At 61.6% G+C, this 135170-nt stretch overlaps 3 protein-coding genes and 2 long non-coding RNA genes across 17 annotated transcripts in view; 3 read left to right on the forward strand and 2 right to left on the reverse strand.

Moving 5' to 3' along the window:
* Window positions 1-12445: 12445 nt before the first annotated feature.
* Window positions 12446-21174, reverse strand: LOC147362321 (uncharacterized). The gene is made up of 2 exons (XR_015135704.1): window positions 19020-21174; window positions 12446-13481 (listed from the first exon to the last, which is right to left on the reverse strand). It is a non-coding gene; the product is annotated as an uncharacterized LOC147362321 (long non-coding RNA).
* A 9712-nt stretch (window positions 21175-30886) lies between these two features.
* LOC147362322 (uncharacterized) lies at window positions 30887-35041 on the reverse strand. Its single transcript, XR_015135706.1, has 2 exons — window positions 34694-35041; window positions 30887-31125 (listed from the first exon to the last, which is right to left on the reverse strand). It is a non-coding gene; the product is annotated as an uncharacterized LOC147362322 (long non-coding RNA).
* A 74-nt stretch (window positions 35042-35115) lies between these two features.
* Window positions 35116-80768, forward strand: NOTCH1 (notch receptor 1). Its single transcript, XM_086323402.1, has 34 exons — window positions 35116-35436; window positions 37225-37306; window positions 54085-54347; window positions 54859-55197; window positions 57264-57386; window positions 57870-58103; window positions 58432-58587; window positions 58750-58935; window positions 59162-59275; window positions 59974-60087; window positions 60354-60587; window positions 60680-60790; window positions 61253-61445; window positions 62895-63040; window positions 63241-63354; window positions 65111-65230; window positions 65715-65867; window positions 66536-66764; window positions 67384-67585; window positions 68271-68424; window positions 68559-68743; window positions 69160-69292; window positions 69439-69696; window positions 69775-69887; window positions 70809-71380; window positions 71619-72014; window positions 72560-72708; window positions 73450-73666; window positions 73849-73936; window positions 74020-74185; window positions 74738-75033; window positions 76069-76216; window positions 76338-76435; window positions 77669-80768. The coding sequence occupies exons 1-34, from the start codon at window positions 35376-35378 to the stop codon at window positions 79121-79123; spliced, it is 7602 nt and encodes a 2533-aa protein (XP_086179528.1). The 5' UTR covers window positions 35116-35375; the 3' UTR covers window positions 79124-80768.
* Window positions 80769-96644: 15876 nt separating this feature from the next.
* On the forward strand, window positions 96645-127654 carry SEC16A (SEC16 homolog A, endoplasmic reticulum export factor). Of its 13 annotated transcripts, none has more exons than XM_086323409.1 (31): window positions 97884-98104; window positions 101574-105155; window positions 106746-106876; window positions 109021-109118; window positions 110261-110387; window positions 110802-111000; window positions 111084-111258; window positions 112106-112248; window positions 113073-113134; window positions 113241-113379; window positions 113730-113969; window positions 114851-114948; window positions 115337-115418; window positions 115558-115675; window positions 115818-115929; window positions 116072-116177; window positions 116808-116948; window positions 117749-117862; window positions 118110-118302; window positions 118619-118849; window positions 119241-119323; window positions 119994-120125; window positions 121958-122038; window positions 122218-122274; window positions 122360-122471; window positions 122869-123006; window positions 123244-123320; window positions 123940-124017; window positions 124476-124535; window positions 125345-125422; window positions 125846-127654. In XM_086323409.1, exons 2-31 carry the CDS (start codon window positions 101643-101645, stop codon window positions 125873-125875), a joined length of 6948 nt encoding a protein of 2315 aa, XP_086179535.1. In that variant the 5' UTR covers window positions 97884-98104; window positions 101574-101642; the 3' UTR covers window positions 125876-127654. The 13 variants fall into 13 exon arrangements, 12 of the variants coding, with proteins under 12 accessions (XP_086179531.1, XP_086179530.1, XP_086179535.1 ...); XM_086323407.1 differs by having other exon boundaries at window positions 126208-127654; XM_086323408.1 differs by having other exon boundaries at window positions 122363-122471; window positions 126208-127654.
* Window positions 127655-128032: 378 nt separating this feature from the next.
* Window positions 128033-135170, forward strand: part of INPP5E (inositol polyphosphate-5-phosphatase E) — a 10574-nt gene continuing 3436 nt past the window's right edge. Inside the window, exons 1-5 of the mRNA XM_086324291.1 lie at window positions 128033-128166; window positions 129032-130112; window positions 133010-133133; window positions 134330-134427; window positions 134984-135108. Coding sequence (XP_086180417.1) covers window positions 129265-130112; window positions 133010-133133; window positions 134330-134427; window positions 134984-135108 — 1195 coding nt within the window. The 5' untranslated portion in view covers window positions 128033-128166; window positions 129032-129264. The remainder of the gene's footprint in view (window positions 128167-129031; window positions 130113-133009; window positions 133134-134329; window positions 134428-134983; window positions 135109-135170) is intronic.

Genomic DNA, 135170 nt, shown 5'->3' on the forward strand with positions numbered 1-135170 from the left:
TACCTGGTTCATTTGTCCATGATGACTCTGGCTTCCTGGGGTCTCCTGGTCCTGGACAAATGGAGTGGGGCAGCTTTACAGCCCGAACTCACTACGGACGCTCTCTTGCTCCGGGTTCCACTCAAAACTGACTGCGTTCTGAGCTACCCAACAAATGAGGTGGGGCAGTGCCCAGGGGGGTCTCTGGAGCTGCCTCTTGGACCACTGAGGCAGCTGGGGCAGGTGCAGAGGCCCCATCGGGCCACAACCGTCGGAGACCAGCGGCCCCTTGCAGTGTTGGAGGGCGGCGTTGGTCTCTGCCATCAGGTACCGCCCGCTGGTGGAGAAGCCCCTGAGTCTTTGCTGGGCTTGTCAACCACTTGGCACCTCTTGGGCCACCAGTCAGATTCCCTCAATATCATCAACACAGAGAGCTTGTAGGATGCTCTGCAGAGAGGCACCACTTCTGACCTCACCCCCACGCTCCGCTGGACGGTCAGGCCAGGTCCGTTTCTGACCTCACCCCCGTGCTCCGCTGGTCGGTCAGGTACAAGTCACAGTGGTCTCCCGGTGTGCTCCCTCGGGTACGCCGCTGCTCTGGGAAACATCCGGGCCCCTCCAGGAGGCTCCGGCAGAACTGCCTCTGCAAACCTTGCTTTGTCCTCACAGGGTTCTTCCTTAAGGGACCCGTCTCTGATTCAAGTGCTGGGCTCCGGGTCTGAAAGCCGGCCCAGGTGAAAATGCTTCTACCGCAGCAGCTGGTGCCATTCCAGCTCACTGTCCCCGCACTGCGGGACAGTCCCCCCAGCCAGCTCCCGCCCATGTTCCCATCGGCCTCGCCCCACGGCTGACAGAGACCAGCGCGCCCTGCCGCTGTTGCCGCGGGCCCCCGGGGCTGGCTGCTGTCCTGGCTCGGCTGCCCCGGGGCGATTCTGGCCTCCGCCCTCTGACATTCCCCATCACGGAGGCTTCGGGAGCTGGGAGGCGGCTCCTGGACGTACCCTCTCCCATCCAGCTGGCCTCCACGGCCCGGCCACCATGGAGCCTCCGCTGCAGCGTGCTTCCTGCCGCGTAGGCCGGGCTGTCCTCCTGGAAGGCAGAGGTGGGCAGAGGGTTCTCTGTGTCCTTCCAATGCTCACATGTGCTGCCCCCGCCCCTCAGCTAATGTGGGCTGAGCCCCAGAACCAGCTCCAGGGTCAAATCCTGACCCACGACCCAGAACCACCGTCAGAACTCTCCCCACGCAGCATGACCACGGCCCCGCCCTGGCCCCCCAGGGTCCTGTGGTCCCCTCCTCACTAGTTCCCCCCCCCGCCCCGATGGTCACAGCAGCCTGGCCTTGGGAGAGGCGCGGAAGGGAAGGGGAAGGCGGGGGTCCCATGGGGCATCTGCGAGGTGCCCAGAACAGAGGGCTGCAGACCCCTAGAAGAAGGAGTGGCCACTCCTGGGGGTGTCCTCTCCTTGGACTCCCTCACCCAGGGCCCAGAGTGCCCTCCTGCCACGTCAGAGCCCCGACCCATCCCGGGGGGCCGTGCCTGCCTCCCCTGCATTCCTTGTGTCCACTGAGGTCCTGGAGCCCCACATCGCCCACCTCAGCTCTGGCTGCAGGGTAAAGCCAGGGGTCTGGGTGAGTCTCCCCTCCTGTGGATGGAGGGGAGCTCGGCTGACAGCCGCCAGACCCAGCCGTAACGTGATCGTCCCCCAGCCCCTGGGTCTGGGGGGACCGCAGCCGGCCCCCCCTCCCAGATCGCCCTGGCAGGAGGGTACACACCTGTGGCTCTAGGCCGGGGCTGTTCCGCCACCTGACTGGACAGCACCTGGGTTCCAGAACCCCACCCTGAGCTTCCCCTCCCTGGAGCCACGCCAGGGCCAGCAGACCTGGTGTGGCTCTCTCAGGAGCAGACCCGAAGTCCAGGCCGGCTCAGTCCTTGGAGAAGCCGGGGAACCACACGAAACACACCCCAGGACTCCCTGGGAGCGGGGGTCATGTATTGACATTTCCGGCCCCCAAATGCTGTCACTCCTGGGCAAAGTGGATAATACAGGCGCCAGCTGCTGGAAGAGAGGCGACGCAGGCACAGCACCCACGGATTGGGGTGGGAGGAGGGAGCGTCAGGCGGAGCAAACAGTCAGCCTGGGGACTGGTGGGGATTCGGTGCGGTGAGGCAATCTAGGAAGACTTTCAGGCAGTGGTGTGGCCAACCCAAGCTTCACCCGGGAGGCTCCTGTATTAAGACAGCACAGGCCTTTGAGGCCCAGCTCCCACCAAATGAGCCTGTTCTTACCTCTTTCAAGGGCACAACCCCCTGGGGCCCTACTCTCTGGGTGAGGAAATCTAGCCCAGCATGGCAACGGGATGCCATAGGGGCCACCCACCGCCTCCTCCTTCCCCTCCTCCGGCTTCTTCGTGCCCTCAGGGGCCCTCCCCTGGAGGCCTGGCCGCAGGGCCCAGTGCTCAGACGGAAGCCTCCTTCAGCTCTGAGCTCCCAGGGAGGCCATGCCGGTCTCCAGGTTGGAAGGGCACCTGTATCTTGAATCCCAGAGCTACACTTCCACCTGCTCCGTCCCCACCTTCCTGCCGGGAGAAGGCAGGCCCCTCACCCTGGACCCCCACGTCTGCCGCTTCCCAGCAGTGGTGCCCCAGAATCTGCAGGCTCTGCCGGCCCCTCTTCTGCCCCAGGTCCCCCTCCACCGGTGTGAGCTTCTAAGGAGGGATCATGAAACAGTGTCTGAGGCTTAATACCTGCAGGACTCCCCACTGTGGCGAGATCAGAGCTCCCTGTGCCTGGGCGGTGGGCAGTGTGTGTGGGGGGCTGTCACTGCCCTGGTGCCTTCCTCTCTTGGCTCCCTGAGCCTCACGCCCTCCTCCCTGTTTCTTGGAGGCTCCAAGTACTCACCCACCACAGAGCCTTTGCACAAGCCGCTGCCTGGCCAGCCGCTCCGCCCACACTGACTGACTAGGCATCCGAGTGGATGCACGCAGCTGCTTTCCAGTCTGTGTGCTGAGCTCCTGGGAGCAGAGCTGTGTGGGCACAGCAGGTCCTCGAGGAGTGAGTGAGCGAGGCAGGGGAGAGGGGCACGACCCACCTTCCCCCACTCGGGGAGGCGCTGGCTCACCTGCCAAGACCCAGGGAGGGCCTTCCATCCAGCCAGGGGTCCCAGGACACCCCTGCCGGCTGCAGGGCTTGAGGATCATGGGGTGGCAGGGGCCCAATGAGGGGTTGCCCATCCCAGGATCCCCCTTCTTGCGCTGCCCCCTGGGGTTCAGAGGGGCCTTGGGGGCCAGGCCAGACCAGCCAGAGAGGAAATCCTTGTATTTTTGAGGACAAATGGAAACACCGCTTCTTGTTTATTTCCTGGTGAATTGTGCCCAGGCCAGTAGGCTGGAGGGAGCCGAGCTGGGGTTAACTCTTTCTTCTCTGGATTTAATTGTCCCTCCTTCCGGCTGGCGCTCCTCTGAGGCTCCCAGAGCCTGGGGAACTGCTTTCCTGTACTCCAAGGGGGAGGGGAAGGGCTGCAAACACACACACAAATCAAAGCCTCAGCAATAAATGAGCCCCCAGCCTGTGGAGTCTGAGAACCCGGAAACGCCCCCGCGTCGGCCCCAGAGCCGGGGATGCGGGGCCCGGGAACCTGGGGCTTCTGACCCAGAGGAGCCTCTCTAAGCCTGCGGGTGGCTTCGGGGATCCTGGGGTGGGGGGCTCGTCTGCGGCAACTTTTTCCCATTACCTCACCCGGAAGGGCTGAGCCAGAGTGGGGTGAGCCGCCCCCCTGGAGCCACTATCAGGCCGGCGCTCCGGACCGGTGTCCTTGTGTCCTCTGCAGCCAGGGCTGCGTTGAGCCCAAGGTAGATGCAGACCCAGTGTGCCGGGGGTCCCTGCCTCCACTGCCCTGGCACCCTCCTGCCAGGCAGCAGGCTGGCCTGGGGTGGGGGGCAGACTCTGCAGGGGCTCAGACCCACATCCTGGCTCAGCCCTTCACAGTGCACTCTGCAGGCTTGGATGCAGAAATTCATGAAGGCCGATGGGTAGACCCACAGCTGGGGGGCAGGGTTCACGCAACAGGAGGCAGGTGGCCCCACTGCGAGGAAGGTCACTCTGGGCCGGGCAGGGGCCGTTTGACCTCCCAGGCCTCCCTACAGCCTGGAGGCTGCACCCAACCAAAGAGGACACTGAGGCTGCTGGGGAAGACCCGGCGTGGGGGCAGCCTGCTGTGGGAAGACCCAGGGTGGGGGCAGCCTGCTGGGGAAGGCCTGCGGTGGGGGCAGCCTGCTGGGCAAGACCCAGGGTGGGGGCAGCCTGCGGGGAAGGCCTGGGCTGGATGCACCCCTTACTTCCCACGGTCTGGAGGCAGGGGCTTCTGCAGCCCAGGACCCCCTCCTTGGCAGAGCCTGGAGAGGTGGTCTCCTGCCCACCTGCCTCTGGCCCCTGCTAGGCTGGGGTCCAATGGCCCGCCTACTCCGGTCCCCTCCCCCCAACTAGCCAGGCTAGACACTGCCCCCAGCACGCTGGTTCTCACAGTCCCAAGGCCACTCCCACGCTGTTCCGCAGTCACCCCCCTGGCTCCCAGCCCCCGCCCTGCGGCTCGCTGGAAACACCGACCAGATGTTGGGACAGTGGCCCGTGGTGGCGGGGAGGAAGTGGCTGGGGGGTGTCCACCTGGAGAGTAAGCAGGGCCTGGTGGGGCTTGGGCACATCAGAGAGAAAGAGCCCATAACAGCCCCATTGATCAGACAGGGAGATGAGGACCCGGAGGCCCACAGCTGACCCGCCCAGGCCAGGGGACACAGGCCTCCTCTGGGGTCTCTGCCTCGCTGTGCCTCAGCAGCCCACACAGTGTGCATGTGTGCACACGCTCGTCCACACACGTGTGCACACACTCGACACACGTGTGTGCACACACTCGACACACACGTGTGTGCACACGTTCACACGCTGCAATGTGTGCACACGCTCAGCAATACACGTGTGTGCGTGCACGCTCGTCCTCACACGTGTGCACATGCTCATCCACACACATGTGCACACGCTTGTCCTCACATATGAATGCACATGTACACTCGCAGGCACCCACCCAGCACACACGCCTGAGGACAAGTACACGCACACAAACGTGCGCACACAGGAGCACCCACGCAGCATGTGGTAACACACTCACACACAGACGGAGCCCACCTGTGTGCACACTCATGCGTGCACTCAGGCATGGGGTACAGCCGGCTCCCCCTCTCAGCCACCAGGCCTCACCCAAACCTGAGTCTACAAGGCCCTAGGCCCTGGGCAAGGAGTGGGCAGGGTCGGGGCTAGGGGGAACCTGCAGCTGTGTGATGCCCGCAGGGAGGCAGGGAGACGCTGTCCAGGAGGACAGGGCACCTGCCCAGAGGGCCCCTGCGTGGGCAGAGCCAGGACAGCTCCCTGCACGGGGTGACCAGACCCCCTGTCCCGGGACCTCCCGCCGTCTGGAGTCCCGGCTCTTGGCCCACCCCGGGCTCTTGACTCAGCCCGTGTGTCACCGGATAAACATTTATTGGATATTTCCTGCCCGGCCCCAGTCCTGAGTGCCTGTCTCCACCATCAGCATGGGGGCCGAGGGAGGGGGTGAGTGTGCAGGCTGGGTGTGTGGGAAAGTGTGGCAATGCGAATGTGCACCTGTGCGGGGAGCCGGCCCCTCGGCCCTGGAGGGTGCGCTGCCCTGCGCTGGCCCCACTTCCCACCTGTAGGGTTGGGGGGCTGGGTTGGAGGCAGGCCCTGGCTGCCCCCTCAGCCTTGGGGTCTGGCCCTGTGGTCCTCCGGGCACCTGGCCGCACTGCTTTGGGGTCTGCGCCTTCCTGCAGTGCCCAGGCCTTCTTCTGGGTCTGTGCCTGAGTTGACCCCTGGAGTATCGCCTGCCCTCTCAGTTGGCTTATGTGATACCCCCACTCACCCTGCTGGCCTCAGTCCCCGCCTCAGGCGTCTCTGCGGACCCCTAGCAGGGCCACCCCTCCTGAGGGCGAGTTCCCAGGGGCCCATGGGCCCAACTCGCAGTGAGCGCTCTGCAGACGCGTGGAGGGTGAATATGGGAATGAACGCATGAACCTCTGCCTGGCTGGGAAGAGCGAGAGGAAGCATGGGAGCCGCTGGGGCCCAGGAGGAGCCCTGCCCAGCGTTTCTCCTGCCCCTCCCCCTCACCACCCTGTCCCGGGGTCCCATCCTGCAGGTGCCAAGACCAAGGCTCGGAGAACTGGAGGTATTTGCCCCTGGTCGCTCAGGTTCACACCTTCTACTCCGGGGGTGGGGTCAGCACCCCCATTGGCTGGTTCCAGCAGGGCCTGTGGGCAGAGGGGCAGGGTGGCAGGGCAGTGAGTCGGGCTCACGTTGCTGGGCCTTTGTGCCCCCCCTGTAGCCTTCTGAGGGGCAGCCCTTCGGTCTGGGAGCAGGGTGAGGGGGCCCTGGCTCCCCGGCTGCACTTGCTCGTGACCCCGTGACCCGAGGCTTGCAGGCTGGGCCCGGGTGAGCAGCTGGCCTGTCCTCCCGCCAGCCCGTGGGAAGCAGAGGTGAGGGGGAAGGAAGGCCGGCTCCAGCCAGCCTGGGGGAGGGCAACTGCAGGGACGCCCCGGGGCCGCTCATTGTGACCAGGGCTGCAGGGGAAGGAGGAGGAAGCTGGGGGGGCTGCAGACCCCAAGCAGGGAGGCAGAGGGGTGGGTGGGAACTGCCATGGCCCCAGGTCCGGCTCCCCGGCCACCCAGGCCGCCCCTGGAGACGAGAACTGCCGGGCTGCTTCCCTGGGGACGGGGCGGTCGCTGAGTGCTTGCTGTGTGCCTGAGGGGAGGCAGGCACCGCGGTCGGCTAGAACCCGCTGCGCTCCAGGAGACGCCCTGCTGGGAACCCTGCGAGCCTGGGAGGGGGGCGCCCTGGGCGGCGGGGGTCCAGAGGGCTCCAGGTGGCCCTGCCAAGGGGTAGGACAGCTGTCACAGAGGACCACAGGCTGGACGCTTAGAGCAACAGGAATTAACCGCTTCCTAGCTCTGGAGGCAAGTCTGCCTGCAGGCCGCTATCCCTCGGAGGCTCCAGGGGACAGTACGCTCCCTGCCCTTCCCAGCCCCTGGCGTCTGGCTGGCGACCCTCGCAGCTCCCGGGCTGGCAGCAGCATCGCTGCTATCCCAGCCTGCCGTCACACGGCCTTGCCCTCTTCATGTCCGTGGGGCCATGGACGCCTGTCATTGCATGTGGGGCCACCCTACCCTGGGAGGGTCTCATCTCCAGATCCTGACTGAATTACATCTGCACGGACCCCGAGTCCAGAGAAATTCTCCTTCAGAAGGTCCACGTGAACCTACCCTTGCGGGGGATGCAATCCGACTTGCCACAAACACCGTGAACCCTTGGCCCAGCTCCGGACATCCAAGGGGCCCCTACCCAGGTGCTATCTTCAGTCCCTGCGCCCTTGAGTCAGAGTTAGCTGGTGGGGGGCGGGAAGGACTCCTACAGAGGGAACAGCGTGGACAAAGGCCTGGAGGCTGGGCTGGGGCGCTGGGGCCCAGGCCCGGGCGGGCGCGCTCCCTGCTCTCTGCGGACGGCCAGCTGCCTCGGCTTCCTGGCAGTGTGCCCGGCACCCCCCTGCCCGCAGGTGGCTGCTCTCCTGGCCCTGGAGGTAGAGGCTGTGGGCCCCGTAGCTGGGAGCTGGGGGGGACGGCCTGGGCTGTGGGCAGGCCGGGCTGGGGAGCAGAAAGGAGACACCCGCTGTGAGCCCGAGGGCCTGGGAAGCCTGCGACAGGTACGTCCCCAGCTCCCGGGGCCCGGCCAGGGCCGGGCTAAGGTTTCCTGAGCTGGTGCCGAGGCTGGGCTGGGGTGTCCCCAGCCCGGGCCAGCCCAGGGCCCGGCTCCCAGGGCACCGCAGAAATGTCCCTTTGTTGGCCGAACAAAGCAGCTTTGAGCTGGGCCCTTATCTCAGGTGCAGTGAGATGGGGCTCCGTCGAGCCAGGCGGGAGCCAGCCGGCCAGCCTGGACGGGGCCCACCCCCCTGAAGGAGGGGCAGGGCAGGGCGGCCGGAAGGGGCTGAGGGGGTAGACGGTGGGCTGTCTCCTGCTCTTCAGGGCCCGTGTGGGCTCACAAGGGATGGAGCAGGCCCATCAGATAAGGCCCAAGTAGAGAGGCGGGCAGAGCAGGCAGACACACCCAGGTGTCACGGGCAGACACACCAGTGGACACGGGCTGGCCTGGATGACGGTGGGGTGCCCGCTCCGTGGCAGGGTCCCAGTGGTCAGGGGCTGCTCCCTGGCCCATGCCTGGGTCCCTCTGAAGACAAAGCCCCCAACTCTGGGTACCTCAAGGGCAGGGCCAGGAAGTGTGTCCTGCAGGGGTCCCTGCACCTGGCTGAACCGCCCCCCAGGGTCCCAGGGAGCTCAAAGGCCCACCCAGGCGGCGAGGGTGGGGCGGGACAGCAGCCAGAATGTGGCGGGGACGGGTTGGGTCAGGACAGCTTGGGGGGCCTCAGGCATGTGGTCAGCTGGCACCCTGCTGTTGCCCTGGCCTCCATTTCCCCATCTGTGCAAGGACCCCCAGGGCTCCAGGGAGACTCGGCCGCCCTGCCCTGCTGTCTGAGCACCCACATCGGGCCGCCTCGGTGGGTGGGGCCCCCAGGAGAGAGCGCAGTGGAGGACCAAGATGGGAAACGGGTGGGGTCAGTCGGCGGCACAGCTCGCTGCCCACCTGCCCCCCACACCCTCAACAGGCGGGCTATGTCTCGGCGGCCTGGCACCCACATGGCCTGCGAGGCGCTGGACGCAGACGTGGGCATTCGGTCCCCTCTCTTCTCGCCCCTGTGTGTATTGAACAGATGAATGTGTGAACGAGTGGATGAGAATAAGAAAACAAGAGGAAACGGGCAGGCCCACCAGCCCGGGAATGCAGGGTATCTCCGGCAGGAAGTTCTCTCATCAGGCCCAGAAGATGCAGGGCTTTTCCGGAAGACCGAGGGGTGAAGCTGCTCGGGCTGGGTGCCCACCCTCCCCTCCAAGGGCTGCAGGATGGCGGGGCTGGGGGGCAGGGCATCCCGGCAGGTTGGAGGTGGGAGTGGGGGTGAGTGGGGGGTAAGGGGGTAGGGGGTTGGTGGATTAGGGGGTAGTTTCCTGGCTCAGTGAATGCGGGCCTGAGCAGACACCCTGCCCACACCCTCCCTGACCCCTTGGGAGCTGCCTGGCCACCGAAAATTGTCCTAGCGGCTCAGAAGGACTGGGAACGGGCGAGACCAGCAGCAGGCCCTGTCTAAACAGGCTTATCTCAGCGTGCTCTGTGGGGTGCAGGGGCCGCCCCCTCCCAGCTATAATTAGGCCCTAGTTGGAGCTGGGCCCTGGGAGGACCAGGGCTTTGCTGCACAGAGGCCCCCTGCAGCCCCCAGCCTGAGCCCCTGGAGCTTGGCCAGGCCGAGCGAAGGGCAGCCACGTCCCCTCTTTCCCCGCTTCCCCCACCACCACCCTGGGCCCTCCCCCCACACACCCCGTCCCTCCCCAGCCCAGGGTCAGAAAGCAGCCACTGAAGAGACCGGTCCCCTTCCCGCCTGTGAGCGGGCCTCTCTATTTCCTCTCCTCCCACTCCCCTTGACTTTCCCACAAACATCTCTGCGCATAAAAATAACTTCTTTGGGAATGACAGTCCCTGGCCGCCTCCTTCTGAGCCCCCCTGCCTGAGGGGGTCTGGCAGACAAGCCCGGCCCAGGATGGGGTCCCTCTGAACACTGGGCTGTCCGCAGTTGTCTTTAGAGAATTTCACCGACAGAAACACCCAGGCTGGGTTTGTTTATAAGTACCCAGTGTTCGGGGCTATAAAGGTGGGGGTAATACCAGGAGTCTCTGGGTTGGGGTTGGGGGCAGCCTTATGATATTGTAGACTTTGATGCTGTCTGTTTTTTACCAAGGAAAATGACTTCTGTCGTTAAGACCATTTGCCAAGTCATTTAGAATCTTTATTTTATTGGTTGGGAAAACGGTCTTCATACAAAACCTAGCCACTGCCCCCACCCCTCACCCAGGGAAGTAATGGTTCCCACGGGGCGGGGCCTTGCAGCTGGGGGTGCTCCGTCTCAGCCCCCCGGGGGAGGTGGGCTCGGGGGTGCTTGTGGTTTTTCGGAGAACGTCCTCACCACATCACTAAGGACAGAGCCTGCCGGCCTGCGGGTGGGGCTGGCCAAGGCCCGGGAGCCTGACGCAGCGCCCTGTGGCCCCCCGGGCCGCCCCCTGAGGCTCAGTGTCCCCGGGTCAGCGGGGGTCCCAGTGGAAGGCTGGCGTCTGGGCTTGGCCCCGGGGTCCACGGTACTAACCACACACCTACACGGTCACACGGAGGGAAGAAGGACCCCCTTGCGGCCACCGCGTCCCCTCTGCCCGCTCCGCGTCACAACCTTTCGACCACCTCAGCCCCTCACGGAGGCCCTCTGTTCCCACGCGGGTTCCCCTCAGGGTCTGGGACCATTTCTCTAGGTGCGTGCTGATGGGGCCCAGCTGTCTCTGAAGCCCGGGGACAGTTTTATGGGTCTCGGAGCCTCACGGCCCCGTCGCCAGTGCCGCCAGAGTCCCCGGCTTCCCACAGCCTCACGGCCCGGGGTCAGCGGGCGTCCACTCGGGTGGGCTCACTCGGCTCCTCTGCTTTAGTCTCGCCCTGCCGCGTGTCCGTCGTCCAGCAAACACCCGTGAAGTGCCTTTGGGAGCAGGGGGTTGCTGCCCGGACTTTTCCCTAGTTGCGGTGGGCAGTGGCTACTCTTGCTGTGGTGAGGGGGCTTCTCACTATGGGGGCTTCTCTTGCTATAGAGCGTGGGCTCTAGGCACGTGGGCTCAGAAGTGGTGGCTCCCGGGCTCCGGAACACAGACTCAATAGCTGTAGCTCACAGGCTTGGCCGCTCTGGAGCCCGTGGGATCTTCTCAGATCAGGGACTGAACCCACATCTTCTGCATTGGCAGGCGGATTCTTTACCCCTGACCCACCAGGGAAACCTGAGGTGCGAGATTTTGTGCAAGACGCTGAGGCATAGCAGCCTAATCTTGACATCCTCCTGCAAAGCACGTTTGTTAACCAGGTTTTTCTGAAAGGGTGAAGGTGGAAACACCCTAACAGCGGGATGTGGGGGCCAATGCCGAGGGATCCTCCATGTCCACATTGCTCAACTATATGCAAATGGATTTTAAAATCTTGGATGAAATGGGCAATTTTTAACCAAAACTTGCACTAGAAAATATCGAAAATGTAAACATACCAGTGATCAGAGAAGAAAGCAATCGTATGACCCACCAAAGCACAGGTCGCCAGCAGGATTCTGCCAAAGTGTCAGGAAGGAGATTGCTCAAACGCGGTTTCAACTGCTTCAGCCCATAAAGGAAGGGGGGAAAAAAAGAAGGAAAAGAAAAGCTTCCAATTTTATTTTATGGAAACAGCATAATATGAATATCAAATGCAACTGTAAAATTGCACTAAAATATATTAAAACTGTAGACAAATTTCACTTTTGAAAATCAAGGCAGAACTCCTAGGCAGGCATCAGCTGGCAGAACCTAGCAGTCCTAAAAAGATGACGCCCCCCTTCTCCACCCCCACCTGGGCCCTAGGAGCCAGGATTCCGGCCCGCACCTCTGTACCCTCGTCTTCATCCTCCATGGACTTGCCCTCTGAGGCTGCAGGTGAGGCTGGGCAGGGATGGGGGTGGGAGGACTCTCCACCTCGTGGCCTCCCTTTTTGCCCAGCCTCATCCCTCACCTGAGCATCTCTCTCCACGTCCTGTGCTGACCTGTCCCAGCCCTAAAGACTGGAGCGCATATGGCCCTCAGGCTGTGGGATCGCTTGCTATTTCCCCAATCCCCGCCCCCACCTCTGTAAATAGTCCTTTACAAAGTCCTTCAAATTACCTCATCTGAGCACACCGTCTGTGGACTTTCTGCACTCTGAATTATATGATTGTACCTCACCGTTGAATAGCTTAAAAGAAAAGAGATATTTCCACTGAGATCCAAAAAGGCATTTGACAAAATGCATCAATATTCTGGATTTTAAAAAATCATAATAAAACAAGCTTCCCTCGTGGCTCAGATGGTAAAGAATCCACCTGCAATGCAGAAGACCCAGGTTTGATCCCTGGGTCGGGAAGATCCCCTGGAGAAGGGAATGGCAGCCCACTCCAATATTCTTGCCTGGAGTATTCCATGGACAGAGGAGCCTGGTGGGCTACAGTCCATGGGGTTGCAGAGAGTCGGACGCGACTGAGCAACTAACACTTTCAATAAAATAGGGCTGGGCAAATATTTTCTTAACTTGATAAAATATCTGTCTTCACCCCAAAGCAACACCTTGCTTAATGTGAAAACTTTAAAAACACATGTATAAAAGTCAGAATTGGACAATGGGATCCACCAATATCTAACATTGTTCTAGAGGTACTGGCTACTGAAATTAAAAAAGAGAAAGAAATAAAGTTATGACTATAGGAAAAAGAGGAGATAAATGTGTCACCATTTGCAGACAATTTTATTGAATATTTAAAAAACTGAACTCTTTCAAACAATTAAAGAATTCCTTATGGTGTCTGGGAGCAAAATAAATACAGGAATCTCAATATCCTTCATGTACAAATATTAACCCATTGGGCGATATATGAAAGACTCCCTATCAGTTCAGTTCAGTCACTCAGTCGTGTCCAACTCTTTGCGACCTCATGGACTGCAACACGCCAGGCCTCTCTGTCCATCACCGACTCCCAGAGTTTACCCAAACTCATGTCCATTGAGTTGGTGATGCCATCAACCATCTCATCCTCTGTCATCCCCTTCTCCTCCTGCCTTCAATCTTTCCCAGGATCAGGGTCTTTTCAAATGAGTCAGCTCTTCGCATCAGGTGGCCAAAGTACTGGAGTTTCAGCTTCAACATCAGTCCTTCCAATGAACACTCAGGACTGATCTCCTTTAGGACAGACTGGTTGGATCTCCTTGCAGTCCAAGGGACTCTCAAGAGTCTTCTCCAACACCACAGTTCAAAAGCATCAATTCCTCACCGTTCAGCTTTCTCTATAGTCCAACTGTCACATCCATACATGACTACTGGAAAAACCATAGCCTTGGTGAGATGGACCTTTGTTGGCAAAGTAATGTCTCTACTTTTTGATATGTTGTCTAGGTTGGTCATAACTTTCCTTCCAAGGAGTAAGCGTCTTTTAATTTCATGGCTGCAGTCACCATCTGCAGTGATTTTGGAGCCCAAAAAACTAAAGTCAGCCACTGTTTCCACTGTTCTCCCATCTATTTGGATGAAGTGATGGGACCAGATGCCACAATCTTAGATTTCTGAATGTTGAGCTTTAAGCCAACTTTTTCACTCTCCACTTTCACTTTCATCAAGAGGCTTTTGAGTTCCTCTTCACTTTCTGCCATAAGGGTGGTGTCATCTGCATATCTGAGGTTATTGATATTTCTCCCGGCAATCTTGATTCCAGCTTGTGCTTCATCCAGCCCAGCGTTTCTCATGATGTGCTCTGCATATATAGGATTGCTGTAAAATTATAAAATATTTGGAGATCAATATGATATTCCAAATTCACATTAAGAAATATTTAAAATGCTACTGAAGGACATAAAGCAATATTTAAACGTATGGAAAGACCTAACTTAAAATATAAAGACCATACCATAAAGAAATCAATTCTCCTTAACAAATCCATAAATATATTGATGGTTCACTTTCTGAAAAGCTAAATGAGATACATTTTTCAATTAAACAACCTAATTCTAAGTTTCATGTAGAAAACTAAACAAGCAAAAACAGCCAAGAAAATTCTGAAGAAGAAGTATATTTCAGTAAGAATTAGGTTGGTTGCTATAACAGAAACCCATACTCAGAGGCTTATTCTGATGAGTGTTTATTTCTCTCTACGATAAAAGGAGCCCCTAGTGAGGCAGGCAGCACAGGGCTGCCTGGCTGTGGCGGCGCCGTGGTATTCAAGACACAGGATCCTTCCATCTCTCTACCTTTTTGTGTGATTTCCTTTCCAAGTTTGTCTAGTGGTGCAAGATGGCTGCTGGATTCCAGCCATCACCTCAGATTCCAGGCAGCTGGGAGGAGAAAAGAAGGAGGAGCACTCCTTTACAGAGAAAGTCCTTGGAAGCACCAAACCGCACTTCTACTTTCCCCTCTAGAACCCCTGTCGTCCCCCGTCTGGAGCGGAACGCTGTAGCCACAGTCCTCTGCGTTGCTGCTGGGGCACGCATGTTCTCAGCGCTTTGCTCAGATAGAACCAGGTTACAAAGGAGGAAAGGCGAAGGCTATGGCTCCTGCATTCTCTGCCGGTGTAGGAAGAGGAAACTAGCCCCCACAAGCATCAAAACCATTACAACCTAGAATAGTTCAAACAGTGGGATGCTGGTGCAAGAATAAACAAGTAGATTAATGGGACACAACAGAACCTCAAACGGTTTCAAACACGTAAGAGAATTTCGCACATGGCAAACACAGAATTGCAAATCAGTGAGAAAAGATGGCTCATTCGAGACCCACCCATACCTGGGAAGCCATCTGGAAAGAATAAAGAGAGTAAGGTTGGAGCTATATCTCACATCTCGTACCAAAATAAATTCCAAATGGGTCAGAGATTTGAAAGGGGAAAACTGAAACCACAAAGTCTTAACAATAAATAGTAGAAATTTCTTTATAAACTTGAGATGAGAACTTCCTAAGCAGGATGTAAAATACAAAAACACCCAGAAACACACAAAGGAGTGTTTGGATCATTTCAAATACACAAAATAAAATTTCTGCATAGCAAAAGCCACACAAAGCAACTTGGGGAAAATATTTGCAAATTGTGTCAAACAAAGAGCTTGTCTCTATCATATGTAAAGAACTCCAACAAATCAACAACAGGGCCACAACGCAGCGGGGGATAAAATGAAAAAGCAAAGGGCGAGAACAGGAGTCTCAATACTCTTCCTTTTTCATGAAAGGAAAAAGCAAATGGCTCCTAAAGCGATGAAAGACACTCAGGCTCACTCTTGGTGAGAGAAACGCAAATGACGGCTGCGCTGAGGGCATGTGTGCCTCTCAGACCGGCAGAGACTCCGATCGCACACTCCTGGCATTGCCATGAGAATACAGGGACTCGCACATATTACTGTAGATTATTGGAAATGGTTACAGCCTCAGCAGGCAGGCGTTTGGCAAAATGCCTCAGAATTACAAACTCACATCCTGCGACCCAGTGGTCCCACCTCTAGGAGGGCATCCTGCCCACAGTCACCTTGGGTACCAGGTCATGGCAGCATGGTTCCTGAGCCAGCCAGAAGAAAACCTTAAATGCCCATTAGTGGAATGTACTAATATAAACCACATAGGAAGGCAGAGAGTAAGGAAGAAGGCCTTCCAGTTTTCATAAAAGGCCGTGTCTGCAGACTGTATGTGATAAAAAGGAGGCCCAGCGGTGTGTGGAATGGGCTTCCGATTGTGTCAGGGAACAGAGGGGGCTGGCAGAGACGTGTGCACTAGACATGCCAGCAGAACCTGGTCTGGGGAAGGCCCCACAGACAGGGCACCTGCCGGCCCTCAAGACTGGCTGCGTGAGAGCCAGGGCATGTGCAGAAGGCTTTCCTCAGCGCACTCTTTGGATCCCTGTTGGTTTCAGGACCAGGCGAATGCGAGTGAAGGAGGGGCTGGGGTGCTGGCAAAGCCTGGCCCCCTGTTCCAGATCTGGGTCGGGACTCTGGGGGTGTGGGACGAGCTGTGGAAGCCTGGAGAGGTCGCTTATTCATTCATTAAACAGGCTGCTGATTGCAGAACTCAGTCCTGACCAAGCAGGCTCTTCCCTCTGGACTCAGACCTCAACAGCAGTGACACAGCGCCATTGCAGCGGGGAGCGGAAGGGCACTGACAATCCCTGGGGCCCAGGGCCACGCTGTGGACAGTCAGACCCTGAGGAGGGGGGCCTACCAGGCTGGGATTCCAAACAGAGGAAAGAGAATGCCTAAGGCCCAGGCGGGAGGCCCAGTGAGCTGCCCTTTCCACCCAAGAAAGTCTCTGTGGAGGGGCTGGAGGGTCGGCCCACAGAAGGGGGAGGGCCGGGGTGGAGGACCCCTCCCTGCGGGCTGCTGAGGGGCAGCTTCCAAGACTGCTTTCTGGGGAGGCCTGGCCCGGGCTCATCAGCATCTCATTTGCATGGCCATTCATCCTCTGGGGCATTCCCAGCCACCCCAGAAGCCCCTTCCTGCCCTGGAGAAAGGGACCAGGCCTGGGTCCCCCTACCAGTGCCCCCCACACTGCCCCTCTCCAGAGGGAAGGACAATGGGGTGGGGAGGAGGCGGAGGCGAGGTCTGGCTGGGCAGCCAGGCTGGTGGGAACCATTGTGTGTGGGGCCCCCGAGTGTTTGCATAGCAAGTGCCTTGGCTGCTGAATGGGGCACAGGCATCCCAGGAATGTTGCCTGAGCTCCGAGGGCCTGCGGTCTCCAGCTCTTGGCCAGCCAGGCACATCCTCGCCCAGCTTCCGAGTTCTTCTGCCACTCACACCTGGCAGGCACAGGGCGGACAAGGATGAGAGGGGCCAGGTTTCGGCAGCGGGTGGGAGTGACCCGGGCCCACCAAGCACAGTGGCTCAGCTTGCGCGCTGCACCATGCCAGCGCACCCCATTCACCCGGGCGGCCACAGCTACCAGCAGCCCTGCAGTCTCCCTGTTGACCTCAGTGATCTCAGCAGTGAAAGGGGACAGGACATCCCTGCCCTGACAGGGCATCTGCTCTCAGCCCAAGGTGGGAAGGGGAGGTGTGGCAGAAGCGGGGGGGCAGAGGGAAGGAAATCTGCTAACTCTGTGGGATGGGAGAGGCCCCTGTCCCATAGGCTGTGGGCCACGCAGGAGCATGAGGGGCTGCTGTGGGTCGTGCGGGGTCATGGATGCCTTGGGGGTTCCCCTCTGCTGATCTGGAGTGACGGCCGGTAGTTCAGAAGCAGCCCCTGCCGCTGTCTGGGAAGTGGGGGAGGCGGTTAGGGATGGGGTCTGCCTCCCAAGGAGCAGGAGGTGAGTGGGTTGGTACCCATCAGAGAGGACACGAGAGTCAGCACCCAGAAAGCACGGCCAGTCTGATCGGCACTGTTCCCAGAGACAGGTCCAGGGGTGTGCTTTCTGGCGGGGGGCAATGTACCTCGGGGAGAGAGCAAGGGCAGAGGTTAAGAGGTGGGAACAGGCCTGGGGAGTGCCAGGCGCAGGGAGGAGGGCTGTCAGTGACGTTGGTAATCGGGGAGGTTGGCACGGAGCAGGTGGGTCACCGGGGATGGGGGAAAATGAGGCCAAGGGGCAGCCAGGAGGCCCCGGGCGTGGCGGCCTGTCCCCTGTCTACCCCAGCCCAGGGACGTGCCATCCTGGAAGCAGGGGGTTAGTGGAAGTCATGGGCAGCCTGGGGGTGGCAAGGCCCTGACCAGCCCTGAGCTGGCATCCACAGCCCGGCAAGGGGACACCGGCAGTCAGCAGGCCAGCTGGGGCCAGGCTCTCCGGGAGGCCCAGCCTTGCAGGAGGGTGGCCCCCTCTGTCCCCTGCCACCCCCTGGAGCCCCTGGGAACTAGACAGGGTGGGTCAGATGCTCTCACCTTCTCCGAGGGAACTCAGCCCCACTCTGCCCCACATCTGCTGTGCGGTTTACGGCCAGTGGCTCCCTTTTCCTAGCCTCGGCAGCCCATCCGTCAAATGGGGATGGCCGCTGACCTCACCAGCCAGGGCTGAGTGATAACTCCGACTGGCTCAATGGAGCTGGCTGAGGGGATTCCTGTCGGCATTTGAACAAGCCAGGAGAGCTCCGTGGTGGAGGCAGCACTGGGAGTGGGAACATGACCAGAGGCAGGTGGGCCGAGGTTCCCAGTGCTGGGAGGGCCACTGGTTCCCAAAGTGGGGATGAAGAACAGGCTCTGGGAGTGGCAGGGGCTTGCCAGGGACGCAGAGGGAGGGCTGGGCGGGGCGGGCTCAGGAGCCTCTAGGGGAGGACAGCGGACGAGGCACCTCGAGGCCAGGAATGGAGATGGGTGCCCTGACCGCCAGGCCTGTAGGTCTGGGCATTCTCAGGGCATCTCATGGTGTGGGCCAAACCTGGGGGTCGGGGCTGGAAGGCTGGGCCGACGGCTGGAAACAAGGATCTTGTCCACCTGCAAACCTGAGAAGCGGCATCAGAAGAGCCTCAAGGGGTTGCAAGGAACTGAGGTGGCTCCCAGCCTCGGGTCTTCCCGGGCCTCCAGTGAGGGGCCGGGGCGCATGGGTTCAGGGCAGAGAGAGGGCATCTCACCCTCCCATCCTTGGCAGCGGTGTTGGGGGCCTGTCCCCCCATCTCAGGGTCTGAGTGCCAGACGGGCCTGCCAGCCAGCAGGTCCAGCTCAGCTCTGGTCCCTGGCGCAGGGCCCTGGCTCTGGCTGAAGGGGAGGCCTGGCTTGGGGTGAGGGGGGGAAGGGCTGGGAAGGGCAGGGCCTTCCTCACCTGGGGGCACAGTGCCAGCCCTTGCCCCTGGGACTGGTGTCGTGCCAGTAGGGGTCAGCTACTTGGAGGGAGCACCCCGACCTGCCCACGCTTCAGGCTTCTGCAGTGGTGCTGAAACTCACATGACACAGAAGCGTGCGTCTTAGTCGCTCTGTCCTGTCCAACTCCTTGAGACCCCATAGACTATAGCCTGCCAGCTCTTCTGTCCATGGGATTCTCCAGGCAAGAATACTAGAGAGGGTAAGCATTCCCTTCTCCAGGGCATCTCCCTGACCCAAGGATCGAACCTGGGTCTTCCACATTGCAGTCAGATTCTTTACCATCTGAGCCACACAGGGGTTCCCGACACACACATAGTCACTTTAAACTGAACCATTCAGCGGCATTTCATGCATTCTCTGCAGTGAGCGAGCATCACCACGATTTAGTCCCAGAGCCTCCTTGTCGCCCCCGGAGGAGACCCCACCCCACGGGCATCACTCGTACCCCGCGCCCGCCCCGTCCTGGCGGGGTCACTGTACCTGCAAGCATTTACCGCCTGCAGGCTCTTCGCAGAAACGGGAGCCTGTGGCACCTGCCTTCCTGTCTCACCTTCTTCACTGAGCACATGGGCCTGAGGACGTGCCAGGACTCCAGCCCCTTCCTTCCTTCTTTCCTTCATTCATTCGTGCCAAGGGCAGCACTCAGCCTGTCCCCACGAGGTCCCCAGGAGGCCACGTGGCAGCCGCCCATGTCGCCTTGAAGTCCCTGAGGAAGGCAGCGCTGCCCTGATTTCCCGGTGAGACAATGAGGCTGGGGGAAGGTTAGGCGGGCTGGCATCCCTCCCAGAGACCAGGCCCCGGGCTGCGCTTTTAGGGAGGGGCACGAAGTGGGGGGTGCTTGGCATGAGGGCTGAGGGCAAAGGCCAGGAGGGGTTGGGTGGAAGGTCTGAAGTCAGACCGGGGCTTCCCCGCTTGGTCTTGGGCTGGCTCCCCATCTGGGGTGTGGAGGGGATGAAGGAGCAGCAGGCGCCCACAGGGAGCCAGCCTGGGCCCGTCCCGGTCCCGGCTCCTGGCAGAGAAGAGCAACGCCCCCACTCAGCCCGGAAGCGATCCGCATCTCTGTGAGCCTTGAGACGTTTGACGGTGAGAAGGTTGTCTTGTGGGCAGGGGGTGTGCCGCTCACCATCTGCGTGGCCTTCCCCAGCCTGTTCACATCCCTGTTAGGCTCCTGGGTCACTCTGAAATTAGGTCTTAAACAGAAAGAGTGGGGAGTGTGTGTGGCCAAGTGCCAGCCCGATGGTGGCAGACTGTGGGAGGCTCCCCCCCACCCCTCTGCGTGGCCCCAGGGGTCCTGGGGAGCCTGGTGAAGGCTCAGACCCTCTCCCCAGCAAAACTGGAAGCTCAAAGTCCTGCATCAGGCCCCAGGGTGCTCTGGGAACTGTGGAGAAGCGTTGCGGCCACTGCCGGGGTCATCAGATCCCATCCTACCTTGCCTCTCTCCCGCCACGTGACTCAAGCTCTCCACTTTTGCACGGCCTTCCTCACCATATGGTCAGATAACTCATTAGAGAAAGAAACAGTGCGGCCTGCTGGGATGAATGCGGGCCACTGCCGTTCCGGCCAGAGTCCCAGCCTAACCCTGGTTGCCCGAGGCCCTGCCGCTGAGGCTACTACGCCTGCTACCTGCAGGAGGAAGACCCAGCCGCAGAAACCTGGACACAAGAAGGTTAGGAGGAGAGTGGCCGCAGCTGGCTGCTCTCCCAGGCCTGCTGCCTGGCATATGGGCCGCGGGTTCCTCTGCTCCCTGGGACCCACTAGCCCTCAAGGGTCAGGTCCTTGTTGCCCCTGCCCTCCCATGAGGAGGCCTGCGTCTCACCCCAGGGTCAGCGTGTGGCTTGGGTGGGGTGGCACCATTCCCCGGTCGGACACCTGACCACTTACCCACCTCCTCCATTTGCGCACTCTTTGCCCTGTGCCTGGCTGGGCTCCCTGCCCGCCAGGCACTGCCAACACCCGGGCCTGGAGCTCACGCTCTCCCAGACGTCCGGGGGGCCCAGGCCCTTCCCCACGCCCCGAGCCCAGGCCCTTCATGGGGCAGGGACACTGACTGCTGTCCATGTTCTGTTTAAGACCCCAGCAGGCTTCAGGAGCGGGAGCAGAGGCGGCCGGTAGAGGGTTCAGGGTTCGATGGTGTCGGCCCCCAGCCAGTCTCCCTGGGAGAAGACCCCTCACTCCACGCATCCTAGTGGACTGGGTCTCAGAGACCACCCCCCCACACACACACCAAGTGCACAGGGCCAGGTCCCGGCTGTGAGAACAGGCTTCACCCTAGGCCACACCAGGGGCGCACACACTAGTCCCCAGAGAGCCTCCTGCCCTGCAGCTGCTGAGCTGGAGACAGAGCCTGCAGTCTCAGCCCCTGGGGGCCCCGGGGTAGGGGGTGGGTCTCCAAGTCCAGGGTTTTGTGAGAAGGTCCCCCCTGCCCCCTGCACGGGCCACAAAGCAGAGCAGAGCATGGCAAGAGCCCAAACCACGGTTTCCTACCACCTGGAACCAGGGCGGATGCCGGGGCCCCCGGAACGCTGGGTGCTCGAGGCTTCGTCCCCGTGGCCCGGAGAGTCTGCCGCCGCCGCCTCCTCCCATCGCGTAGGAACCGTTTCCCACGATGTTGGAACTTTCCACAGGCCTGACTTCTAACAACTGCACATCATTCAATTAGACAGACGCGGACGGTTTCTCAGCCGGCCTCTACGCACATCTGGGCCGCTTCCGGGTTCTATCGCTTATAAATAACACAGCCAGAGGAGTCTCCGGGCGGCTGGTTTTCTGGGTTTCGCATTATTTCTTCAGGTTAAATTCCCAGAAGCAGAATCACTGGGTCAAAAATATGAACACTTTATGCTTGTTGCTACACACAGAAGTCAGAATAAATCTGGGACCCTGTCTGGCACGGAGACGGGACTCCGTGCTGAGCCGCCCCCTGGGGCCAGGCTGCCCAGGAACCGGCAGCTCCCCGGCACATCCCCGGGGGCTGAGATGGGGGCCTGGACTTCATGTGGGGTGTCGGGCTGGCACCAACCTCGGCCCACGCTGTGGGCTCCCTGAAATTCCCACGAGGGCCCCTGGTGGACCTCCGAGCTGACTCGGCAGCTGGAGACGGGGATGGGGGTGTAGACGCCAAGAAGTCATCACTTCCTGCCTGTTTCAAACATTCTGTGAAGCCCTATGATCCAGCCCTTTCCCTTCCCGCTGGGCCTCCAGCCCCTGGATTTTCCTGTTTACTGCGCCCCAGAGGCTGGCCTTGACCTGGCTTCTCTCCTCTGGGGCTGCTTCCCGAAAGGACTGTCCGACTCCATTGTTGACCCAGGCCGGCAGGTCCAGGGCAGACGGGCTGGCCCGAGGGTTGACACCCCACAGCTGGGACTGACGCCAGGCCACGCTGTCCCCAACCCATGCAGCCAAGCAGGGCCCTGCTGTGGGCTTGGGGCCCCAGAGCTGTGGCGGGCTGTCTGGCTACCCATGGCCTCCGAGGCTGTGACCCTGGAAGGCCAAAACCCAGCTCTGGGGTCACGCAGCACTCAGCTCGGTGCATACAGGGAGGGTTAGGGTTAACCCCAACCCAGTGTGACTCCAGCCTAGGAGCTGAGCGCGCCTAGGAGCTGAGCGCGCCTAGGAGCTCAGCCTAGGAGCTCAGCCACTGAGCTCAGCGCTCAGTGCGTTGACCCCTCGTCTTTCTACTCCAGGAAGAACCACGCCTGAGGGACAGTGCTGGGGGCACTTGTGTCGCAGAGACCGCAGTGTCGTGGGGAAGCGTTCTGTGCAAGAGTGCAGACAAACCATGATGTGTCCGCCTTCCTTTGTGTGGGTCACATGTCCAGCAGACCTGTGGGCTGAGCATCCCAAGGCTCTCCCTGCAGCGCTGGGCAGGCAGGGGGCATTTTTCACCCTGTATTAGCTTTCTAATCCTTGGCCCATCCCACGGGGTGAATAGGGTAGGAAGAAATATTCCCATTTTCCAGAGGAGAGAGGTGAGGTGACTCATTGTGGTCACACAGCTGGTGACCAGAACAGTCAGGATGAAGCCTTGAAGCCAGGCCTTCTCCTCTCAGGTTGGGAAGGGGATGGGCCCTGGGGTGGGGCCAGGCCAGGGTGCAAAAGAGCCCCTGTGGACAGTAGGCTGAAGACCCCGGGGCCAGGCACCCTCCCTGTGGACAGGGGGCTGAAGACCCTGGGGCCAGGCACCCTCCCTGTGGACAACAAGCTGAAGACCCTGGTGCCAGGCGAGGCTTCTGCCCTGGAGCCGGGCACCCTCCCAGGTCAGGCCCAGAAGTGGCCCCACCTGCATGGTCTGGCATCAGCCATGTCACTTCCTACTGTGACCTGTGTCTGCTCCTCTTTAGCACCACATCTAACCTCTGGCCACCCCTCTGCCCCTGTCCCCCGCATGTCTCACTGTAGCTCTCTCTGGGGCAGGTTGTTGGCCCTGCTTTACAGATGGGAAGGTCGATGCGGGAGAGCTGGACCCGCCTGAGGAAGAGTGAGGACCCGCAGAGCCGGGGGCAGCCCAGCTCCAGGGCTCCCACCCGGACACCAGGCCCTCACGGTCTCAGGACAGCACAAGACTCGCCCAGTGAGGGCCGGGCCGGCCTGCCTGGTTCCTGGGGGGACACACCGAAGCCCAGCGCCTGCCGGGGTGATGGAAACGTCTCCCAAGAGTCAGCACAAACTGCGGCCTCGCTGTGGGGCCTCCGGGGGCCTCCGATTCCCGCTGGGAGGCTCCCCTGAGCGCCTAGGTGCGGAAACACCTGCTCGCCCTGGGATGGAGGCAGCCGGCACGGCTCCGCGTGCGGGAGAACGCAGGGCTCAGGCGCTTCCTGAGCGGAGCCAGCACCCCCGTCTCGCCCAGCCGTCCAGCCTGGGCAGAGGAAGGAAGTGGGCACGGGGCGGCTGGAGGGAGGGTGCCCACCCTGGGCCCGGGTGGGAAGGGGGCTCCAGCACCCGGTGGCCGTGGCGCAGCCCCAGCCGGGCCGGGCGACCTGGGAAGGAAGTGGGTGGATGCAGTGTCTGCTGTGGACAGGCATCGCGCCAGGAGGTCTGCTCCAAGCCCTGAGGTCACTGGCCACAGGGGCTTCTCAGGCTGGCTTGGCAAAGGCACGGAGACCGGGGGTTGGCGGGGGGGCAGGCCTTGGAGGGTTTCTGGCTGCTGTTTGGCAGCTAGGCCTCCCCGGCTTTGGCCGGGTACCAGGGCAGCTCAAGGAGCCCCGAGCGGCCATTCTCACAGGCAGGCAGAGCTTGCCCAGCCACCGGGCATCTCGGGGATACAGGCCTGGACTCTCATCTGGGCTCTGCTCCCAATGCCTTGTGCCCATCCTGAATGCTACCTTTGCCTCTGAGGCCTCAATGACCCAGTGGTCCTGCAGTCAGGACAGCCTGGCCCAGCCTTCAGCAGGGTTGCTATCAGTAAAAGGGAAAGATAAATATTTAGTTGCTTTGTAAGTAGTAAAGCCCTGGAAGGATGAATGGTTTTATTCAGAACAGCTCCAGGCGTGGCTGAATCCAGGGGCTCCAGCGATGCCATCTATTTAAGTTTTGTCTCTGTCCATTTCTGGGCTCCTTGGGCTCTGCTCCCCACCGTGCGGCAAAGATGGCTCATGTCCCCACCACTCAGCAACTCCTGTGGAAGATGGACTCTGCACAAAGCCTGGACCTCTGCCACGGGCAACTCGGGCCTCATGCCCATCAGTGGACACAGAAGTCCAGACACACGGGTGGATGATTAAGGGAGCAGCAGTAGATGTCCACCCAGAGGGCTGACTGCGAGCCAGACCCAGAAGCCCTGAGCGTCCACTTAGCCCATTCCATCCCCTCACAAGTCCCAGAAGTGAGTCCACTCTACAGATGAGGAGCCTGAGGCTCAGAGCAGGAAAGCCACCTGCTTAAGGCCACTCAGCTTGCTAGACTGTGGCCAAGAAATGTGGATCAGGGGGTCCTGACCCCAGAGTCTAAGATGCACCCCCCAAGCTCTCCCTCGGGCGTTAGGGACGACTCGGGAAGCCCTTGGCAGCACAGAAGTCAGTTATCCCTGTACCAGGGCCTGTCTTCTGGGGGCGCCTCTTATTTGGGGTTGACACTTGAGGTGAAGCCTCTCAAACTGGGTACCTGTGAGGCCCGAGAAGAGCAGAAACCCATGGGACAAAACACAGCCTGTTTATTCTGAGCTGGGTCTTACTCAGGGGCAGGTGGTAGATGTCAGGAATGGTGTGGATCCAGCTCCAGACCTTTCCATAAAGCAAGGAAGTCACAGCGAGAGAGTTGCACAGATGGGTTAGTCCCAGGGTCTCAAGAAGTCATGTTTACACAAGAATAGAGTCTGTTGCGTGTGCAATAGCTCTATACTACATTATCGGGTGTGTAAGAGTGTTATTGCCCCCAGGAGGTAACAGTGGTAAAGAATCTGCCTGTCAATCCAGGAGGTGCAGGAGACATGGGTTCAATCCCTGGGTCGGGAAGATTCCTCTGGAGCAGGAAATGGCAACCCACTACAGAATTCTTCCCTGGAGAATTCTGTGGACAGAGGAGCCTGGCAGGCCGTCCATGGGGTCACAAAGAGTTGGAAACAACTGAGCGTTTTAAGTTAACCAGTTAATAGTGTTATGCCTGAAAAATAAGTACAGAACTTAATTTTAAAATACTTCATTGCTAAAAAATGCAAGAGCTGTAGTAGTAACACGAAGATTCACTGACCACAGTCACCATAGCAAATGTAGTAACAATGAAAACGTTTGAAATATGGAAAGAATTACCAAAATGTGACACTCAGACAGGAAGTGAGCAAATGCTGCTGGAAAAATGGCTCCGACTGACCCGCTCAATGCAGGGTCACCGCAAACCTTCAATTTGTAAAGATCGCAGTGCTCAAGAAGTGCAATACAATGAGATGCACCTGAATTCTAAAACAAATGCAAACTCATTTTTAAATGTGAACATGTGCATTCGTGCAAGGGGACAGCCATAGTGGGCTCCTGGTCAGGACAGAACCTAGAGCTTTCCTGACCTTGAGATGCAGACCTGAGCTGCAGAGACCCTGGGCTGTGGGGTGACCCCAGGCGAGGTGCTGGAGAGCGGACACAGCGTGGGAGACAGGGGACGCCATGAGCCGGCTCAGAAAGTCCCTGGCTTGTACTTTTTCATTCATCCCCCGGGTTGAGTGTCTCTACTGCGAGCCTCAGGCTCTGCGGATCTCCGGCAAACTGTCCCACACAAGTCCTGTCCTCAACGGAACGAGTCCTGACCCGATGGGTGAAAACTCAAGAAAGTCACATGACATCTAACCATAAAGACGGCCCAGAGGTTGGGGTGCGGGCCTGGGGAGGCTCCTGGGAAGGGACCCTAAGAGAGGAGGAGCCTCCACCTCTGAGACAGTCCACCCTGCGGGCTCTAACAAAGGCGGGGAAAAGCGCCCAGATGTGTTTTAAACACGGCTTCTGACGCTGTAAGTCAACTCCACTCCCATAAAAGTTAAACAAGCAAAACCCTCGGCCTTGGCTGGGGTTGCCCACGGCATAACTCCCTTCTCTACGCTTCTTGGTTTTGTCTGAATTTTTATAATGGGGGTCGATGGGAGTGTTTTCATTCATGTGAAAAAAGTGGAACCGGTAAACACAAACATGTTTCTTTTTCCTCAATTGGCCTTGAAGTAAAAAAAAAAAAAATTGCTTCCCACGGAGGGAGAGAGGCCCAGGCCTCCCTGGCTCACCCGAAGTGTGGTGCCAGCCCGAGCCTCTCTGCCTTGGTCTCCCCGCTCGGGAAGCTCAGAGCCTGTAAGGTCGGCTGCGGTCAGGAAGCCGGGCCCTTCTGGGGATCCTCCCCACCTTCATGTCCCCTCTGGGTCCCTGGGTCCCTGGCCCCGGCCGCTGTGGGTCCCAGGGCCCAGCTTGGGAGTGAGCATCACGTGTGTGGTGGGGGGGGTATAAATGAGTGGTGTGGGGGCTGACAGGGCCTCTGGGAGATGGCGCTGGCCCCCCCACCTCCACACGCGGGACGTACCCGGGGGCGCAAACACAGCACGGCTTGCCAGCTGGAGTCTGTGTCTAGTGGGCAGGGCAAGGTCAAGTCTCAGCGTCGTCGTCGCATTTTGGCAGAGCGTCCTCGCCCCGTGGGGCGGCGGGTCGTCTCCTGGCCCAAGGAGGGAAGGGCCCAGCACTGGGGGCCGGCAGCCGCCAAGCACGGAAACCAGGACAGCTTTCTCCCCGCAGGCCGTGACGAGCCGAGTCCCACTTTACGAGTGGACCGACACCAGGGCATCTCGCGAGGTCGTCTCATCTAACGCAGGCCCTGCTGCTGCCGCGTGCCAGCCGGCGGGCACGGAGGCTGGTATAGGCAAACCCCGAGAGATCCCACCTACCCTCGACCCGCCCCCTTGCGAACACCCGCAGCCCCCTGGTGCAAAGCTTGTGAAACTCAAAAACCAGCCTTCTCTGCATTAAAACCCCTTGCATTGGTTTCCTGGCCAGAAGTCCGAGATCAAGGTGTCAGAGGCGCCGAAGACGGTCTCCTGGCTCCCCCAGCCTCTGCGGCTCCCGCCGGCGGTGGGCAGTTCTCAGTGGGTATTCCTGGCTTGTGGCCACATGCCCCTGATCTCTGGGTCCGTCGTCACGGAGCCTGCTCCCAGGTCCCAGATCCCTTCGTCTCGGGACACGGGTCACTGGATGGGAGACCACGTTCTCCAGCCTGGCCTCACTTCAGCTTGATCACATCTGCAAAAACCCTATTTCCAAAGAAGGCCACATTCACAGGTTCCCAGAGGAAACCATCCGCTGCATCTCTGGGGACACAGCTCAGCTCGTAACACCCAGGAGTGGTGGCAAGTGATAAACCAGGACCTGCTCTTGGCCAGCAGGGCCCGGCATGGTGAGGGACACGGGTCCCACGGATCCTGTTGAATGCACCCAATTTCATTCGACGCAGCCAGGCTAGAGGCTCAGGAGAGCCCCCTGGCACCCGTGGCTGGTTCCCCTGGGAGCAGAGTGGATGTGCCGGGGCCAGTCTGCCTGCACAACATCTCCCTTCACTTCCTGGGGTCTCTGCCCCCCGACGCCTCCCCAGAGAAGCCTCCCGAGCTGACCTCGCCCAACGGCCCTGCCTCCCGCCTGCCCCATCGTGCAGCACAGAAGGAGCGATGTCCCCTGAGTCCACAAAAGGCTCTCTCACCACCCAGCCAGGACCCTCGTCCTGCTCAAAGCAAAGCCGGAGGTCTCCAACCCCTACTCAACCCCCTGTTGCCTTGCCATCGCCTCCCTGCACTCTGGGCACCAGTCCATTTCTCAGCTGGGGGTCCAGTCGGTTCAGAGCAGACTCAGCTGATGGAAGAGGTCGGGGCTCAGGTGGCCTCCTAACACAGAGGCCGGGTAGGTCACTGCTGCCCGGGGGTTGCAGCCCCGGCCTGGCAAGATGTGCAGGCACATAGACAGACAGATGGATGGATGGATGGACGGCAGGCCGCTGCAGCTGGTTGCTGGGCATACCGCATCACGTTCTCTGGGACTAGCTGGGCCCCCTGCGGCAGCCGGGGTGGGGCGGTGCAGGGCTGTCCCCGCTCCCAGCTTTGCAGGGCCACGGTGGGCAGAGGTCTCCACGCAGAGATGGCATCTGCTTTGCTTCATGGCTCTTCCCGCATATTAACAGCCAAGCCCTGCTGTTCTAAGTGAGGAGCAGACGGTAGTACAAACACACTCAGGACCCCCAGCTTTGGGGAAGCGCGGGTGGATACCCACCCTCAGAAGCCAGGGCCCCCAGGAGGGATGAGGGGCCCCTGTCACGTTCACCACCACAGCCCACCTTCCCCAGCGCCCTGCACAGGGGCACTTGACCCTGGCGCCAGCAGAGCCCTGGGCTGGCGGCCCTTCCGGGTCCTGCCCGCAGGCGTGGGAACCAGCATTCCTTCTGTGAGATGAGAGGGAACGCGCGGCAGAAAACGCATGAGGCCCGTCCCCCCAGCCTCATGGGTGCCCAGGCGGGTTGCTCAAGGCTCAGTAGTCACCCTGGCCTTTCCTGCATGAGGCTAAGGCCAGGAGGGGTCACCATCAGGGTTCCCAGGTCCGCCGCCCCCCACACCGCCCCACGGCCGCGCCCCCGGGAACAGGCACCCTAATCCCATCACAGCCTGCTGGCTCCCACAGCGCTCAAGTATTTTTATCCTCCCTGTGCCCGGGCAATAGCTGGTCTGATTTATGTTGTGCTAAGACCCTTGGTGGCTGCAGGCCCCTCTGGCGGGCTGGACAGCGCTGAGCAGTCCTCTCTCCAGTGGGGACCACACAATTATCGCCACACGAAACACAGCTTTCCTTGCTGGTTTTTGAGAACTGTTGCACCAAATGTTTGCCTGAGAGATGCTGATTGTGATGAAAAGAAGAAGGTTGGAGAGGCCAAGAAAAAAGGGACAAGAGAGCGGGAGGTTGCAGAACCCCCTCCGGATCGCGGGAGCTCCCATCGCAGGCATGGACCACTGGCATTTGCCACCAAAGAGCCTGTTTTTATTTAAACGGCCCAGAGCAAGTCTCTGACTAAACTAACATTCCCACGCCAACACTCAGCAGCGCCTCTGGTTTTTGGCAAATTTTTTCCTTAGCTGTCAAGGCAGAAATATAGAGAATTCTGGTCTTACTTAAGGATTGTTGGGGTTTTTTTTTCCCTTGCCCCTGGAGACATGAAAATAACTCACAGATGTGCAGTACCTGCTAATGTCTGCGCTCCGTTTAGTCCGGGAAGAGAATTCCCTGGGCTCCGTGTAACCCAAACCCCGATGTCCAGGCCCATTTTCTTTTTAACAGGGGGCCGCGGCAGTGGTGGGGGGCGGGAGAGTGCAGGGGAGGGCGGACGTCCTAGACATGTTTAAATGTGTCTGGAGCAAATGGGAGGAAACCCAGGCAGCCCTGAGAAAGCAGCGGACGGACGGGCTGAGATTCCCCATGGGCCCACGGTGGGGTCGGGCAGCCGGAGGGGAGGGGGCGGTGGGCTTGGGGGGGTGGGTTCGCAGGGTGGGTGGGGGGCAAAATGTCTGCAGAGGCTCCTCTTCAGCAAATCCCTCTGGGGCAGAAAGATTTTGCTGTGGGAAGCCTGTGTCTTCCCTGTGAAAATAAAGATGGACTTTTTTAAGAAGGCAATTTCCAGCTATTTTTAACTTCAGAAAGGAAGAAAGGGAAGGAAGGCGGGACGGAGGGAGGAAGGAAGGGAAGAGAGAAGGAAGGGGAGAGGTTGGAGTTGGGGGAGGAGAAGCCCAGCCCGGTTGTTCCCGCGTGAGTGAGTGACTCAAGCCTGCCGAGGCTCCTACCAAAGCTGGGGGTGGGGCCAGGCAGTTTCATCCCCCGGGGCCCTTTTTTTTTCTTTTTTTTTTTTTTTGGAGAAAGTTCTGAGCTGCAGCCAGCAGGGCTGGGCTGGGTAGAAGCTCCCTAGAGCCAGCCTGCCCCCACCTCCCAGCAGGCTCTGCAGGGGTCCCAGGACCCACGGGTGGGGGCTGGGATGGGGACACCAGGCTGGGTTCCATGACTTCAGAGCCTCAGTGTCCTGTCCAAAAGGTGGGCAACCCCGCCCCTCAGCCAGCCCTGCAGGGGTGTCACCTCTGAGCTGGACAGCCTTCTCTGAACACCCCCACCTCCCGCCCCAACCTGCCCCCCACCGCCCCACGTTTTAGCCAGCCAACCCTGCTCCACACCATGCCCCCAGTACTAGGTGGGCCCTTCCTCCTCAGGCTGGCTGTCTCCAGGGATACCCAGAAATGGGCCACTGAGCCCTGAGTGACCCAACCCCGAGTCTAGCTCTGCCCTGGCCCTCTGGGCAGCTTAGGGGTCAGGGGTCTGGAGAGGTCCAGGCCGGGCCCGTCTTTTCAGAGCTTGGGAGACCAGGCCCAGAGTCCTTTCCTGCTGGGTCAAGCTCTGAGCATTTGGGGAGGGGGGTCCCTACGGAGAAGCAGGTGGTCTGTCAGGGCCTGGGCACGCCCCGTAGCCCATGCCTCCATGACAAGCGCCAGGGCCAATTATGCGGCTCTCGAAGCCCACACCAGCCAGGCCTCATCAGCTCACCTGCTCAGGGAGGCAGCTACCTGTCAGGGGATTTGCCTGGGCAACACTCCCTAGGCTCTGTGCCTCCCTCTGAGAGGCTGACCCTCCTTCCTGGGTTTCCTGGGCAGCAGGGGGCAGGCCGGGGGGCTCACAGTCAACCCCGTTCCCTGGCCCTGAGCTGTCTAGAGGCCTTGTGCCCTCAGGGAGTGACCGCTGTGCGTGACAGGTGGACAGGCCCCTCAGAAGGGCAGGGCCTGGTGCAGGGTCCTGCAGCATGGCACCGTTTGGAAGTCACAGAGTGTATGCATCTGTTGGGGGTGGCAGGACCCACAGTGACAGGTCCCTGCGTCCACCCCACCCCCTGAGGAACACCGCATGGAGGTGTGAGAGTTGGGAGGCCCAGGGGTTCTGGGACAGCTTCTTTTTTAAAATTATTTTATTTATTTATCTTTGGCCATGGTGGGTCTTTGTCGCTGCTCGGGCTTTTCTCCAGTTGCGACTGAGTGGGGGCTGCTTTCCAGCTCCGGGCTGCTCATCGTGGGGGCCTCTCTTGGGCACAAGGGCTTCAGTGGTTGCAGCACACGGGTCGATAGTTGCAGCTCATGGGCTCAGCAGTTGTGGCGCAGGGGCTTCCGGATGGCTCAGTGGTTCAGAATCCGCCTGCCAAAGCAGGAGATACAAGAAACACAGTTTCCACCCCTGGGTGGGGAAGATCCCCTGGAGAAGGACACGGCAACCCACTCCAGTACTCTCGCCTAGAGAATCCCATGGACAGAGGAGCCTGGCGGGCTACGGTCCAGAGGGTTGCAAAGAATCGGACACGACTGAAGTGATTCGGCGCACACCCGTGGACTTGGTTATCCCGCGGCATGTGGGGTCTTCCCAGACCAGGGATCAAACCCATGTCTCCTACAGGGGCAAGTGGGTTCTTTACCACTGAGCCACCAGGGAAGCCCTGGGACAGCATCTTGGAGCTGGTGAGGCCAGTGAGGGAGGCGTTATTTCAGCAGAGCAGGGACCGACCCACTGCAGACCGCCTGGGACTCAGGGCACGAGGGGCTGTCCCCAGGCCTGGCGGAGCTGGCCCAGGAGGTCTGCCAGCACCCGCAGGGGGGCCCCGGCCGGCCCACTCCCAGCACAGACAGATCCGGGTGACTGTGGATCCCTGCGTGGGGACCCAGCCTACCCCTTCCCTTCTGGGTGCTGGCAGGAGTCCAGCTTGGGGAAGAGGAGCGGGGAGCAGGCGGAGCCCCAGGCACACACGCACGGGGGTGCCCGGCCCGGGTGCAGCCCGTCGTGGTGGAGGCATGCTACGTCGCCACCAAAACCACCTCCAGAAAAACGCTCGAACCTCTGGAAATGTTCTGGGTTGCTTTCAAGACGAAAAGGGTGGACAGGACTCTAGGAATCTGTTGGTAGAGGAGGAGACCAAGCCCAGGGCGGCAAGCATGGGCCCTCAGTGAGCCTGCTGGTCAAGGCCTGGCTGTGGTGGGGCAGGAGGCTGGGCATGTCTCAGGCGCCCAGGCCCTCTCTTCCCAAGCGGGTCAGACACATTTTACAATTAAGCTCAAAAGGTGGACAAGCGCCACCCCTGGGGTTCTGGGCTCGACCCCCGGCTGCCCTGGCGGGCATGGCCCCCGCCCCCACCCTCACCTCTCCCCACGTTCTGTCCCCTCTGCCGCAGGGCCACCGTCACCTGCACCGAGCTGCCCAGCTGCCCCCACGCTATGAGCAGCCCACGAGGCCAGGGCGGGCAGCAGCCCTGTTGTGGTCCCAGACAGCTCACCCCAGGCTTCCGGAGCCTATCTGCCTGCTGAGGAGCAAGGCAGGGACCTGGCCAACCTAGAATCAGTCTTCTCAGGACAACCAGGAAAACCAGGAGCACCCCACGCCCTCCAGGTGCATCCGAAGCACCAAGACCAACCTCTGCAGGAGGGAGAGGGGCTGGGGCCCCAGGACCAGGAGTCTCTGTCTGGCTGCACCTTAGAATCAGGGCAGGGGAGCTTTAAACAGCACCCCCCCACCCAGCAAGCCAAATCATGCTGGACTCCCTGGAGGAGGGGGCTGGGGTGAGTTTCTTTGGGAGGCAGGAATGGACTCCCCAGCAGACCTCCCCTGCCCATCCTGGCGATGGTATCCCTGGGGGCAGAAGAGGGGAAACTGACCAGCTCAGCCTGGGATGCGGGGGCTGAGGGCCTTCTCCTCTTCGGGCCCAGCAAGCTGGACCCTGCAGAAGAGCGTGGCCACAAGACACTGACCCCTCTGCGAGCCGGGCCTGCAGCCTCACCCCCACCAGTCCCAGGTTCCCCAGGCGGCCTGGGGGCCTGTGCAGGGACCGCCCGGCAAACCTGGCCCCAGTGCCCACCACAAGGAGGCAGGAAGCCCCAAACCATGTTCCATTGCTGTGCCCCCCAGATTCAGTGCTGGCCACCCCAGGCCCCACTCTCCCACTGGGCTCTGGACAGGACCCGCACCCCAAATTCCCCTCCTCTCCCCAACACCCCCAACCAGGGCTGCCCCTAGGCTGCCCATCCTGTAAGAGGAGGTCTCCAGGGTCTGGGCCGTCAGGACCCCCAGTCCTCCCCGCCTCAAACCCCTTGGCCTGGGAAGGTTGTTAAAGAGAGATAAGAAGGGGCCTAATTTGTGATTGGAAAAGCTTGGTGCCCACTTGCCAGGGCTTGGCCCACCTCCTTCCCAGGCCTGGAGGGGAGGGAGGCCTGGCCCAGCCCCTGACCTTGGCCTCACACAAGCCCCTCCCCTGTCCCAGGCACTTCTGATTTTGCCAGGGTCTCCTGGGGGCCCCAGTCGCCCACGGGATACCCCAGGAAGCAGGTGGCTGGCATGGGGGTTAGAAGCTTGGGAGGCCCCCTTCTCTGTTATCACTGGCTAATGAGAGTATCCGGCCCCTGGGCAGAGGCCCAATGTAGGCCTGGCAGGGCTGGCAGAGTCAGGTGAGACTCCCCCAGTCCCAAGTCCCTCCTCCAAGACTGCTTCCTCGGTGGAAGGCTGAGGACTTGCTCCCAAGCCAGGGCTGGATGGGCCTTTGCTTTTGATCTGGGGCCTGTTGGCAGAGACGCTGGGCTCCAATGGAAGGGCACACGGGCAGTGGCCCCAGAGGAGTGCCGGCCCTGAAGCCCTCCTCTGTCCATCCCTGGGAGAGGAGAGGCTGTGGCGTGCAGAGCCCTGAGACTGTGAGCTGGTTGTTGTGGGTGGGCAGGGGAGGGACTTTGCAGCCGCACCCCCCACCCCCTTCCTGCTAAGGAAAATCTGCTCCTCCAGGCCGCCTGGCTGCTGTTATATAAACATCTCTGCTGCCTCCAGGCGCCTCCTCTCCCGGGCACTGACCCTGAGAGGAGTTACCCCAGGCTCTGAGAAGTGCCATGCCGCCAGCTTCCTGGAGGAGGCAGGCCAGGGAGTCTGAGCAGCAGCTGGACAAGCTGTCCCTCCTGGTGCTCACAAGTGCATCCTAGCTGTCCCCAGGTGCCCTGCAACAGGTGCACCAAGGAGGGGGGCTGGAGCGACCTGCCCACCAGCAGGCAAGCCCCACGCTGCCCACCTCTCTGGGCCTCCCTGGCAAGGGCGGCTTCTCAGTCAGCCTCTGGGATTTCTGCGGTCCTGAGGGTTCTCCTGCCAGGGAACCGCACGCCGGCTCACTACCCTGTGTTGAGAGGGGGTGCTGTTTTGTACCAGTGTGAGGCTGTAAACCGGCTTAGCAGGGACAATGGCAGGCATTTTGGACGCCCAGCACTTAACCCGGGCTGGCACAGGATGCCCAAATCTGGCGCTGTGGTGCAGAAATAAGTCACCCGGAAGGAGCACGGGGGAGGGTCCAGGGCTGCCTGACCCACAGCGTGCTTCGCGGGCCACCTTAGGCTGGAGGCGCGGGAGAAGGGGTAGGACGGTGACCAAGGAGCGTCCGGAGGGGGTCCCTCGTGGGGGAGCTGGTGCGCAATCTTTCTGGCCAGGAGCTGGCCCCAGGCTATTTCCTTAGGGGTACCCAGGGTCCCTTTGGCAGAGGCTGCAGCCGCGGCACCACCATCCTTCAGGGTCAAATGCCCCGATCTTCACAGCCGCGGAGGTGGGGGCGGGTCTGGGCTGGATCTTTCAGAGGTTTTAAGTTGCGACCAGCGGGGCTTCTAGGATTGGAGCCCCGGGCCAGGGGTACACTCAGGGCTGCCGATGGCGCGACTTCTCCCAGAGCCTCTGTCCCAGGGACCCCCACACTCGCCTGCCCGGCCCAGGTCCTCTCGGGGACAGGCCTGTCAAAGGCGCCCCTTTTCTCGCTCCGCCTGCGCCTCCTCCGCTATTGAGATGTAAATCGTTGCCAATTGTCGCAGAGCGCGGCGGAACCCACAGCCGGATCCTTCCGCAACCCCGGAGCAAACTTTGGGTCTCCGAAAACTTTCGAACGAGAAGTAGTCCCTTAGGGCATGGGCCCCGACCCCGCTCCGCACGGCCGCGGCCCCCATCCCCGGAGGACCCGGGCTTGGGACCCCGCGCCCCAGCCTGAGGAGGCGCGGGGCTGGTCGAGGAGAGTGGAGGGGCGCGGCCAGCGAGGGGGCGCGGGGTGCGGAGGGATCGGCGGGGGCGGGCCCCGGGGGCGGGGCCGACGGGGCGGGGGCGGAGCGCGCGGCGGCCGGGAGCCTCACTAGTGCCTCCGCCGCGGGAGGGAGCGCACGGGCGCCGGGATCGGGGCGCGGGCCGCGGGTGCAGCGTAGGAACGATCGTGGGCGCGGAACCGGGCCGGGGAGGCCGCGAGAGCCCAGGGACGCTCTCCACCCGGAAGGAGAGGGCAGTAGCGGGCCGTCACCGCCCGTGGGACAGTCCCTCTGCGCGCGGGTGTGCCCGAGCCCCCGCCGGCCGGGAGCAGGAGGCCGCCCCCGGGAGCAGCGGGCAGCCGGTGGGCAGGCATGCCGCCGCTCCTGGCGCCCCTGCTTTGCCTGGCGTTGCTGCCCGCGCTCGCCGCACGAGGTAGGCGACTGCCCGCCGCGAGCCCGCAACTTTCCGCGCCTTCGGAAACTTTTGGCGGCTCCCTAGGCGCGCGTCCTCGGGTGTCTGGGAGCGGGCGGCCAGGGTGGGGAGGGGGACCCGGCGACCCGGAGCGGGGTAGGAGCCAGAGTCCCGGGCTCGGGGAGAAGGACTGACCTTCCCCCGCGCCGCTTGCCCGATCGGGATGGACTTGGCGCCGCTCGCGCCTGGAACCGAGTTTGGCGCCGGGTTTGAAGTCGGCTTTGAAGCCGGGCGTGGGCATCTGGGGGCCTGGGAGACCTAGCTCTGGGCTCGCCCTTTACCAGCCGCGCGTGGGGCTCGCTCCCGGGGCGGGCGGACGAGCTGCCTACTACTTTTCGGTTTGAATCGAGTCGGTTTTGGTTTCCTGTTGCTTTGGGGCCATTTATCTTTTTTCTTCGCCTCTTGCCCGCGCCGGGGGCGGATGTTGGGGCGCGGAGCTTGGGGTCCAGGGCGCCGTGATCGTCTTTACAGAACCGCACTGCGGGACCTGGCTGCCCAGCGTGGTGGGCAGAGGGGAGCAGGGTGGACCAGGCGGCCCGGCCCGGCCTCCCTTCGGAGTAGGAGAGTTCGCGCAGGACCCGGGCGAGGGCCCCAGACCCAGGTGTCCCCCGGCTCCTGGCCGCCCCGCCCGCGGTGTCCCCTCCCCACACCCGGTCGCTACTCCTATCCTGGCTCACAATTTGGGGCGGGGTGGGGGTCGTGTGTGCGGAAGATTCAGCTGCTACGCATGGACTTTCACTTTGTGGAGTTCACATTTGGAAACCTTGCAGGGGTTGGCGGGGCAGGGGTGGGGGGGTTGGTCATTCCTCTCCATTTCCCGTGGAGAGGAGCTCCAAGGAATCGGATGGTGATTAATGCTTCTCTTCCCCTAAAAGTTGGAGGGAGAGCTAGCTCCCTACTTCCTGAAGATGGGGTTCCATGTCACACCCCCGTCCCCACCCCCAGAGGGGGCTTAATTTACACAGCCCTGGTAAGAAGGAGGCAGGGGGTGGGTGGCGTGGGGGGTAGTGAATTAATTGATCCCTTCCTGGGAATGAAGTCAAATTCCTTCCAAATGGAGCATCTTCACTGCCACCCCCAGCCCCTGGCTGTGGGGGGGAGGAGGCTGCCACTGAAGATGCCCACCCTGGGGAGCCGGTGTTGAGTCTCGGTGGAGGCGTGGCCAGGTCCCTGGGGTGCAGTCCTGGTGCCCCAGGAGGCGGCCCTGGCGCACAATGGGCTGCTCTGATTCCTCCGCCGGGCGCTTTGTTGGCGGGCGGGGCAGCGGCTCTTGCAGCTGTCGCATTTTCCCACGAGCTGGGGAGCTGAGTGTGGCCAGCACTGCCACCCCCCCAGCGCCACCCCCTGGAAGAACTTGTTTGAACAGCAAGACAATCCTGGTGGTTGGATAGGGGCCTCAGCCCAGCCAAGGTCCCCAGTGAAGCTGGGGTGAGGGGTGAGAAGTTTGGGAGACTGGCCCAGGGTCATCCCAGTGTTTCTTTCCTGCTGTCTACAATGCATTTCAGGCCACTCCTCCCCACCCCTCCACCCACTTTGAGCTTGACCTGTCCACCTGCCACCCAGCCAGTCTATTCCTCCCCGCCCCATCTCTGACCCCAGAACTCTGGGCAGAATGTTGAGTCCCCTTGGGGTTCATGCAGGGCTTCCTGGGGGCCCCCTGCACCCAGTAACCCCATGACAGGAGGTGAAGGGTGGACAGTGCCCCTGGGGGTGCTGGCCAAGCTGACCTCTCCTCTTGCCCCTCCCCAGGCCTGCGCTGCTCCCAGCCCGGTGAGACCTGCTTGAACGGTGGGAAGTGTGAAGTGTTCCCCAACGGCACCGAGGCCTGCATGTGAGTATGGGCCCCGCGCCCCTGCAGGGACCTGTTGCTTTGTCGGAGCGGAGCCCCTGCCTTCTGCAGCGGGCCAGCGGGGACAGAACACTGGGCCATTGTCTTCTGGAGATGGCCCAGAAGGCTGGGCGCGGTCACGTGCTAGTTTATTGGACAAAGTCTGGCAATTACTTAATCACCAGCAATTATGCTGCGTGTGGAGCCCAGCCTGGCCGCTGGGGGTTCGAGCGCTCCTTTGAGGACCACCTCGGGCTCCTGGGGTGCTGGGTGGGCATACCTGCTCCCCTATTTCTTCCCAAAGTCCCTGAGGCCTGCAGGGAGGCTCCAGAGCATCTGGACGGAGGCCAGGCCCTCCCCGCCCCGCCAGCCAGGGAGAGTGCCTCTGCTGGGGGCAGGTGAGGCTTGCTCCAGGCGGGTGAGCGCCTCCTGGACAGGAGGTGCCTCTGAGCGAGAAACTGACTAGTTCAAAGGCACACCCACCCTTTGCCGCCCTCTGCCTTCCCTGGCCTCTCCTCTCTGGCCTCAGGTGAAGTTGGGGAAAGGCGGTTGGAACTCATCGTGGTGGCTGTGCCCGTCTCCGCAGGGGTATGGGTGGGAGTTCCTGCCAGGAGCTCTGTCTCTGTCCCCAGCTCTGACCTCCTGACCTGGTGGCCCTTCGCCTTCCCAGCCCTGGGTCCTCAGCTGTGAACGGGGGTGGGGGGCGGGGGTGGCGGTGGTGTCCGGAGTCAGGGAACCTGGTTAGGATCTATCGCCTGCCTGCCTGCGAGTACCGGTCAGCCTCTCGGGAAGTTTTTCTCCTATGGCCGATGCCCTTCAACTTGAGTTCGTCCCTGATGGGAATACCGAGCAGGTTCCTGGCGGCTGGAGAAACGCCCCCTCCCCAGGCTGCAGAAGTGGGTCCCCAGCCGGGCTGGCGCGCCCTCATTCCAACTGCGGAGGGCCCATTCCCTTGACAACCCCCAGCCCGGGCTCACTGCCGGCCCAGCCAGTGGGCAAGCAGCCCCTCCTCCCCCCACCCCGGCCCCAGACTGAAGCCAATTAAGCAGGGCTGTGAGCAGTTTAATGGACAAAACGCATTGTGTCTTTGTCGGACACTAATGAATGCGCACTACTTTTTTTTTTCTTTGCTTTTTTTGGGGCCTTTTTCTCCTCCTGCAGAAGCCTCACCGACGCTTGATGCCCTAAATCTTGTTTCCTTTCATTGAGAGACCGACAGCTGGGATTCAGTGGAAGTGCAGGGGCTATTGTTGGGGAGGCGGATTAATGCTGGGTGATTAAGTATGCGTGGCTTCCCAGAATGCCCACTCCCTTCCCTGCCGCTCACTGGGATGTGTGTGTGTGTAGGGCTGGGGGCAGTCTCCGTATTTCTGCAGAGGGCTCTGGGGAGGGCAGGGGCAGTGCTGGGCTGGGGAAAGTAGGAGCCGTCTCTTCTTGCGCCATCGCTGGGGAATTGGGACGGGGCAGCCTGGGGCCCCCCACCCCGGGCCAGCGCTCCGGCCACACGCTGCCCTGGCTGCTGCAGCTGTCACCCACTGGCCTCCGGGTGAGGCGCTTCAAAGGGACGGGGTTGGGGGAGGCTCTCCCACCCCCAAACCTGGGCAAACCTGGGCAGGCAAGTTCCTGCCTCCCCAAGCCAGGCCCTGGATCAGGGCTAGGGTGCCGGCCTTTTTCCTCCTATTGGCCTGGTGCTACCCCCCACCGCCGCCTTGACGGGAAGCCTGCCTGTCTGGCCTGGCACCCCGCCTCACTCGGCCCACAGAGACCCCATTGTGTGCATCCTGCAGACCCACTGGGAAGTTGAACGGAAGTGCCGTCCTTGCAGGCCCCAGCTCTGGGCGCCTCGGGCCGGAGGCAAGGGATCAGCCATGACGGCTGGCCAGGGCCAGCCGTGGGCAGGCCCCAGTCCAGGCTCGTGGGGCAGGGTGGGGGCACTGTGGCCACCCCCAGGGTCCGCACCGTCTTGCTCTCACCCACCACCCACTGGTCTGCGGAGGTTCTGCTGGCGGGGGCGGCCCAGCTCTCTGGGCTGAAGGGGAGAGCTGCTTTCTTCTCTCCAGGGTGTCTGGGTCTCAGGCCGACCTGGGTGTGAGCTCTGGCTCTGCAGCCTCCAGCCGGGACCTGCAGAAAGTTCTGTGACTTTCCTGCTGCTCCCCTGTGGCCAGGGCGTGGGAATCGGTGCTATCATGTGCCAGGCGCATTCACGCCAGGTGACTCATCCGTTTCCATCCAGAGAGAGGGAGCCTTCCCCAGAAGCCGCCCGTCAGGTGTCTGCCGGGCTCGGGGTCGGAAAAAGAGGTCCGTGTTGTTGCGAAGGCCCTTCAGGAAGTCCCAGAGAGCGGGGCCGGGCCACCCGATGGCCGTGAGCCTCTGGGGGCGGAGTGCTCTGCCCCAGGAGGGTGGCTGTGTGTGGTGGCCCCAGCTGGGGGTGCCTGGGGAGGCTGGTGAACCAGGGGCGGCCTCAGGTGGGTCTTTGGGACCCTCTGCCGCCTCGGCGCCCAGAGTACGCTGGAGGGAAGTCGGGCAGGTGGTGGACCTCGGCTTTGGACGATCCTGTACTTGAGGCCAGGCTCTCCCGTGCCCAGTGTCCTCATGAGCTCAGGTCATCGGGTCGCCTGAACCCAGATTCCCCCAGTCTGTAGTCTGCGCTTGATCTGCGATTGATCTCTTGGTGGTGCGTGAAGGTTACGTAAGAGGCACGCAGCAGGCGCGGGGCGAGTGTCCGCTCCCTTGCTGCCTTCTCCTTTTGAGCTGACAGCGCTGGTTTCAGGATCCCCATTCGAGAGAGTTTAGTTGTCTAATGAGTGAGTTCAGAGAACCCGAAAGATACGGCCTGGTGGGCCCGAGCCGGGGCACCGCCTGGGAGGGGCCGGCCAGCGACTCTGAGGACTTCTCACCCGCGGGGGCACCCGTGAACACCCTCCTTGCTTCCTTCCCAATTCTGAGCACCTGTTGTGTGCTGGGCGCTGCTCTGGTCGTGGGCATGTGGGCCCAGGTCCGATGCAGCCCCCGCCCCCATGGTCTCTCCGCTTTCCAGTGTGGGGGTTAGGAGAGGCGGCCTGAACACGTGACACGTCAGAGGGAGGGGAGTGCCGTGGGCAGGGCGGCCCGGCCCCATGTGGCTGGCAGCAACCCCGGAACCGTGGGCATCGGGCGTGTAGTGGGGCCCAGAGATGTCGGCGCCAGGCCCAGCGTCACACAGCCCGGCGTATCGCCCAGCCCCGCCTCGCTCTGTCCGGGGACGTGTGTTCCTAACCACGGCCGCATCCTGCCTGTACTGCCCCCGGGGCCCTCGCTGGTCGTCCTGTGAGGAAGCAGGGCGGGGACAACGACTTCCCTTTAGAAGAAGAGGGTCAGGGGCCGAGTGGAAGTGACTCGGCCACCCGGCTGCAGAGGAACACTCTACATCTGTGTCACCTGGCCCGCCCGTTTCCACTGAGTCACCTGCGCGTCCCGGGCGAGGCTGGGGGAGGAACAGGTTAATTCTCACCCTCACCCCCGCCCCCACCCCGGGCTGAGACCGAACCAGGTCTGTACAGGACTTCCTCTGTTTGTCAGCGCCTGGGCGCCAAGGACGCAGGGTTAGAAAAACACAGCGAACGCACAGCCGCAGCCCAAAACCATCACCTGCTGCCTCTGACCACGGGGGGCGGACGTCAGGGAGCACGCGACCCCCACAGGAAGGTGCCCTCCTCGGGCCTGGCTCTGCCTCTATGGCGGCCAGTGTTTTTTCCACTGGGGGAAAAAAAAATAGGGATTTTTTTTAAAAGAGAGAGAGAAAAAAAAGAAAGCTGTGCCCTTAGCTGGAAGAGGGTGGGGCCGGGCAGACAGCTGAGAGAGAACGCTTTTCGTCAGGACAGCTGAGCTGGGTCAGGGCAGCCGGGGCCACTAGTGAGAGGGCGGGTGTGGGGCCCCCTCCCCGAGGTGGCGGGCGGTGGGGGCAGGTCCAGAGGGCGGCACGGCTCCACTCCCCCGGGGCTGGGTGGCAGCCCAGGGGTCCCGCGGAAGCCGGCACTGGCTCCATCCCTCGCTGACAGTGACGCTGATGGGTGGCTATGGCTGTCGTGGGCAGATGGGGCTCCCGCTGGGCAGGGCCGGGCCAGGCTGGGCTCGAGGAGGGCACCTTTCCTGTTTCATGTCTCGCCTATAAATAGTGAAAGGATGTGGCTTTGCAGAGTCGATTGAGTGTCCTGATTGCTTTCCTCAATGAAGTGCCCACAGTCGCTCCATGCACAGACAGCCCCTTTCATCCGGCCTCGTAAAAGTGCGGCAGACGTTTTCTTCGGCGGCCTCACACCCCCTCAGGGTGGCGGCCGGCTCTGCATCTCATCCTCAGTCCCCACTTTACAGGTGGGAACGGCTGAGGCTGAGAGATGAAGAGGCTGGGAACGGGAGTAGGGGACCTGGGGCCAGCTTGCCTCATCTTCTGCCTTCGTGTCCGGGCACATCCGGAGCCTGGCAGACTCTTCCCAGAGGCTTTAACGAGCGGCTGGCCTGGGGGCATCGCGACCTGTGGGTCAGGGGCCGTTTGATGGGTCCTGAAGTTCCCGGCCGGGCTGTCTCTGGCGGCCGCACCCCGTAGTCCCATGGACTGTAGCAGGTACAGAGCGACTGGATCCTCCTCTGTGCCTGAGAGTGCAGGGTTAGGTGGCCGCCCAGAGCTCCCTTCCAGCGGCATCCTGGCAGGACCCTGGGATGGGCCCGCAGATGCCCAGGAGGCGGCAGTGGGCTGCAGCGTGGTCGGGGGAGGAGGGCCCAGGAGCCAGGCCTGGCCATGCGGTAGGGCAGCTTCTGCCTGCCTGGGGCCAGCTCTGGGCTTCGGTGTCCTTACCCCCACCCCCTGGGCCTGCTGGTGGGCCGTGGACACACCCACTGGAGCAGGGGCCGTGATTGACAGGTGCTGCTGCAGAAGAAGGGCCGCTGGGCAGAGAAGAGCCCGTTGCCAAAGTGGCCTCTGTTGGCTTCTTCCCTGGCATCTCCTTCCTCAAGGCCCCGCCCACCTCGCTCCGCTGAGGTCACAGGTTGCTGAAGACCAGATGCGGGGTTGGGGCGGGGCGGGGGGAAGGGAGGATTGATATTTGTATTTTGGCGGTCGGTTTCACATATTGTAAGTTTTATGATTTTAGATGTTTAAAATGTACATTTCGGGAGACTTGCCTGGTGGCCCAGCGGTTAGGACTCAGGTTCCGCTGCAGAAGGCACAGGTTCCATCCCTGGTCGGGGAGCTTAGTCGCTTCAGTCGTGTCTGACTCTGTGCAACCCTGTGCCCTTACAGCCCTCCGGGGTCCTCTGTCCATGGGGATTCTCCAGGCAAGAATACTGGAGTGGGTTGCCATGCCCTCCTCCAGGGGATCTTCCCAATCCAGGGATCAAACGCATCTGTTACGTCTCCTGTATTGGCAGGCGGGTTCCTTACCGTTAGCGCCACTTGGGAACTGTGCGACACAGCAAAATAAATAACCGAATAAAGTCTGCACTTCAGCGGCGTTTAGTACATTCACAACGTTGTGGGACCAGCATGTCTGTCTAGTTCCAGGTTTTCACCACCTGAACAAAACCCCCATAGGCGTTAAACAGGCGTCCCCCCTTGCCCTCCCCGCAGCCCCGTGTGCTCTCACCTGCTTTCTGTCTCTGGCTCTACCTGATCTGCGTGGTTCACATGCGTGGACTCGCACTGCTTGCCTCTCCCGCCTGGCTTCTTTCGCCCGGGGTGCATGTCCGTGCATCACTCCTCTGGGTGCTCGCTGGACTCGACCTGCCTGAGAACGTCGGGGGGTGGATGGCGGTGGCCCAGCATGGTCATCCTGGTATGGCCTTGGGCAGAAGTCCAGAGGCGGTGGATGTCAGAGGTGGGGGGTGTCCGGAAGGCTCCCTGGAAGAGGCGGCGCTCACTCCTGTGTCCGCATGGCCAGCCATGGGACCCCCTTGAGTGGGGCCTGGCACATCCAGGGGTACCTGTTAAAGTGGGGTGGCGTGCCTTCGGGTCCAGGGGATGAGCGCACAGGGCTCCACGGCCGGCACCCCACCGCCTGCGCGGGGCATCAGGAATGCGAGGGGCAGCGGGCGTTTACTGAACGCTCTCTAGGTGCTGGGGCAAGGCGGGCAGGGCAAACGCATGCCTGGCTCGTTGTTTGAGAACCAGACTCGAGGGCAGATGCCTTCACCTCCTGCAGGACGAGGCTGGTGCTGTGGGAATACCCCGCCCGGGTGCCCCAGGCCCACTAGGGCCTTTTGGAGGGAGTCCACTGTGGAGACTCAGGCAGATGGGCTGCAGACAGGTCAGCAGGAAGAAGGGCAGCTGGGGGGCAAGTCTGAGACCTGAGCCCCTACCCACGCCGTCTGCCTGCTTCCCAGCCTTGCCCTGGCCTGGAGCACATCTCTCCTGAACCCTCAGGGCTCATCTCGGAGTTAGTGGGTGTACCCTTGGTGGGAGGCACCCCGCCTGGTGTGAGAGGGCCGAGGGTCAGGGGCCTGGGCCCTTGCTCTTAGCCACAAGCCGATCGCCTCCCAGTGGCTCTCGGGGCTCAGGGAGGCTCCATGTTTCCTGCAGGGCACCAGAGGGGTGCTCTTGCAATGTTAGCATCTGGACACTTGCTCGGCCCCAGTGGGGAGGCTTGAGTGGGTCCCCCCGTCACAGGTGGGCGGCAGCTCTCTGTGCGTCTCTGAGACGCGTGGAACTCTGAGAACAGAATGGAACTCTGAGAACAGAACGCCCTCCCCAGGGTTTCACCGCTGAGTGGTCCCTCCTGGCTGGGGCTCTACTCCCCACCTGCACTCTCGCTGCCCCTGGGATGGAAGCGTCCTGGGAAAGGGGGCCTTGACCTCGCCATCCACTCCCCACCGAGGCTCGGGCGCAGGGGTCATCATCATACCGGCATTCACACGTTCAAGTGAATTAGGTTCATCGTTGCCCGTTCCCTTCCTAACACCGAGCTGCTGCTATGCATGGGAGCCCGTCGGGTGGCGTGTGGACACCTCCAAGGGCCCGGCCTCGCCTTCCACGCGGCGCCCGCCCGCCCCTTCTGTGGCTCAGCTCCCCCAGGATCCCCAGCCCCTTGCTGCGCTGTCTCAGGCTCTCCTGGGTGGGGGCCTGGGACGGCCTCTAGAGGTCTGATGTGAGCCTCCTGCACCTGAGTCGCTCCGTTTCCTGGAAGGTGCATCCGGGGTCCTGGTTCTCAGCAAGCCTTGGTGGAGGCGGGGGGTGCCCTGGGGAGGCCGCGCTTCCAACGCCCACGTGGCGGTTCCCAAACAGGAGAGGCACTCAGACAGCCCGCCAGTCCCCACCAGCCTCAACCTGGGAGTCCTCGTGGGACAAGTCAGTCATTGGGCTTGGGTGTCCATCGGGTGTCTCTGAAGTGCTTGAATCGGTTGCTCTTCTCCGCTGGGTAAACGATCCCTTGTCCCTCTGTTGACACTGCTGATTTGCTGAGCAAACTCTTTGCCCTGCAGGCAGCATGAAAGTCCAGCCTCAGCCAGCCCTGCCGAGGCCTGGGGCAAGCAGGTCCCATGTCATCACGTTGGCCTTAGGGTCAGGGCAGCGGGCCAGGAGAGGGGCTGGGGGTCTGAGCCGCGCCGCACGGGGGACAGGCCGCTGGAGGCTGGGCGGGCACTCGGGGTGACACGCGGGCCCCAGGCTGGCCCTCCTCCAGGGACCCTGCCGGCCTCCTGCTTCCTTCACCCCTTGATCCTGGGTCAGCTGAGCTGCCAGCCTACTGCCTGACCCCAGGAGGCCTGCTGGACAGGCAGCTGGGTCCTGGCGGGTCATCACGGGTCCACCGGGGGATGAGTGTGAGAGGAGGTAGGCGGCTGCCCCTGGAAAGCTGTCGGTGCCCCCCTCCGTGTGAGAGGAGGTGGGCGGCTGCCCCTGGAAAGCTCTGTCAGTGCCCCCCCTCCCGCAGGGACCCGGGGCTCGGGGACCTGCCTCCCACCGTTTCCTCTCGGTTTCGGTTGCTGGTAAGCGGAAACTACACGGTTACTGGAAATGACAGGTCTAGGGGAGAAGCCAGAGTTTTGAGTGTGTGTGTTTTTCCCTGAAAGCTTTTCAGTACAAGAGATACTGGGCTAAGACCGGGCTGAGGCGGGGCCTGGGGGTGGGGGGGTGCTGGCCCCACTTCCGCCCCCAGGGCCTCCGTCTCCCCTCTGACCACGGAGAGGGCTGAGGGAGGTGACTGCCTCTGGGCCTTCCGGGTCAGCCTGAGGGTCTCTCCTGCGCTCGCCAGGCTGGTTCCGGCTCCCAGGGGTGGCCGCACAGGGCGGGGCTCCCCTCACTTCCCCCTCCACGGCTCAGGATGAGGGTGGCCTTGGACCTGACTGAGAGCCAGACGGGGTGGGGGAGGCCAGGCAGGGCTGTGTGTCCCGGTGTCCACGGTGGCAGGGGCCTCAGGCCATGACGGCTTCTGCCCGGGGGTCCAGGGCCCAGGCCCGGCCCAGCACGGCGCTCGGCAGGCATCTGGGACATGGCCTGGGTCAGGGCTGGACCCAGCTAAGCCCATCCGGGTTTCTAGAAGGCCTGGCCTCCAGGCCACAGGCAGGCACGGTCCACGTCAGCTGCCCGGCCCTGTTCCAGCTCGCTGCTCCCGCCAGGCTGGGAGAGCGCTGTACTCTACAGCACAGGCCATGGTGGGCTGTGTGACCGGGGGCTGCTCACCCGCCCCTCTGAGCTCCCCTGTAAACAGTAACACACGTGGGTCCCGATGGGACATATCAGCGTGGCTTCACTCCACTCTCAGGCCTATTCCCAGTGCTCCCAGGCCTCATCCAGAAGGCTCTCTAGAGACCAGCCCAGCCCCAGATTTGGGTGAGGTCATGAAGGGCGCTCATGGCTCAGACGATAAAGCGTCTGCCTACAGTGCGGGAGACCTGGGTTCGATCCCTGCATCGGGAAGATCCCCTGGAGAAGGCAATGGCAACCCACTCCAGTACTCATGCCTGGAAAATCCCATGGACGGAAGAGTGTGGTAGGCTACAGTCCGTGGGGTGGCAAAGAGGCAGACACGACTGAGTGACTTCACTTTCATTTTCACAGAAGGGCACAAGGTCGTGGCCAGCCCAAGAACCTCCTGCTTTCCCCGTGGAGAAGAGTCTCCCCTGAGCCCAGAACAGTGCGGGTCTGTCTCTCAGCAGGTCCACGCCAGCCTGGGTGCAGCTGCCAGGGTTGTGTCTCCTGGTGTCTGCTGTGGTCCCGTGCCTTGGTGACTGTGCTGAGCCTGGGGTGGGGGCCAGGGCGGCTGCGGGCTTGTGGACAAGCCTGGGGACACGGGGCCTGGTGGTCTGCCTCGCACAGGGGTTGGGGACTGGGCAGGTGGCGAGCCTGAGCTGGGAGAGGCGTCCAGGGAGAGGGTCTCACGGGAGCCTCATCAGGGCCCGCTCTCCGCTGGCCCGCCCAGCGGCCGGCGGCTGTGGGCTCCGTGCTTCCTCTCTGTCCCTAGAGCCGGACAGACAGGAAGGAAGGCCACATGAGCTCTTGTGGCTGAGGGTGGTGACAGGTGTCCGGCGTTGGTGGGACCCCTCCTGCCACACGGAAGGGGTGTGGGGAAGCCGGGGCCCAGGGCAGCCCCACCCCGCCAGCTGGGAGCTCCCCGATTCCCAGGCTTCTCACTCAGACACCGCCCCCACTTCCAATCCAGGGTTTTGAGTTTCAGCAGATCTTGTGGGGTTGTAAGAACACATTGTCTGCTCCGGCCCTCCGGGTCTGGGAGATCAGGCGGTCAGGCGAGAAACCCAGGCCTCCAGGGTGGGGGAGGGGGGAAAGGAATGGGGTGCGGAGGCCCCACACCCCTCCTCCACCCAGGGAGCTCCTGCTGGCCTCCCAGCTGCCTCCAGGGGGCGCTGTGCTCTGGCCGCCCCCCACCCTCACACCGAGGGCCTGGAGTCTGACCACCACTGGGGACAGCAGAGGTTAAGAGCTGCATTCAAACACAGGTAGTGCCGTGGGCATAACCTGCCAGAGCCCTGGTTTTCTCATGTGTACAGTGGGCCAGTGTCCCTGCAGGCCCATTTTGAGAAAGAAGTGAGATAAAGCCTGAGTACAGGTCCGGGAGCAGGGAGGGGGGTCCACAGTGTCTTCGGGGACCCGTGTTGAGGGGGGTCCTCAGTGTCCTCCCGCGCTGCATTCTCAACTGGAGAATGGGAAGAAGCGGGGCTGCCCTGAGTGTCCGCTCGGGTCGGCGGGAGAGGATGGGAGCCACCGGGCAGGCCTCCCCTCTCCCCGCACCGCCGCACAGCTGAGCAGAGGCGGGCACTTGCAGGATCGTTTCTGGCTTTGGCTCGGATCTCAGTCTGTGGTTGCTGGCTTAATTAATCGAGTTTTGGATTAAGCGCCGCCCCCCCCCCCGTGGCGCGGGCTGCACGCTCATCTATCCCTTCCCTTCGTTGTATCCAGTGTCTGGGGCACGGGTCTGGCTCCGTCTTGTGGCGAACAGAGCTCCCCGGCTGCTGGGGGGGTCCCCTCCCTGGCCTCCCAGAGGTGGGGCTGCAGGCTCGACCACGTGGGTCTCAGGGGGCTATTGGGGTGAGCCCTGGGTAAGGACACCCATTCCCACCTTTGTCCAGCTCCTGGCTCCATCTTTGGGGGTGATGGTTGGGGAATTAACCCAGCAGAGCAGGACCGTGGGGGAGGAGTGGGCAGCAGGCTTTTCTTCCTCTCCCAGCAGCCCCCAGGGTTCTCGGGACAGCATGTTGGCTGTGCCTTTTGCAATGTCCGGAGGGGCCGGCCAAGCAGCGGTGTGCCTGCCTGTGGGTGGGCCCGGGTCGTTCTCTGCCCACTGCAGCTGGGCCATCTCCAGGAAGCCGCTTGACCTCTGCCTTTCCATCCCTTCAGACGGGCAGCCACTTCCCACGTCGAGGGTGGGGCAGCTCTGATCGCCGCAGGGGGGTGGCGAGCCGCAAGCATTGTTTTCCCCCGCAGTGGGAAAGGTGGCTTCCCGGAGGACCGCTTCCGTCCACACACAACACAAAGGGCTTCCCCGCGCTCCTGCACTTCCTCTTTCCAGCCTATTCTAAACCATCCAGAGGTGCAACTTGGGAGAAAAGAGGCAGACAAAGAGCCCCGAACCCGGGACGAGCTGCTGGGCCCAGCGGCTCCACGCCCCACCCTGCCTGGACCCCTTTCCTCCTCTGCAGCTGCTGCCTGTTCTCCGCTGAGGGTCAGCTGCTGTTGGGGGTTGGGGTCTGTCTGCCTCAGACCTGGCTGGACCTTTTCCGGGGTCCCCTGTCCCTCTGCAGCCCTGGCTGCTGCTCGCCTCCTCCCTGAAGCTTGGGAGCCAGGGCAGCGCCTTCCCCTGCAGCTCTGAGCCGCCCCAGCCCAGCGGCCGTGCGGGCTGGAAGCAGACCGCAGCTCAGCCAGGCGCCGGCTGGGTCCCTGCAGTCGCTTCCTGGGGCAGCTGGGGCTGCAAGTGGTGGGGTGCTGTCGCACAGTGTGGCCTCCAAACTCGTGCAGGGCTGGCCAGGCTCCGGGCTGCCCTGGGCACACCCTGCCTGAAGCAGAAAGGGACCGAGACAGGAGAGGGCAGAGGGCCGTCGTCTAGGTGCCCTCGGGCACGGCAGAGTCATGGCTCAGACAGTGGTCTGGACCAAGGATGCTGAGGGTTTGAGAGAAACCTGGAGCCCCGCCCGCTGCAGCTCTTACCCTGGGGCCGTCGGAGTCCCTGGGCACCCCTGGCTTTTGTGTCTCCCAGGGGCTCCGTTCCTCACAGCTGAGCTGTCCTGGTTGTGCCCAGTGGGGGAAGGACCCCAGGATGGGCACGGTGGGTGGGCACAGTGGGGGAGGCCAGCAGAGGCCACTAAGCACCACCCCCAGTCACTGCGCACCCCCCTACCTGCCACGAACACAGCATCCTGGAAGCTGTGATTCCCTACTGGGATTCGGGGCCCTTGAACCAGCCTCTGCCCAGAGGGGCTCAGGACCCCTGGCAAGCCTTGTCCAGGAGCACAGGTGGACTCCTTGACCTCGCCCCCTCTGAGGGAGGAGCTGGGGGCTCAGAGTCTGTCCGATGCACCCCCCCGTCTCCTGGCCTCAGTCTTCCTGTTCCATAAGCCGGCAAGAGCCTCCTCTGCCCAGTCTGCAGATGGCCCCAGTCGCCCGGGCTGGGCTGGGGGTCTGAGAACCTCCCGGTCAAGCTGCCCTGAGGTGGACGGGCCTGCCTGCCTGGTGGTGGGCCGTAGTGGTCTTTGTTTGGCATCCTGGACCACTTCTGGGGAGGAGGGGGTACCCTGACGAGCCATCCGTGCTCCCTGGCCCCCCTCTTCGGGGCCGCAGTGACACTGTGTTTGTTGGAGGGTCCTGGGCAGAAAGCCTGTGAGCGAGGCAGTCTGGTGTGGGGAGGGTCTTCTAGCAGGCACCCCACTGCAGGCAGACTGGGGCTGGGCGTGGGGGGGTGGGAGGGGACTTCGGCTGCAGCAGGTAGGACCCCAGGCCCTGACTCAGCCCCCCGGGGATACGGGCTGCATGGCTGGGGGTCAGGGACATGCATCCATCCCTGTCTGCGTTGGGTGGCACAGTCCCTGCCCACCTTTGGGGCACAGGCCCCGGGCCTGCAGACGTGGCCTCCAGCCATGGGTTACCGGCTCTTGCGCTGATATCCCAGGCCCCAGGCAGCAGGGTCGGACGGGGCCCTCCGTGCTGGGGAGCCCTGTGTCCCCCACGGCTTTCCTTAAGCAGGTGCCCGGGCCCTGGTGGAGCCACCGTTCCCAGGGACACATCGGTGAACTGTGTGCAAATCCAGTCCGGCGGTGTTGGCTAGAGTGAGAGTCCCCTGTGCCCCAGATGCCCAGGCCACCTCTGCACTGGGCCTTCTGTGCCCTCGATCCCCCAACTCGCATGAAACGCAGGCCTGGCAGGCAGTGCCCATCTGTGCCGCAGAGCCCCCCAAAAGTTCTTCTGATGGACTGTCTCGCTCATCCATTCGTGGTGCCCCTGGGTGCCCCTCCCCTGGGGCGCCTCTGTCTGGCCTGCAGAAGGAAGGGGGCGGCACACCCCCGATGACCCCCGTCTGCACCCCCACCCGGCCAGGGCCCTGTGCTCACCCAGCTCTGTCCCGCTCAACCCCCCACTCAATCACAGACTCCTTGAGGGCAGAACCCATTGAGTCCTTCCTCGTGCTGAGTCCCGCCTTGGAACTGCAGGTAGAGAGAGCTGTCATCTCTCCCCTGGGGGTGGCAGATGGCTCGCTTAACTCAGAAAGGAAAACAGCATCATTTAGCATTAGTCCCGGGTGAAGGGGTGAAAGGTCAAGGCAGCATCTGCCTCCGGACGCTTCTGGGGCTGCATTTCTATGGAGCCGCGCTGTGGGGTGGGAGGGGTGGGGGGAGGAGCTGGCTCGGAGGAAACTCTGAAGGAGGCTCCAATGAGCTCCAGGCTGGCGGGCGGGTGAGCGGGTGTCCCAGCAGCTGTTCGGTGCTGCCGCCCCGCACCCCGGGTGCCGCCTCTCTGCAGCTCTGATCCTGGAGCCCCCAGCCACCACCTGACCCTCAGCTGCTGTTGGCCCTGGTGGGCCAGGACACTCCGCTGGGCTATGTGTGGGCCGGAGGAAAGGCGAGTGGAGGAGGAGACACTGAAGGACCACTTTCAGAGGGGAGCAAGGAAGGGAAAGCTGCCACGGGCCCCCAGGCGCCAGGAGCCGAGTGGCACGGTGCACGGGGGGGTTCTCGTCCAGCCTCAGGGTCCCCGATGGCCCCTGGCCCGGAATCCTGAGGCAGGTGTCGGGCATGACTTTCCCCTCCAAGCACAGGCCCCTGTCCCTGCCAGGCACTTAGGCTGAGCTGCCAGGACAGGTGTTCAGGACCGAATGGCCACGAGGGACTTGGTCACTGGTGCCAGCGGACTGGCCGCGTCTGAGCAGCCTCACGGGCCCTCTACCTTCTCAGGGAAGTGCGGGTGCCGTGGGCGCCTCCCCAGGAAACCCTGGCACTGCAGCCAGGGTGGGGGACAGGCGGGGACACGTCTAGGCGAGGGGGGAGCATGGCTGGAGGCCGCCCAGAGCAGGGACAGGCCTCTGTGATGGGTTGTAAGGCCCCCTCCACCCTGCCTACCCACCCCTGCCCCCCGCCAGGCTGACCTGGCCCCGGGCGTCCTCCCATGGAGCTAAGCCAGGCCCTGGTTGTACCCAGCACCCCCCCGGAGCACCTGCCTCAGCAGCTCCCCCCCCCGAGACTGTCCCTCCCGCGTGCCCTGCCGCTCCCCTGGCTGGGGTGCTCGTGGTGGACGGCGGCCAGGCCCAGCCCTGGAGCCGGCCCGCATGGGCAGCGTGCCTTCACAGCAGCGTCCGCCAGGCCTGGACAGGAGCAGGGAGGACAATGGGCCCCCTCAGCCGCTGCCATCCCCCCGCGGAGGAGCCTCCCCGGCTCCCGCCCCGCCCCCCGCCTGCCGGGGCTGGCAGCCGCCGCTGCGCTGGCCAGGAGCAGCTGCCGCCCGCGTCCCCGGCCACAGGCGCACCTGCTCCCCGGCCGCCCTTTGTCCCTGCTGCCGCCGCCTGATTCACTGGGCGCGCTTTCCTCCCACTGTAATTCACGCAGCCTCCCTGGCCAGGGTGCTCTCGGTCCAGGCTCCCCGTTCAGGACGGGCTTGGGGTGGGGTTCAGGGACACACTGCCCCGTGGCTGGAGGCTGGAGGGTTGTGCACCCCGGTGGGGCCTTGCTGGTCCACTTGGGAATGCTGCTGAACCAGACCAGTGATGAAGGCGGAGCCCACGCGGAGGACGCGCTGGGCAGCCTTGTGTGCGTTTCCCCCAGGCCATGGGGCAGGCCTGCCTCAACTCACCCACCTGGGTGGGCTTCCCACGCCTTGGAGCTGGGCATGGACAGGGCAGGCGGGCTCCCACCCCCCGCCCCACTTTGATGACCAAGCGTCCTCTGTCCAGCTCCCACTTTCTGCTGCTCTTTAGTAGCTGGGAAAGAAAAAAAAGAGCCTTTTCTCCAATAGGGAGCGGTGGCCAGCTCCTGCCTGACAATGGAGGGCATTGAGAGGTGGGGGAGGTGCTACCTCCTGGGTCTCCCCCCTCCCCTCCAGGGCTCTGGGTTCCCAGTGCCACTCAGGCTGGGACCAGGCAGCCTGTAACTGGATCCACGCTCAGTGGGGGCCACGCCACCTTCCCCAGGCTCCAGGGTATGGCCCTGCCGGAGCCCGAGATGCCAGGGTGCCGGTCGCACAAGGGGTGCGTCCTGGGGTCTGTGCCCCCAGAGAGGAGCCAGCCACACCATCCTCCTCCCCTCCCTGAGCAGGCTGGGCGGGAGCCGCGGCTCAGCCCTGAGTTACCGCCCCTGCGCCCCTCCCAGAAGGGCAGCTGGTTTTCTTTAAGCCAGTTGGTTTGGGACTTTTGGCTTCAGGCGACAGATGGTGGTCCGGAGTGGCCATTTTGCGTCCTCCCCGCCCGCCCTGCCCAAGCCACAGCCTCAGAGGAAAGCCCCTGCTTCTCACGGATCCCCCGCCCCCAGGACGGAGGCTGCCCCCGCCCCCTCTCCCTGTGCAGCTTTGGGCAGGAGGGGAGGGAGGGGGCCCCGGCCGGCTGGCATTTGTCGGGGGCGAGGGGTCCTGGAGTGAAGGCCTGAACCCCAAGGAGCATCCCCTCTCGGGGGGGTCTTGGGAAGGTGGGGTGGTCGGAGCCCAGGAGGGCCCTCTTTTCCCCCAGAGTCCCCTTGGCTGCCCTGCGGGGGGAGGGGCCCCCAACCACCAGCGCCCAGGGCTGTGGGCCCAGCGTCAGGGCTGCCTTCCCAGGCCACTGCCAGCTGGGGGCCGTGGGCGCGTTCCACCCCAGAGGCTCTGCCGCTGGGAAGAGGGAGGCCTGGCTGGTCCCAGAGCCTCTCCTGGGCTTTCCCTCAAGCTCAAGGCTGCGAGGTGACCCTGGGGGGCATGTACCGCCCCGTCTCAAGAAGCCGAGGCAACAGGTGGCCAAGGGCGGCCCCGGGGCAGGGGTGGCAGGTGCCGAGCCCTTCCCGGTGGGGAGCGCCGGGGACCAGGCCTGGGGCTGGGCGGGGGGCAGGGCGCCCCCCACTCCCGGCTCACCTGCTACCGTCGCAGCCCGGGAGCCGGCACAGGGCCTGCCGGAGTGGCCGTCCTCCTGGCCCCTGCTTTCTCCAGCTGTGCAGCGGGCTGGGCTTCTGATGTGAAGCCTTCACCCCCGAAAGGGAGAGACTGCGTCCGGGCACCACGCGTGGGTGAGGGTGGAGCGCCGAGCAGCACAGTCCTGTCGCGTCAGACCCCCGAGAAAGAATTCCACGTCGGCAACAACAGGGGAGCCCGGCCACGTGGCGTCTGCAGTCCCATCCCTGTTTGCTCTCGTGTTCGTACTGAAAGAAAAGCCATCTGTGAACTCTTTTATTACCCAAATAATGCATATTCGTTACAGAAAACCTGGAGAGAAAGAGAGTAGGCAGGTCCCCGAAACAAAAGGTTGCACACAACACCATTCCCTTCCACAGAGAATGGCTGGGTCTGGCCCGCGCAGCCCCTTCTCAGTGGCTCACGGGTGCAGACAGACGCCTCCGTGGCTTCTGAAACCGACGCTGGGGCCCGCCAAACACTCTGGTCTCTAATGTCTCCAATTAACATAATCACTGTTTTTATGGACATGAAATTCCCTTGATGTAAAAGTAACCACTTTAAAGCGGAGAGCTCAGTGGCGCTTGGCACCATGGTGATGTTGGGCAATGACCCCCACTCTGGTCCCAGAACCTCCCCGAGCCCTTTGAGGGGGGCTGCTGCCCAGGAGGGGACCCCCATGGATGCCGGGGCTGGTGGAGGGCTAGCTGGGGAGTGGGTGCTCACCACCCTGGCGTGTCTGCTACAGCTGCGGCGGGGCCTTCGCGGGCCAGCAATGCCAGGCCCCCAACCCCTGCCTCAGCGCCCCCTGCAAGAACGGCGGGACGTGCCACACGACGGAGCGAGAAGGCCTGGTGGACTATGTCTGCGGCTGCCGCCTGGGCTTCTCGGGGCCGCTGTGCCTGACGCCCCGCGACCACGCTTGCCTCGCCAGCCCCTGCCTCAACGGCGGCACCTGTGATCTGCTCACGCTCACTGAGTACAAGTGCCTGTGCCCCCCGGGCTGGTCAGGTGAGGACCCCGGAGGGGCGGGGATGGGCTGGCCTTCCCCCAGCCGCCCACACAGCCGATGCCAGGCCCCCGTCCGCGTGGCCGTGGACGGTCCTGGACTGGGCTCGGCTGTGGGGGTCAGCGATCCAGAAATTGCCCAGAGTCCCCACTCTGGGGTCCCCATGCCGCTTTCCAGCCTTGGAGGTGTCAGTTTCCGGCTCGAGGGCACCTCCCGGCCTCATGCCGCAGCCTCTGTAAGAAAAGGGGAGACTCCCCCCGATCCCTGCAGGAGCCGTGGTGTCACCGCCGGCTCAGGAGGGACGCAGTCTGGGTCAGCTCCCCAGGGGCCCTGGCCTACTGTGCGTCCCACAGTGGTCACTTAGCCCCTGAGCGGTTGGGGTCCCCGGGCAGTGAGGAGCTCATGCCACTGGGCCCATGCCCGGCTCACCCACTGTCCGGGTCTGGACGCTGCCCCCAGCTCACAGGAACCAGGGAGGCCGGCTAACCACCCCCCCACCCCCTCCCCCCCCAGGGAAGACGTGCCAGCAGGCCGACCCCTGCGCCTCCAACCCCTGTGCCAATGGTGGCCAGTGCCTGCCCTTTGAGGCGTCGTATATCTGCCACTGCCCGCCCGGCTTCCACGGCCCCACGTGCAGGCAGGACGTCAACGAGTGCAGCCAGAGCCCCGGGCTCTGCCACCACGGCGGCACCTGCCTCAACGAGGTCGGCTCCTACCGCTGCGTCTGCCGCCCCACCCACACCGGCCCCCACTGCGAGCTGCCCTACGTGCCCTGCAGTCCCTCCCCCTGCCAGAACGGGGGCACCTGCCGCCCCACGGGGGACACCACCCACGAGTGCGCCTGCCTGCCAGGTACTGCCCGCTGGAAGCGTTCAGGGGGCGGGGAGCCGGGCAGGCTGGGTCTGGGGGCATCACCCGAGCCCGGGCGGTTGGAGGGCAATCTTGGGGGTGGTTCAGGGTAGGCTGTGGGATGGGGGCACCCACCCACCAAGTGCCGCCCCAGGACAGGTCTGCTGTGACACCCTAGTGCTCCTCCCCTGTGCCAGGGACCCTGCCACCCCCAGGGAGGGCCTGATCATTCCGTCTGCTCCGGGGTCACTCTGCTCTCCTGGCCCCCTGCTCCGAGTCTCCCGGGCTGTGGATACCAGCCTCCTTCAGGCCCCCCCGGGAGGCCCCTTATCCCGAGTTCCCTGGGACCACGTGCATGTTACAGAATTCTCCCCCGCTGCGGGGAGCACCCTCGCCTGTGCTGCCCGCGGGGCTTCCCCTGGTTCCTGGAGGTAGGGCCAGGGGGGCCGGGGCTCACGCGTGCCTCCCCCCAGTGGTGGCCTTCCTCCTGGCCTCTCCGGTCGCCCACTGCCGGGGCAGGAATGACGGGTAGGCCCAGCCCTCCCCATCCCCCCAGCAGCTCCACCGTTCCTGTTTCATGTCCCAGACTTTCCACTGTAGTTTTCATCTGAGTCTGATTTGCTGCTGCTGATCTAAAAATACTAATAATGACGAAGAGGTTCGAAAACCTCTAGTCTATCACTTGCATAGGGGCAGTTAGGCAGAACTGGGAAGGGGAGGGTGTTTTGGGGTGGGGCGACGAGGAGGTGGGGTCGGTGGGGTTTGGGTGCTGGAGAGAGGAGGGCCCAGGGTCTGGCTGACTCAGGACTGACCCAAAGGTCGCTCCGGCCCCCACACGGCCCTTGGCCCAGCCTGGCCCTTGCAAAGAGGAAGTGCTTTTCCCGCCCGCAAGCCCCGGGCCTGTTGCCTCTGCGTGCAGACGGCAGGCGTGTGCATTTCCGGTCCCTGGTTCTCCCCTCACCACCTGCCCGCCCCGGCACTACCCACTGCCCAGCTGGGCTGCGTGGCTCTTTGAGAGTCTGAGTTCAGATGCCTTCCTGAGGGAGGCAGGCTGTGGGACCCCAAGCCTGCGCCCTTGCGTCTGGCCCCGCGGGTCAGGCGGGGCTGTGGTGCGGGCCGGGGGGTGGTGGGAGGCATGGGCCTGGCAGAGGAGGCTGCACACGTGGAGCAGGTGGCCCCACCGGCCGGAGGTGATCTGAGGCTGCGGAGAGGCGGCGCTTTAGGCCCGCCGCACGCAGGAGGGACTGGAGTGTGGGTGCCAGGCTCTAGTCGGGGGGGCCTCCGAGGGAGGGGCAGGAGGGGGTCCAAAGGCGCCCCGGGAGGGGCATTAATTAGTAACCGGCTGCAGGTTTGGCTATTGCCAGACGCACCTTTCTGGGTTGATTATTGAACCAGCGGGAGTCGAACGGATTAATAGCTAACTGGTTGGACGTGGAGGTGGTGCGTGGCCACCTCCTGGCTGGGAGAGGGCAGGGAGAGGGTGGGGGGCTCCCACCCTGCCTGCGCCTCTGCTTCTGGGAAGTGTGGGGGCCGCACCTGCACGCACACCCCCACCCCCGACTGCCTGCCGGGGTCTCTCTGTCTCCCTGCTCCAGTTCCCTGCGTAGGGTCTCCCAGGCCCAGCGCTGCTCCGTCAGATGGGGTATCCGCGGCCGCACATGGGGGTGTGCAGACAACCCCGAGCACAGGCTGGGCCTGCAGCCAGTGCCCAGTCACAGAGGCCATAGCACAGACGTCTTCTCCGACAGAACCCTGGGGAGCCTGTGATTGTGGGTCCCCGTCTGTTCAGCTGGCCCTTTACAAAACGATTGCTTAGGAATGTGCTGACCGTGGGCTCTGGGGTGTGGGGCCTGGTCACAGGAGTGGGGAGGGCAGGGTGTGGGGCAGGGACTCCAAGGGCTCCTAGGCAGTGGGCATCACAGGACAGGCCATGGAGAGCAGCTCTCCGCCCAGAGTAGGGTGTCCTGGGTCCAGCCAGGAAGGTGCCAGAACCCAGGGCAAGCGTGACAGGACGGGTGCGGGCCTGGCCCCGTGAGGAGGCCTGACCGGGCGGCTGGCCCCTGCTGCAGGCTTCACTGGCCAGAACTGCGAGGAAAACATTGACGACTGTCCGGGGAACAGCTGCAAGAACGGAGGCGCCTGTGTGGACGGCGTGAACACCTACAACTGCCGCTGCCCCCCGGAGTGGACAGGTGCGTGCAGCGGGCAGCTCGGGCAGGCACCTCTGCTGCTGGAGTCTGTCCCCGTGGGGGGCAGGCAGGAGGGAGCTGAGATCTGGGGCGGGAAGGATGCTGTGACCTGCAGCTGACCGCCCCCCCGCCAGGGTCGGAGGCCCCCCAGCCCCATGGAGCAGCACAGACGTGGGCGGCACCAGCCCGTCTGTGTGGGCCATTCGCAGCCTGGCCCCGGGCTGGCCTAGCCACAATCAGGTCCCCAGTTTGAGTCCAGCTTGCTGGCCAGGACACAGGGATTCTGGCCAGCAGGATGCAGGCCCTGCCCACAGGTGAGCATGGACACGGAGCAGCCAGGCGAGAGCCCCCAGGTGCCAGGGGTGCAGGGGAAAGGCTGACTCTGGCTGGCGGGGCTGGAGGAAGTCAGGAAGACTTCCTGGTGGAGGTGAGGGTCTCAGCTTGGCAGAGGGGGCTGGAGGCACCGACTGTCCCGGCCCCTCGCAGGTCAGTACTGCACAGAGGACGTGGACGAGTGCCAGCTCATGCCCAACGCCTGCCAGAACGGCGGGACCTGCCACAACACCCACGGCGGCTACAACTGCGTGTGCGTCAACGGCTGGACGGGCGAGGACTGCAGCGAGAACATCGACGACTGCGCCAGCGCCTCCTGCTTCCAGGGCGCCACCTGCCACGACCGCGTGGCCTCCTTCTACTGCGAGTGTCCCCACGGCCGCACGGGTGAGCGCCCAGCCTGCCACCGGGCGGAGGGCCCTTTGGCGGTCAGGCCCGGGCGAGGGGCCTCACACAGAAGCTCACACTGCAGCTCTGTGGGGCCCATAAGGGGGGAACCCCAGGAGGGGCCTCCTGGAGTGAAGCGGGCGGCTGTGAGCCTCCTGGAATAGCTCCGGCATCGTAGGGCCCTCCACAGGGTCACTGGCTGTGTCGTGGCGGGGGGGCCCTCCCTGGGGAGCCGGGTGGGAGCGGACACCAGCTGTGGGCAGTCGGCGTTCCCAGCCGGGGGAGGTGGGGGGACAGTGACGCCGCTGATCCCCACCGCCATGCCCAGGTCTGCTGTGCCACCTGAACGACGCCTGCATCAGCAACCCCTGCAACGAGGGCTCCAACTGCGACACCAACCCCGTCAATGGCAAGGCCATCTGCACCTGCCCCTCGGGGTACACGGGGCCGGCCTGCAGCCAGGATGTGGACGAGTGCTCGCTGGGTACGGGCAGCCGGGGTGCTGGGGAACCTGTTGGACGTAGTCCGATGGGGGTAGGCGGGTCTGATGGGGAGGCGGGCACACCCCCAACTGTTCCAGAGGCCAGGGTTCCCAGAGCAGCCCCTTACCCGTGCTGCATCCACCGCCCCCCCCCACCCCCACCAGGCGCCAACCCCTGTGAGCACGCGGGCAAGTGCATCAACACGCTGGGCTCGTTCGAGTGCCAGTGTCTGCAGGGCTACACCGGCCCGCGCTGTGAGATCGACGTCAACGAGTGTGTATCGAACCCGTGTCAGAACGACGCCACTTGTCTGGATCAGATCGGGGAGTTCCAGTGTATCTGCATGCCCGGTACGCGGCCGGCTGCCCGCCTGACCCTGGGGGTGGGGAAGTCGCATCGCCTCTGCCCCCGGCCTCCGTGCCCACCCAGGCCACAGACCCCCCACGGTTATCTGGGGAGACTTGAGCTAGGTCTCTGGGGCGCAGCGGAGAGCAGGCCAGCGCTGGGCAGATGGGTCAGCCCTGGGGAGCAGGTGTGGAGGGAACGGGGCATTGCTGACCAGCCCGCTCCTGCCAGGCTACGAGGGCTTGCACTGCGAGGTGAACACGGACGAGTGTGCCAGCAGCCCCTGCCTGCAGAACGGCCGCTGCCTGGACAAGATCAATGAGTTCGTGTGCGAGTGCCCCACTGGTGAGACTGGGCCCCGCTGCCCGCCCTGCCCCTGCGTCAAGGCCGGGTCAGGTCCCCGTGGTGGGAAGGGGGCGTGAGAGCCTCACCTCCGGAGTGTGGGCGGGGGGGTGGGTTGGTTTTCAGCCCCCAGCAGACAAAGCTGGGCCGGGCAGCGTTCCTGGCCCCCACCTCGCTGAGAAGCCCGGGGCCCAGAGACCGTCCTTCCTGCTGTCGTGCCCTGGTGGGAGGAGGGCCGGCCAGCCACGCCCACCTGCGTCTGCCGGCAGCAGTGGATGTGATGGCCAGGAGGGCCTATAGAGCCTGTGGGGGCCCTGAGCCTGTCGCAGGGAAGGGCTGGGGGACGCCAGGCCCGGGGAGGTGTTGGGGGTCAGAGCCCTGGACCTCCTGCGATGCCAATCAACTGTCCCAGACACCGAGCTGGGAACCGAATTCTCAGCCCAGCCCGGCTGTAGCCATGGCAACCGTCTTGGGCTGAGCCTCCTCTGAGGGGGCAGGGCAGGAGGGCTAGGACCCCAGGGGTGGGCTCTGAAAGAGGGCGAGGCAAGGATACGGGCGTTTGCCGTTTGCCCAGCCCTGGCCAAAGCACTCTCGGGGGGCCCTCCCGGGCGCCCCCTGCCCCCCGACCTTGGCCAGCCAGGGCTTGGCTGTGGTGCCGTTGTGCCCCTGGCGTCTGATTGCCGTCCCCTCCCCGGCCACAGGCTTCACCGGGCACTTGTGCCAGTATGACGTGGACGAGTGTGCAAGCACACCCTGCAAGAACGGCGCTAAGTGCCTGGACGGGCCCAACACCTACACCTGCGTGTGCACAGAAGGTGCGGGGCCGTGGCCCCGGGCAGAGCGGAGGGGCAGAAGCAGGCGGTGGGGTCCAGGGGAGGGGGCTGCTCGGAGGCTGAGGCTGGAAAGGTGACCCCTCAGCATGGAGGCGGCCAAGAGCAGGGCGCGTCTCTGACCCCAGGCAGTTGCGGGGGGCGCCCCAGACATCCCCAGGCTTCCCTGGCGGGAACAAGAGGACCCCGGGTCTGCTCGATGGTGTCCTGGACAGCCTGGTAACCCAGGGAGCGGCCCCCCGCCCCTGCAGGCTACACGGGGCCCCACTGCGAGGTGGACATCGACGAGTGTGACCCCGACCCCTGCCACTACGGGTCCTGCAAGGACGGCGTGGCCACCTTCACCTGCCTGTGCCAGCCGGGCTACACGGGCCACCACTGTGAGAGCAACATTAACGAGTGCCACAGCCAGCCCTGCCGCCACGGGGGCACCTGCCAGGACCGCGACAACGCCTATCTCTGCTTCTGCCTCAAGGGGACCACAGGTGCCTGGCCCTGGGCAGCTGTGGGGCTGGCGGGGGGCAGCTGCGGATGAGCGAGCAGGAGCGCGTGACCACCTCCGGTCTCCCACCCCCAGGACCCAACTGCGAGATCAACCTGGATGACTGCGCAAGCAACCCTTGCGACTCTGGCACGTGTCTGGACAAGATTGACGGCTACGAGTGTGCCTGTGAGCCAGGCTACACAGGTGAGCCGCCCAGGATTCGGGGGCCTGCAGGGCTCTGCTCTCCCGCCTGCGTCGGGGCCTTGACTTGCAGATCAGGGTCTCAGGACTATGGGGGCCCAGCTCTCGGGCCAGCAGCCTTGGTGGCTGTCGGCAGAGGCTCTGGAAGGGCCGGGGGCGGGGGGTGGGTCTGGCTGACGCTGGGATCGACATCCTTGAGCCTGGCATGCTGGGTGAGAAGCAGCCCGGCAGGCTCACAGTGGAGCCAGGCTCCCGGTGCACATGCTGCCCTCTGCCCCGAGCGTGTCCAGCGTGGGTCCTGGGTCCCGGGAGCAGAGCTTGTATCGGTGAGAGTCTGAACCTCGGGAGGGCCTGGGATGGAGCGGGGGGAGGGGGGTGCTCACGGAGAGGGAGACTGAGGCTCCGAGGGCGGGGAGCCCGACCCCTCTCCTGCTCCTGGTGTCTGAGCTGCTGGGACGCCTGCAGGGAGTATGTGTAACATCAACATTGACGAGTGTGCGGACAGCCCTTGCCACAACGGGGGCACCTGCGAGGATGGCATCAACGGCTTCACCTGTCGCTGTCCCGAGGGCTACCATGACCCCACCTGCCTGTCTGAGGTCAACGAGTGCAGCAGCAACCCCTGCATCCATGGGGCCTGCCGCGACAGCCTCAACGGGTGCGTCCTTGGAGCCCCGCCCTGGGGGGGGTGTGGGGGGAGCTGGCGGGTCTTGGGCGGAGCAGACAGGTGCTCCCCAAGGATGGGTCTGCCGTGGGAGCCCTGAAGGGTGCCATGCACGGGCGCTCGCTCGGCTCCTGGTCTGAGCCCAGCACTGCCCTCAGCTCCGAGTATGACCAGGGAACGCATCTATGCCAAGGCAGCAGACCAGAGGTGAAATCTCTGAGATCTCTGAGAGTGGAAGGGGTGTCTTGGGTCGTGTCTGAGCCCCTTTGGGCCACAGCTCAGTCGGTAAAGAATCAGCCTGTGATGCAGGAGACCCAGGTTCGATTCCTGGGTCGGGAAGATCCCCTGGAGAAGGAAATGGCAATCCACTCCAGGATTCTTGCCTGGGAAATGCCATGGACAGAGGAGCCTGGCGGGCTACAGTCCATGGGGTTGCGAGAGCCGGACACGACTCAGTGACCAAACCGCCACTGAGCTTCCGTAAGGAGGCTGCGAAGGTCATCCGAGGCTGAGGCTGGAGGCCGGGGCCTTCTGTCCCACCCTGCCCGCCAAGGACGGGAGAGGGGCTGCAGGGCAAGTTAATCACCAACTGCCAGTGATGTATTCAGTCACGCCTGTGTGAGGAAGCCTCCATAAAAAGGCCAAGTGCGGGAGTTCAGAGAGCTTCCGGGTTGGCGAACAGGTGCTGGGATGGGGTGGGGACCAGCTCTGAGCCCTTCCCCATCCCTGGCCCCGTACGTCTCTTCCGTCGGGCTGTTCCAGGTTTCCCTGCTTATAGTAAACCATTAATCTAGTAAGTCAAACAGTTTTTCTGAGTTTTGTGAGCCGTTTCTGCAAATTTCAAAGGAAGAGGTCTGGTTCCTGGCTGTTTGGTCAGAAGTAGAGGTGGCAACTTGGGGTTTGGGGTTAGTGTCTGACCTGGGGCCAGTCTAGTGGGTCCCATTCCTCGCTGGGGGGTAGAGGGCAGTCTGCGCTGACTCCAGGCACTTAGGGCCAGGACTGGGTTGCGGGACACCCAGCTGGTGTGGGAACCCCGCCCATACATGTGGTGCCAGAACATTAGAGTGTAGAGAAGCTGACTTTTAGTTTCCGACACCCACTACGTGCCTGGCATTGGCTCTATCTAAATGGGGTGATGGACATGGCAGGGACCACACGCCCTCGTTTTGCACAGAGAGCGTAAGCAGCCTGTTCAGGGTCAAGCAGCAGGTGAACAGTGGATGGTCTCCTGACCACTGCTCTGAACTGGGCACTGTCCCAAACCCTGACCACCGTCTTAGTCGAGGTGGGCTATTTAAAGTCGTTTAAAGGACTCCAAGGGTCAGAGCGGGCCAGTGTCTCCATCTAATCAGGTCGTAGGACGGTGGCAGAGTCTGGGTTGCTCCCAGCCTAGGCCCCGCCCTCTCTGGCTACACCTGAGCCGCCGTGTGGTTGCCTCTGCAGGTACAAGTGTGACTGTGATCCCGGGTGGAGTGGGGCCAACTGTGACGTCAACAACAACGAGTGTGAGTCGAACCCCTGCGTCAACGGGGGCACCTGCAAGGACATGACCAGCGGCTACGTGTGCGCCTGCCGGGAGGGCTTCAGTGGTGAGTGGGACGGTGCAGGCCCTGGGGGCCACGTGGAGCCCGGACACAGGCCAGCTGTCGAGAACCCTGGTGGCTCCTGGACCCGCTGGTGTGGGTTCCCAGGTCCCAGGCTCAGGGCAGGGCTTTTCCTCCACGCCAGGCAGAACTTGGCCATAGCACCGGGGTGACGGCCACACCGACCGCGTTTCCTCTCTCTCCAGGGCCCAACTGCCAGACCAACATCAACGAGTGCGCATCCAACCCGTGTCTGAACCAGGGCACGTGTATCGATGACGTGGCGGGGTACAAATGCAACTGCCTCTTGCCCTACACAGGTATGGGCGGGGCCTGGAGGGCAGGGGCGGGGCCTGTGGTGTGGGCGGCTCTGGAGGGCAGGGGCGGGGCCTGTGGTGTGGGCGGCTCTGGAGGGCAGGGGCGGGGCCTGGAGGGCAGGGGCGGGGCCTCGGCAGGTGGCGCAGGTGGCTGAGGTGCAGGGCGGCCTTCCTGGGCTGGCCTTGTCTGCATGCCTCTGCAGGCACCCCAAAGGCCCTGCTCTGTGCTCCGAGCCTCAGGCCTGGCTGCTTTAGGGCCTTGCCCTGCAGGTGTCTTTGCTCATAAAATAACCAGGTGCCTGGGAGAAAATTTGAGCACAAGCAAGTCCTTACTTGGGGGACCTGCCTGGGAGGTGGCCCCCTTGGCGGGGGAGCTGGGCCTGGTCTGTCAGCCTCCCCGCCTGCCGTTCAGGCTGCCCTGGAGGTAGGGGGGCCAGGCTGCCCTCCCCATTGCTGGCCAGGCCTGAGGGAGTCCTTTGATGGCGGGCCTTCTTTGTGTGGGGAAACAAGGAGCCCTGTGTTCCTGCTGAGAGTGGCGGGAGATGGGTCCCTGGCATCTCAGCTGCTGCCATTGGCCCGGCCGGGGGAGGCGGGATGTGGGTCCCCTCCTGAGGAGAGATTTGGCAAGTACTAAAAAATGGAAGTCACACGCGCTCAGGCCACCAGGCCCCCTGGGGATGGGGCAGGGGGTGCTGCCGTCGGGGATGGCCCTGAGAGGCCCCCATAGGCAGGGGTAGGGCCCGTGACTGCGGTTCTCACGACACCAGCGGCCTGTGGTCCGAGCAGTGTTTTCTTTGACCGAAGCTGGGGACCTGGACTTTCTCTCCTCGGCCGGTGAGGAAACGCCCCCCTCCCGGTGGCCGCCCAGGGCACACCCGAGTCCCTTTCGGACACGCTGCCATCGGGGCTGGCGGCCGGCGGGGAGGAGCCGGCCTGTGCTGACCCGCTTCCCGTCCGCCCGCTTCCTGCTTCCCTCTGCACAATTGTCGGAAACCCTGGCGAATTTCCTGCCGGCTGGGGTCACTGTGGAAACCGATAGAATGAAAGGCCCGGGCCGGTCACCCCCGCGGGCCAGGGAGATAATGGGCGGCCGGGAAGATAACGCTTCCTCGCGGGCTCGGGACACAGCCCCGTGGGCCGTAAACAGGAAACCCCGCATTGGGCTCTCAGGGAGGAAAGGTCACCCAGAGTGCCGGGGTCCAGGCAGACTCCCGCTCCCACCCGGGGTCCTGACGCCGTGTCCGGTGCTCCCCTGATAAGCAGCCATGCTGAGGGCTGAGGCTGGCACGTTCCCTGTAGTCACAGCCTTTGCTCAGGAGCCTCCCAAGATGGGCACTAGCCGCCCAAGGCACCGAACCCCTGGAATCAGCTCCCAGGCCACTGGCTCAGCGCAGGGCCCTTTGCCACCAGCAGGGCATGAGGCTGGGAGCCAGTCCAGGGCCCCTGTGACGTGTGTGGGGGGTTGTCAGGCCCGGCCCAGCCCTTGCTCCTGGCACTATCGGGGGCTGGGGCCCAGGCCGTTCCCCCAGCCTGTGGGGGCCCAAGTGTTCCCCTGGTTCACATTCAGGCACTCACACAGCCAGGGGCCCGGTGCCCCGCTGTGTGTACCCCCCGCCCCCCACGCAGGGCAACCAGACGTGCTTGGACGGTAGAACCCCCTGTTGATGGTGGCTGCTGTGGCCTCTGTCAGGATGTGCCCAGGGCGTTGACTTCTGGCTGGGGCTCCTGGGGGGCTCACCACCCTGCCTGTCCCTCCCAGGGGCCACGTGTGAGGTGGTGCTGGCCCCATGTGCCCCCGGGCCCTGCAGAAACGGCGGTGAGTGTCGGGAGTCAGAGGACTACGAGAGCTTCTCCTGTGCCTGCCCCGCGGGCTGGCAGGGTGAGTCCGGGGGTGGTGGGACAAAGGGAGGCTTGGAGAGGCTCAGGGGCCACGGGCTGGCAGGGGGAGTCCAGGGGACGCTGGTACTGGGTTGGGGGAGGCTCGGAGAGGCTCGGGGGCCATGGGCTGGCAGGGTGAGCCCAGGAGGATAGGGTGGGGAGCCTCGGAGAGGCTCGGGGGCCACGGGCTGGCAGGATCAGCCTAGGGGGTGGGGGGACGGGGGTGGGGAGGCTCGGGGGCTTCAGGCGACTCTTGCTAGTGAGCCCCCGTCCTTGGGGGATGAGCCAGTGGGCTGCAGGACCCTCCTAGGCTCGAAGGTCTGTCTCCTGCTTGGCCCAAAGTCAGGGGGCAGCCCTTTGGAGAGCCCCCCCTTCCCCGGACGCCCCCAGAGGGTTGTCCTGTGGCACTGGAGGCCTGCTCCGGGGGGGGCAGGCAGTGCCCCGTGGGTACTGGCCAAGCCAGTGACTCTCGTCCCCTTCCCCAGGGCAGACCTGCGAGATCGACATCAACGAGTGCGTGAAGAGCCCGTGCCGCGCGGGCGCCTCCTGCCAGAACACCAACGGCAGCTACCGCTGCCACTGCCAGGCGGGCTACACGGGGCGCAACTGCGAGACGGACATCGACGACTGCCGGCCCAGTGAGTGGCCAGCCGGCCCCGCCTCTGAGACGCCCAGACCCGTGTCCCCAGGCGGGCGCGGGGCAGGGAGCGTGCGAGGGTCACGTGGGAGGGTGGGCAGGGCAGTACCGGGTGCACGCTTGGCGCTGGCAGCCCTCTCGATCCAGCTGGACCTTTCGGAAGGGGCTGGAGGAAGGGCTGGGGCAGGGCTGGGTGGCTGCTGTCGACCAGCGAGGTGGTCGTGGGCAGTTCCAGGGGCTGTGGTGCCAGGCTGATGGGCCCCCTACTCGTCCATCCTAGCATCTCCCAGCCGGACTCCTGGGCTCCTCTCCCCGGGGCCGCAGCTGCCCCGTCCAGTGTGGCTCTTAACCTAGTTGTCCTGACCCCTGAGGAATGGGGCTCACACGACCTGCAGTCCAAGAGAGGCCGAGTGCCTCATCTGGCATTACCAGCAGGCAGGGAAGCCTGTGGCCACGGCCTGTGTGGGTCTCACTGTTAAGCCTGCCCACCCTTATGGCCTGGGGACTGGGAGCTTGTGGGGCAGCATAGACCCCAAGCTCATGATTCGGCCTGCTGGACTGGGCTCCCTGCGGAACACTCCAGGGGCAGTGCCAGGAGCTTGCAGCTTTGGTCGCCCTGGCAGAGGGGTGGTGCCCAGCTCTCAGGCCTGCTCTCCGGTCCCCTCGCAGACCCGTGCCACAACGGGGGCTCCTGCACAGACGGCATCAACACGGCCTTCTGCGACTGCCTGCCCGGCTTCCAGGGCGCCTTCTGCGAGGAGGACATCAACGAGTGCGCCAGCAGCCCCTGCCGCAACGGCGCCAACTGCACCGACTGCGTGGACAGCTACACCTGCACCTGCCCCACGGGCTTCAGCGGCATCCACTGCGAGAACAACACGCCCGACTGCACGGAGAGGTGCGAGGGCCGTGGGCGCGGGTGGCGGGTCGGCCACGGGGCCACGCGCGGCACCGGCAGACCTGTGTACCCAGCAGATGTCCGCCTGGGGGCGGGCACTTGGTGCCAGTGTGAGACACCGTTCCTCCTGAAAGGGCCGTTGTCCATTCTCCCTTGGGGATTAGAAGCAGGAGCCCTGTGGTTTATCCTCAGGAACTGCTGTTCCTCCTTCCATTAGCCGGGGACCTCGTAACTGGCGTGTGTCCTTATTTGCCTTGGCTGCCAGGAAGCTCGGCGTGGAACGTCACACTTGTCCCCGGTTTCTAGCATTTATCTCCCATGCGGTCTGGTTTCTGCTCATCTTTGTCTTGATCGCGACACACCTGTGTGCGATATGAAGCTCCTCTCAGCACAAGTTCTAAAGAAGGCAGAGAAAGGAGTGTGGTGTGGTGTGAAAGCCTGGGGTTCCCTGGGACTCCTTCTGGCCTCCCCGAGCTCAGCCAGGCTGTTGCCGGCCTGTCCTGGTGCCCAGACCCCTGTGGCCACCCTGATCGGCGGTGAGGGTGCCGGCATGGATGTACCTGCTTGGGCAGGGTCCTGCCCCCAACTCACCACCCCCTTGCTGCCTGCCCACCTCCAGCTCCTGCTTCAACGGCGGTACCTGCGTGGATGGCATCAACTCCTTCACCTGCCTGTGTCCACCTGGCTTCACGGGCAGCTACTGCCAACATGACGTCAACGAGTGTGACTCTCGGCCCTGCCTGCATGGCGGCACCTGCCACGACAGCTACGGCACCTACACGTGCACCTGCCCGCAGGGCTACACGGGCCTCAACTGCCAGGTGAGGGGCCCGGGCACACTGAGCACCCCAGCCGGGTGAGGGGGGGCCCGGGCACACGCCGAGCGCCCCGGCCGGGTGAGGGGGGCCCGGGCACACGCCGAGCGCCCTGGCCGGGTGAGGGGGCCCGCGCACACGCCGAGCACCTCGGCCGCATGCCTGGGCCCCTCGCCTGGATTCCAGCTGGCTCTCCCACCCCTGGGAGCCGAGGAGGGGCCAGATAAGGAGGCAGAGGTGGTGAGCAGGGCGGTTTCCAGCTCAGGCAGCAGAGGCCACAGAGCAAGAACAAGGACCAGCTGTTGGGGGGGAAGGCGGCTGAACGCCAGTGTTTGCATGAAGACTGTGTAAAAGTATCAGAGGTTTATCTTCTTTAAAGATGTTCACACACAAAACACCAATTAGAAGAGAGCTGTTTCCTTCTTAAGAAAAATCTTCCTCCAAGGAAAGGCAGCCTGTTGTCTGGATTCACCACCAAGGGCCCAGAGCAAGAGAGGGGCCCCCATGGCCCCAGTTGCTCCCGAGCAGGGGGGCCCCGTGGGCCTCGGTGTCCGTTTCTGTGGACTGGGGGGAGGTCACGGGCCACCTTGGGCGCGAGGGTTTCTGGCGCCCATGTGTGTCCCCCGCCGGGTGGGCTGGGCCCGTGGGGGCGGCGGGTGGGGTGTGAGCAAGGCTGCCCCCTCGTCCCCAGACCCTCGTGCGCTGGTGCGACTCGTCCCCCTGCAAGAATGACGGCCGGTGCTGGCAGACCAACGCGCTCTACCGCTGTGAGTGCCACAGCGGCTGGACCGGCCTCTACTGTGACGTGCCCAGCGTCTCCTGCGAGGTGGCCGCGCGGCAGCAAGGTAAGCAGCCCAGGCTTCTCCGTGCCCACTGGGCATCCGACCTCTGAGGTCAGGAGGCGTGCTGCCCAAGGCACGAGGTGGCCCCTGGGGAGAGGAGCTGGGGCCTCACACTCCGCCCGCTGCGTCCCCCGCAGGCATCAACGTGACCCACTTGTGCCGGAACGGGGGCCTCTGCATGAATGCGGGCAACACACACCGCTGCCACTGCCAGGCCGGCTACACGGGCAGCTACTGCGAGGAGCAGGTGGACGAGTGCTCGCCCAGCCCCTGCCAGAACGGGGCCACCTGCACCGACTACCCCGGCGGCTACTCCTGTGAGGTGGGCACACGGCCCTGGGGCGGGGGTGTGTGTGTCTGGCCTGAGTGCTGCCGAGGGCCAGGCCCTGGGCTGGGAGCCAGTGCGGCAGGGAAGACTAGACTCATCGGGAGGGCTGGGTGATCAGGAAAGACTGCTTGGAGGAGCTGTCCTCTGGGGGCACCTGCAAGAGGGAGACCCTGAGAAGCAGGCCAGGGTTTCCCCTCCCCCAGGTTCACCCACCTCTATACTAACTCCCACCTCGGGCAGTGAACCGCAGCTTACCAGGGCCCTTACCAGGGTCTCCACTTGGGTCCTTCTGGTAGGAGGGCTTTGCGAGGCAAGAGGGTAGCTCGTGGGGCCCCGTCAGCCCGCACAGGGGTAGGGGACACCCCGGCTGCCCACTGAGCCTCAGGCCCACGCCTCGCCGTCCCCTGCAGTGTGTGGCCGGCTACCACGGGGTGAACTGCTCCGAGGAGGTGAACGAGTGCCTGTCCCAGCCCTGCCGGAACGGAGGCACCTGCATCGACCTCACCAACACCTACAAGTGTTCCTGCCCCCGCGGCACACAGGGTAGGCTTGGCCACACCTAGGGAGGGCGTCGGGGGCTGGTCGCCAGCGTCCACCTCCTGGACGTCTGACCCCCGGCCGGGGCACACCTGTGGGAGGCGTGGGGCTCGAGAGAGGCCACGTGGGGTCTGATGGTGCCCGGCTTGCAGGCGTACACTGTGAGATCAACGTGGACGACTGCAACCCCCCCATCGACCCCGTGTCCCGGGGCCCCAAGTGCTTCAACAACGGCACCTGCGTGGACCAGGTGGGCGGCTACAGCTGCAGCTGCCCGCCCGGCTTCGTGGGTGAGCGCTGCGAGGGGGATGTCAACGAGTGCCTGTCCAACCCCTGCGACGCCCGTGGCACCCAGAACTGCGTGCAGCGCGTCAACGCCTTCCACTGCGAGTGCCGCGCCGGCCACACCGGTGCGTGCCGCCCTGGTCGGGGGTGGCGGGTGGCGCTGGGGGCGGGGGGTCGGCGCCTCACGCCACTCTTGTCCCCAGGACGCCGCTGCGAGTCAGTCATCAACGGCTGCAAAGACAGGCCCTGTAAGAATGGGGGTAGCTGTGCAGTGGCCTCCAACACGGCCCGCGGGTTCATCTGCAAGTGCCCAGCGGTAGGTGCCATGGGCAGCAGATGGTGGGGAGGGCTTCTGGTCTGAAGGGGGCAGGAGGACACCCCCGCTTAGCACGCCTAGTGCCCTGGGGTGGCCAGAACTGCCCCGCCGCCCCCCGCCACCCAGCCTGCGGGTGAGCTGGAAGGCAAAAGGTGGCTCGTGTGTCTGGACTCCACTCTCCGCGTTCCCCTCAAGACAGTTTTTCTTGTGTCTTTATGTTTAGAGCGGTTTAGTAGAAAATTGGTGCAGGAGGGTTCCTGTGCACCTTCGCCCCCTGCACACCCAGCTTTCCCATTATTAACATCTTGCTCGCCTGTGGGCTTCCCCGGTGGCTCAGACAGTAGAGTTTGCCTGCGGTGCGGGAGGCCAGGCTTCCATCCCTGGGTCAGGAAGATCCCCTGGAGAAGGAAATGGCAGCCCACTCCAGTATTCTTGCCTGGAAAATCCCTCATGGACAGAGGAGCCTGGCGGGCTACAGTCCCTGGGGCCACAGAGAGTCGGACATGACTGAGCGGCTTCACTTTCGCTTTCTTTTGCATTTGGGGAACACTGTTACCGTCAACGACCAACATTAACATGTTGCTAAATGACCTGTACACTGACACGTTAAGTTCAGTCCACTCCACGTCGTGTGTTCCTGGGCTCTGACACACCTGGTGCTACGAGACCCCTGTTGCAGGATCCCAGGAGGTCGTCAGTTTGCCCAGAAGTGCCCCAGGCTCCTACTGTGCCCACCCCTCCCTCCTTCCCTCCCAATTCCTGGGAACCCCCCCACCCCCGAGTGTTTCATGTTGACTTTCTTTAAAAGGAAAGCCCGCCAGCCCTTGTGGGTGGGTGGGGGACGCAATGGAGCAGCCAGGCGGGTCCCCAGCACTTGGGGGTGCCGGCTCACCCCTAACACCCACGTGGCCCCTCCTGCAGGGCTTCGAGGGCGCCACATGCGAGAACGACGCCCGCAGCTGCGGGAGCCTGCGGTGCCTGAACGGCGGCACGTGCATCGCGGGCCCGCGCAGCCCCACCTGCCTGTGCCTGGGCCCCTTCACCGGCCCCGAGTGCCAGTTCCCGGCCAGCAGCCCCTGCGTGGGCGGCAACCCCTGCTACAACCAGGGTGTCTGTGAGCCCACCACCGAGAGCCCCTTCTACCGCTGCCGCTGCCCCGCCAAGTTCAACGGGCTCCTGTGCCACATCCTGGACTACAGCTTCGGGGGCGGCGTGGGCCTCGACATCCCCCCGCCACAGATCGAGGAGACCTGCGAGCTCCCTGGCTGCCGCGAGGAGGCTGGCAACAAGGTCTGCAGCCTGCAGTGCAACAGCCACGCGTGCGGCTGGGACGGCGGCGACTGCTCCCTCGACTTCGACGACCCTTGGCAGAACTGCACGCAGTCCCTGCAGTGCTGGAAGTACTTCAGCAACGGCCGCTGCGACAGCCAGTGCAACTCGGCCGGCTGCCTCTTCGACGGCTTCGACTGTCAGCGCGCAGAAGGCCAGTGCAAGTAAGGCGTGCGGGGACGCCACTCCACGTCCGTGATGTCCCGCGGGGCTGGTGGGGGACAGGCAAGGGGGCCGTCCGCTCACCAGCAGGTGCGGAGCAGGCGGGAGGACACTGGACTTCACGGGCAGGGCAGCGCACAGCCGGGTGCTGGCCGAGGGTCTCCGGGTGGACAGGAGCAGGTGTGGCCCCAGGGGACCCAGGCGTGGAGGGGGCCCTGAGCTGTTGCCGTGTGCCCCCAGCCCCCTGTACGACCAGTACTGCAAGGACCACTTCAGGGACGGGCACTGCGACCAGGGCTGCAACAGTGCGGAGTGCGAGTGGGACGGGCTGGACTGTGCGGAGCATGTGCCCGAGCGGCTGGCGGCCGGCACACTGGTGCTGGTGGTGCTCATGCCGCCCGAGCAGCTGCGCAACCGCTCCTTGCACTTCCTGCGCGAGCTCAGCCGCCTGCTGCACACCAATGTGGTCTTCAAGCGTGATGCCAGTGGCCAGCAGATGATCTTCCCCTACTACGGCCGCGAGGAGGAGCTGCACAAGCACCCCGTCAGGCGCTCCGTGGACGGTGGGGCCCCACTGCTCCCAGGCGGCTCGGGCAGACGCCAGCGCAGGGAGCTGGACCCCATGGACATCCGCGGGTGAGCGAGCCCCTCCTAGTGGCCTCCACGCCCTGACCCTCAGGGCTACCCCCCTCCCAGAGAGGGCAGCACTGTCCTCCCGAGATGGGGAAAGAGACCTGGGATTTCAGCTCCCGTGACGGGCGAGCGGCAGAGACGGCATTCCCGCCCGGGCTCAGCTCTCAGGGAGGCGAGGGACTGGGCTCTGGACACCTCCATCCTTCCGAGTTGGGGACCAAGGCCGCCCGTGGCTCTGTAGGAGCCCCACTGCCGGCAGGGGAGCACTCCGAGGAGCGTCCGTGTGAGCACCACGCGTGCCCTGCTGGTGCTGGACAAGGCGAGCCCTCAGGGCCACTGTGCACCTCCAGGCTTGTTCCTGTCCAGACCCAGCTCTCCGCCTCCCCAGGCTGCCCCCCTGGGGTTCTGGGAGCACCCTCTCTCCCCGCCCATCCATCAGGGTGACTCCACAGGAGCCAGAGCCTGTCCCTGGGGGCAGGCTGGCCGGGTGGGTGCCAGGAGGGGGCTGGCGCCCAAGCCCCCTGACCTGGGCTCTCCCCCTACCTCAGGTCCATCGTCTACCTGGAGATCGACAACCGGCAGTGCGTCCAGTCGTCCTCCCAGTGCTTCCAGAGCGCCACCGACGTGGCCGCCTTCTTGGGCGCGCTGGCCTCGCTGGGCAGCCTTAACATCCCCTACAAGATCGAGGCTGTGCAGAGTGAGTGGCCAGCCCTGCTCCCCCAGCTGCACTCCCACGGGAGCTCTGGACTGTCCTGGGAGGGGTTGTGCATGGGAGACGGCCTCCCAGCTGCACCCCCACCCCGGGATGTTCTTGTTCTTTGCGCCAGTTGCCACCCACGGGGGCGTGTGTCACGCCATCCAGAGTTCGGGGAGCGCTTTTCTGGGGTTTCCCACCGGGCACGCTCTCTCTCCCTTAGCAACAGCTGTCAGCGAGGCTGGCCCAAGGGAGTCCACACATCCACCAGCAAATGTTGGAGGGGAGACTTTTCTCGCCCCACCCCTTCCTCCCGATTTTTCTTTGTTGGGTATTATTTCAAAATCATTACGGTTTTTTTTTTTTTTTTTAAAGAGAGAGAAAGCAAAGAATTGATCGATGTCATGTGAAGTGTTGAAGTTTGTATCTGGAAAATCCCCCTAAATCCTTTGTCTTAACAGCTCGATGCGAGTGCAGCGATTTGAAGTTGCCTAATCCTTCTCCCTTAAAGGAGAAAAAAGTAAAAGCTGTCTCCAGATAGCCGGCTGGTGCAGGAGAGAATTTAGCGATAGTTTGCAATTCTGATTAATCGCGTAGAAAATGACCTTATTTTGGGGGGCGGGATGGAGGCGAGCGGGCGAGGACGCGCCGGGCCGCGGAGCCAGTGCGCTGCCCCCGGCCGACGGCCTGCCTGGCTGCGCGGCCTGATGTCCGGGCGCCCGCCCGCGGCCGCTGTGCCCGCAGGTGAGACGGTGGAGCCGCCCCCGCCGCCGCCGCTGCACTTCATGTATGTGGCTGTGGTGGCCTTCGTGTTGCTGTTCTTCGTGGGCTGCGGGGTGCTGCTGTCGCGGAAGCGCCGGCGGCAGCATGGCCAGCTCTGGTTCCCCGAGGGCTTCAAGGTGTCGGAGGCCAGCAAGAAGAAGCGGCGCGAGCCCCTCGGCGAGGACTCCGTGGGCCTCAAGTCAGTGGGCGCGGCGGGGCGTCTGGGTGGGGCCGGGCTTGCGGGAGGCGGGGTTGCCCCTCCCCTCCTCCGCGGCGCCCCCCTTGGGCCCCGGGCATGGGCGGGGCCTGGAAGGGGAGGGAATCTCCCTGGACCCCCGCTCCCCGCTTAGTCCCACCTCCCCCCGGCCCCGTCACCCCCAGGCCCCTGAAGAACTCCTCGGACGGCGCCCTCATGGACGACAACCAGAACGAGTGGGGCGACGAGGGCCTGGAGGCCAAGAAGTTCCGGGTGAGTCGGGGCTCCAGGGGCCCCGCCCCGCCCCGCCCCTCCCCGCGCCACAGCGTGACCCTCTGCTCCACGCCCTTCCTTAGTTCGAGGAGCCCGTGGTCCTCCCTGACCTGGACGACCAGACGGACCACCGGCAGTGGACCCAGCAGCACCTGGACGCCGCCGACCTGCGTGTGTCTGCCATGGCCCCCACGCCTCCCCAGGGCGAGGCGGATGCTGACTGCATGGACGTGAACGTCCGCGGGCCGGGTAGGTGGCTGGCCAGACACGCTGCCCTCCACCCGGGGCTCCACCCCCAGGCACCTGGTGGCACTGGGCAGCCCGCGCTTCCCTGACCTGGTGACCCGCCCACCCCCTGTCCCAAGCCTCAGCGTTGGTACCTGAAAACTCCCCAGGCCTTGGAGGGGGTGAGGACCCCCAGGAGTTGGTCAGCCTCCTCGCTGCCTCCCCTCTAGGAGTACAGGTCTCAAAGTGTGCTCTGCCCTCAGAGTTGATTTCTTCTTTCAAAATGCATCTTTTGAGACACCCAGAGTGCCTGTTAGCTTGCCTCCTCTGTCTCCTGGACGGGGCTGTGGGTGAAGGTCTCGGGCAGGTCAGGACGCGGAGCCCACCAGCTACCTGGCAGCTGGACTTGGTTCTGCCCTCGGGGAGCTTAGACGGATTGCACTGGCGCTGGGCAGTGTGGCCGTGTGCACTGGGCCTCCGTGGGCTGCGCCCCCGCTGAGGTCTGTTACCCCTGGGAGCAGCTACCAGGGGCCAGCCTTCCTGACCTGGCCCCGTCCCTGTCCTGCCCCGCTGCAGACGGCTTCACGCCCCTCATGATCGCCTCCTGCAGCGGAGGGGGCCTAGAGACTGGCAACAGCGAGGAGGAGGAGGACGCGCCCGCGGTCATCTCGGACTTCATCTACCAGGGCGCCAGCCTGCACAACCAGACAGACCGCACCGGCGAGACCGCCCTGCACCTGGCCGCCCGCTACTCGCGCTCCGACGCGGCCAAGCGCCTGCTGGAGGCCAGTGCGGACGCCAACATACAGGACAACATGGGGCGCACCCCGCTGCACGCAGCCGTGTCTGCCGACGCACAGGGTGTCTTCCAGGTGGGCAGCCGTCACGCGCCCTTCTGCGTGCCCTCGCCTGCCTTCCCTCCTTCCTGGTCTGGGCCCAGAGCCCTGATTCCAAGCCTGGGCAGAGCAGGGACAGCTGGGGTTCCCCCCGCACCCCAAACCTTTGTACCCTGGAGGGGGCGTGAGGCCAGGGAGGGTGTCAAATCCTCTGTGGCATGCCCTCGGGGCAGCCAGGCTGGTGGTGCTAAAGCAGGAGAGGCCACAGGGACCTACAGGGGCAGGACCTCCTCACTCTCACCCAAGACAGGCCCATCCCCTGCACCTGCCCCTCCCGGCCCCCAAGCCCTCCCCGCTTTGGCTGCAGGCATCGATCGCTTCTGGCGATGGGGAGAAGGGCTAGAGGCTGCTGATTGCTGCCTGCAAGCAGCAGTGGGGGGGCGGCTCTGGCCTTGCTGGGCTTCCAGGATGAGGATGGATTAGGGACGTGGGTGCCTGGGTCTCTGGGGAGCATCCCTGGCAGAAGCAGCTTTTGAAAGCTGCCAGCTGGTCCCCTGGCCACAAACCCCCAGGCCCCGGGCCATGCTGCTTTGCACAGACGGGCAGGTAAATGGGGCACAAATGGGGGGTGTCACAAAAGTCTAATGATTTCCGACATGTTGTCTTTTTATGGAAATGAGAGATTGGGGACAATTAAACGAGCCCCTGGAGGCAGGCCCTGGCCGAGTTTGCCCAGGCGGTCTCTGTGGCACGTAGAAACATTCCCTTGGGCGCTTCTTGGGGTGATGCCGGTCCGCACACAGCTCCTCCCCAGCTCCTTTCGTCCCCCCCTCCCGCCTGCGAACAGTGACCATCCTTCTCTCTCATGCTCCAGCCCCACCCCTCCGGCAGAGCCTGGTGGAGTTCTGCCCACTCCCCGGGCTCCCATGCCACGTGTGTCCGGGCTCCCTGGGGCCACCCGACCCCAGGAGGGCTGCATTCGAATCGGGTTGAGTCCCAAGCACGTGTCCCGGAGCGGGCGGGGGCCTCGCGCTCACACTTGCTGAGCCCGAGACTTTCCCTGTGGTCCAGATCCTGATCCGGAACCGAGCCACCGACCTGGATGCCCGCATGCACGATGGCACGACCCCGCTGATCCTTGCTGCCCGCCTGGCCGTGGAGGGCATGCTGGAGGACCTCATCAACTCTCACGCCGACGTCAACGCTGTGGATGACCTGGGTGAGTCCGGCTGGGCCAGCCCGAGGGACAGGGCACGCCACGGCCGCCTGCCCACCCCTACCCGCCTGCCGACCTCGGACCTGCTTGCCGACTCCTGACCCGCCCTGTGCTCCCCTCGCAGGCAAGTCCGCCCTGCACTGGGCAGCCGCGGTGAACAACGTGGAGGCTGCTGTCGTGCTGCTGAAGAACGGGGCCAACAAGGACATGCAGAACAACAAGGTGGGCTGGCTGGCGCGACACTTCCCCTCTGCCACTCCTTCCCGACCGGGGGACCCCGAGCCACGACTTCAGCTTCTGGGCCTCGGCTCCCTAACCCGTAAAGTCCCAGGAGAAGCCCCGGGGAAACAGAGACGTGGACCCTGTAGTGGGTGCCCGTGTGGTTGGCGCTCCCTGCCTCCCTCTGGCCACATTATCAGTCCCCTCCCGGGCCCAGGGCATGGGCAGCTGCAGCTGTCCCCCCGCCCCCATGTCACTGTGACCTGCGACCTCACCTCTGTCCTTGGCTGTCACCGGCCAGGGCGGGTTGACCCAGATGGTGCATGCTGAGCCAAGAGGCTGGTGGGCTAGGTGGGGGGCTCTGCATTGCCAGGCCCCCAGATGGAACGGTGGGTGTCCACCTTCTACACGTGGACCGCCTCCGGCCTCCCTCAGCCTCGCCGCGGTCTGTCCCTGCAGTCAAAGTGTGCTCTTTCCCTCCTGCCCAACCCCAGCCTGGCCCTGCGTCTCCTGCACTTGTCTTTGGGCTCCTGTGTCCCCGAACCCGCCCCTTCCTTCACTGACCCCTGAAGGGATCTCCTGTCCTGGGGGAGGGACACAGGGGATGCTGTTGGGCCCGGTCACTTCTGAGTCTGCCATGGGGCAGAGGCATCATCCCGCCTCCTTCTGGGGAGACAGGGTGACTGGCATGACTGGGGTGACAGGACTGCCGTGGCGGGGCAGCAGCTGCGGCCAAGGCCACGTGTGTGCCAGGCAGACACCATCCGGCCTCACCCCACACAGCAGCTTCAGGGGGCATACGTGGCATGTCCACTGTACAGATGAGAAAACCACGCCCTGGGGACAGAGCTAAGATGTCAGGGTTCCTCGGGGACCAACTGGTGCCCACAGACACACTTTAGTGACCCTGAAGCCCCTGAAATCGTGGCAGGGTCTCCATCTATGTGGTTTTGGAGGAGGGGAAGGGGGGGCACAGTCTGTTAGATTTCCTGTGGGGTCTCTGATCCCATGAAGGTGGATCCCCACTGGTTTAGAATATAGGATCCCACAGGTCCTCTGGGTCTTAGAAGATGCGTTTAAGGTGTTTTTGTTTGTAAGACGTAATAGTGATGGTAGGACTCTGGGGGGAGGGTTGAGATGAGGTGCCTCCCCTCCGCAGCAGGGCAGAGGCGGGGCTGACTGCTGGTCCATCTGGTGACTGGTGACCCCTGCACCTGCCCCCGTCTGCTCCCCCAGGAGGAGACGCCCTTGTTCCTGGCCGCCCGGGAGGGCAGCTACGAGACCGCCAAGGTGCTGCTGGACCATTTCGCCAACCGGGACATCACAGACCACATGGACCGCCTGCCTCGCGACATCGCGCAGGAGCGTATGCACCACGACATCGTGCGGCTGCTGGACGAGTACAGCCTGGTGCGCAGCCCCCCGCTGCATGGCGCCACCCTGGGCGGCGCGCCCACCCTGTCACCCCCGCTCTGCTCGCCCAACGGCTACCTGGGCAACCTCAAGCCCCCCATGCAGGGCAAGAAGGCCCGCAAGCCCAGCACCAAGGGCCTGGCCTGCGGCGGCAAGGAGCCCAAGGACCTCAAGGCTCGGAGGAAGAAGTCCCAAGATGGCAAGGGCTGTCTGCTGGACAGCGGGAGCGTGATGTCGCCCGTGGACTCCCTCGAGTCCCCCCACGGCTACCTGTCAGACGTGGCCTCCCCACCCCTCCTGCCCTCCCCTTTCCAGCCGTCTCCCTCCGTGCCCCTCAACCACCTGCCCGGGATGCCCGAGACCCACCTGGGCGTCAGCCACCTGAGCGTGGCGGCCAAGCCCGAGATGGCGGTGCTGAGCGGGGGCAGCCGGCTGGCCTTCGAGGCAGGGCCACCACGCCTCTCCCACCTGCCCGTGGCCTCCAGCACCAGCACGATCCTGGGTTCGGGCGGCAGTGGGGGCAGTGGGGCTGTGAATTTCACCGTGGGTGGAGCTGCGGGCTTGAATGGCCAGTGTGAGTGGCTGTCCCGGCTGCAGAACGGCCTGGTGCCCAACCAGTACAACCCACTGCGAGGGGGCGTGACGCCGGGCACCCTGAGCACGCAGGCTGCCGGCCTCCAGCATGGCACGGTGGGCCCGCTGCACGCCCCCGCCCTGTCCCAGGTGATGACCTACCAGGCCCTGCCCAGCACGCGGCTGGCCTCCCAGCCTCACCTGGTGCAGCCGCAGCAGAACTTACAGATGCAGCCGCCGAGCATGCCGCCGCAGCCAAACCTGCAGCCGCACCTCGGCGTGAGCTCGGCCGCCAGCGGCCACCTGGGCCGGAGCTTCCTGGGAGGGGAGCTGAGCCAGGCGGACATGCAGCCGCTGGGGCCCGGCAACCTGGCGGCGCACACCGTCCTGCCGCAGGACGGCCAGGTCCTGCCCACATCGCTGCCGTCCACGCTGGCCCCGCCCACGCTGGCCCCGCCCATGACCACCGCCCAGTTCCTGACGCCCCCCTCCCAGCACAGCTACTCGTCCTCCCCCGTGGACAACACCCCCAGCCACCAGCTACAGGTGCCCGAGCACCCCTTCCTCACCCCGTCCCCGGAGTCCCCCGACCAGTGGTCCAGCTCCTCGCCACATTCCAACATCTCCGATTGGTCCGAGGGCATCTCCAGCCCGCCCACCAGCGTGCCGTCCCAGATCGCCCACGTCCCGGAGGCATTCAAGTAAACAGCCGGCTGCCCCCAGGACCCTGCGCTTCCTTTCCCAAGCCCTGCTGGGGCGTGTGCGTGCGCTCCATGGATGCCGGGGCCGACCAAAGGAGCTTTTTTTCAACAAATGTGTTTTTATACAAAATAAGAGGACAAGGGTTTTTAAATTTTTTTTTTTAGTATTTATTTATGTACTTTTATTTTACATGGAAACACTGCCTTTTTATTTATATGTACTGTTTTGTATGGCATCAGGTAGAAACTTTTATCTGCTCAAAGAAAATAAACTAGTTCTCAGTCATGATTTTCCTACTTAGGATAAAGACTCCTAGGTATTTGTAAAATATAAACAAAGATTCATGATGTGCAAATGCCATTTATTTATTGATTTCCTCTTTTTTGAATCCCAAAAGAAATGATGTCAGACAAGGGTGGTCTGAGCCAGCATTGTTTAGAAAGCTCCAGGGGTGCCCGGGGCCTGCTTTGATTTCCCCAGACATCCCCTCACCCCCACCTCCAAACCCGGACCGCCCTCCTCCCAGGACTGCCTGCATCTTATGAAAAGATGCATCTAGAGAAAGAAAAGCAAGCCCTTTCCTCCTTTGGCACGTGGGTTACTTTGTACCTGAAGTAGGAAAGTAAAGTGTAAAATGATGTGGTTCATGCATTTCGGTGTACTTTTAAACTTTTTAAAGCTATGTCTCTCAGAACGTGTTCTTGGGGTATGCCCAGGGTACATCTCATGGTACCAATCATGAATCTTTGTTTCAGGTGCAGTATTACGTAGCTGTTCTTTGGCATTGTGAGTTCTTGTTCTTTCTGGAGTCTCCCCTGCCCCTCGCCCCTGCTGATGTTTAAGCATCATGTGAGAAGTCGGAGGTGTGGCCATGTGGTGCCCACCTTGGACCCCACGCTGGGGAGCCTCCCCCTTCCTGGGGAAAGACACTGCCGGGCCGCCCTGTTGGAGGCATCTCAACTTGAACTGCATCTCCCAGGTTCAGCGGAAGATGAACTGGCGCCCCTGGGGCCCAGTGCCGACGCGCCCGGTTTTTATAGGAGACTTGGAAAAATGTGAGTGTGTCCAGCCTCAGTGCTCAGAGACCCTGGTGCCAGGGCCTGGTGCGCCCTGGGGTGCTTGGGTCACCAGGAGCCTGCTCGCGGGCCACCCCTCCCAGTTCAGGGGGTGGGTGTGTGCCCAGGGTAGAGCAGATTTTTACATGATCAAGTATAAGCCTGTGGCAGATACATATCTGTAAATACATTTTTAAAGGGTGATTTTGTTTAAGAAATCTGATTGGACAAATCTGTCAGGGTCGTGCTGATAAGGGATGTCAGAACCCAGGCCCCACGACCTGCAGCTGCCGAACCGTAGCTCCTGAGAGCAAAGCCGGGGGGTCCCGCGGCCCACCGCACTGAGTCTGCTGCCCCAGCCTCGCCGGGCGTGCTGTGGGGCCACCCTTAGTGGGCACGATCAGACTCTTCCTAAGATGTGGTTTCTTTTTGTGTTTTATAAGATAGAGTATAGTTTACATAAAAAGAAAACTTTTTAAAAAAGTTATCTACCTACAAAACTGTAGGTGATTAAAATGATGTATTTTTTTTCATCTTTTTTGTTAACAGATTGCAATAAAAATGATTCCGATGGTCGTCCAGATTTTGCTAAACTCGACTGTGGTCTTGGCTTGCTTTCTGAGAGGGAGGGAGAGCGATAGAGAGGGAATGCCAGCCCAGGCTCCTGGGTGCCAGGGTCACTTTGTCGGGTCAGATATCCAGTGTCCATCTACCCTGCCAGGCCCTGTGCAGCGGGGCAGAGACCCCACAGGGAGCAGGGCACACAGAACCCGAAAACCAGGCTCTCAGCTGTCTCTCAACTGTCTGGGTCACGGAGGGTGAGGCACCACTTACTAGCCTGGGGCCCACCACTGCAGACAGGAGGGGCACAGGGAAGAGTCCAGGCCCTGGCGTGGGGCAGAGAGAGCCACAGGAACATCTGAGCAGGGGAACTTTGCAGGGCGGGGCTGGTGACATAGTGAGTGGGGTAAGTTCTGTGACCCCCAAGGGGTGCAGGCTGGGCAGAACCACTGTCTCAGGAATCCCAAACTGGGCCGTCAAGCACAGGGCTCCGATCTTCCTTCCTCCTCCCTATGCCTTCCTCCCTACCTGCCCCCGCCCCTTCTCTGCCTGTCCCACCCCTTATGACTCCGCCCCTTCTCCACCTGGCCCCGCCCCTTCTCTGCCTGCCCCACCCCTTCTCATGACTCCACCCCTTCTCCACCTGGCCCCGCCTCTTCTCTGCCTGGCCCCGCCTCTTCTCTGCCTGGCCCGCTCCTGCCCCTTCTCTATCTGACTCCGCCCCTTCTCCACTGGACCTTACCCCTTCTCTACTTGGCTCCTCTTCTCTCTACCTGGCTCCTCCCTTTCTCTACCTGGTCCCGCCCCCACGCCAGTGGCTTCAAAACAGATTAACAGTCCACTGACCTTTTGCGCTGTGGTGTTGGAGACGACTCTCGAGAGTCCCTTGGACTGCAAGGAGATCCAACCAGTCCATCCTAAAGGAAATCAGTCCTGGGTGTTCACTGGAAGGACTGATGCTGAAGCTGAAACTCCAATACTTTTGCCACCTCATGCGAAGAGCTGACTCACTGGAAAAAGACCCTGATGCTGGAAAAGATTGAAGGCAGGAGGAGAAGGGAATGACAGAGGATGAGATGGTTGGATGGCATCACCAATTCAATGGACATGAGTTTGAGTAAACTCCAGGAGTTGGTGATGGACAGGGAGGCCTGGTGTGCATGGGGTTGCAAAGAGTCAGACACAACTGAGTGACTGAACTGAACTGAACTGACCACCTTCCGCTGCAAAGTGCCACCTGTCCCTGGCGTGGCCCATCTGGGCACAAGGGTGAACCCAAGATTTCCTCACTGAGTGCAGATGCTTCGTTTCTGGGACAAGAGGTACTGGGAAATGGAATACGGCAAATGGCTGAACTTTCATCTTGGAGGAGGCTCTCGGCCTGAATTCTGCCCCAAAAACTCCCAGCACCCCTAAATTACACTCCTAGGTGTACACCAAGAGAAGTGAAAACGGGCTCTATAACCGGTCCATATACACATGTGCTCACAGCAGCCAAGAGGTGGGGACAACCCGAATGCCCATCAGCTGCCGACTGGTGAACCAGGTGGGGTAGGTCCACACTGTGATGGCTAATTTTATGTGTCACCGTGGCTGGCGGTGCGGGGCAGGGGTGGGGGCGGTGCTCAGATTTGGCCACACGTGAGGGATGAGATTAGCATTGCAATCTGGGCTGAGTAAAGCAGATGCCCCCTCCCCTGCCCCCATGCAGGTGGGTCTCACCCAATCAGGTGAAGAAGATATGAATAGAACAGAAAGGCTGAGGAAGAGGGACGTCCTGGGGCCCGACTACTGGAGCTGGGGTATCTGTCTCTTCCTGCCTTCAGAGTCTCCATAATAATATGAGTCAGTTCCTTGTAATAAATTTCTTTATGTATTGATACACCCTGTTGAGAGTTGGACCATAAACAAGGTTGAGCACTGAAGAACTGATGCTTTCAAATTGTGGTGCTGGAGAAGACTCTCCAGAGTCCCTTGGACAGTAAGGAGACCAAACCAGTCCATCCTAAAGGAAATCAACCCTGAATACTGATTGGAAGGACTGATGCTGAAGATGAAGCTCCAATATTTTGGCCACCTGATGAGAACAGTTGATTCACTGGGAAAAGACACCAATGCTGGGAAAGATTGAAGACAGAAGGAGAAGGGGATGACAGAGGATGAGACGGTTGGATAGTCTCACGGACTCAATGGACACAAACTTGTGCAAACTCCAGGAGATAGTGAGGGACAGGGAAGCCTGGCGTGCTGCAGTCCATGGGGTTGCAAAGGGTTGGACATGACTGAGCGATTGAACAACAACAACAGCACCCTGTTGGCTCTGTTTCTCTGGAGAACCCAGACTAAACACACACGTGATGGACTATTGTGTGTGTGCTAGTCACTCAGTCGTGTTTGACTCTTTGCGATCCCACGGACTGTAGCCCACAAGGCTCCTCTGCCCATAGAATTCTCCAGGCAAGGATACTGGAGTGGTTTGCCATTTGCTCCTCCAGGACGGACTCTTTTCAGCCATAAAAAGGAATGAAGTCACCGACACAAGTTACAGCTCAGTCAAAATGCAGAAAGATCGCGCTGAGTGAAAGAAGCCGGACAGCAAAGGCTGCGCCCTTCCACTTGTATGAGACATTCGGAGTAAATAAACCCAGAGAGGCGGGAAGCAGGCGAGTGGCTCCCAGGGCTGGGAGCCCGAGAGGCGGGAAGCGGGCGAGTGGCTCCCAGGGCTGGGAGCCCGAGAGGCGGGAAGCGGGCGAGTGGCTCCCAGGGCTGGGAGCCCGAGAGGCGGGAAGCGGGCGAGTGGCTCCCAGGGCTGGGAGCCCGAGAGGCGGGAAGCGGGCGAGTGGCTCCCAGGGCTGGGAGCCCGAGAGGCGGGAAGCGGGCGAGTGGCTCCCAGGGCTGGGAGCTGTGCGCAATGGGCAGTGAATGCCCAGTGGGTCTGCGGCATTACCTCCAGAGATGAAATGTCTTGGAAGCTGACAGAGGCGGTGGTTGCACATTTTTAACATGGTAAATGCCATTGAATTCGCTGTAAAATGGTTAATTGCATGCTCTATGAATTTTACCTGAATTATTTTTTTTAAAGAAAGAACTCCTAGCAGTGTTTGTCCTCCCAAGAAGTTCCTGGTGGTTGTGGGATTCCCACAGAGGCAGCAGGACGGGCCTCAGGGGACCTCACTGCTCCCCCAAACCCTCGGGCCCCCAGCAACAAGGAGAGCGATGCCATGTCAGGTTTAAACTGGGCATGCCCAGAACCTGGCCCTGCCCGTCGCCTTGCGGGCGAGTTCCTGGGGGCAGACCAATCACAGCCACAGGCTGAGGGCTCTGCCCTCCCCTGCCTGAACCTCCCCTGATGCCCAGGGGACGCAACCCCCAGCTGTGCTCGGGCTCAGAAGCATCGGCATGGATTCCCCCGGCCCCAGGGTGCCCACCGCAGGCTGAAAGACCGCCCGAGACCTGCCCACTGGGGCCTGAACCTGCTCCCACGGCCTCAGCTCCACTGCCCACCAGCATTTCTGCTGTTCACCGTTCTCATCCTGGACACACAGTCTGAGCTGGCCTGCTCCACCAGCCGTGCATTGAAAGGACACCTCCCAGGCCACGGTGCACCTCCCACAAGGAAAAGGACACAGCCTCTCCCTCGGGGCTGTACTCAGCCAAGACAGCCCTGGCTTGGGGGTCTGGCTTGTTCTGGCTTGGGGCTCTGGTCCTCCCAAATTCGTATGTGGAAGCCCCAGCTCCCAGGACCTCAGAATAGCTATCTCTGGAGACTGGGCTTTAAAGGGGTAATTTAGGGAAAGTGAGGTCAGTGCGGGGGGCCCCAAGCCAATGTGACTGGGGTCCTCAAAAAAGAAGCAATCGGGACACAGACTCGCACAGAGGGAAACGTGAGACCCGGGAGAAGGCGGTCACCTCCCAGCCCAGGACAGAGGCCTCAGGAAATCCGCCTCACCAACAGCTTGGTCTCGGTCTTCTGGCACCCAGAACTGTGAGAAGTGAAATTTCTGTGAAGCCACTGGCCTGTGGCACTTATGTTTTTTAGCCATGGAATCTTAGTTTCCTGACCAGGGATCGAACCCGGGCCCTGGAAGTGAAAGCTCTGGGTCCTGACCACTGGAGCACCAGGGAATGCCGTGTGGCACTTGTTCTGGAAGCCCTAGCAGATATATATCCCAGGCATTCCAGTGCCACGTGCATGCCCACAGCTGCCACGGCCACGGCCAGCTGGCCCAGCTGTCAGCCCTGGTCCCCTCCCCTCCTCGGGGTGTCCTACCCCAGGGGTCTGGAGACTTGTGCTTTTCAACACGCAAAACTCGTGAGGTCAACACGGAGTGGCCAGTCCACCCTCCTGCCGTGCCCTCCTCTCCCGGCTGCTCACCGTCAGGGGTGGGGTTGGGGGGGCACCTTCCCTGAGGCCTCCAGGCTGATTTAGAGCAGCGCTGTCTGCCGGAAAGGCAATGCAAGCCATGTGTGCAATTTCAAATATTTTAGCAGCCACGTTAAATGCAAAAAGAAATGGGTGAAGTTTATTTAGTAATATATCTTAGTTAATCCAACAGACCCAAAATACTGTCACCTCAGCATGTAACTGACACAAAGTTAATGGGATCTTTTAGCTTCTTTTGGGGTAGGAGGGGGACTGTCTTTAAAAGCTCATGGGTGTTCCAGGCTTACGGCGCACCTCAGTTTGGACCGGCCACAGCCCAGGTACTTGACCGCCACACGTGTGCACGGCCACCACGTTGGGCGGTGTGGATTAGGCGGTCAGGATGGCTGTCGGCCCCTCAGCCCTGCAGGAAAACCCAAGGTTCTGCTCCACCTTGTCCCAGAGCGAGCCCCAGAGGTGGCTCTGCGCCCCTCTGGCCAGAGCGGAGACGGGATCTGGGAGCCAGGAAGGACAACCTCAGGGCCCACCAATAAACAGACCCGCGGGGCTACACACGCCAAGAAGTGAGCAGAGCGTCTCAGGCCTTGGTGCTACTCGGGGGGCTGCCCGCAGCTGCCATTCTCTTCACTGAGAAAGGCTCGCTTCCAGAGGCTGTGCTTAGCCTCGGCGCGGAGGACCACTCTGCGGGGGCTTCATATCCCATCACAGCCAATGACGAATCCTTTGCGGGCCAGCCCAGATTCGGGAACCGTGCCCAGGAGCGCTGCTGGAGGGGCAGAGCTGTCAGCAGACAGTGGGTGGAGACCTTCGTACGCTCACTGTCATGATGGGGTCCCAGGCATAACAGCAAAGGGTTATTCCGTCAAAGTATTTCAATCAGGAACCTGCACGGTGTAGTTCAGCTTGACCCCGGGGAGAATCGAGAGACCCAGAGCGCTGTGTCCCAGAGGGTATTTGATGGGTTTGGGAAGCGGCCCTGGGTCAGGGGTCCTTTCCCTCGGGACCTGTTGGGCCCTGAAATGCCGGTGTGCACCGTGCATCTCCGGGAGGGAGCGCGTGTGCACTGGCTCCCAAACGACTCACCGTTGCTGCAGAAGCCAGTGCAGAGTGGGCTGCACCGGGCCTGGAGGCGCTGCTCCACGTGACTCCGTCCTAAGGATCATCGAAGGGGCCACGCCGGCTGCTCCTGAGCTTCCTGATTTGTGTTGCTTGTGTTTCCGCCTTCCCGGTCACAGTCGGAGGACCGCAGGGAGGTGGTGTGCCGTCTTGGAGACTCAGTACCTCAGGGTAAAGTGGAAACTGCTTCGACCCAGCCTCCTGGGCTGGCGATGGGGCTGCAATTGTCAGGTCCCTGGCACAAAGCTCGTGGCACGAGGTCAGGACTCAGAAATGGCGCCGAGTCCTACAGCTGCGTTCTCGGTGCTGCCTCTGGGGACCCATGCGCATGCGCGGGCCAGGCAGCGGCCACTTTCTGTGGACACGCCACCATCCCGATTAGGACCGAGAAACCCAGGCTGGACGCAGTGATGCTCTGAGCTCCAGAAGCGTTGTTTCTAGGTAACACGACAGACACCACGTGTGAAGGACCTCGGGGCTACACTCTTTACTGTCTTCTCACACCCTTGAACGACACGGCAGATGATGTTTTATCGATCACATCCGCAGTTGAATTCTTACTTGTGTGTAGATTCACGGTATTCACTGCAAATCTCTATGCAGGCGCACTTCAGAGATAGGATGCGTTTGGTTCCAACGCACTTGGCTGCAATCAAATGAATGTCACAGGAAGTTAGTGTGAATGAAGTGTGAACAGAAGTCACGTGAGTGTTTCGGTTTCTCAGTGCATGTAAAAGTTATGTTTCCGTTAGACTGTAGTCTATAAGGTGTGCAATAGCGTTATCTCCAGGAAAAAAAATGTATACATCTTAATGAAAAACCACTTTATTGCTAAAAAATGCTAACCATCCTCTGAGCCTTCAGTGAGTTGTATAATAGTAATAAATTCGATAGAGAAGGAAAGGGCAACACACTCCAGTATTCCTGCCTGGGAAATCCCAAGGACAGAGGAGCCTGGAGGGCTCCAGTTCATGGGGTCGCAAGAATCGGACAAGACTTAGCGACTAAACCAGCACCACCACCAATAACATCAAAGATCACTGTCCACGGGTATTGTAACAAATATAATAATAATGAAAAGTTTGAAATATGGTAAAAATTACCAAAATGTGACAGACAGGAAGTGAGCAAATGCTGTTGGAAAACGACTCTGACAGACGTTTCACGCAAGTTTGCCACAAATCTTCAATTAAAAAAAAAAACAACGCAGTATCTGTGAAGTGTAACAGAGTGAGGCAGCCTTATACCAGAGCTGTTGCCACCCTGTTTCTGATCTCTGAGTTTTCAAAAAAAAGAGCCTTGGGAACTCCAGGGGAGTCCAGCGGTTACAAATTTTCACTGCCGAGGGCACAGATTCAACCAAGGATCCACACACAATTCAGTTCAGTCGCTCAGATTCTTTGCGACCCCATGGACTGCGGCACACCAGGCCTCCCTGTCCATCACCAACCCCGGAGCTTACTCCAACTCATGTCCATCGGGTTGGTGAGGCCATCCAACCATCTCATCCTCTGTCAGCCACTTCTTCTCCTGCCTTCAATCTTTTCCAGCATCAGGGTCTTTTCCAAGGAGTCAGTTCTTCACATTAGGTGACCAAAGTATTGGAGCTTCAGCTTCAACATCAGTCCTTCCAATGAACACCCAGGACTGACCTCCTTTAGGATGGACTGGTTGGATCTCCTTGCAGTCCAAGGGACTCTCAAGAGTCTTCTCCAACACCACAGTTCAAAGACATCAATTCTTAGGAGCTCAGCTTTCTTCACAGTCCAACTCTCACATCCATACATGACTACTGGAAAAACCATAGCTTTGACTAGACGGACTTTTGTTGGCAAAGTAATGTCTCTGCTTTTTAATATGCTGTCTAGATTGGTCATAGCTTTTCTTCCTAGGAGCAAGCATCTTTTAATTTCATGGCTGCAGTCATCATCTGCAGTGATTTCAGAGCCCAAGAAAATAAAGTCTGTCACGGTTTCCATTGTTTCCCCATCTATTTCCCATGAAGTGATGGGACCAGATGCCATGATCTTTGTTTTTTGAATGTTAACTTTTAAGCCAGCTTTTTAACTTTGCTCTTTCACTTTCATCAAGAAGCTCTTTAGTTCCTCTTCTCTTTCTGCCATAAGGGTGGTGTCATCTGGATATCTGAGGTTATTGATATTTCTCCCGGCAATCTTGATTCCAGCTTGATGTACTCTGCATATAAGTTGATGCAGCATGATGTACTCTGCATATAAGTTAAATAAGCAGGGTGACAATATACAGCCTTGATGTACTCCTTTCCTGATTTGGAACCAGTCTGTTGTTCCATGTCCAGTTCCAACTGTTGCTTTGACCTCTATACAGATTTCTCAGGAGGCAGGTCAGGTGGTCTGGCATTCCCATCTCTTTAAGAATTTTCCACAGTTTGTCGTGATCCACACAGTCAAAGGCTTTGGCCTACTCAATAAAGCAGAAGTAGGTGTTTTTCTGGAACACTCTTGCCTTTTCTATGATCCAGATTGGCAATTTGATCACTGGTTCCTCTGCCTTTTCTAAATCCAGCTTGAATATCTGGAAGTTCTTGGTTCATGTACTATTGAAGCCTGGCTTGGAGAATTTTGAGCATTACTTTACTAGCGTGTGAGATGAGTGCAATTGTGCGGTAGTTTGAACATTCTTTGGCATTGCCTTTCTTTGGGATTGGAAAGAAAACTGACCTTTTCCAGTCCTGTGGCCACTTCTGAATTTCCCAAATTGCTGGCATATTGAGTGCAGCACTTTCACAGCATCATCTTTTAGGATTTGAAATAGCTCAACTGGAATTCGCTTCTACTAGCTTTGTTCGTAGTGATGCTTCCTAAGGCCCACTTGACTTCACATTCCAGGATGTCTGGCTCTAGGTGAATGATCACACCATCGTGATTATCTGGGTCATGAAGACCTTTTTTGTACAGTTCTTCTGTGTATTCTTGCCACCTCTTCTTAATATCTTCTGCTTCTGTTAGGTCCATAGCTTTTCTGTCCTTTATTGTGCCCATCTTTGCATGAAAAGTTCCCTTGGTATCTCTAATTTTCTTGAAGAGATCTCTAGTCTTTCCCATTCTTGTTTTCCTCTATTTCTTTGCATTGATCACCGAGGAAAACTTTCTTATCTCTCCTTGCTATTCTTTGGAACTCTGCATTCAGACAGGTAAATCTTTCCTTTTCTCCTTTGCCTTTTGCTTCTCTTCTTTTCTCAGCTATTTGTAAGGCCTCCTCAGACAACCATTTTGCCTTTTTGCATTTCTTTTTTGTGGGGATGGTCTTGATCACTGCTTCCTGTACAATGTCACGAACTTCTGTCTATAGTTCTTCAGGCGCTCTATCAGATCTAATCCCTTGAGTCTATTTGTCACTTCCACTGTACAATCATAAGGGATTTGATTTAGGTCATACCTGAATGGTCTGGTGGTTTTCCCTACTTTCTTCCATTTAAGTCTGAATTTGGCAATAAGGACTTCATGGTCTGAGCCACAGTCAGCTCCCAGTCTTGTTTTTGCTGACTGTTTAGAGCTTCTCCCCCTTTGGCTGCAAAGAATATGATCAATCTGATTTCATTGTTGACCATCTGGTGATGTCCACATGTAGAGTCTTCTCTTGTGTTGTTGGAAGAAGGTGTTTGCTATGACCAGCGCGTTCTCTCGACAGAACTCTATTAGTCTTTGCCCTGCTTGATTCCATATTCCAAGGCCAAATTTGCCTGTTACTCCAGGTGTTTCTTGACTTCCTACTTTTGTATTCCAGTCCTCTATGATAAAAAGGACATCTTTTTTGGGTGTTAGTTCTAGAAGGTCTTGTAGGTCTTCATAGAATCTTTCAACTTCAGCTCCTTCAGCATTACTGTTTGGGGCCTAGACTTGGATCACTGTGATACTGAATGGTACGCTTTGGAAATGAACAGAGATCATTCTGTCATTTTTGAGATTGTACCCAAGTACTAAATTTCAAACTCTTTTGTTGACTATGATGGCTACTCCATTTCTTCTAAGGGATTCCTGCCTGCAGTAGTAGATATAATGGTCATTTGAGTTAAATTCACCCATTCCAGTCCATTTTAGTTTGCTGATTCCTAAAATGTCGATGTTCACTCTTGCCATCTCCTGTTGGACCACTTCCAATCTACCTTGATTCATGGACGTAACATGTCCATATTCCATGTCTGGTCCTAACTGTTGCTTCTTGACCTGCATACAGACGTCTCAGGAGCAGGTAAGGTGGTCTAGTATTCCCATCTCTTTAAGAATTTTCCACAGTTTGCTGTGATCCACACAGTCAAAGGCTTTGGTGTAGTCAATAAAGCAGATGTTTTTCTGGAACACTCTTGCTTTTTCTATGATCCAACGGATGTTGGCAATTTGATCTCTGGTTCCTCTGCCTTTTCTAAATCCAGCTTGAATATCTGGAAGTTCTTGACTCATGTATTACTGAAGCCTCACTCGGAGAATGTTCAGCATTACTTTGCTAGCATGTGAGTTGAAGGAAACCATGAGCCATGCTGTGTAGGGCCACCCAACATGGACGAGTCGTGGTGGAGAGTTCTGACAGAATGTGGTCCACCAGAGAAGAGAATGGCAAACCACTCCAAGTATTCTTGCCTTGAGAACCCCATGAACAGTATGAAAAGGTCCCACAAGCCGTGCCGAATACAAACAACAACAAAACAAGCCTTAGAAGAGTGTGTGACCTTAAGGAGGTTAGTTATTCCCCACCAAAAGGAAAGAAAGAGAAGCTTACTGCCCCAGGCGACGTCCTTCCCGCCACACTGGGCTCAGGACCTGCCAAGCAACCAGTGACCTAGTGGGTGCCCACGGGTGCCGAACCTGGGTCCAGCCCGCGTGGCTGTGAGGATTCAACCCCTGAGCACAGAGCTCGAAAGAGCCACGTTCTCTGGTGTCGATTAAGCTCAACCCCGGGAGGATTGATGGAGCAGGTATTGGGGGCTACAGACCCCACCACCCTAGCGGCGTCCGGCAGTGAATACCCTCCAGAGACGGCTGCAGTCTGGGCCTGACGCAAACTCTTTCCTCTGGCTGCCCCGAAGCTGGATCCTGAATGAGCCTGGGCCATGCCAGCATCCAGAGCCCAGATCCAGCAGGGCGGTGGCTTTGCGGGGCCCAGACAGCCCACTCACAGGCGGCACTTTGGCTCCCCCTGCTGGCAATGCTCTGCCAGGGTCCCATTTCCAGAGCAGATGACCCCCAGGGACACCTCTGGAGGGCCTGGTGAGGGCCGGTGAGTCTTGGCTATTTACCGTGTATATGTCTGCACCTCACCTGATGCTCAGGGCCATCGCCTGCGACGGTGCTGTTGTCCCATTTTACAGATGAGGAAGTTGAGGTTCAAAGAGGAAGATCACTCCCCTGAGTTCGCCCACTCAGGCCAGAGCGTGTGACTCCCCAGGCACTGTCCTCTCAACCCCTCGAGGGGCCACCTCCCTTTGGAGGCCTGGAGAGCCTCCCTCGCTCATTCATCACTGTTCGGACAGAGAAGCCCGTGCTCAGGGAGGGGTGTGCCAAGCTCATGTTGCCAGGAGTCAAGGCCACAGCCAGCCTGGCACTTGGCAACCCGCAGGTGTAGGAGTTCCTCCAGGCTCCGCCCTAGGCCCGCTCCAATCGGGATCCCCAGTCCCCCCGGCCTCCAGGTGCATGCCTGTGACTTAGGTCACCATAATGCTGATGCTCGGGGTCTTGCCCTCCTGTCCTATCTGTTCCCTTGGCTGATGTGTGTGAATCGTGTGCTGTGCCGAGAGGGTGCAGATGCAGCTGGTAGCCAGAGAGCCACGTCCCGCCCTGGGAGGTCATCTGAGGTTCGACTCTCCCCACCAGCCTGGCCCCTGCAGCCTTGCCATGCCCCTAGGGGACCCTGGGCTCCTGGCTCTGGCTACTGCTCCGCTACACAACCCGGGGGAGGTTAAAGAGATGATGTCACGCCTGGCTGGAAAGTCCCTGAAGGCTTCCCTTGCTTTCAGAAAACAAGCGTGAATCCCCTCACGGGGCCTGCAAAGCCGTAAGTAATGCACACCCACTGGCTCCCACACCATTGCCCGCCTTCTGGGTCTGCCCTTTGCCCCTCCAGAAGCTTCTTTTCACTTCTGCCACAAATGCTTCTCCTTTCCCACCCCCCAGCAGGTGGGGTCCAGGCCTTGCCAGGTGCCCCCGCCTGCCCTGAGCACATTCACAGCTGCCCCGTGTCCAGCTCCCCAGGGGCAGAAGCCACGCTGGTCTGCCCCACGGCCACAGCCTCAGCTCCTCCGGGTGCCCGGGGCTCGGTGAGAGCTGGGCAAACATCTGTGTTCAGCTCTGAGACAGAGGGGTCCCAGGGTTTCCGGGTTCCCACTGCAGCTCAGAACACAACGCAGATTTTCCTGTGGCTCCCATGGGATCAGCATTTTCCTGTGTTCTCTGCTGCTGCTGCTGCTAAGTCGCTCAGTCGTGTCTGACTCTGCGACCCCATAGACGGCGCCCACCAGGCTCCCCCGTCCCGGGGATTCTCCAGGCAAGAACACTGGAGTGGGGTGCCGTTTCCTTCTCCAATCTGTGTTCTCTACTTCACCCTTATTGCTTCCCCGGGGGTTCAGCAAGAAAGAATCCGCCTCCAATGCAGATGTGGGAGACTCGGATTTGATCCCTGGGTCAGGAAGATCGCCTGGAGGAGGAAATGGCAATCCATTCTAGGATTCTTGCCAGGAATTCCCATGGACAGAGGAGGCTGATGGGCTACAGTCCATGGGATCTCAAAACGTCAGACAGGACTGAGTGACTGAACATTATATGCTTAGTACTTGGCTCTTATGAAAGAAGTTCTCTGAGACCTACGAGGTGCCAGATGCGTTTCCAGATGCTGGGGGTGAGAGACAGAGCTACGTTCAGGCCACAGTGACACTTGTGCTGACATTCACCAAGCCTGGCTGGGTCGGGGCTTGGCCTGGGTGCGGAACATTCTCCTGCGAGGCCCTCCAGGGCTCTGGCAGGGTTCTAATGGTGCTGGCCTTACGCCTCAAGGAGATGTCTCCCACGTCTCACCTTCGGCCAGGCCACACACCAGTAACCAACCTGCAGGCACCCCGACAGCTGCCCGACACCCAGGTGCCACAGAACAAACTGACAGGCGCAGCCACCGCCTCTGGACCCACCTCCTCCCCGAGGAACCGGCTGCCACCCCTTCCTCTCCAATCGCTCAGTCCGCCTCAGCCCCATCCCTCTCTGGAACCCCTCCCTGCAACTCTTCCCACCTCTGAGGCCCTGATACGCTTTCTGCCTGGACCACCCAGCCAGCCCCGTCTCACAGAGGTCGCCCCTTCTCCCAGGCCGAGCCGGGCAGGCCACCTCCCACGCCCTCAGCCGCAGCATCCAGGACTGAGGGTGTGGTCAGGGCTGGAGCAGAGCAACTGGCCTGCCCTACAAAAACCCACGGGTCACACCTGATGCCCCGAGCAGAGAGAGGGGCACAGGCTCCTGGCCACGGACCACCTGAGACGGCTGCCCAAGGGCCCCTGTGAGGTCTGCCTGGTAGGCTGGTCATCAGGGGATACTGAGGGGGGCCCTTGACCCCCCGACAATGTGCTCAACTGCTAGACCAGCACTGTCCAAAGGAAACGTAATGCCAGCCAAAGGTGAGATTTTAAATTTCCTGGCAGCTACATTAAAAGGAACTGTGAAATAAATTTGAATAGTGTATTTTATTTAACCCAGTATGTCCAATGTATTTTCATTTCAACAAGTAAGGCTGCCACTGAGCCAGTTCGCTTCTTGGCGCCGAGGCATGGACTCTGCACCTGGAGCCCACCCTGGTTTGCACCAGCCACCCTGGAGGGCGCAGTCTGGTGGCAGAGGCCACCGTCACTACCGCACACAAAGCGACAGGACAACCTGGCTCCCGCCTCCGCCTCAATGCACAGCCTCCGTCCTCCGCCTCCGTCCACGCCTCCGTCCTCCGCCTCGGTCCACCGCCTCCGTCCTCCGCCTCCGTCCACGCCTCCGTCCTCCGCCTCCGTCCACCGCCTCCGTCCACCGCCTCCGTCCTCCGTCCACCGCCTCCGTCCTCCGCCTCCGCCCACGCCTCCGTCCACGCCTCCGTCCTCCGCCTCCGCCCACGCCTCCGTCCACGCCTCCGTCCTCCGCCTCGGTCCACCGCCTCCGTCCTCCGCCTCCGTCCACGCCTCCGTCCTCCGCCTCCGCCCACGCCTCCGTCCACGCCTCCGTCCTCCGCCTCGGTCCACCGCCTCCGTCCTCCGCCTCCGTCCACGCCTCCGTCCACGCCTCCGTCCTCCGCCTCGGTCCTCCGCCTCCGTCCTCCGCCTCCGCCCACGCCTCCGTCCACGCCTCCGTCCTCCGCCTCGGTCCACCGCCTCCGTCCTCCGCCTCCGTCCTCCGCCTCCGTCCTCCGTCCACCGCCTCCGTCCTCCGTCCACCGCCTCCGTCCTCCGCCTCCGTCCTCCGCCTCCGTCCTCCGCCTCGGTCCACGCCTCCGTCCTCCGCCTCGGTCCACCGCCTCCGTCCTCCGCCTCCGTCCACCGCCTCCTTCCACCGCCTCCGTCCTCCGTCCACCGCCTCCGTCCTCCGTCCACCGCCTCCGTCCTCCGCCTCCGTCCTCCGCCTCCGTCCACGCCTCCGTCCTCCGCCTCCGCCCACGCCTCCGTCCACGCCTCCGTCCTCCGCCTCCGTCCACGCCTCCGTCCACGCCTCCGTCCTCCACCTCCGTCCACCGCCTCCGTCCACCGCCTCCGTCCTCCGCCTCCGTCCACCGCCTCCGTCCACGCCTCCGACCACCGCCTCCGTCCACCGCCTCCGTCCTCCGTCCTCCGCCTCCGTCCACCGCCTCCGTCCTCCGCCTCCGTCCACCGCCTCCGTCCTCCGCCTCCGTCCACCGCCTCCGTCCTCCGCCTCCGTCCACGCCTCCGTCCACGCCTCTGTCCTCCGCCTCCGTCCACAGCCTCGGTCCACCGCCTCCGTCCTCCGCCTGCGTCCTCCGCCTCTGTCCTCCGCCTCCGTCCACAGCAGTTCTGTGTCCCGTGTGCTCTGGGTGACGTGACTGCAGCTCAGATCCCAACTTTGCCCCCAGGAAAGAGTGGCTGATTCTAGCCCACTTCTGGAGGTGGTAACATTTGTATCCAGCCTCCAAGTATGAGCCAGGGGAGGGGCTGGGAGAAAGGAGAGAGGAGTGGACAATGCAGGCAAAAGGAAGGGTGCCTGCCGGATCGTGAACAGCACTGGCCGTCATGGTGGTGCACCCCTAGTTCACATGTGTCAACAGCACCCTCTTTCAGTCCCCAAACTGCGCAGGTGCTCACCCTGCTTAAACCCCAGGTTGACGAGGTCAAGGAAGGTGACAAACGCACACGGCTTCTAGGCAGTAGCCTGGGTCTTAAAGCAGATGGTCTTTGACTTGGAGCCCTGCCTCCATGGCCCAGAGGTTTGATGGCTCAGCAGTGGGCCCAGGAACCCTCTCCTGCACACCAGGCTACAGAGATAACCAGAGAGGGATTCCACACAGAGGCTTAAGAGGGAGAGGAAGGGAGGGGGAAAAGCCCTAAGCCTTGATCACGACTTTCCTTACAGTCACCCCGTATAAGTCTACACCATGCCTCTTTCACATCCTGCCCAGGGCCGTGAGGTCTCCAATTTGCCCTGGGCAGGTCGCTTTCTGCTGCTTCCAGTGTCTTCAGGTTAGAGCTCAGTGGGGCTGACCACAGGGCTCCTCGAGTCAGCAAAGGGGAAGTCTGGGCTCGAGCTCTTGAGCTCTTTGAACTCAACTTGAGGAGCACTGACCCTAGGAGAGTCACTGCTTTCCCTTCTGGGTGAGGGTGGGGGTGGGTAGGAACAATGACATCTCCCTGCAGGGTGATTTGTTGGGACTTAAGACTGCAGACTGGTGGCTCAGAAGGTAAAGCGTCTGCCTACAATGTGGGAGACCTGGGTTTGATCCCTGGTTCGGGAAGAGCCCCTGGAGAAGGAAATGGCAACCCACTCCAATACTCTTGCCTGGAAAATCCCGTGGACGGAGGAGCCTGGCAGGTCACAGTCTGTGGGGTCGCAAAGAGTCAGACACGACCGAGCGACTAAACTTTCACTTTCAATGACTGTGGAACACAGTGACCACCAGGAAGAAGGGGACAGAGTGGGGGGGGGCCCAGGGCTGTTCCACCGCGGGTTCCCTGACTCTGTGTTTGAACAGGCTGGGAGCTTGACTTCTGCAAGGCAAATGTTAGCTTAGCACAGTGGCCACGTCAGATGGGCTGAAAGCTTCCCCGCACCCGCCCAGGGCGCTGACAGCGTGGCTGCTCCCTTGCCAACAAATAGAACCACACTCCTTCCTTCTTCCCAAGCTTCTGGGTCCCACCAGCGCCCAGGGTGCCCTCCCACCCCAGCCAGGCCAAAGCACAGCGGGCAGCGTTGCTGGGAGCTCAGCAGCTGGGTGGGGGACAAGTGGACAAGCCCCACGTGCCACCCCTTCTGCCCTCCATAAGGCCTTGGGGCCAGCCGGACAGGCTGCTGCTCTTCCCTGTGCCAGGCAGGCGGCAGGTAAGTGCCCTGGGTCAGGCTGGCAGCTTCTTCACCTGCCTTTTCTCACTGGGAGAATGAGGTTGCCAATGGCAGAATCCTCTCCTCCCTAAGATCCTCTATGAGTGCGTCTCAGGGTGGGCACCGGGAAGGGGGAGCGACCACAAAGAGGCACAGGAGAGTGAGGCCTAGCGCCCCAGCCTGCCACTCGGTACCTCGGGGTCGCCCTCATTCAACACAAATATCCACTCGACAATGGTTAGGGAAAACCACACAGAGACCCTAGCTTCCGTCCACAGGGCATCACTGGGCTAATGCCGCTCACTGGAAGGAGAGTTAGGGGCCCTGATGGGGTTTAGGGAGGACAAAAGGGGGTCCGGAGGCTGCGCGGCCACCGCCAGGGAGCGCGGGGGAAGGAAGCGACAGGACAGAGCACGTGTCCGGGAAAGGCGACGGCCGAGCCGGGGTGGGGCGGCTGGGGGCCGCAGGTGCACAGGACGACCCCCCTGAAGCGGGAGCCTGGGTGGCTGTGGACTGGGGGCCAGGGCGTGTCTCTTCCTGCTCCATCGGTACGCAGCGGGAGGGCTTCCAGAGAGCTACAGGTGCGCCGGGACAAGGTTGCGGGGCAGATCTAGAAGCCCCCGAAGCCGGGGGCGGTAACTAGGCAACCCGCGCGCCGCCGCGAGCCGCGCACGCGCAGCCCACGCGGGCGGCCGGCGCATGCTCGGTGGCCTTCCGCCCGTCTCCCAGGCTTCGGAGTCCAACGGCAGGACGCGAGGAACGCGCCTGCGCCAAGGCGCCCCTCGGGTTCTCGGAGCAGCCCGGTAGCCGATCTCGGCCGGGGTACCTGCTGGCGTCGGTCGTTCAAGACTGAGCCTTTCCTTGGGTCTGCTGGAAGGCTCCCGACTTTTCTCACATCTTCAGGCCAGAAGAGGCCGGGAGAAAGAGCCAGCAAAACCCGTGCGACATCCCAGAGCGGTGCTCGCGCGCCGGACTGGGCAGGTGGGCGAGGGGAGGGGCCCCAGGGATGGGCGGTGGAGAACAGGGGCGGGGGCTGAGGGGCGGGGTCATGAGAATGGGGCGGGACTGGACGCGGCAGGAGCGGGGCGTCCCGAGGGCCCCTCCGAGGGGCGTGGCGCGCGCTGACGTCGCTGTCGGACACGTCGGCGGCGTGGAGGCCGTGGCCCCCGGAGCCGGATGTGCCAAGATGGCTGCTGCGGCTGCTGTGTCGGCGCTTGTCGCAACCGCCGAGCAGTCTTCTTCGCGCGGCTCTTGAGGAGCCAGGGCCGGGGGTCGCGGAGCGGCCGGCAGGAGCCGACGGGAGCCTCGGCCTCCCTGTAGCGCGCCGGTGAGTGTCGGGGTTGGGGCGGAGGGAGGTGACCGGACCGGGCCCAGCCCGAAGCGAACGGGAGCGTCTCCGGGGAGCCGCCGGGGGGCTCGGGCGGAGGCGCCGGGGGGTTCGGGCGGGGGCCTGCGGGCCGAGCAGGCCGGGCGACCGCCATGAGTGCTGACGTGGCCCACACCTGCACAGGCTGTCGGGTCAGTTGTGTGAACCCTGGCCGTTGTGGTCTCGGTGTGGGGTTATGTTGGAAAGGCTGGAGGAAAAGCCAGACCTGCAGCTCTTTAGAGAGTAAAAACCTCTCGGGAATTCCTTTCACAGTTTAGCGTGCCCTTTGCTTCGAAGGGTCCGCAGTTTGGTTTCTGCTGAGCCGTGCCGGCGATGAGGTACACTGACATTTGAACCGAGAAACTACAGCCTTGTTGCGTCTATTGGTAATCTCGTGGGGAGGTTACCAAGATGTTGCAACCGAGGTCAGGCGCTGTGTTTTATATCAAGGGGCAGAGGTGTGTGCCCACCAACCTGCCCTTTCTGTGATGAAAGTATTATTGTAGAGCGTCTTGGACGTGAGACAGCCACCTAAAATCAGTTTTGCTGTTTTATCTGTAAAGTTTTAAGTAGCTTGGAGGTTGGGTTGCTTATTAATATTTTGTTCGATGTAGAGGTTAACTGGAAAGGTGTTTCCCGTCCCCGGAAATGGTTAAGAAGCAAACTTGAGTCACAGACAGTTGTTCCTAGGGTGATAACTTGTTCAAGTGTCTGCACCGCCCTTCTTCCCACCGCCCCCCCCCCCCCCCGCAAATGCTCTTTCTTAGGGTTCCGGGTGCTCTTGTCTTATAGAGATCCAGCAAGAGGCAAAAAGTCCTTTCTTTCTTGTTCTCTGTGACTCATACGCCTTAATAGCAAGTTCCTGCAGTTTAAGTCTCAAAAGTTTTCTTTAGGGTAGCATGTAAATTTTAACATGGTTCCCTCCTGCCTCTGTAAGCATCTTGACTTAACGTCAGAGTGTCCTTTGGCTCTTCGTTGCCTTCAGCAGTGTTGAGAAACCCCCTTCCTTTTCCCTAACGTCTGAATGTTTGATTCTGTACTCAGAAGAGCTGGGGTCTGTGCTGTCTTTGTGCCCCGTGTCCCATAGTCTGATAGATAGGTCGGGTAGCAGTCGCCTCAGGGGCAGAGCCTGGACTCTCAGGTGCTTCTTGGAGCTCCGGTTGGTTTACCCGCTCGTGCTTGAGGCGGCTGCCCTAGCAGGAGAGACGTGTGCTTTCGTTATCTCAGTTCAGTAGCCAGGAATTTATATTGAAACAGGTTGTGCTTATTTCAGGTAGATCCAAGGCAGCTTAATTGAAGAGCTACAGTTATGAATAATGTATCTTTAGGGAGATCAGCTGGTTTCTTTGAAGCAGTCTGCCATTTTTAAAATTAGATGACCTGAGGCTACAGAATGACTTACTGGACAGAATCAAAGTCCCTATAGTTGAGATAAATGATATGTGCTTGCATTGTTTTTCTGCTGATGAATAGAGAAAAAGATGAAAAGAATAATGTTCAAGGCAGAAGATTGTTCCAAATGAAACGGGTTTATTGTTGAAAAGCTGTTAGTGGTCAGGGGGAGAAGGGGAAGCTACTTTGTAGGGAAGTGATAGAGTCTGCTTATGAAGCGGTCCTTAGGAATTGAGAAAATAATGCTAAGAAAGTTTCTGCACGGAAAATAATTGAGTATAAACGTTTTGTGAAATTTAGATTCAGATAAGATTTCGCTCATAAACAGCCATAGGGATTAGGGCCTCCCAGAATTCACTGTGAATAGAATTTCATAAGATTAAACCCAGAAAGAACTCTGAAACCATCATTTCAGTTGTCTTGCTTTATAGATGAAGGAATCGGGTCACCCCTGGAGCAGCGGTGCGGCTGGGCCATTCAGCTGGCGCCCAGTCCTTTTCTCACAGTGACACTTGAGGAATTAATCCTGTGGGCCTGTGCTCTGTGTTTTGTTTTTTAATATACGCTGTTTAATGTGATTGAGGGTTTCCTGCTGAAGCCTTCCAAGGAGGATGCCATCGCTTTGTAAGTGGTCTTGGGTGCCTCCCTTTCACATGTAAGAGGAAAAGGCTCTGCTCTCCTCTCCTGGGTCCATGTAAAGCTGAGCTGTAAGTGTTCTTAGTTTTAAAATGATAGCTTAGAACCAAAGGAAGTCCCTGATGCAGTTCTTTGTATATTTAATTCCATGAAATCTAAGTGAGTGTCAAAATGCTTGTCTATTAGAAAGGATTCCCTGTTGGCCCGGGAAAAGGCCATGTCTGAGCAGTAACTGTAGCGGATTCATAGGGCAGCTTTTGTTAGTAAATGACTGGATTTAATATGCATTCATTCACTTTTGTCTGTCTTTTGTCCAAGGACAGGAACATTGTACCCTCGCAGAAACATGTGGCTCACAGTGCAGGGCCCTGTGTCGCTTCTCCCTTTGGTGTCGGCTTTTTCTGTGACAGGCTCCCCTTAATCCATTTGTGAGGGTGTCGCTGGGGAGTAGGCTGACACGTGGAAGACGAATTTGTAAAGAGACGGTACTTGGATTTTTGTCTCAAAAGTGCAGGTTAACTGTTCAAGATTATACTTAGTATGTTTTGTTGAAAACCAGACGACCACAAAAGACGCTGTCAAGAGGATTTCTGCTCCTTTGTTTTCCGTAGAGGGTCTGTGGGCCGTCTGCTTGTCACTGACAAGTTCTGAGTGAACTTGGTTGGTCCGTTTCAGCACTGCTTTACGGTTCCTTGGGATTTTCACTCCAGGCGTAGTCGTTACAACTCCAGTCATCACACGCAGCTCGTTTTGCTGGTGGTGTGCAACCAGTCACAGTGTGGAAACGGAGACATTCTACAGGCTGGGATAAAAGGCGTTTTAGGCATGTATAATCCAGGTGGTTGTTATTTTGCAGCTTGTGTGACTCTGTGTTTTATGACTCTCTTCAGTTAAAACGGAGAAGCAGGTTTTTAACTTTGGTTTTCCTTTCCAAATATAAACTTAACCTGTGTGAAAAGTACGGTATGTGGTCTTAAGAGAGGAGGCGGCCCTTTCCGGACCTGGTGATAATTTATCGGAAAATGTGGAGGCACTGTGTACCTGGTGCCTCGTGTTGGGTTCTGCTTGGTCCCTGCCAGCTTGCTGAGGGCATTGTGGAGGCGGTGGGCATTCCACGTGGGTATGTAGCTCGGTGACATAACTGACTGTCACAGCAGGGCAGTGACTTGTCTGAAGTTGCTTGGCCGGCTCCAGCACGGCCAGCCTTGGCGTCCAGGCCGGTGTCGTCGCTCCGCAGATAGCAGTCCTCCCAGGGGTGGGCGAGGGGTGGGTGTATCCCTCAGGACTTACAAGATGCAAAACTGTTTTCTCGTTTTTTTCTTCTTTCTCAATTTTCCTGATTGTAGCCAGGACTTTGAATAAATGGATTTTATGCTAACTTTCTCCTTTTTTTCTTTTTCAGTTCAAATTAAGGAAAGCCTCCCTCCTGCTTCTTTCTGCAAGCAGCATCTCATTGTGCAAGAGCTCAGTCATGCAGCCGCCGCCCCAGGCTGTGCCGTCTGGCATGGTCGGGCCGCCTCCGTCGGGGAGTCCTCAGACCATGTTCTGGTCTAACAGCCCTTACCGGAGACAGGCCGGCAGCCACGCTCCGATGGCCCCGGTAGCCTGCCCACTGCAGCCAGTGACAGACCCTTTTGCTTTCAGTCGACAGGCTCTCCAGACTACATCGCTGGGCGGTTCGTCTAAAAGCAGCCTGCCCATTTTGCAAGGCCCAGCCCTGCCGTCGTCCCTGCAGCGTGCTGGTCTGCCCGTGCCTCACACAAACACTGGGGACAGCTCCCAAGGGCCCTGCGAACCTCTGCCAGGGCCTCCGGTGCAGCCCAGGGCAGACGCCAGCCCATTTCCCGGGGCGCCAATGCCCTCGGCCTCACACGGGCCCGAGACGACCAGGAGTGCCAAGGCTCCCGGCCCAGAGCCTGAGCTCCCGGACCCGCCGTACCCACCACAGTACATCCCAGCAGCAGGGTCCAGCGGCGCTCGCGGGGGCCTTCCACAGGGGCACGCGTCTGGGCCCGACAGGCCCCTGAGCCGGCCGAGCCCCCCCGACAGCGCCACACCCCCAGCAGCGCTCCCGCTCCCCCCTCAGCCCTGTCAGCAAGTGCCTGGGCAGTGGGGGCCGGGGCAGGGAGGTCCACGGCCCCCAGGTCAGCATTACTGGCCTGGCCCAGAGGGGCCCCCGCAGATCCCAGGGCCCCACGCCTCCAGCGTCACCCACTTTCCCCCTCTGTCCAGCCTGCATCAGCGTCCTGGCCACGAGCAGCTCGGCCCCCCGGCTTCCTTACCAGGACCCTCGGCCAGTGGTGGAAAAAACGAGGCCGCCTACCTGCCCAGTGGAGACCACTCAGCAAATAGCTTTGATCCAGAGAGCGCGTTCAGGCAGAATTCCAGAGTTGGGAACGCTCGGGCAAACCAGGAGCTCAGGTCGAGTCCTGGAGTGAACAGAGAGCAGCTGTCAGGCCTGGCTGCTATTAGCCCGCTTGCTCAGGTAAACCGCCCGGAAAGCCGTTCGCACTACCTGCCGGGCGCCGGGGGTGGCTGGACCCCACTGGAGGGGGGCTCGGGCGCACTCGCCATGTTTTTCAAAGGAGGAGAGACTGAGAATGAAGAGAACCTCTCGTTGGAAACAGCGGGCTCTGCTGGGCAGGCCGACATAGACGGTTTCTGCCTCGGCCAGCTTCCCGCACACGTGGGCGTGGGAGGCGCTCACCAGGCCTTTCCCAGAGGCTCCAGCAGTGAGCCCATGCAGCTGGGGGGAGAGCCACAGCCAGCCTCTAAGGCAGCCGCCATGGACGTGTGGGCGGACACGGCCCGTGCAGGGGCGCAGTACGAGAACATTGAGAACCTGGAGTTTGTTCAGAACCAGGAAGTTCTGCCGAGCGAGCCCCTCACCATGGATCCTTCCTCCCCAGGCGATCCGCTCAGATGCGGGCCCCTTCCTGGCCCAGCTGGCCCCAGGCTCAGTGCGGTGGGCCCTGCGGGCAGCGGGGGCCCCAATCTCGAGGCCCTGGATATGACAGCGCACCCTGCACGGTCTGACAGCGTGTCGTCCGGTTACGGCGGCAAGAGCCACCGGGCCCTTCCAGGTGCAGCCAGGCCCTGCGACTCGGGTACCTTCATTCAGCAGGAAGTGGGAAAGCCTGAGGATGAGTCTGCAGGGAGGTTTTTTAAGCAGATCGATTCCTCTCCTGTCGGCGGCGAGACAGACGAGACCAGCAGCCAGAACTACCACGGCAGCCTGTCCCAGCCCTCGACCCCCAGCCCCCCAAAACCTACGGGGGTATTTCAGACGAGTGCGAACAGTTCTTTTGAACCCGTGAAATCGCACTTGGTTGGAGTAAAGCCCATTGAGGCAGATCGCGCCAACGTGGTAGGAGAGGTGAGGGGGCCCAGCGCCCACCAGAAGCAGCACAGAGCAGCCGCTGCCACGCCTGATGCCACCCCTGGCAACCTGGAGCAGCCTCCTGACAACATGGAGACCCTCTTCCCGCCGCAGCGCTGCGTGCCGCCTCTCACCACACCCGTGGAGGCCGGACGTGGACTTCTGCAGGCCGCGGGGCCGCCCTTGGAAACAGTGCTGCCCGCACCCGAGAAGAGGCCCTCGACCAGGGCGCAGGGGCCTGGGACGTGTGAGAGCCCCGCCACGACCTTGTGGGCGCAGAACGAGCTCCCGGACTTTGGGGGCAACGTCCTTCTGGCCCCGGCAGCTCCCGCGCTTCATGTGCCAGTGAAACCTCAGCCGTCTGAAGTGATTCAGCCCCCAGACGAGGGGGTGGCACGGCAGGTGGGCCCTGGCTGTCAGAGTGGGGATGGCCTTGGCACTTCTGAGAACCTGGAGAACCCTCCGCAGCTTGGCGAAGAGGAGGCTCTGCCGCCGCAGGCTGGCCCCGGCTATGCCAGCCTGCTGTCCTCCCCGCCCACTGAGTGTTTGCAGAATCAGCCCGTCTTGATCGCCCAGCCCGATCAAAGCTATAGTCTGGCTCAGCCTGTTAACTCTTCTATGTCCTTACCAAATTCTAACGAGAAGGCTCCATCCTGGAGAGACTCTTCGGTGGGAGATAAGCCCTCAGTCAGCAGCCGGGCTGCTGGTGGTGATCCTGGAGAGAATGTACCTTTGTCTGGGATGCCAGCCGGCTCTCTCGTCTGCTCGCCTCCGCCTAACCATCTGGCTCAGAGTCCTTTTCCACAAGCTTCTGGTACCTATGACGTGGTTTCTAATCAAGCTGCTAATTTGCTGGTTCAACTGCACTCTCATCCAAAGCCCTCACTTCCAGAAGGTCAGAAGGCCCACAGCGCAGAGTGTGTGCCTCCTGAGGGGCTGCCCAGCCCTGCGGGGGCCTCGGGCCTGGTGTTGGTGCCGCCTGCAGGCGGCAGCTCTGTGCCTGGCAGCAGCAAGCCAGGCCTCTGTGGCAGGCGGGACGGAGCTGTGGGAGCCCTGGACTGCACGTTCAGTAGGACTTTAGAAAATCCTGCAGGAGTGTACGGCCCAGCCCATGCAGATGGCCCGGCCTCTGGTCAGCAGCCCACTGCCAGTTGTCGGCCTCTTGGGCCTGGGGCGAACACCCCGGACCGTTTCTATCAGCAGGTGATGAAAGAGGCTCAGGACCAGCCCGGTGCAGAGAGAGCCAAGCAGGAGCTGGCACCGCCACTGCCCGCTCCGCAGGGGCCCAGAGCAGTGCTTCCGGAGCCTTCAACCCCAGGGAGTCCCCCGGTGCAGGCACAGCCTGCAGACTCGGCCCAGCCTGCAAGCCCAGCTCCTGCTGACGCGGGTCAGCAGCTGCCGCCCCGGCCACCTCGGTCCTCCAGCGCCTCTGTTGTGTCCACCAGCTCGAGCCAGGCCGCCCCACGGCCCGACCAGCAGTGGCTGCAGCCCCCGCCTCCCGACCTGGCTTCCTATTACTACTACAGGTCCCTGTATGACGGCTACCAGCCCCCGTATCCCTCCCCATACCCGCCGGATCCTGGCCCAGCCCCCCACTATTACCAGGTAGGGCCATGCTCTTGGGCGGTTGAGCGCTCTGACCAGTGATCTCTTTCTCATGTCCTGCTCCGGGGCAGGGTTCTGCGGTCAGTCCTGAGGGAACCCATGGTCCCCCTGCTGGCACACGCCTCTTCATGAGCTTCATGAGAAGGGTGCTCCCTGTCCCAGCTCATTCTTTGGACCACAGCCCTTCTCCTGGAGGGCCACGCTGCACAAGAGCCTGTTTTATCTGGGGAGAATCACTACTTCATTTTGGTGTAGCACAGCATACCCCAGCTTACATGAGAAAGGACCCTCACTTCCTGTCCTGCCCACCGGCTCGCAGCAGAGCCAGAGTTCTGGGTGGCACATTTTGGAAAACTGGAATAGCCTCTTGAAGCTTCTTTCTGGTTTTAACATCAAAAACTTAACGTGAGAAGCAAGAGGCAAACTCTAGTCTTTTAAAGCCCTGCTTTAGGATAAAAGCGTTCAGGGTACGAGGCCAGGCTTGGGGCGTAGTGCAGGTGGAGCAGCTAGGAGCGGTGGCGGCGTGCACGCTCGGGCACCCGGCCACAGCACGAGGCCGCCACGCTGCACGGGATCCTTTCTCAGCTCTTCTCAGTGAGCCAGGCCCACGCGTGCTGTTTAGCTTCCGATTCATCCTGCTTTATTGTGACCCACGTGGACACCTTTGATTGTCTGCTCGTTACCATCTCGTGTCCTGGCCCAGCATTGCCACAGTCTGCAAAGGTAGAAGGATTGTGGACCAGGAGTCTGGAGCTCCTTGCGTGACATGGCTGTGGGCCCCACACTGGAGGCCCCACAGTCAGAAGCAGCTGAGGGAGCAGAGCTGTGGTGGGCTGGGGGCCGCCTGGGGGTGGGGCGGCCTGAGGGGCTTCGAGAGTCTGTGTATGCGTGGGAATGAGTTACATGCCTAACCCCGAGACCTGGGAATCAGAGCCAGGAAGAGCCACAGAGACTTATTTGCATGGAGGGAAATGACGCTCTGCAGGACCCCAGGGTGGGCCGGCAGAGTGTGGAGGGGCCCGAGCCCCAGCGGTACCCGGCACTGCTGCGTGGGAGCCCAGGCCCCAGTGGGGGTCAAGAGTAAGTCCAGGTTACATGCTGTCTCGTTCTCCACCCGCTCTTGACAGAGAATCAGGCCCTGAGACAGGAAAGACAGGTCTGGCTCGTGCCTGGATCACCCATCCCTGCTTCAGGTTCCAGCATGGCTGTGGGGCCGCAGGGCTGCTGCATCCGGAAGGGGCTGAAAGCCTCGTGAGGCTAGAGCGCGATCCTCTTTTTGGGGCTGCCTGTGCCCGCGGGACCCAATCCCAGGGGACCCGGATTGTTTTGCTTGCTTGAGTTGGTGCCCGAGATGGGACCCCAGGCTGTGGGGTCTCAGCACCTACTCAGGTGAGACCTCAGGAAGCGGAAGAGAGCCCTTGAGGCTCACCTGGGCATGGCCCGCTGCTGTAGGCTGTCTCCTGAGCCAGGCCGGGCTGGCTGTCTTTGGAACAGGGCTGTCTGCAGAGCCTTACCTGGGTCCTGAGAGCCATGCCAGGTGCCTGCGTAGGTGGCTCCTGGCGTCTAATGACGATGTCCTTCTTCCGGCAGGACGTCTACGGCCTCTACGACCCCAGGTACAGGCCTTGTGACGGCGCTGCCTACGTGGACCCCTGTCGCTGCCCCGAGCCCGAGCGGCCCGGCTCCCGGGCCAGTCACTGCTCCGAACGCCCGGTCGCCAGGTGATGCGTGTTTGTGTTGCCGGCTGTCGTTGTAGCTTAGTGGTTCGGGGGAGACCATGTTTGCAGAGAATCATACAAACCTGTTGGGTGTGTGTGTACGTTTCGTGGGTGTGGACAGATCGTAGGATGCATCTTTGAATCAAACTGAGCCCACTACCCAGCACAGCCACAGGCACGTTGGCAGGTGGTCTTGGTCAGGCCAGACCCTGGGCGGGGCCACCAGGGAGGCCCCCTGCTCTCAAGCAGGGCTGCTTCTGGCCTGGGCAGTGGTCCTGTTGCCTGTGGTCACATAGCAGCTTTTAACCTGTGGAGGTTGTTCCCCACACTGGTTCCAGAGGCGCCCAGGTCAGGCAGGCTCAGGCTGCGACCTGGGGTGATCTGTTGGTGGCAGCAGCCGCGAGCCTGGGCTGTCTGCCTGGCGCTGCCTCCTGGGTCGGGGGCCGCGAGCCTGGGCTGTCTGCCTGGCGCTGCCTCCTGGGTCGGGGCCCCCAGCAAGCTCGCTCTCACTTTTCTACCTGACTGAGCGCGTCTCGGTTCTGCAGTTACAGACGAGGCGTTTTGAAAGGTCCTTGGCGTCGCGTCTTCCGCTGAGTAAAATTTAAGCAGGCCACAGCTCTCCCACTCAGGTGTCGGTGGGTTAGGGCCCAGCCTTGCCACCTGCCATAGTGGCCCCTGCACCCAGGCACCTCGTCTTGCAGGGCCGGCTTTCTGTGAGACTGTGAGGCTTACTCCGGCTTGTAATGGAGAGAGTGGCGCAGGGGAAGGCCGCGTCCCCCACTGCCTTACAGACTTAGAGCTGCTCCTGCTGCTTCAAGGCCTTGGTCGCTCGTCTGGAGAGCTAGCCGGGCCTGTCCGGGTGGACCCCTGTCCTTGCGGAGGGACGCACTCAGCTTCAGACCCCTGCGCTCTGGGCACTCGGTGGGAGACCATGCCCATCTGTCCCCTGGGAGGCGAGACTGGCATCACAGTGGGTGCTCTGATCTGGGAGAGCAGCAGGCAGATGTTTTCTGGAAGCCCTGAGAGGCGAGGGAGGGCGGGGCTAGGGCACACACACCTCGCCCTTCCTGTCTCCTCTCCAGCCTTCGGGTTAGCGCGAGGGGCCCGTGAAAGCTGTGGGCTGTTGTGACTGATCGGAGGCGGGCCTTGCTGCCTGGCAGGGGTTTGAGGCCCAGCCTATGGTGTCCAGGTCCCCTCTGCGTCCTCACTGCGCTCTCCTCCCTGCATGTGCACACGTGCAGACACGCGTGCAGGCCTATGTGCATGTGTTGAGCATCCGTGTGTTGTGCTCATGCCGGGTGGTCACAGCCTAGGGGAGCTGCTGGAGGGAGGAAAGCGCCCTGGGTATCCATGTGGAGTCCTTGCTGCTGGGTGACGGGGCTGGGCAAGCAGCAGGGTGGCCGTGCCCTGCCCTGCCCCGCTCAGGGCGCCCCGCCCCACTCAGGGTGCATCTCTGGGCCCCCGTGGTGGGGCCGGTGGGGCCCGAGTGCTGCCCCAGGGCCCCCAGTCAGCGGGTGCTGTTCCCTCGGTGGGGGTAGGGGGGCACTCTTCAAGGGCAGCTGCACCTCGGAGTGAGCCATTCCCAGGGGTTTGCAGTCACAGTTTAAAAATCAGAAGTGCTGTTAAGTCCTTCCAAGGATCTTTCTGACCCAGCGGGCCCGGTCCCGCCCATCCTGCAGTGAGAGGCAGCAGCACTGGGCAGTCAGCTGGGATGGGTGCAGGGCCTCCACCCCTCTCGGGGGACACACAGTCACGGTTGGGGGAGGGTGTCACAGTCGGTGCTGGCTTGGTGTCTGTGGCTCAGTGCTTTTCGTTCGCTTCTGCTGAGCACGATTCCAGAGCCGGGAGAGCCTGCTTCAGCATTGGCGTTGACAGGATGGATTCCTGAGCGCACCAGAAAGCGTCAGCTGTCTTCTGCTGAACAACACCTCCTGAGTTGCTTCAGCAGATAGATCTCAATTCGCTCTATGGTAGGGAGTCCTGTAATCTTTTTGTCGTCACTGGTTCGGATCTCCTGATTGGAGTTTTTCCACAACCAAGGTGCCGTGATGAAAGCCTGGGGCTCTGGGTGTATTGACTGGAATCTTGTCGCATGCTAAGCAGCAGCTCATCTTGTTTTGTAACAGCACTGTGTGTGTGTGTTTCAGGCAAGTGTATCCTGAAGGTTACTATAATTCCAAAAGCGGATGGAGCAGTCAGAGTGATTACTATGCAGCTTACTATTCCGGCCAGTACGATTACGGAGGTACGTTCAGAAGCTGTCACGGGCTTACTGCAGCAGACGCCTTCAGACCTTGGTGCAGCCAGGCGCCAGGTGGCGGCGTGGTGGACTTTCTTAGGAAACTTTTCCTTTTTATTAGTCATGCGATTTTATCTATAGCCAAAGTAGCAGAAAGTAATTTGCGTCTAGAAATAACTGTATTGCTACTGTTCATTGACAAGTATTACCCAAGTCACAGTAGTGTGTTTTTATCACGTTGATAGATTTCTTTGACTTTCTAGCAAAGTGTAATTCTTGGTAGTACCAGAGTATGTGGCTCATCCTTACACGGACGAGCTAAAATTGATAGAAATAAAATGAGGGGCCGGCTGCCCCCTGCACCATTCACGTGTGATGTGCCCGGGGGCCTCGTGTAGCAGGAGCCCTCGGGTTGGACAGAGCAGCCTCAGGTGGCCCGTGCCCCTCCCCTTCAGGCGCATGTGCGTCTTGGCGAGCATCCCCTGAGCAGCCCTCCTGGGCCCCCTGCCTGGCCATGGCCAGAGGGAGGGTCCTGACCTGCAGCCGTCAGTCCAGCACAGCCCCTACTTCCCCATCTTCTGGGGCTCCTCCTCCACTTTGTATTTGCACTGTTTTACGCATTATAATGTTAATTAATGTGTTTTGGAAAAACAGTTTTTTAGTTTGAGAGTGTTTTTTAGATTTTTATTCTTAACTGAGATACGGTTGATTCAGTGTTGCGCCTGATGCCTGCTGTCCCAGAACAGCTCAGTTGTACACGTACATTGGTTCTCTTTAAATACTCTTTTCCATTGTGGTTTGCTCCAGGAGACCGGGTGTAGTTCCACGCACTGCGCAGTAGACCCTTGCCTATCCACTGAGAGTGTTTCTTAAAGCTGTGTGGACCACATTAGAGAAAAGAGATGAATGATTTTTTTTTTTAAGCACGTGTTGAGAGAAATTTAGCCAGTGGGCTTTGAGGAAGACATGCCGGATCCTCTCCTGCCTCACGGTTCATGGTCCCCAGGGTCGTGCTGCTTTTCGGGTGGAGTTTGGTTCCTCTCGGAGGCTAGGAGCATCCTTCAGTCCTGGGATGGCCTGGTTTCTCCAGTGGTAGCCAGAGGAGTGTCTTTTTCACATTGTACTGACCTGGTGATCTCTCACTATAGACCCAAGTCGCTGGGATCGGTTCTACTACGGCCCTCGGTTCAGAGACCCCCGTTCCTACGACAGGGGGTATTGGTGTGATGCCGAGTACGACTTGTGCAGGAAGGAGAACTACGCCTACGGTGACAGGTGGGCAGCACAGACTCCAGCACGGAGGGCGGGCCGTGAGTCAGCCGGGCCTTTGCCCTTGGGTCCTGCGTTCACTCGAGAGCTGCGGTCGCATCTGGCTCCCAGGCACCCGCCACTGTCAAAGAAGGGTGAACCGGAGGTTCTTTCTTCGGGCTTTTGGTGGGGAACTGACCTTAGAACCAGCGTGGGGAGTCAGTTCAGCCTCTTCTTTGCAGGTCCATGAGAGGCGTGACTGCCTTGGAATGGACCCCCAGCCTGTATCTCTTGGTCTCAGGCAGGGCCTGAACTTGGCCGTGGGTGCGGTGACCCCGCTACAGTGTGGGCTGTGGCGAGTGTCATTCCTGGGGTCAGGACCCTGGGGGGCTCAGCCGTGTGCAGTATAGGAGCCTTGCCTCTGCCTACTGCCTCCTCCAGGCCCGAGAAATACGATGACCGCTACAGGTACGACCCCCGCTTCACCGGGAGCTTTGACGATGAGCCCGAGCCACCTCGGGACCCTTACGGGGAGGAGGTGGACCGGCGTAGTGAGCACAGCGAGCACTCGGCACGGAGCCTGCGCAGCGCACCCAGCCTGCAGAGCCGCCGCAGCAGCTTCAGCGCCCACTCCCACCAGGTAGGCGGGGGCAGGCTCCGGGGCCACCTGGGGTCACGGGGGGCGGCGAAGGGGCTTCACCTATCCACTTTGTGCTCCCGAAGAGTCAGGTGTACCGGAGTCATAACGTGCCCTCCGGGTCCTATGAGGTGCCCCCTCCGCCGGGCTCCTTCCACGGTGATTACGCCTACGGCCCCTACGGGAGCGACTTCCATGGCGCACCAGGCTTTCCAGAGTACGGCTACCCCGCCGAGGCCAGCTGGCCCTCCGTGGAGCAAGGTGTGTGTGCAAGGCCCTGGGCTCACACAGTGCGGAGGGGCCCAGGGGCTCCTGGGACCAGCGTCTGCGCCTGCGGCAAGAAGGGCTGGGCTACGACCCAGGTGGGAACTGGTGATGGTCGGGCCTGGGCTTCCCTGGGAGCTGCTGGCCTGTCCATCACATCCACTTCAGTGCAGCGCTGCCTTGAGGCTTCCTGCCCAGGTCAGCTCTCCATGTGGAGGGACAGCAGCCCCCTCCCGCCACCCGCCCTGCGAGGCTGACCGCACGGGTGCGTGGCTCTTAGAGGAAGCCTGGTTCTCCTTGCAAAGCTCCTGATCGTTTACTTACCGCACGAGCTGCACCTCAGTGCACCTTTGAGATACTTGATCACGTGCTATTTCTTGGAAACCTGTACAAGTACGTGAAGTTTGAGAACAAACAGTATAAGAGATAACTGATGGACTTGCTCGAATGTTCCGTAATTGGAGATCTCCCTTCCTGCTCGCCTGTGGTGTCTCACTTTCAGTCGTTACCTCAGCGCGCTGATGCTGCTCTAAGGTCGTAGCTGTGAGGAGTGCGCAGGGCCACCTGAGCAGGTTTCTGTTTTAAAAGCACAGCACATCCTGATGGCTCTTAAAGGAATCTTTTCATTTTAGAGGAGAAACTCCTTGTTTTTAATGGTTTGTTTGTGTGACACATGCGTAAGTTCTCCTTTTTAATAGGATATTTAATAGTTGAAAGGCAGTCGATCTGGATAATCTGTGATTCCGGCTGTCTGGGTGTCTTAAAAACTTGAGCTGTTGATCTAGTTGAGAAGCATTAAACAGTGACAAGCTGGCAGCTTCTTTTTCACTTGATCCACATGTAGCTCCGTCGAGACCCACTTCTCCCGAGAAGTTCTCGGTGCCTCACGTCTGTGCCAGGTTTGGTCCTGGGGGCCAGCTCATCAAAGTGATTCCAAACCTGCCTTCAGAAGGACAGCCTGCGCTGGTTGAAATTCACAGCATGGAGGTAATTCCGTGGGGAGCAGTTCCGTGTCTTCGTTCAGCGCCCCCACCTCAAAAACGTGCTTTCCAGCCTGCCCTCTTCCACTTGCGTGCCCTTGCCTGAAAAGCAGTCTTAAGCAACGCTAACCCATGAGTCTGATTTGTAGGTGGTTTTGATTCTGTTCTGTCATCTATTTTTCCTCCCAGGAGTCAATATTTTGTTAGTAAGAATTTTAGGGGGGGGGTTGTGGTTCGTCCCCTGGGCTCGGAAGATCCCCTGGAAAAGGAAATGGCAACCCACTCCAGTGTTGTTGCCTGGAGAATCCCATGGACGGAAGAACCTGGTAGGCTACAGTCCACGGGGTCGCAAAGAGTCGGACACGACTGAGCGACTTCACTTTTTTACTTTTGTGTTAGACATGGAATTATCCTGTGTTCATTTTTTTGTTGTTGTTTGACTTTCTGATTTTGGAGGGAGGGCTCCATAGGTGCTCGTTTTACCGGTGATCTGGAGAGTGGGTAGAGGAGCCTCGTGACCTCGGGGGGCTGGCGTGGGGCACACCACTCTGTGCCTGCAGGTCTCTTCCATCGTGTGTATCCAGGCCCCGCGTCAGAGTCTGGGCAGGAGGAAGGGATCTCACTGCTTAAGTAAAGTTTGGAAGTCACTGTCGTAGAGCTGGCTTGCCCACGATCTGTGATGGAGGCGCTGCCCCCGTGGGGGACAGCCCGTCCCAAGGACGGTGTCCGTAGCTCTGTCTGCCGATGTGGCCAGCAGACGTGGGCTGGGCCAGGCGATGCTGTGCCACCCCTGTGAACCACTCTCCCCATCCCTCTCCTGTCCCTGCCTAGACCTTGCTGCAGCATACACCGGAGCAGGAGGAGATGCGGGCCTTCCCAGGACCTCTCGGCAAGTACGTGCCCACAGAAGCGCTCTCGGTGCCCCGCCCACTGGCTGTGCCGGGCACGGCCTGGCAAGTGCTGCGGCTGCTGTTCACCAAGCGTGTGTTCTTTTTGCAGAGATGAGACCCATAAAGTGGATGTTATTAATTTTGCACAGAACAAGGCTACAAAGTGTTTGCAGAATGAAAACTTAATAGACAAAGAGTCTGCGAGTCTTCTCTGGAGCTTTATTGTCCTGCTGTGCAGGCAGAACGGGGTACGTGTCTCCCCTCCTAGAGCGTCCCTTCTCGTCGGCTCTAGTCCCGGGGTCCTCAGCCCCCAGGAGGATCAGGCAGGATTTCTGGGCCAGGCATTCCCGTCCGGGGGGTCCCGCAGGAAGCAGGAGTCCAGCAGGGCATGTGGTTTGGGGTAAAGGGAGGTCTGGCCTCCGCCTCGTCGGCCTGCCCAGCATGTGCCTCCGGTGTGCCGTGTCGCTCCCGGCGAGGGGGGGAGCAGCTCTGCACCCGAGGCGGTCTGACGGGCCCTCCCCGACCAAGGCTGGGGTGGTCTTGCCCCCTCGGAGGGTCTGTTTGTGGTTGAGCCTGCTTTCCCTCTTGTCCCTCGCAGACCGTGGTGGGCACAGACATTGCAGAGCTCTTGTTACGAGACCACCGAACCGTGTGGCTTCCTGGGAAGTCGCCGAATGAGGCCAACCTGATCGATTTCACCAACGAGGCTGTGGAGCAGGTGGAGGAGGAGGAGTCCGGCGAGGCCCAGCTCTCATTCCTCACGGACAGTCAGGCCGCCAGCACCCTCGAGAAAGACACAGAGCGGTTCCGGGAGCTGCTGCTCTATGGCCGCAAGAAGGTGAGTGACCCGCGCTGGCGTGTCGTCTCTGAAGGTGCGAACGGCAGCTTGTCCTGAGCGCTGCTTGTGTCAGAGCTGCCGGTCCCGTGTTGAGTCACTCGGCAGGTGAGCAGGCCTGAGCCTGGGCTGTGGCCCTGCCCCTGCTGCGTGTGGCGCGTCTCGGGGTGAACACGTGCATAGGACAACATCCGTGTGTCCTGACGCAGGTCGGGGGAGCGCACCGTCGCTGCCGTGAGCGGGCGGGGCCCGTGCCAGAGTGGAGCGGCCTGGGCACAGGCGGGCGGCGCCGAGGCACACGCCCTGCGCTGGCTCCACGCGGGCACCTGGCAGTGCAGAGTGGGGCCCAGCGAGACTCATGGTTTGATAAGGAAATGATCTTAGAGTAGACATTTTACAGCTGATGGAAATCCCACATCTGTTTGTTTAATTACTGTTTGTTAAAACGTTTTTGGCTCTTGGTAAGAAGTTTTCTGAATTTCGGCCCAGGTTACTTGTGGAAGGGGTGCTGCAGTGCGAAAGGCCCTACCGGTGCTGGGCAGATGCCCAGGGGGGCCCAGGGGTCATCCTGGGCCTGGGGAATCTGCATCCTCGAGGCCTCAGTCACGGCGGAGGGGATGGCAGTGTGCTGCTCCGCTGGCCTTGGTCCCACAGCCTGTGTCCCTGGGCCAGCGGTGCCAAAGGCAGGCACCTCCACGGCCTCCTGCAGGCCCGACCGGGGGAGCTGGGAGCCGGCTCCCACGTCCCCGCGTGGGGCGCGCGTCTCGGGGCCTCCGGGTCGTTTGGTGTTATCCCTGTAGTTGTGCCCTCTGTCCCTCCCGACGGCACACACGCCAGGGGCACTGTCCTTCTCAGGGTTCAGACACGCTCTTGATGCTTTGCAGGACGCCTTAGAGTCTGCAATGAAGAATGGCTTGTGGGGTCACGCCCTGCTACTTGCCAGTAAGATGGATAGCCGGACGCACGCCAGAGTCATGACCAGGTGAGGAGTCCTGCCGTGGCGCAGGCTGTGGGCATGCCCGTGGGCCGGCGCCCAGCCTCCTGTGGTCTGGGGAGCCCACAGGCCCCTGAGCTCCTGGCAGAGGAAGCTGGGGAGGCGCGTCTGCCACATCTGGCTGCGGGCTGACTGGCCCTCCTCGGAGGGTGTGGCTCAGGGATTTAACTGTTTTTGTCGACTGCAGAGTTTAGTTCTATAAAATCTCAACGAATTCTGTAGTCTCCCTCTCCTGCAGTCTTTTAAAAACACCAGTGTGTGTGTTTGGCCCGGGTCAAGCGTCAGGCCAGTCACCAGATGGGTGGAGGTGAGACCAGGCTAGTTCTGTGTCTTGTTTTCTGACCTGGCTGAGCTTCCTCTTTTAACATCTGCTCAGGTTCGCCAACAGCCTTCCAATCAACGACCCCCTGCAGACTGTCTACCAGCTGATGTCTGGGCGGATGCCGGCCGCGTCCACGGTCAGTGGGTCCTGGCGACGCCTCAGCTTGGCCTTTGTGCAGAGTCCGCACCTGCTTCCTTCTCACACCCACGTGCTCAAGCCCTGCAGAACTAAGTGTGTTCTGAGCCTCAGGGTTTTTTGCTTGCTTCTGGTTTCAGTGCTGTGGGGATGAGAAGTGGGGAGACTGGCGGCCACACCTGGCCATGATCTTGTCCAACCTGAGCAGCAGCGTGGACGTGGAGTCTCGGGCCATGGCCACGATGGGCGACACCCTGGGTAGGTCAGGGTGGACGCGGAAGAGGGGCCTGGGCCTCGGCGCTCCAGCCCGAGAACTGGCCCTCTGCCCGGGGTGTCCGTGTGTCCCTGGGAGTGCGGTGCTGTCCTGGAGCCCGAGCCCGCCTGCTTTCTCTCCCCTCAGCCTCCAAAGGGCTCATCGATGCTGCGCACTTCTGCTACCTCATGGCCCAGGTCGGATTTGGGGTGTACACCAAGAAGACCGCAAAGCTTGTCTTAATTGGGTCAAACCACAGGTAAGGGACATGGCGTCGCGGCACCCGCATCCCTTAGAAGGGATGAGGCCCCATGCGGCTGCGCGGAGCCGCGGTGCCTGGGGTGCTTGGCGCTTCGGCTTCCAGGGGCCGCTCCGCGTGACACGACGCCTGTGCTCCACAGTTTGCCGTTTTTGAAGTTTGCGACCAACGAGGCGATCCAGAGGACAGAGGCCTATGAGTACGCGCAGTCCCTTGGGGCGCAGGCCTGCTCCCCTCCCAGCTTCCAGGTGGGCCCGGGCTCTGGCGCACTCCCAGGGCTGGGCCTGGTCAGTGCTCACAGGCCGCAGCTGTTACAGGTTTTATTCAAAGAAACAAAACGATGAAACGGGTTTGGAAATCTCGAGGAGGTCTTAACCAGTAACACTCGGGAACAGAAACCTGTCGCGTTGAGGGTTCTGACTGAAGTTTGGTTCTCAGACCTCTTGTGTACTAAGAACTTGCACTGTTCGGTTGCAAGTTCTTTTCTGTCAGCTGTGGACTTTTCTGTCAGGGAGGGTGGTACCTGACGGGACTGTGCATGCGTGTGTGAAACGGCATGGCGTGTGGGTGCCAGCCGAGCAGGGTGAGCGCGCTGGTGGCTCCCAAGAGGCCGTTCTCACGGCACAGGCGTGGCAGCGCCTCGTGCTCACTCCGTGGTTGGGAGCGCTGACAGCTGTGTTCAGGGCGTGTGAGTTTCTCGGAAGCTTAGTCGTGTACCCTGATCTAAAGTTGCCGGCGGGGGCTGGCTCTGCTGTGAGCAGGCAGGGCGGGGGGTGTGGAGAGCCCGAGGAAGGACGGAGGGCTGGGGCAGGGGCGGCAGGGGGCAGGGGGCAGCCCCGAGCGGCTCGAGCACCGCTGAGCTCGTCTCTCTGTCTCAGGTGTTCAGGTTCATCTACTGCTGCCGCCTGGCTGAGATGGGGCTGGCCGCGCAGGCCTTCCACTACTGCGAGGCGATCGCCAGGAGCGTCCTGGCGCAGCCGCACAGACACTCGCCCGTGCTGCTTCACCAGCTGGTGCAGGTGACGCCCCCGCCTGGGCCCCCGGGGGCCGCAGCCACGCGGCTCTTGGACCGCCCGACCGAGACGGGCCCTGCACACTCCTGGGCGGGAGCAGGTGTTAGCACCTCAGCACAGGGCCCTCCGGGAGCTTTGGCGTGAGAAGGGCCGCTGGCAGGAGGCCCGCGTACCCGGGCACCCCAGCCTCGCACTTGGCACCGGGGGCCTCACTGGGCTGGGTCCTGGCTGTGGCCCTGCGGCCCCAGCTTCCTGCTCCGTGAGACAGAGCACGTGATGACCTCCTGGCAGTGCCCAGTGTCCGCGTGTCCCTTTCCCTGGAGGTGGCACTGAGCCCGCGCTCGTGACACTGAGGAGTCTTGCCAGGGAAGCTCTTAGAGTCACAGGAGCCACATGAACGGGCTGCCGAGCCCTTCTCTCTGCCCCGCGGCTCCCGCCGTTACCGCAAGGCCAGACTTGCTGCCCCCACCCCCCACGGCCCCCAGAGAGGGAGCGGTCCAGGTAGGGGCGCCTCGGCGAGTAGAGTCCAGTGGAGGCGGGCTCAGCATGCCAGGGTCCGTCCGGTGCTGTGGCCTCCGCGGCCAGTGCAGGGGCTGCTGACGTCCCAGGCCCTCTCGTGTGTACACTGTCTAAGATGGTCCCAGGCCCTCTCCTCACGCGTACACAGTCATGGACGGTCCAGAGAGTGCGACTCGGGCCCCCATGGTGGAGGAAAGCTGCATGTGCCGTCTGGGTGTGTTCAGGCCATAGCAGGTTTGGCGGGCGTCTCCTGTGGGAACAGAGCCTATATCTCCATGTGTTTCCAGGTCGCCTCCCAGTTGCGCCTCTTTGACCCTCAGCTGAAGGAGAAGCCGGAGGAGGAGGCATCTGCAGAGCCTCCTTGGCTGGTCCAGCTGCAGCTCGTGGAGAGACAGGTCGAGGTGCGCTGGGTGTGAAGGGGCCCTGTGTGCACACCAAGGGTTCCCGTGCTCAGGACACCTCTGTTAGGGGAGTGGGGGGCAGCGCCCATGCTCGGGACACCTCTGTCGGGGGGACGGGGGCGGTGTCTGTGCTCAGGGCACCTCTGTTGGCGGGGCGTGGGGAGGCAGCATCTGTGCTCGGGGCACCTCTGTCGGAGGGCGGGGGGCAGCGTCGGGCGGGGAGATGCCTGAGGCTTTTCTCCCCCAGGAGGGTGCTGTGGCCTGGAGTCAGGACGGAGCCTGCCCCCCACACTGCCCTAGCTCACCAAGCCCTGAGGTGGGGCCCCGTGACGGCCCAGAACCCACCCAGCTGGTGGGCCTGGGTGCCGACAACCCACTGCTGGCCCCGCCAGTGACCGGCGCCGAGCTCTTAAGCCAGGATGTGCGGCTGCTGCCCTCAGGTGAGCCCGCGGCCTCCTCCCGGTGCTGCCTCCCTTGATGATCCAGTTGAGTCCCAGGGCTGTGAAGGTCGGGTGGGGTGGGAGGGCCGTGAAGGCAGTGGGCCTGCACAGGGCTGGACGGCCGCCTGCTGGGCTGTCGGGGCTTCCCGTGGCCTCGAGCCCGCGCCATGCGGAGTGAGGCCCCTTGACGCCCTGGCAGCCTCAGCCTTCGTGCTCAGACGGAGAGTTCCCGTCTCCCAGTGAATGAGGCAAGTCCTCGGAGTCCCTGGGGCGAGCACGTGGTCTCAGACAGTCCCTTCTGCACCGTCTCCTGCAGCTCCTCTGACGCTCCCCGATGGCCCAGCAGCCGTTCCCGTCCGGGTGCCCATGTTCCCCGTGCCACTGCCAGGTCCTGTCGAGCTGGGGCCCGTACATGGTCCCCCAGGGGCTGTACCTGGCTTTCCAGAGCCCTCTGGGCCTGACCCTGTGGCCCTGTACCCCGGACCTGGGGTGCCACCTCTCCAGGAGACGGACCGCCTGCTCCCGGAGGCCAGGGGCCAGGACACAGGTGGGTCTGCAGAGGGGCCGTCCTGAGGGCAGAGTGGAGTGGGTTTGCTCTTCAAGGAGGTGCCTGTAGGAGGAACCTAAGTCATCCTGACCTCGAGGAGGTGGGAGTGGGTGTCCCAGGGTCGGGGGGGCAGCCCTGTGACCCAGAGGATGCACCAGCCCTCCTCCTACAGGGCTGTATCCCTGGCCATCTGTCCACCTGGACAACCTTCCTCTAAAAGTGAAGCTTTGTTTTTACACATTTAGAACAGTGCAGTCTGGGTTTCAGAAGGGCGTGTCGGGGGCCCTGGCGGGTGGGGGAACTGTGCGTCCCCAGCAGCGGGCGTGGCCACGGAGCCCCCCTGCCCTGGGTGCCAGTGCGGAGCTCACTGGAGCCGCGCTTCCCTCGGCAGGGGTGGTGCCGCAGGAGACACCCGGCAGAAGCTCGCGCTCGGAGCCGGGAGAGGAGGAGTTTGGTGGGAACTTCGCTGATACGGTATTTGCCCATATGGTTTTTGTCTTTAAGCTGTTTGTTTTCTGTAAACTCCAGTGAATAAGTACTTTTTCTTTCTTAAACTGTAAGTAGGTCAACAGCACTTAAATTTATGAGGTTGTCTTTTGAATTAATTTCATAAAGAGAAACCTTGAATCCTTAAAACATGAAGAACTGTTGTAAGCATTAATAGGGAGAAAAGTAACGGTATAAAAGAAGGCTTTTAAGGAGGAGAAATACGTGTCTATGATGAAACTGTCTTGTCAGTTTTAAGCTTTCTGAAATGGAGAACTTCTCTGATTTCTGCATCTTTTCTAGGATCTGTAAAACTTTTAGTGCTTTCCTTGAAGTTAGGATTCATCGTATCAGACGTGTTTGACATAAACACACACTCCGTCTGTGTGCTGTGATTTCAGGGGCAGGGGTGGGAGGGCGGGTGGATCAATGCTTTTCTATCCGTGTTCTGGAAGCTTCTTACAGATAGCCAATTCTTTTTGCTGTCCTGGGAAACGCTCCTTGTGCGCTTTCCCATTAAAACATTCTGTCCCTGAGAAAATAAAAGTGGCAGTTTAACTGTATTGAAAAAACTGTCTCAACCTGGGGATGACCATCTTTCTGAACAGTTCTGCCTCTCAAACCGCCCCATCCTCAGTGCTCGCGTGTGTCCCCCCAGGGCTCCTTGAGAACCTCACCAGGTCCCGAGGCGCCGCCTCAGGCCCTGCAGCTGCCTGCGCCGCTGACGCCCGCGCCCGAAGTGCAGAGACCTGTCCAGGCCGCCAAGAAGGAGAGCAAGGAGCCGAAGAAGGTGACTCACAGCCCCAGCCGGGCAGGGGTGGGGTGCCGAGGCAAGGGGACATCGTGTGTGTGAAGATGGGGCCCAGCGTGTTCTGGAAGGGCAGCGTGTGTGCAGTGAAGTGTGTGTGGTGTGTGTCTCTGTCTGTGTCCACGTGTGAACCACCAGCTCAGAGCGGGGGACGCTGCCCGCCCCAAGGCCCGCGGCTCCAGGGCCCATGCAGCCGCCCGGAGGCTCATGTCAGCACTGACCTGCCCCCACCGCCCAGGCTGGGCCGCGCGTGCGGGAGTGGCCCTCACCGTGCAGCGCCTCATTGTGGGTGCGCCACGCTGCTGCTGTCCTTTCCCCCGGGAACGGACGTGAGTCGGTGTCGCTCAGTTTGCGTTTATTGGGGATCCAGCCGCGTGAGTCTTCTTGTCTGTGTCTTGTGGTGGACGCACTTCTTTCCCAAGGGTGTATCCCAGCATCACGGGATAGCTGTGTGTCCAGCTCTAGAACGTCCTGCTGGACAGGCCTCCTCTCTGGTTTACCAGGAGGTCCTTCCAGCACCAAGCAGGCAAGACCCCGGCCGCATCGTCCCTGGGGCCGCGTTGTCTGCCCTCCTGACGGTGGCCACCGTGCCGGGGTTGGTGACACTGATGAGCAGTGACGCGGCGCCTTTCCGAGTGCCTGTCTGCCCACCCCGACCTTGTCTGTGGAGGGCTGCTCAGGTCTTCTCCTGTCCTTTACGGGGCCCTCAGGTTGGCGGTGGCCCTTCTCACGTGGATGCAGGTTCTGTCAGATGTGTCTTCTGAGCGTCTTCTCCAGCCTTGGGTGGCCTCTTACCCTTTGGTGGCTGCTTGGGAAGAACACTGTTCTCAGTCTAGTGCTCAGCAGAGTCGGCTTTCACGGCTGGTATCTTTTTTTTTTAATTATTTATTTTTGGTTGTCGTGGGTCTGGGTTGCTGCACCCAGGCTTTCTCTAGGTGGCCGCAGGTGGAGGCTGCTCTTTGTTGCCACAGGCTTCTCACTGCCGTGGCTCCTCTTGTTGTGGAGCACGGGCTTCAGGGTGCTCGGGCTCCTGGGCTCTAGGGCGCAGGCTCCGTCGTCGGGGCTCCTGGGTTTAGTTGCTCCGCAGCACAGGGCATCTTCTCGAATGAGAGATGGAACCTATGTTCCCCACGTTTGCGGGCAGATCCCTACCCACTGTGCCACAAGGGAAGCCCCCGTGGCTGGTATCACAAGTAAACACAAGTTTAATTCAAAGCGTGCACAAGCCGTGCAGGTGACTGGACGCGGCCGCCCGCCCCAGTGCGGAGTCGGCCGCGGGTTCAGAGGGGGTGGGGGCTGTGGAGCTGCTGCTGCTGCACTTTGCGGCGGACGTGATGGGCAGCGTGTGCAGGATGAGGCCAACCTCCCTGACACCTGACCTTTCCCATTCTGGGGGTGCAAGGGCCTGTTCTGAGGAGCCCGCACGGACTTGCTGGCTGTCACCACTGCTGGGGGAGACGGTCTCAGGCCGCCTGTTGTTGGCATTTGGACATGAGAGGCTCCAGGAGGCACGTCACTGTTGCGATTTTTGTGACTGTGGTGAGATACTCAGCACGTTGGTCACCTCCACTGTTCTAAGCGCGCAGTTCTGCCGTGCGGCCACCACCGTCCCCAGGGCTCTGTCTCCCACACCGAAGCCCTGCCTCCACTGCGGTGAGGCCCCTCCCACCTCCAGCCAGGCGTCTGCTTCCTGTCCTTGTGGCCCTGGCACCTGCGACCTGACACCGGGGCTTGCGCGGGCTGGCCCTGCTGTGCCGGGCTCGTTTCTCTCAGTGCCACGACCTCAGGCTTGTTCTGGTGGTTTCTCTGTTCAGAGCAGCGAATCCTGGTTCTCTCGCTGGCTGCCTGTGAAGAAAAGGACAGAAGCTTACCTGCCAGACGACAAGAACAAATCGGTGAGTCCTGCCAGGTGGGCCTGGGGAGCCGGGGGTTCTGCAGCAGCAGGGCGTCCAGCTGTCTGCATGGAGCATCTCAGTCCTCGGCGAACCTGGGCCGACGCCTCTCGCGCTCAGGGCCTGAGTCTGCTCACCTCGTGCTGCTGAGTTTTCTTTTTTACTTTTCACAACCCCGGCAGATCGTCTGGGATGAAAAGAAGAACCGATGGGTGGACGTCAATGAGCCAGAGGAGGAGGTGAGCTGGGACCACGGGCAGAGAGGCGCTCCCTGGGGCAGGAGCTGTGGGGTGGTGGATCTCCAAGCGGGCTTTCCTTCCGCAGAAGAAGGCTCCACCTCCGCCTCCAGCTGCCCTTCCCAAGGCTCCACAAGCTGCCCACCCTGGTCCCGGAGGGCTCCCCAGACCCACCGTGAACATGTATTCTAGAAAAGCAGGTAACAGGGCCCGGCCGAAAGTTAGAGGGGGTCTGGGTTGTGCGTTTGTCCTGTAGACACTCCAGAGCCCGGCAGGGACCACTCGTGTGTCAGGCGTGGCTTGTCTCCCACGAGAGGAGGGCTGGTTCTCTGAAGATGAGTCTGGGGTGGGGGTGCCCGTCCTCCGGAGCAGTGAGTGGTCTTGGGCAGGGTGGATCCGATCAGTCGGAAAGGCAGCCTGGCGGCATCCTGGCATGAAGTGGGACCCTCACCTGAGCAGGAGGCCCTGGGAGAGGCTCCTGGTCAGAGCCCAGCCTCCCTGGGGCTGGAAGTGGGGTCCCCATGGTCCCTGGACACACGGAGGACGGAGCTGGGGGCCATGGCACGGGGGTGACCTTGCTTTCTCTCCGTGTCACAGCTGGAACCAGGGCACGCTACGTGGACGTCTTGAACCCGGGGGGCCCCCAGCGGAGCGAGCCAGCCCTGGCTCCCACTGACCTCTTTGCACCCCTGGCCCCGCTTCCAATTCCGGCTCACCTGTTGGGCCCAAACGCAGGTACACAGCCCGGGCAGCAGGGCTGTCCGCTGCCAGCCTGCTGGCCTCAGGTCTCCTTCTGGGGCCCTGGCCTTGGTCCTCTTTCTAGAAGAGCACCATGGACGCAGAGCGCGAGGCCCGCCGTGGTGTCTGCAGGCGTGTGTGCGTGGTGGGGCAGGCGGTATGTGTCCCCTGGGGCTTAGTCCCCCGGGCACCAGGGCCGTGTGCACAGCAAGGGCCTCCTCCGTCTCCCCGCAGATGCAGAGGAGCTGCCATCCACTGAGCGGGCCAGCAGGGAGGGGCCGGCCAGGCCAGAGCCCACCTCGGATCCCAAGGTGAGCCATGCACACAGCAGGGCATGGGGGCCAGTGGAAGTCAGCCTCCTGCTCCCCCAGGAGGCGGCCACGTGCAACTGTTCTCTGGGAACACTCTCCTGCTGACGTTTTAATGGTATAGAGGGTTTCTTTGTGTGTGTGAAATACAATCATTTAGAGTTTGATATCTGAGGTTGGATGGAGCTTGACTTCAGCCCTGGTTCTCCATTAGTTAGCTGTTTAAAGTTTGGGGGTAGGAGGGGACTGGTGGTCCAGTGGTCAGGACCCTGTACTTCCCCTGTAGGGGCGAGGGTTCAGTCCCTGGGTGGGGAACTAAGATCCCACAAGCGTGTGGCAAAGCTAAAAAGGGGGGGCAGGGGATGGGGTCACTCAGCTCCTTTGAGCCTCAGGGTGCCGCCACATGGATGGCGTCACGGTGCCCGTCGCCATGGGGCACACAGCAGGTGCCCGGTAAGTAAGGATGCGATGCGGGTTGGAGTAGCAGGTCTGTGCAGAACCTGCAGGGCTTCTCAGAATGCACCCCGGGAGGCCGTGCTGCTGTCCCGGGTGGTCCTGCCTTGCGTGGGAGCCTCGGGCTCACCCGGCTTTGCTGGCAGCAGCCTCCCCCCTGTCCCAGCAGGTGTTCGGGCCTGCAGTGGCGTCGCTCCCTGGACCTGAACTCCCAGCATCTGGACTGGATGGTCCCCAGGGAGGAGAGGTAAACGCCACTGGGGGCGCGTCTGCGGAGAGTCTGGGACTCGGAGGCCCATGGTATCCGAGTGGCTTCTCTAAGACGATGTTACTGGGTGGTGAGAGGGCAGTTGAGAAACTGAGGAACCGGAGCAGCACTGTGTTTCTTAAAAAAGGCACACTTGTGTCCGCACAGTCATTGGGGAGCTTGGGCCAGAGTGAGGGCTGCAGGCGCTCCTCAGCGGGGTCCCCTCCGTGCCTCGGGCAGCATGAGGTCAGGCCACCCGAGGCCCGGGGCTAGGCGAGTGTCTCTTGGACGGGTCATTTCCTGTAAAAGCTGTCTGCGAGCAGGAGCTTCAGGCTTTCTCCCCATCGAGCTACGTTGATCTAGCGGCGGCGTAGCTCGTTGGGACCGAGCTGCCGGCTGGAGCCGCGGCGCCGCGCTGACTCTGCTGTTCGTCTGTCTGTGTTCTTGCTGTTTTGTAGCTTTCGCGCTGTAGTTCACTGAGCTCGTTATCACGGGAAGTGAGCCAGCATTTTAACCAGGTACCTGTGGCTGGCCCTGTGCACGGGGCTTGTCTTTCCTCTGAGATCGCTGTGCTGCTCAGTCACTCTGCCCCGGCCCCTGACGCCACCTGTCGCCGCTCAGCCGTCACATGCCTGAGGGCACCGTGCTCTTTTCTTTTGAGGTTCTCAGAGGGTGGTGTCGAATATCCAGGCACATCCACGGTCAGACTGACTCCAGGATGCCCATAGCAAATGGCCAAGTTCTGTGGCTGTGCTCTTTCTGAATTGAGTTTTTCAAAGGACTAGTCACAGGCATAGCTTCGCGGGGTGCGTGTGTGCACGCGCGCACATCAGAAGCCAACTGGGGTCAGGACGCTCTCATTTCGAAGGCACAGGTTCTGTTTTCTGATCAAACAGGAGAAAGTGTTTTAGGCCAGGCAGGGTGAGATGGTGGCCGCTGTCCTGCGGTCAGGCTCGATCGGAAGTAAAAGAGCACGTCTTCCATGCGCTGTGGGACTAAGCTTTCCCTTGGCTCAGCAGAAGGACTTCCTGGGACGTGTTCGTTTGTGAACTAGAGCACTGGATTTTGTAGCTGGACGCCTGAGGTCTGGAGCGATCCCCAGTTCCTGCTCCCCTCCCCCACTCCTGCGTGTGCATGCCCCAGTTCTACTGTTTTCTGAGCCCCGTTAAATAATTAAATGTAGTTCTGCAATAAGCACCTTTGACCTGCTTCTGTGGCGTCTTCAAAAGTGTGATAAACCCTTCCTCAGAAACAGTGTCTGTATTTGCAAACGAACCAAGCTGCTGTGCTTGGTCAGAGGGTGAGACGGCCTCTGTGTGCTCCCCAGGCTCCCGGTGCTCTCGCCCCTGCTGGGGCCCCTTCTGGGGCTGCGGTGCCCTTCTACAACCCTGCTCAGTTTGCACAAGTAAGTGCCCTCGCTGTCTCCCCGGCTCTGCCGCTGCTCTGGGGGTGGGCGTGGGGGGCCCTGGGGGAGGGGGCTGGGTGCCCCATCCGTTTCCTGCTGATGCTGCCCTGGGGTGGGGCTGACCTCCTCCTGTGCTGACTTTGGCCCCTCTTCACCTGGTGGCTGGTGACCTTCAGGCTGGAAATGCTTACTTTCATTTGTCTCCCTCCCAGGCTCTGGCCTGGAGAGAGTGGACGGGAGGTGGGGGCAGCCTTGGGATGCAATAGAGGAGGGGGTCTGCGGGGAGGTCTTGGCTTTAGGAATTCAAAACCTCCCCTGACCGTGGGCCGTCCCAAGGCAGACCCTGCCCTTGGCCACCTGGGGTCCCCAGCCTCGGGCTCCCTCCGGGGTGGGCCCCCACAACTGCGCCCTCCCTGTTCCCAGCCGCCATCTGCGTCTCCACTCCACAGCTGAGGGGATTCTTCTCTACTGGATCTTCACCTTGCTGATGCCTTCACAAAACTTCTTGACTCTGACTTCGTGTAGGGCTTTCCTGGGACCCAGAGTAAACGCCTGTGCTCCAGGCCCGCCTCCCCGGGTGCTCCCTGCCTCCCCCTGTCTCTGGCCAGGGCTCCTCAGACACCCGGCTGTGGGCACGGCCTCACCCCACCACCCTGCCTTAGGGACCCGGGCTGCGCGTGAGACGACAGCACACACCTGTTTGTTGAGACCCGTCATCTGCTCTGCTTGGTCCGCGGCCCCCTGGGGCCAGCGTGTGGACCTCAGTCCTGTCCCTGTTGTTTCAGGCCCCTGCTGCCTCAGGAAGCTCAAGGACGGGGAGGATTGGCCAGAGGAAGTACCCGGCGTTAAGCTAGAAGGGCCGCGTCCTGGAGCAGCACCGGGACGGGAGATGGCTGTTCCGCCCAGAGGTCAGGCCAAAGGCCTGCGACTCCAGTCTGTCCCCACGTGGGCGTGAACACAGCGACTCAGAACTGACGTGTGGAGCGTTCCAGCATCAATTCCACGCCTTCACGGTGCTGGATGAAGAGTGGCTCTCTGACCCAAGGAATGATTTAAGGACCAGCGTTTGCAGGCACCTGAGGACGTGACACTGAGGGAGGCTGGAGGCGTCTTGGCTGCAGGAGGAGTTTGCTTCTCAGTGACTAAGGCATCTCTCAAAACCTCACGGTGAATCGTTGCCAGATAAAGCCCAGAGGTCCTTTCAGATGCCAGGAGGAAACAGTGCACCTTTGACTCAGAGAGGAGCTTGCCTGCCTGCCCTGCACCCAGAGGCGGTCAGGTCAGCCCCTGCTCCACGTTGTTGAGCCTGAAAGGGTGCTTCGTCTCCGAGGAAACTGGGCTTCCTTTAGTAGCAGCTCCGTTAGGTTTTGAGAGCAGCCCTCGGTACTGACCTGCGTTTTATCTCCTGGAGCCAAGACGTGCCCAGCTCTGCGTGGTCTCCTGTGGCCTCACCAGGACTGGGAGGCTTCCCACAGTCAGAGGGACCGGCTGGGACAGAGCTGTTCTGAGTGATGGGTCCAGCGTCACAGCTGGGACTCCGGGTTTGGTTTGGGTTTTTCTCTGGACCCGCCAGGCCCTGCTTCCTGTGGCCGGCCCCCGCGGTGCTGTCAGCTGACTGCTGCCTCTGACCGCTGCGTCGCTTACGGAGCTGGTAACATCCTGAAGAAAGTGGCTTGCAGCTGTTTCTTGTCCGAAGCTCCAGAGTCCGACCTTTCTGGCCCCAGACTTGTCAGCGGCTCCCCTGCTGACTCAGCCTGTGAACCTGCGCAGGACGATGACCTCCGGGTGGACTCAGCTTTAAGGCTTCATCGACTGTTCTCAAAACTGTTCACATTCTTCTTCTTCTGTCTAAAGGGACTAAAGAAAAGATTTAAGTATTTATAAAAATCATTAGAAAATAATTTCTGTAGAACGCTGGGGGACGTGGTTTGTTGGGTTTTAATCCAAGTGTCGGGCTTGGGTGGGATGGGGTCAGCACAGGGCCCTTGGGTCCACTGGGTCGTCTCGGAAGGACCCGCAGAACGGTTTCCAGGACGCGTCCCTGTGGGAGGGGCCGACCTCACTGGCGGCGGCCTCGTGTCCAGGGTCAGTGCTAGTGCGACCCCCGGGCTGAAACCTGCCCGTTGTCTGTGTTGACCGCCAGTGAGTTTTGATTCAAGAAGCTTCCTCTGAGGCGGGAGCTGCTATTTTTCCTAAATGCAAATTGTTAAATAAAGTATTTTGCGCTCTCAAGGCCTTTCACGCTGTCTCCTTTTGTTTATTGAAGCCTTTGGGGACCTGGGTTTGATTGGCTTCTAGGGCTCCCTGGGCCACTGCTTTCTGTCCCTCCACCAGACCCGCCCGCTAGGGGACCCCCTGGAGAAAGGGGCTCCTCTCCGATGGGCGGTGGGCGGGCCTAACGGGAAAACCCATCCTGAGGGCAGTGAAGAGGGACCAGGGTAGCGCTCTGCTTTCTAGGCTCCGGTCCCCCAGGGTCCTCACTAGTCAAACGCGGAGACGAGGGGCGGGGCTGGGGGCGGGCCCGAGGGGCGGGGCGCGAGCTGCGCTCGGGGGAAGGAAGCCGAAGGAAGCCGCCGGCACTCCCGGCACCCACCCGAGGGCGCCCTCGGCCCTGGCTCCACGCGCCTGGGTCCTCCGGCCGCCAGTGGCCGCTGCGGGCGCCGGGATCCAGGCCACCCTGTCCGCCGGTTGCCGGGGAGCGGCCGCTGAAGCCCGCGGAGCTGGGGAGCTGGCGACGTCGAGAGGTGGGGGCGCGGGGCGCGATGACCCTGGTCGGGGGCGGCAGTCCTGGAGAAAGTCCGGGGCGGGGACACGGGGCCAGCACGACCTAAGCTCCGAGTGACCCCTGGGCGGGAGCCCGGAAGCCTTGAGCGGAACGACCCCTGAGCTGGGCTCGAGGACCGGGCGGGGTGACCCCGGGGTTGGAGTCCGGGCGCACGGGTCCCTGGCGCGGGATCGGGTTGTGGGATTCCCCGGCGCGGAGCGGGGCGCGGGTGTCCGTGGCGCGCCAGGATCCCCGGGCGCGCGTCTCGTGCCCCCTACTTCGTCCCCAGCCCCGCGGCTCCGGGCGGTTGTTACCCTGGGGAGCGGGCAACCGGCCGGGCCAGACTCGCTAGTCCTGAGTCAGGGGCCTTCGCGGCCGGGGCGCAGACCTGCTCAGGGTCGCCTGCTCTCGGGGCGGGATCTGTGGGCCAAGCGATGGTGGTGGGCGCGCAGGTGAGCGAGGTAGGGCCGTCTGACCCCGGGGAGGGGGCCGGGGGCGGGGCGGGGGAGGAAGGAATGGGCTCCGGCCAGATCCCCCATCCGAGGCTGCACCTACGCCTTTGGGGTGGAAATTCTCGCTAGTTGGGTCCCTGGCTCCCCAAGTGAGAAGCAGCGCCCCCGCCCACCCCCTACCCGCTGCAAGAAGGAGACTTTCCTCCATCCTAAGATGCTGGACTTTTCACCCATCTCCTGGGAGGAGCCAGCGGGCCAGGACGCATAAATGCTTGTTCTTGCTGGGCCGCTAATGACCTGTCCGCTCCGTCACCCTGCCCATGCTGTCCTTCAGGACCATTAAGTGGCATCACTGCCCCGGTGATGAAGGCTAACCGCAGGGTGTTCCCTTAGGTACTTTCTGGAGACTCCGGACCTTCGGGGCTCCCAGCCATGCAGCAGCTGATCCTGTCCGAGCCGGACCACCCCAGGCCCGAGGGGGAGCTGCTGCCATGCCTCCGCTCCGCGCCCCCCCAGCCACGGCCAAGCACACGGCCCTGACCCCGGGCGTCGGCAGCAGCCCCCAGAGGAGCCGTTTCCGGGGTCAGCCAGGCTGCCCCCGGCCCTGAGAGCTGGCCCCCCGGACTATGCCATCCAAGTTGGTGAGCTTGGGGCATTCAGAGACCACCTCCCAGCAGCCCACTGCCCAGGGGTGTCTGTGTCCTGAAGGCAGCATGCTCAAGGGACTGCTTCCGAACAGTGATGAAGAGCCTGTCCCCTGCCTGGGGTCCCCGGCTGCTGGCAGCCGTCAGGGACCCGAGAGGAGCCCAGAGCTCCCCCTGGATACCCCAGAGCAAGTCAGCAACGAGGACCCACGGGCCCAAGCGAGACCCTTCACCCCAAAGCCGCCGCCCCCGAGGCCCAGGCTGGAGCGGGCGCTGTCCCTGGATGAGAAGGGCTGGAGAAAGAGGCGTTTTCGAACCAGCCGCGAGGACCTGACTGTGCGGAATGGGGCCAGCCCCTCGGGGGCCTCCCTGCAGGACGAGGCCCCCGGGACCCCCGCCCGCAGTGGCTCCCCGCCCTGCCTGAGCGCCTCCCTGCAGGAGATCCCCACAGCTCGCAGGGCCCCGGGCAGCGGGGGGCCCTCCTCATGGGGAAACTGTCTTTCTGGGATGATCAGCACGTCCCTGGACTTGCTGCACCGGGAAGGGGCCTCGGCCGGGAGCACCCCTCGGCTGGCCAGCCTGCTTTCCCCGCGCCCGCTGCCCGCCATGGCCCGCAACATGGCCTCCGAAGGCCTGCGGACGGCGAACAAGGTGGACCCAGATCACGCCGACTACAAGCTCCGGCTGCAGGCCAGGCTGTTCCGGGCGCACAGCAGCCTGGGTCCCGGCCGGCCCCCAAGCCCCCTGGCCTACGATGACTGCTCCCTTCACTCGTCCAGGTCCACCTTCAGCCTCCTGGCTCCCATCCGTGCCAAGGACGTCCGGAGCAGGTAGGGCCCTGGGGGAGGCGGCCTCGGGTCTTGGGAAACCCTCAGAAGCCCCATGAGAGCCGCAGGCAGGTTCTCCTGAGAGTGTGTGTGGGCCGTCTCCTCCTACCCGCCTCTCCCAGCTGTACCCCCAGCTTTTCCTTCTGCGTCTCAGACCCACAGGCCCCGGTGAAACACAGCCGGTCAGATGCACAGACCCCTCTGCACACGGGCAGGCCGTGTCGGGAGCCGCCCTCCGTGTGCATGTGCAGGTGGGCCCAGGACTCTGAGGTGTGTCCCGGACCCGTGTCCACACGGTCCCTTTGCTGAGGACCAGTGTTAGGTGGCCATGCCCCATGTAAATGCTGGCACTTTTCCAGGATGGAGAGCTGGATGAGGCTGGGGCCCCCAGGGGCGTGGCCAGGCTGCCCCCAGGGGAGGGGCCCCATGGCCAATCTCCAGCAGGGAGGGGCGCAGGCAGAAGCCCGACCCCTGTCCTTGACACTCAGGAGCGCCCCAGAGTCTCCTAACAGGCAGGGCTCGGCCCCCAACCCCGTGGGCAAGGAAGATGCTGGGTGTCCAGCGTCACAGGGCTTGAGTGGTTAGTCCTAATTATCACCTAATTTATATCTTGAAGGGGAGGCAGGTGCTGCCCCCATCTCCAGCTCTGAACCCCCTGCCCTGAGCCGGAGCCTCAGGGCACACCACACCCCAGGGGCTCCTAGCCTGACCCGTCCACACCCACTGGCTGTGTGCTGGCCTGCTGTTTCCGGAGCTTGGGCTCGGGGCCACGCTGCGGCTCAGAAGCCGTCCTGTGCCCTCCCTGCCTGCCCCCACTGCCCCCAGCGCGCCCCTCCAACCCAGACCACTGACTGTTTCGAGTCTGTGAGCCACGCAGTTTCTGGCAAGTGTTGACCTCTACCGTGGGGATGAAAAAGCAGCCCCAGGCCACACACATCAACAGCATAGTGTTGTGGACAAAGGAATACTTTGTTCAAGGAGGCCGAAGTGTGACTTTCAGGTCATTTTCCTTTGGCACAAAAATACTTCTTTTCCCCAACCACTGAGAAGTGTAGGGGATTTCCCTGGTGGTCAAGTGGCTAAGACTACTCCCAATGCCGGGGGACCGGGTTCAAGCCCCGGTCAGAGAACTAAATCCCACGTGCCACAATGAAGAATTGGCGTGCCGCAACTAAAGATCCCGCATACCACAGCGGAGATGGACGCTCCCACGTGCCATGACGAAGACCCAGTTCAGTTCAGTCGCTCAGTCGTGTCCGACTCTTTGTGACCCCATGGACTGCAGCACGCCAGGCCTCCCTGTGCATCACCAACTCCCGGAGTTTACTCAAACTCAGTCCATCGAGTCAGTGATGCCATCCAACCATCTCATCCTCTGTTGTCCCCTTCTCCTCCTGCTCTCAATGTTTCCCAGCATCAGGGTCTTTTCCAATGAGTCAGTTCTTCGCATCAGGTGGCCAAAGGATTGGAGTTTCAGCTTCAGCATCAGTCCTTCCAATGAATATTCAGGACTGATTTCCTTTAGGATGGACTGGTTGGATCTCCTTGCTTCACTGACCCATGACAGCCAAATAAATACACAACGTCATTGATTAAAAAGGAGTAATAGGAACACTGAAAGTGTAGGAGCGAGTCTCAGCTTGTGGGCTGCACACAGCCCGGACCTGGCCGGAGTCAAGGCAAAGGACGGAGGAAAGGGGAGTGGATTGTGCCCTTGAGGGGCTGCCTTCTGCACACACTGCAGACGGGGCTGGTTTGGAGAAGGCAGCCCTTCAGGCAGCCCGATGGGATCCTTAACACAGGGCGGCCTCAGGGAGGCGCCTGCCTCCTGACATCGCGAGCTCTTGTCCTGCAGAGCTTGGTCAGAGTTTAAGAGCCACACAGGTGACCTTGTAAGGACTGGACTCTAACTTCACCTCCTTGCAAGGGATTGGTGCCCATCTCTGCAAGCCAGGGTCTACGGTCTTCTAAGCAAGTTGGAATGAAAACAGCAAGTGAGACCTTTGAACTTGTCAGCTCTTCACATCAGGTGGCCAAAGTATTGGAGTTTCCGCTTCAGCATCAGTCCTTCCAATGAATATTCAGGACTGATTTCCTTTAGGATGGACTGGTTGAGCCTGGACGTTTGAGCCTGTGCATTCCCCTCCGTCTTTGGGAACCTGATCAGTCAGGCACAGTCCTTGTCATGGGTCCAAGGGAAAGAGTTTTCACACAGTTGAGAAGGGAAAAAAAAAACAAAACACCGAGGCAGTACTAATAGTCCTTCGTGGACGTGTGAAAATTACACGAATCTCAGGTTTGTCCCTAAATGAAGTCTCCCTGGTGCTTGGGCACACACGAGGCTGCTCTCGGGTTAAGTGGAGACAGGCGAACAGCCCCACAGGCAGAGTCCTCGCAGGGCCTCTGTGGCGGTGTTTGACTCTGCACCGTTTGCATGAGTTCTTCTGTGAGAGCCTACAGTGGATTGAACCTGCAAAGACCAAGGCATCCCAGGAAGCCTTTACAAGCTCCCAGTGCTGGCTGGCAAGGCGGAGGCCGGAGCCCTGGAGAAGGGCGTGTCCCCCCCAAGTCTGCTTACGGTCCAGAAGCCCACCTCGACCTCTGCAGCCCTCCCAGGGCCTTGCGCTTAGAGGGTCCCCCCAAAAGCCCCAAACATCACCTGCCTGTCCCTTCCTCTCCGGAGGCCAGGAGCCTGAGGGTGTCTGTAGAGCCCTGGACATGGCAGGTTTCCCTGGGCTCCAGGGGCTCTCCGCACTGTGCTCCCCCCATCCCCCCCCCAGGGTCCTGAGGCCACTCCAGCTCTGGGAGGGGGCTCCCGGCCCCGGAGGTGTGTTCTGCTCCCAGCCCCTCCCTGGGTCCATCTGCTGCAACCCCCGGCTCAGTCTGGCCCGTCTCCGCAGGAGCTACCTGGAGGGGAGCCTGCTGGCAACTGGGGCCCTGATGGGGGCAGATGAGCTGGCCCGTTACTTCCCGGACCGGAGCGTGGCCCTGTTCGTGGCCACGTGGAACATGCAGGGCCAGAAGGTGAGCGGGCACCGGCCCCACGCGGGACGGGACGGGGTTCCTTCTGGATTCTTCCCTGGGGCACGCAGAGGAGCCTCCTGGCCGTCACAGCGGCCCTCGCCCCCCTCTCTTACACGGCACAGATGCTTAGGTTTTCAGAGACGCTGTACGTGTCAGAACAATTCTAGGTTGACAGCAGGTTTGGGAGGAAGGAGCAGAGATTTGCCGAGAGCCCACCCCTCACCTGGCCTCCAAGTGGCTGCCCCCTTCACCCGTCAGGCGGCCCCGCTGTTCTACTCGCCCTGCGCCACTCGTGCGAGTGCCTCCCAGATCCCCACAAGCGTGTGGGGACACGGGTGCCCCGATGCACACCGCGGGCGGGCGTCCACGCTGTGGTCCGGGTCTGTCTCCCGCCGTGTATCCCCGTGGTCGGGGCTCATGTCCATCCCACCTGTGAGCCGGGGCCCCGGGACGACCGCAGCCAGGGGGCGCAGGGTTCACCCACTGATTTCTGGGGGAGCCCAGTAGGGGCTTTCTCTCCAGCCACCCCGTGTCTCCTGGGGGATCCCTTCCCACAGCTAGGGGTCTCCACCCCTGCGTGCGGGAGGCTCCGATTCTGGGGCCACCCACAGGCTTCCTCCGGACGGTGGGCGACCTAACGCCCAGCAGGGTTTCCGGCCCTGTCTGGAGTGCCTTCTGTCACCAGTGTGCGCCGAAGCGCATCCCGTCCAAAGAACAGAAGTGGCCGCATCCCGGGCTCCCAGCCTTCAGGGTGATGGGCGGGGCTGCTTCAGGACAGGCCCCTCCCCACAAAACCACCACCTGAACGGAAGTGCCGGCTGCTGGCTCCACTGTCACCGGGAGCCCCGGGCTGTCCGCGGCCTAGCCTGCACCTGGGGCCCAGAGCGCCCGGGCCGCAGCTGGTGGGGAAGTGGAGACCGCCGGCGAGGTGCCCACTTTCCTCCCCGGGGCTGCTGTGAGGGCAGAGGTTGGGGGGTTCCCCTTGTAGGCAGCCACGCCCGGGGGCCGGAAGCAGCACAGTTGCTGTACGTGGGCCCTGGCAAGGGGTGGGGCACAGGCCCTGCGAGGACAGGCCGAGGGAGGGGTGGGCAGCCTGCCCGGGCCAGCGGCTCCCCGTGTGTGGTCAAGGGTGTCCAGACAGCAGAGCTCCCGCCATGGGGCCCCTGCAGCCCCTGCCAGAAGCTGCCCTTCCGCAGGAGCTGCCCCCGAACCTGGACGAGCTCCTGCTGCCGGCCGAGGCTGACCTGGCCCAGGACCTGTATGTTGTGGGCGTCCAGGAGGGCTGCTCCGACAGGTAGGGCCAGGGCCTTCCCCCTGCCGCTGCCCCACATGCTCCACGTCCCCGACCCGCCGCTCCAGCGTAGTCCTGTGAACCAGTCTCGGTTCTTTGCCCGAGACCCCCCTGTGAGGGGAGACATGAGCTGTGGTCTAAGCCTGGGCTCAATCGGGATCGCTTTCTTCTCAAGTGGGGACTCAGAGTTTAAAAGAAATGCGATTGAGGTTCTTGTAAATAGATAGCTGCTCCAGGAGAAAGTGAGGGACCCAGCACAGCACGGCCCCCAGCTCAGCCCCTGAATGTCACTGCTCACCTGTCCTGGCCGTGTGGGCAGTTCAGCTGGTGACTGGGGCAGGGTCGCGGCACAGGCCTGGCCGGAGTGGAGGTGCCCGGTCTGCTCCGGACACTGGGGGGCAGGGTCTGGGCTCCAGGGAAGGTGGCCCCCTCCTGCCTCCCTGGGCTCCTGCTCTTGGCCTCTGGGAGGCAGCGGAGGACCCGTGGCCATGGTGGAGACGCAGGGGGCGGTCCAGGCTCGCCCTCGAGCTTGCAGCTCTGACCACCCCCCGCCCCGCAGGCGGGAGTGGGAGGTGCGGCTACAGGAGACGCTGGGCCCGCATTACGTCATGCTGTACTCGGCAGCCCACGGCGCGCTCTACATGGCTGTGCTCATCCGCAGGGACCTCATCTGGTTCTGCTCAGGTGGGTGCCCCAGGCTGGGCGTGCAGGCTGGGGGTGGGCAGCCTGGCCGGCCCACGGGGATG

Source organism: Bos grunniens, chromosome 11 (assembly GCF_055505025.1).
Source record: "Bos grunniens cultivar Pamir isolate PY7600 chromosome 11, Bosgru_T2T1.0, whole genome shotgun sequence".
NCBI classification, from domain to species: Eukaryota; Metazoa; Chordata; class Mammalia; order Artiodactyla; family Bovidae; genus Bos; species Bos grunniens.

Bases quoted from the DNA above. Each gene is read 5' to 3' on its own strand.
- NOTCH1 (XM_086323402.1), top strand. From the start codon at position 35,376: ATGCCGCCGCTCCTGGCGCCCCTGCTTTGCCTGGCGTTGCTGCCCGCG. The intron at 60,588-60,679 runs GTGCCTGGCCCT...TCCCACCCCCAG, and splicing joins CTGCCTCAAGGGGACCACAG to GACCCAACTGCGAGATCAAC. The intron at 63,041-63,240 runs GTGAGTGGGACG...CTCTCTCTCCAG, and splicing joins CTGCCGGGAGGGCTTCAGTG to GGCCCAACTGCCAGACCAAC.
- SEC16A (XM_086323405.1), top strand. From the start codon at position 101,643: ATGCAGCCGCCGCCCCAGGCTGTGCCGTCTGGCATGGTCGGGCCGCCT. The intron at 105,156-106,745 runs GTAGGGCCATGC...TTCTTCCGGCAG, and splicing joins CAGCCCCCCACTATTACCAG to GACGTCTACGGCCTCTACGA. The intron at 122,039-122,217 runs GTGAGTCCTGCC...CAACCCCGGCAG, and splicing joins CAGACGACAAGAACAAATCG to ATCGTCTGGGATGAAAAGAA.